The following is a 139,988-nucleotide window of genomic DNA, read 5'->3' as shown; positions in this document are numbered from 1 at the left end:
CCGATCGATTCGCTATTTCCCTTTGTTGCCAGAAAATTCGATCCTGGGCCTGGAATTAGGTCCCCGGCTTAATCTGAGCGGAAACCAGCGAGGGGGAGACAGAGACAGAGACACTGGGAGAGACAGAGACAGAGAGATAGTGAGAGACCAAGGCAGAGACATGCTGAGAAAGATAGGGGAAGGGCAGAGATAGGCACGGAGATTCTGAGAGGTGGTCTAAGAGTTGGACCCAAAGAGGTAGAGACAGATGCTTCGAGAGACAGAGACAGAGAGACAAAAAGAGACAAAGAGACAAATTCTGGGAGAATTAGAGATGGACACAGAGACCCTGGAAGAGACAGGGACAGAGAGTCAGTGAGGAGAGACCCCGCCAGAAAAGAGATGTCAGAGGCGGCCCAGCATTGTCCTGGGACAGATGTGGAATGACTGGGACAGAAAAGCCACGTGGCACTAGGCCACCGGTCCCCAGGACATGCCCCCGCCCCAAAGGTCAAGGCCAGGCCTACACTCCCAGCCGGGAAGTGTGCAGACCCCCAAATTGGCTCAAATATCCTCCCCACAGCCCCTGGGACCTCTCACACCAAAAATCCAGACCCCAAATATCCAGGGCCAAATTTGCAGATCCTCAGCTCTGAACTCCAGCTCCAAATCCAGACCTCCCAGCTCCCCAAACCCAAGCCCCCATGCCGACCCCAGCTCCAAATATCCACACCTCGAGTCCTGATCCCCAACCCCAAACAGCTCTTCATCCCCAATATCCAGTCTCTTGGCTCTGAGCCGCTAGGTCCCAAATTTCAAGCCCTCAGCCTTGCTTTCTACACCCAAGACTCTCGCCCCAAAAATCCAGACCCGCCCTCAGGTCTGTCCGCCGGCGTGCGCTCTCACTGCGCGGTCTACTGCGCCGCCTACACTCCTCGCGCCCCTGTCCTTGGACCCTTGCCCCGAGGGCACACCTCCAGCCCTCGGCCCCTCCCTCCTCCCGGGAGTCCGACGCAGCCCCACCGCCCCCACCGCCCGGGGGGAGACCCCACCCGCCTCCCCGTCCCCGGCTTGGGGAGCCCAGCTCCGAAGGTCTCTCGGGAGCGCCTCCCGCGGCCAGGCCCCCGCCCCGGGCAGGAATCCCCGCCCCCCATCCCCGCCCCTGTGCCTCCCGCAGCGCTCACTCACTTTCCGGGGTTTGCGCATCCGCACAGGTCCGGGGAGAAGTGTTTAAAGTTCGGATCCCGCAGCCATGGCCACCGCGGCTTTCTGGGGAGGGGGCACCGGGGCGGGCGGGACGGGGTGGGGGGGAGATGCCCGGAGCCCCCGGGGAGGGGACGGAGTCGGAGAGGTAGGGAGCAGGGAGCGAGAGTCACTGAGAGACCGGGACACCGAGAGATGTCCGGAGACTGAGAGACGGGAGCGAAGCAGAGACAGGGAGATACAGAGAGCGACCCCGACAAGGAGACGCGCTAAGAGAGATGGAGACCCGGGAAGCTGGGGACGGAGCTCCGGGCGGACAGCGGCTCCGCGAGCGAGGCGCGGGGCAGCAGGGCCGGGGCGGGGGGCGCCGGGGCGGCCGGCCTCCGGCGCCTCCTCCCGCTCCTCCTCCCGCTGCTCCTCCGCGCGCGCCGCGCGCCTCCCGCCCTCGCGGCCGCCCGGCCCGGCTCCGCGCGCAGATATATGGAGGCGGCGGCGGCGGCGGGCGGTGCGGGGGAGGGGGCGGGAGCGCGATCGATGGAATATAATTTTCCTCAAACTCGGAAAATAAAGTTCAGAGCTGATCAAATTTGAAAACAGATGTCGAATCGCGACTCTAAATAAGGTTCGATCCTGGGACCGAGGGAGTGGGGGCTGGGGGCGGGAGTGGGTGGAGAGGTGGAGACCCCTTCTCCTCTCCTTTTCCCTTCCCTCCCTGCCCCGCCTCTCCCGAGGAGGACAGGTGGACAAACGGACGGGCGTGAGATGGAGGTGGCAACTGCGGTGGCCAGGACCCCTGCTGGACACGAAGAACTGGACTCAGAGCGCGGCTGGAACACACACAGTCTGGGTAGCAGACGTACAGACATAGGGACACACCGATACACTAACACAGTGTGAACACACACAAAGAACCTGGCCTGTGGGCACATGGACACAGCCATAGCAGACACACACACACACACACACAGCTGCCCACACAGACCTACCCTGTCCCACAGCCACTCCCTCAGCCACTGACCTGCAGACTGGACACATGGACACACACAGACCAATGGTGACATGCAGCTACACTCCAGTCCCGACACACACCCTCCGACACACGAGCCCAGGGTGTGCGGACAGACAGAACCCAGGTCAGGCACACTGACACTCCCCTTCACATGGACACGTGGTCACAGGGTCACTGAAGGCCATGTACACACACATACACACCCGCAGTGACAGGCAAGGGGTCTGCTCTCATTGAAATAACAAGGAAATAGTCACTGGCCTCTGGGCCCTGAGAGGAGCCCCCTCCCACCCCGCCCCACCCCAGAATTCAGCCCCCACTCAGGTGCCCTGGCCCAGCCTGACCTACTCTCCACCTTCCCTCTCCTTTTCCCTCTCTTGCCCACTTCTCACCCCCTCTCCTTCCCCTCTCCCCCTTGCCGCTTCTCTCCCCCACTTTTCTCTCCCGCCCCAAGGCCATGCTCTACCCCTTCAGGGGATCACCCCTGGAGTCACCTGCCTGCAGAGGGGAAGGTGGGTGAGATAAGACAGAAGAGGCCAGGACAACTCTGTGAGGCTCTCCCCTGCCCCACTGACCCCCAGGTGCCAATGCCAATGTGCTGAAGGGACGAAGAAGGCTCCAGACAGGCTCCAGCTCCACCCCACCCCCTCTTCACTACTCCTCACTTGAACAAGTCAGTGAACATCCCATGGTCTCAGTTTTCTCATCTGCAAAATGGGGCAATGATGTCAACTATGTGCTAAACAGGGACATGGGCACCATGCCAATCTCCGAATAAACACCCTGGCTCTGTAATCATCCTGAAAATACTAAACATTTGGCCAGAAAATGAGAAATCCTTCCCTTATCTGTACATAGCACAACACTCTCAAGAAGACAGCGGGAAGCCCCTGCCTCCAGTGTCTCTACCTCATCATTAACTAAACTTGAGAGCCCCCTCCTTCCAGAAAACCAACCTCCTTGGGTGTCTAGAACAACCCAGACTGTACACAGCACCCTTGAAGATCACTCACCTGCTGGACTTGTATCTTTGGGGTGTCTGTGACCCCCACCAGACTGTAGAGAGCATCTTCTGGGGCAACTTCACAGCAGGTGGCTCTGAGTGCTACAGAGGAGGTTCTGAAACACCCTCTGGGGGTAGGATTTCTCATCTGTATGGGAAGCCCTTTGAGAGAGAGAGACAACACCCTTCAGGTGCATATGACACCCTTTGAGAAAGCTAGAACACCGTCAAAGCATCAAGAACACCAACTGGAATGCATTTGATGACTATGAAGTGAGCACAGGAACACCTGGGAAAAAAGAAAGAACACCTTCTGGGAGGAAAGAACTCAGCTGATGGTATGTTACACCCTTCAGTAAGACAGCACACCTTCTGAGAAGATGGCATGTATTACAGCTTATGTAGCCCCCATCCTTGGAATGTGAGTGGTATCCATAAGACAGCAAAGATGATCAGCCAAGATAGTTTTCACACCTTCTATCTCTAAGCCCTGCCTCCAGGAGAGATGAAGGCATCTCAGGGCGTCAGAAACTTAGAGTGTAAGTAATACTCGTGAGGGGCTTACAGTGCCCAATCAGAGCATAGGAGGGACTTCTGGGAGAGCTGTGATACCCTTAGTGACCAGGACCAGATAGACAGACATCACCTGATTGCTCAGGACCCCCCTCCAGAGACGATGTCTTCCAGATTACTGGCCTGTGCATCTCTGGGCAATCTACGTGAGGCCCAGGTGGCTGGGAGGATTCTGGAGAAGATGGATATCAGTGTGTGTCCTGTCCTGTGAGCACACAGTAGCTGCTCAATAAAAACCCGGGCTCTTGTATGACATTTCCACATCTCCAAGGAGGGGTGTGACACTCAGCAGGGTGTGTATTCACTCACAGCATCACCAGCACCTACCTGACTTGAAGGAAGCATCTCACAGGAGGGGGACCATTAAGCTGCAGTTAACATCCCCAGGGAGGCTGCAATAGCAGATGGCTGTAGTTAACACCCCTGCTGAGAGAGAACACCCTCAGGGTGTTTAATGCCCCCTGGAAATGAGAGAGGGAGAGAGAAAAGAGAGATAGGACACCCTCGCCAGCCTAAAGCACCCAGTGGACTGAATTTATTACCCTTAAAGGAGAGAGAACACCTCTGGGTCTGTAACATCCATTAGACTCTTCTCAATGCCCCAAGGAGTGCAAGGACTAACGTATCCATTTAGATCGAGGGTCACACCCCTGAAAGAGGTCTTCAGGTGCCTGAATACCACTAAAGGTAACAGGGTGAAACCAGGAAGGGCATAAGCTGACCACCTCCCTGAACCACAGGAGCACAGGAAGCAAGGATGGGGGGTGGGGGCAGAGGGTGGGGTTGGGCTGAACAGAGTCTGTGCCCAATTACAGGACAAGTGTCACTTTAATGTGTTTGCTCTGAGCAGGCACTGGCCCAAACTCTACTTATAGATTAATTCAACTAATTCAACAACCCTATGAGATAGGCGCCGTTATTAGCATCATCCCCATTTTACAGATGAGGAAACTGGGGCTCAGAAGTGCCTTGCACTCTGTTACACAGCTAGTTGGGCTTCCCTGGTGGCTCAGATGGTAATGCGTCTGCCTGCAATCTGGAAGGCCCGGGCTGGAACCCTGGGTTGGGAAGATCCCCTGACGAAGGAAATGGCAACCCACTCCAATACTCTTGCCTGGAAATTCCATGGACGGAGGAGGCTGGTAGGCTATAGTCCATGGGGTTGCAAAGAGTCGGACACTACTGAGTAACTTCACTTCACATAGCTAGTTAGTGTTGGAAGTGGAACCTGAGCCTGGCGGGGGTGGGATGGAGGGGTGTCAGTCTGTGTTCCTAACCATTAGGCTATACTACCCTGCTGCGTACACCCCCACATATTAGATTCTGGTCTTCAGCTCTGACTGACACCCCCCCAAACAGGGTCCACCCTCCTCCCCCGAGGCTCTCTGCACTTCCTCTGGCACAGTGATACCCCCACCCTCACCCCCGGGGTCCACGCCTGGCTCCAGGCTCCCCAGGGCAGGGCTTGTGTCTGATTCAACTCCGGGTCCCCACTGAAGGCAGAGCCTGCGAGAGGGGGGAGGGGAGGACGTTAAAGAGCGCAGGGCCGGGAGAAGGAGCGGCGCAGAGGGGTCCCGGGAGGAGGGCAGGCGGCCCTGGGTTCCTGGGGAGGTGGCTGAGAAGAGCACGGGCAGCCGGGCTTCAACTAGGCCAGGCCAGGCCAGGCCAGGCCCAGGGTGCTGGGGGGTGCCGGGGAATCCGGAGCCAGGGAGTCACGCCTGCGGGGGGAGGGGGAGCAGACGGCATCCACACCCCGCCCCCACCCCTCCCCACCCCCACCTCCTGGAAGGTGGCGGAAGGGTGCGGGCGGGGGATGACTGGGAGGGCAGACAGACAGACACACGGAGAGACCGCCAGCCAGGGAAAGTGCGGGGGTGGGGGAGGGGTGGGAGTCAGACAGACGGACAAAGACGGGGTGTCGAGAAGACTGGTGGACAGATGGGGGAGGGGTCCCAGGAAAAGGACGGACAGACTTTAGGGCATGGGGCGGGAAGGACAGACAGGCAGCAGGGGAGAGTGGCCCCGTGCTAGGGGAGGACAGACAGAGGACACGCAGGGAATCGGGGACAGGTGGACGCCGGAGGGACGGCGGGGCAGGCGCGGCCCGCGAGGCCGGGGCCAGGCCGAGGGCGCGCGCGGCGGCGGCCGGAGCGGGGAGGCGGAGGCCGGGCGAGCGGCGGTGTTTGTGGAGCTGTCGGCTGCGGTGGAATTATGAAAAATAGCAGGCATCGGAGCCGGCCTTCAGCTTCGATTAGGGGAGATGGGACATGACAGGTGCGATCAATACGCAGCCGTTCTATAAAGTGTCAAGTAATGAATCAATTTCGACTAAATTTTCCATTTTTCAGAGGCCGTTCTCCGAGAGAAGAATATCCTCTTTTGTAAAGATATTATTATCGATTTCGGCGGCAATTTGACATCAGGGGTAGTTAATTCCACTCAGAATAAAATTGAAAACACTTGAGAGAGAAAAGAGAGAGGCGAAGAGTGAGACAGAGAGGGAGAGAGGGGGAGGGAAGGAGGGGCCGGGAAGAGAGAGAGATGGATGGACAGAGAGACAGAGGCGGAGAGACAGAGCGAGGGACAGACAGTGAGGGGGAGAGAAGCCCAGAGGGATGGGCGCGGGGAGACAGAGACACGCAGAGACGTGGAGACACAGAGAGAGAAATACAGACAGCAAAGCCTGGAGTGACAGAGAGAGACAGAGACCGAGAGAGACATTCCGAGAGAGACTCAGAGATAGAGAGACAGGAAGGGGCGGGGGGAACCAAGAAATCAAAGCGCAGACAAAGTGAGCGCGTCTAAGAGAGAAGCCCTGGGCGTGAGAGGCTCGCCACAGAGGTGCGGAGAATAGGACAAAGACAAATTCAGAGAAAGAAAGATGGAGAAGGAGGCAGGAGAAACTGACAGGCGGAAGAGACCCTGAAAGTGAGAGATGAGAAGGAGAAACTTAAGGGTCTGGGGAGAGAGAGACTGAGGGGAACAGGAAAGGAGAGAGACGGCGTGGGGGCAGAGGGGAGAGGAGGGGGGCGAGGCTGCCCCCAAGGAAAGGAGGGGGCGGGCCAGGGCACCCAAGGGGGGCAGAGGCTGAGGGGTCCCTGGAGCTGAGGGTGCACACCGAGATGGGGGGTCTGGGAAGAGCCTCCTGCCCTGTGTTGTCCCCCAAAGTCACTCTGAATGGAGGGGAGGAGAGTGTGTGAGTGTGAATGTGTGTGTGTGTCGCAGTCTGAACTGCAGGGCTGGTTGAGGCAAAGTGAGTGTGTGTGCTGTGTGTCTGTGAACTGCTCTAGGGGGCCGGGGCTCTGATCCAGAGTTCCCAGGGTGTGACTGGGGTAAGGGTGTGTGTGTGCCCTTGTATGTCGTGATGGAATCCTGTTACTCGTGACTTTCCTGGAATCCATCTGCGTGTGTGCCTCCTTCTGTGCCCACACACGCCGTGGGGCCCTGGCCTTGCAGCCCCATGGGCCTCAGCACCGGGCAGTGGTGACAGCATTTCTGGTTAGTGCCTGTCAGTCCCCCAGCTGAAATCTCCATTTATCCTGGAGCAGGTCACAGGCTGCCTGGAGGGGAGGAGAGAGGGGGTTGAAGATCCGGAGCCCTGGGTTCTGAGAGAGAAGGTGACAGGGACCCCAACGCCTGGGTCTGGGGGAGGAGGAGGCTGCGGGAGTGGGCTCTTGGGTCTGCGGGTGGAGGGGGCTGGTTCGCCTGGACACTTCTGAAAGGGATGGTCTGCGGACACGGAGCCCAGTGGGGCTGGGAAGCTCAGCCATCCTGTCAGTCTCCCCACCAGAAAAGCCTATACCTGCTGCCCCCTAGTGGACACGGAGATTGGTCCAGCGGAGGGATATAGAGCGGAGAGGTCAAGCAAGGAAGCCCAGTAAGGGAACGCAGAGGGACTGCCCCAGGTGGGCTCAGAGACAGGCAGAGATGGAGAGATCTAGACAGAGAAACAGGTGGACACAGACAGGAAGAGAGATGAAGAGAGGTAGGGAGATAAAGGAGCAGGGGTCAGGCAGACAGGATTGAAGACTGAGATCCTGGTTGAGAGAGAGAGAGGAAATGACAGGGGCCGAATTAGAGAGGGACAGGGGAAGATGGGGGACAGAGGGGGACGTGCCCATAGACAGTGGGAACAGAGAGAGAGAGAGAAAGGAAGACTGCTGTTGCTCAGGGAGGCTGGGCTGGTGGAAAGAGTCAGGTACAGACAGCACCGAGAGACAGCCAAGAGCCATGTGGACAGAAAGACAGTGTGACAGCCAGGTGGGAAGTAGATCTAAAGAAGGGAGGAGGTGAGAGATGTAAAGAAGAAGAAAAAAGCCAGGGAGCAGGCAGAGAGATAGCAAGATGGACGGAGAGAGATAAAGGGAATCCAGGCAGGCAGAGAGAAAAGGAAAGAGAAGGGCAGACACTCAGAGAGAGATGGACAGACAGAAACCAGTAGACAACCCAGGAAGACAAGAAGGAGGTGGACAGAGAAAGACAGGTGGACAGAGGGGGTATGGAGAAGCCAGGGCCCCCGAAACCAAGTGGACACCCCTGGATGGAGCAGACGGTGGCCCATGGAGGCGAGAGTGGACCCAGGACTGGGTGACACTGTGCCCTGGCAGGGGGTCCAGGCTAAGGGGCTGCCCGAGGCACAGCTTTGGAGTGGAGCCGGGGCTCCCCTGCTCAGGGTCTCTGCCCGCCACCCCCTCCTAATCCCCCCCCCCACCCGGCGGGCTGCCCGGCGGAGGCGACAGATTGAGCGATGAGACGCATTACGCACTTAATCCGCCTGATTGAATGTTTTGCTTTCGCCCAAATTGAAACATTAAACAACACGGGACGAGAAGAGGCGGCCGCAAATCACTCATGAAAGATTCATCTTCTCCCCAGGCAGCCGCCACCGCCCGCCAGCCCGCCCGCCTCCACCGCCGCCCGCCCCAGTCGGGAAACCATGGGGTGGGGGGCGGGGGCCGGGGCAGCGCCCCTGCCCGCCGTGTGGGGCCCTCCCTGCCTTCCTGGCCCAGGGAAGTTCTTCCCACTGTCTAGCCTCCATCCCACAGGTGGTCACAGAGACTGAGCCCCCCCATCCCCGGATCAGCTTGGACAACATGATCTCGGCCCCGCCCCTCTGGAGGAGACGCCCATCGGTCTTGCCCTGATGGGAGTCTACCCCTCTAGCTCCCCTCTTGACCCCGCCTAGGACCCTGGGGCGCAGAGGGCGCCGCTCAGCTGGTTTGGAGCAGGGGGTGAGGTCTGAGAGCCTTGTCCCTGTGAAGGGCCTTTCTGGCTTCTGTATGCATTCGTGGGGTAGGCACCTGGCGGGGCTGAGTCCGAGGAGAGTGGTTCTGTCAGAAGGAGTGGAGACGGGGGACAGGGAATGCGGGTATTTTGTCACATTGGAGTTGAGTGTCAGCCTGTCTGCCTCGCAGGGATAACCTCCTACTTTCTGTCCCTCTGTCTCACTCTGCCTCTGTTGTGGTGACTTGCTGGGTGACTGTGCCTGTCTCTGGGTGTCCCTAGCCCCATGCCCATGGGATCCGTGTGTGTAGCTGTAACTCCGTGGGCCTGCTCATGTCTGTCTGTCTGCCTGTGGGTGTCGGAGTATAACTGCTACACCCTGTGTGCAGTATTTTTGTGGGTCTGTGTCTATGTGACTTTCAGGGTGTGACTATCTGGGACTTCCTGCATGTTCATCGGTGGGTGCGTGTGCGCCTGTTTGTCTGTCTGTCTGCCTGGGTTGGTGTCTCCATGTTGCTTGCTCTGGGTCTGTGTGAGGGTCTGCATTTAACTATTTCAGGTCGGGGTCTGTTTTGTGCACCCCTCTATCTCTGTGACTGTGTGTCTCTCAATCTCTCTCAGTCTCTGGGTGTGCCTTTCTCTGTCTCTGGCTGAGAGGGCACCTGGGGCTCAGCCACTCACCAGAACAAGTGGGGCCAGGGTGGGGAGAAGCGGAGGAGAGAGGAGGCAAGAAAGAGAAAGACAGGACAGCGGTGACGGCGACGCCTGCGAGCAGGGGAGCAGGGAGCAAGCGCGAGGGAGCTGGGGGGGCCGCAGTGGGCGCCACGGCCGGAGCGGGTGATCAATATTCGATTTAGGTTTTAATTCCGGGGCTTTCGGAGCCTGTCAGCCCTGATGTATGAGCTCACACCGGGGCCGCCCAGCCAGCCACCCCACAGATGCCCATGGCCTGGTGGCCTGTCCTGGCCCCAGCTCCTTTGCCTGGGCTGGCTTCTGGCTGTGGACGAGGAGGAAGGGGAGAGTGGGGCTGGGAAGGAGGAGGCCCTGTCCAGGGGCAGAGGGAAGGGGCCACACCCGCACCTGTGCACGAGTTCACCTAAGTTTACAGCTGAGTTCACGCCTGGTCACTCACTTACCCAGCGGACCTGCAGGCCTGCTCCTGCCTGCCTGTGCAGGATGGAAACGGGAGGGGGACCCTGGCTCTGTCCTTAGGGACCCCCAGAAGTCCTCAAACACTGTCTCAGGGACACGCGCCAGAGTCCCACAGCCCTCCTGTCAGCACGGGTCACGCACATCTAGACACACACGTGCTGCTGGGCTCATGCATACCTCTGTGCACATGAGCCCTGACACGTGGCCATACATAACCCCCAACAATCAGGTGTCCCCACACTGGCTCCTGGACTCAAGTACACACTCGCACACACCAGCTCTGACACATGTAACCTCCGACATACACACATGCCCACATACATGTCCCAGCACACACGTGTGTCTGCACACATAACCCCAATTCACACACGGACACATGGGTAAAGGCTCCCCATTAATGGGAGGTGAGAGCAACATGGGGGGACAGCCTTCTGGCAAGAGATCATAAAGAGACAGAGAGACCCAGAAACTCAAGAGACAAGAGACTGACATGGCAACAGAGATGGAAGAGACACAGGCAGGTACAATGAGCATCAGAAAAACACTCAAGAGATGCAGAGAAAACCAGGGGAGGCTGTGGGGAGAGGTGGGGGAGCAGCGGACAGGAATCAGTGGCTGGGGGGGGACTCTCCCTTGTTCTCCAGATGCCCCCCCAAACGCTGTCTTTCTCTCAGGAAGATGGATCCACCGCCCTCCCTGATGACAATGCTGTCTGCGCAAACTTTAATTAACACTTTGAGTTAATTAGTTCGAGATCATTTAGGAGTAAAATGTTTTTATTAGGGAGGCTGCGAGCCTGTTGATGGATGGGGCGCGATTCGCTCTTCCGCCCGCCGGGGACAGCCGGTAAACAGAAATCAATCAGGGGCCTCCCAACCCAGCCCCCACCCCCCACCCCAGGCCAAGCTCCCGGCCTATCCCAGGCCCCTGGGACTCCCGGGTCCCTGAGTCCACCTCTCTCCCGGGTCCAGGTTTCCAGACCCTCAGCCTTGGCAGGACCCCAGCCCCGACTGCTTCCCTCTTGGGCCGCGAATCAAGGACCGATTCCCGGTCGCGGGGGCGGCGGGGGGTGGGGGTCTCCACGTGCTGCCGATCAGACCCTTCCCTCAACTCCCTCCCACGGTCCCTGACTCCGCGTCCCCGGAACTTTCTCTTCGTCGTCTCGGCATCTCTGTCTGCCTGTCTCGTCCGGTCTCTGCGAGGCCGCCCCGCTGACGGCTTCATCAGGTGTCCGGGCGGCGGGGGCCGGGGGAGGGGGAGGCCGGGGCGGGCGAGGGGGAGGCCCGGGACGGAGGGGGCGGGGGTTCCGGGGCCGATAAATCTTCATCAGGCGGCGGCGGGGGGCCATTAGGCGCTAATGGGAAGATGGAGGGGCCTGTCGGCCGCGCGGGCCGGGCCTCATTTGTCCTGCTTCCCGCTCCATTGGCCGCCGCCCCCGCCCCGCCCCGCCCCTCCCCCGCCGCCGCCGCCGCCGCCCCTCCCCCGCCGCGCGCCCCATTTCCGCTTCCAACCTTTGGAAGGGATGGGTGGGGAGAGGGGGTGCAGAAAATATGGGGGGAGGGTAGGGTTGAAGAAGGAGGGAGTTGTACTGCAGGGGAAGAGTTAGGAAAGGAGGAGGGGGCGTCGGAGGCGAAGGGGAGGGGGGTTAGGCCGCAGAGGCAGAGTTTAGAAAGCGGGCGACACGGACAGAAAGCAGGCGGAGGACGCGGGGAGAAGGTGCCGCGCCCAGGGGTCAGGAGGTGGAGAAAGTAAACAACTCCCTGGAGGGAGGGAGAGCTCGGGAGGGGCACAGGGGACTCGAGAGGGGACCTGGATCCCGGGAACCCGGAGGGGCGCGGGGTTGGAATTAGGGGAGGGGTCGGATCACCGGCTCCAGGCTCCAGGGCGGGGGTCCCCGGGAAGGCGCGCGGGCGGCGTCCCCCGAGGCAGAGGCGCGGCCCCCGCCCGCCGCCGCCGCCGCCGCCGGCTCCCGGACTCGCGCCCCCCGCGCGTCCACTCTGATTTCTCGGCCCATTTTTCTTCCTCTCCTGTCACTCCTGCGCTCGCCCTCCCGCCGCCGGCTGCCCCGCCGCGCTCTGCTTCCCGCGGGAACCCCCGCCGCAGCCAGCCCCCGGGGCCGCAGCCCGGCTCTGCGCCTCAGCGCCCCCACGCCCGCCCGATCGGGCCGCCTCTGTCCCCTCCAGACCCATGTATGCCAGGCGTGGGACCCCCAAATCAGTCACCCCAGAAATGGATCAGCCCGCAAGATCCACAGGAGGGGCCCAGTCTTGGGGGCAGCACTGAAGCTGGGGTTCCTCAGACCTGGGGATGGCTGGGATCTTTAGCACTTCTGGGCCCCAGTCTCCCAATTCCCCCAAAGGAGGCGGCTGCAAACCCACAAACCAGGCGCGTGTCCCCACCATCTCTCAGAAACCCCCACGCAGACTAGAGACCCCTATGGTCAGACCCATACCTTGAGCTGAGTCACCCCAGGCCATGTAAAGCTACTCAAACTCAGACACCCACTCCACCCACAGCCCAGCCCCAGACACCCCTAGACGAGGGTTCTGGACCCCAGCTCCATTCACGCCAAACCTCCATCCCAAGACACTGAGAAGATAAGGGAGCTGGACCTCAGATCATTCACCCCCAAATAAGTCAATAACTCCACATGTCACCCATAAAGTGGACACTTATTCCCTCAGACTCAGTCACCCCCAAGTTAGGCATCAGAGGCCCTAAAGTTGGCACACCTAAACTAGACTTTCCTCACTGAGCCCTAGGCAAACATCAGGACCTTGAGCTAAGTCACCAGGAGCTAGACAAACGGGCCCCAGCTGCTCTCACCCGACGCAGGGTGTGACTGCTGTTGTCAACACAAACTAGAAAGTGGGGCTGAGACTCAGTCACCCCAGAACTGAGCAACTCCAGTCTTGACAACTGGGCCCCAGACTCACCCCAAACTTGCGTTCAGGGCTCCACCCCGCTTAAGATTCCCCCAAACTAGACAGTTGGCTGGCTCCTCAGACTCAGTTTCCACTAAGACAAGGTCAGGAACCCCGTAGCAACCTGACATTAGTCATGTAGTTGCCCCAGCAGACTCAGACACCCACTCTCCCCACAGCCCAGCCTTGCATCTGGACCCAATCACTGGTAACTCCAACCAAGGCATTTGAACAACCAGCTTGACTAACTCCCCAACTTGTCATCTGGAACCATCATCAGTTGTCCTTAAAATGCACATCTGAGCTCCCTCCCCCATTACCTCCCCTAAGACTTGGGAACTTAATAAGTTAACCCACAAACTAGGCAGCTAGCCTCCCAACCTCAGGCATCCCCAAAGACAGGACTCTGACACTGAAGCTTAGTGATCCCCAAATTGGCTCCCCTGGTAGCTCAGCTGGTAAAGAATCTGCAGACCCTGGTTTGATTCCTGGTCTGGGAAGGTCCCCCTGGAGAAGGGGATAGGCTACCCACTCCAATATTCTTGGGCTTCCCTGGTGGCTCAGCTGGTAAAGAATCTACCCGCAATGCAGAAGACCTAGGTTTGATCCCTGGGTTGGGACGATCCCTTGGAGAAGGGAACGGCTACCCACTCCAGTATTCTGGCTTGGAGAATTCCATGGACTGTTACAGTCCATGGGGTTGCAAAGAGTTGGACACGACTGAGCGACTATAAACTACAGTCCCCAAACTATACCTCTGGCCCCCAACCTTCAGTTACTCCTACACTAACTGTTAATATCTCACAGGCTGTTATCCTAAAAGTAGGCACATCAAGCCAGGAACCTCCAAATCAGGCATGTGCAGCTGACCCTCAAGGTCAGTCATCCTAAAATAAATTCTGGGAACGTCATAATCAGAGAAACTCAAACTCAGAATGTAAGGTGCCTTCCCCAAACCCCCCTGTGGTGGGTTGCAGTGGTCCCCCAAAGATGCCCATATCCTAACCTGCTAATGTGACATTATTGGATAAAGAGTCTTTGAAGATGTCATTGAGTTGAGGCTTCCCTGGTGGCTCCATGGTAAAGAACCCACCTGCCAACGCAGGAGACATGGGTTTGATCCCTGGTCCAGGAAGATTCCATATGCGTGGGCCCACTGAGGCCATGCACCACAACTGTCGAGCCCGCACTCCAGAGTTGGGGATCAGCAGCTACTGAAACCCCTATGCCCTAGAACCCGTGAGCTGCGGCAAGAGAAGCCACTGCAATGAGAAGCCTGCGTGCCGCAATTACAGAGTAGCCCCTGCTCACTGCAAACTAGAGAAAAGCCCATGGAGCGACGAAGACCCAGCACAGCGAAAAAAACTAATAGATAAGTTTTCAAAAATATTTAAGTTAAAAAAAGGATATCATTAAGTGATGGATCTCCAGATGAGACCATCCTGCGTTAGCTAGGGAGACGTCCTAAATCCAGTGACGACGATGGTGTCCTTATAAGGGATGGAAGATAAGAAAACCGCAGATGCAGAGAAGGCCATGTGAGGACCGAGGCAGGAAGAGACCGGGAAGTATCCTCCCCTGGAGACTTTGCAGGGATGGCAGCCCTGCTGACATCTTCATTTGGGGCTTCTGGCCTCCAGAACTGGGAGAGAATAAATTTCTCCTGTCTTAAGCCACTTGGTTTGTTACTGGCCACAGGAGACTAATTCAAGCCCTCCCCAAAGCAAAGCCTCTGTATCCCTAAGCTCAGTGATTTCCCCCAGACTAGAAATGTGAACCGTCACAGTCAGGTGCCTCAAACTAGCCTCAACTCCCCGGCTCAAACTTCTGGATCTCAGCCCAATTACCCACCATCATGACACTGGAGATCCACAGTCACCCCCAGATTTGTTTACTAAGTCCCGAGGCTCATCCAGCCCCCAAGTGTGTACCTGGATTCAGAGCCACTGTCACCACTGAAATAAACGATGGGGACTTCCCTGGTGGTCCATTGGTTGGGGCTCCATGTTTCCATTGCGGGGGTTGTGGGTTCAATCCCTGGTCAGGGAGCTGGGATCCCACGTGCCAAGTGTCGTGGCCAAAAAATAAAAATAAAAGAATTTTAAAAGAATTTTTAAAATAAGCAGTGGGACCCCCACAGGCAGTAATCTCCAACCTCTTCATCACCACAGTCTGAACAACACTTGACGCTGAGACACCTCAAAAAGAGACCACTGGACCCTTGGTCTCAGCACCCCCAAAGCAAAACAAGCATTAGGAACCCACTAGTTGGCAAACTTAGACTCAGCAGCTGGGCCACAAGGTTGGCTCACCCCATACTAGGTATTAAGACCCCCACATTAAGCCACTCCTAAACCAGGCGTCTAGGCCCTCCAAGGTCTAAGCCTCCGTGTGAATCACCCCTTAACTAGGTACCTGGGTGATGAACTTCAGACACCACCCTGGGCTGTGCTCAGTCGCTCAGACCTGTCCAACTCTGTGCAACCCCATGCACTGTGGCCCACCAGGCTCCTCTGTCCAAGGGGATTCTCCAGGCAAGAGTACTAGAGTGGGTTGCCATCTCCTCCAACCCCCACAACAGGCAAATCTAAACTCCATCACCCCTAAACTAGATATAAGGAAGCCCAGTGACAGTCACTTCAAACTTTGGCTACTAGGCCTCAAGGCTCAGTGAACCCCAAATTGTATGTATTAATTGGTAATCCCCAGCTAGTCAAGCATTCCTCCTCTCAAATGCCCCCCAAAACTAGTCTTGTGATACACAAGAATGACCCCCCGCCCCACAAGGAGGCATTTGAAGACAGAGTCAACTGCAGGTAACAAGGAGGGTCACCGCCAAACTTGACATCTGGGCCCCAGCTGTCATCCTGGCCTGGCACATGGACTCTCTGTTGGTCATCTCAACCTCAGCATCTGGAAAGCCCATGTTCGGCCCCCCAAAACTAGACATTGGGGCTTCCCTGGTAGCTCAGCTGGTAAAGAATCTGCCTGCAATGCAAGAGACGCTGGTTCGATGCCTGGGTCGGGAAGATCCCCTGGAGGAGGGCACAGCAAGCCACTCGAGTATTCTTGCCTGAACAATTCCATGGACAGAGGAGCCTGGTGGGCCACAGTCCATGGGGTTGCAAAGTGTTGGACAAGACTGAGCAACTAAGCACAGCAAAACTAGACATCTGAGCAGCTTGCCTCAGCTATCCCCAGACTAGGGGTCTGGGGTCCCAGAACCTCCCATCTGGACGCCAGGGTAAGTCACTTCAGCATTTAGGGCCCCAGCATTAGTCCTCAAATTAGAATGCAAAGACGGGACTGATGAATCTGTTTGCAAGGCAGCTATGGAGACACAGCCACAGAGAACAGACTTGCGGACACAGTGGGGCAGAGACAAGGTAGGGTGATCTGGGAGCAGCATCGAAACATACACATCACCCATGTAAGACAGGCAACTACACATCACCATGTAAGACGGGCAACTACACATCACCATGTAAGACGGGCAACTACACATCACCATGTAAGACGGGCAACATACACATCACCCATGTAAGACGGGCAACTACGCATCACCATGTAAGACGGGCAATATATACATCACCATGTAAGATGGACAACACACGCATCACCCATGTAAGACGGGCAACACACGCATCACCCATCTAAGATAGGCAACTACATATCACCCATGTAAGACAGGCAACACATGCATCACCCATGTAAGACAGGCAACACGGGCATCACCATGTAAGACGGGTGACACACCCATCACCCATGTAAGACAGGCAACACACGCATCACCCATGTAAGACGGGCAACTACATACCACCCATGTAAGATGGGTAATATACGCATCACCATGTAAGACGGGCAACATACACATCACCATGTAAGACGGGCAACTATGCATCACTATGTAAGACAGGTAATATACACATCACCCATCTAAGACGGACAACACAGGCATCACCATGTAAGACGGGCGACACACGCATCACCATGTAAGACGGGCAACTACACATCACCCATGTAAGACGGGCAATATATGCATCACCCACGTAAGATACGTAACATATGGTTGGACTGTAGCCTACAAGGTCCCTCTGTCCATGGGATTTTCCAGGCAAGAGTACTGGAGTGGCTTGCCATTTCCTTCTCCAGGGGATCTTCCCAACCCAGGGATCGAACTCGGGTCTCACGTTGCAGGCAGATGCTTTACCACCTGAGCCACCAGGGAGGTTGTAAGATAGATCGCCAGTGGGAACCCCAAACTGGTGCTATGTGACAACCTAGAGGGGTGGGATGGGGAGGGAGGTAGGAAGGAGGTTCAAGAGGGAGGGGGCATATGTATATTTACGGCTGATTCATGTTGGTGTATGGCAGACACCATCGCAATATTGTACTTATCTTCCAATTAAAAATAAAATTAGAATGCAGACCACAGTCTCACTCACACACGCATCACCCATGTAAGATAGGTAACATATGGTTGGACTGTAGCCTACAAGGTCCCTCTGTCCACGGGATTTTCCAGGCAAGAGTACTGGAGTGGCTTGCCATTTCCTTCTCCAGGGGATCTTCCCAACCCAGGGATCGAACTCGGGTCTCACGTTGCAGGCAGATGCTTTACCACCTGAGCCACCAGGGAGGTTATAAGATAGATCGCCAGTGGGAACCCCAAACTGGTGCTATGTGACAACCTAGAGGGGTGGGATGGGGAGGGAGGTGGGAAGGAGGTTCAAGAGGGAGGGGGCATATGTATACTTACGGCTGACTCATGTTGGTGTATGGCAGACACCATCACAATATTGTACTTATCTTCCAATTAAAAATAAAATTAGAATGCAGACAGTCTCACTCACCCCTAAATTTACCAGACTTCAGAGCCCCACAGTCAAGTAAAGCCACAGCAAGCCCCTCTCAGAATACGCAACTGAAACCCATATAGCAGGTCACCCACAAGCTTGGCATCTGGGCGCCCAGGGTCAGATACCCCCTAAACCAGGGTGTGGGACACCTGGGCTTAGCGAGCCCCAAACTTCAGTCAGTCCCAAAGTAATCAATAGGACCCCTAAATGAACATGTTGTTGTTTGGTCACTAGGTCGTCTCTGACTCTTCTGTGACCTGTGGACTGGAGCCCTCCAGGCTCCTCTGTCCATGGGATTTCCCAGGCAAGAATACTGGAGTGGGTTGCCATTTTCTTTTCCCAGGGATCTTCCCGACCCAGGGATTGAACTTGTGTCTCCTGCATTGGCAAGCGGGTTCTTTACCACTGAGCCATCTGGGAAGCCCCCTAATGAGCAAAGGGGCTGCCAAATGTGGTCATCAGTAAACCCCAAGCCAGTCAGTCTCGACTGGACAGCTGAGTCCCCAGGCTCACCCAGTCTTGACAGGGGAAGCGGCCCAGGAGGCCCCTGCAGTCTTGCCAACCAGGCTGTCTCCAGCGCTAACGCCAGGCTCAGTGGCCCCCTCCTGTCCTCATGTAAGTCCACTGTCACGGATTTCGAACCTAGGCACCCAAACCAGGAACGTGGGCTCATGAGCAGCAAAACTTGGCAGGAGGGACTCCAGTCACCCAAATTCAGGATCTTCCCAAAGCAGGGATCTGAGTCCCCGGTTTTCATCACTTGCAACAATGCACCTCAACCACCACAGCCATGTGCCCCCAGACTCGACTTTGACCTTCAGGACGCAGTTGTGTTTGATGAAGGCAGTTGAACCAGCCTGATCCCCGAGCCAGAAAGCTCCACAGCCCACTGTGCCCCCGCCTCAGAGGCCCGCTCCTCCCCCAAGGCCTGTGTTTGGGTCTCGTCCTCGATCTTCCCCACGCTGGGTATCTCTGCTGTGCCCACCACCTCCCCATTCACGTGCGGACGTGTCCCTACCTTGAAAACCCCCGGTCTTCTGTGTTGCAGACATTCCCAGACCCAGTCAAGAACCCTTCAAGTGGATCCTGGCCCCTGAGGTCCCAACCTCTCCTGTTCCACTTTTTTTTTTTTTTTTGGCCTTATCACACGACACGCAGGATCTTAGTTCCTCAACTGGGGATTGTACCTGAGCCCTTGGCAGTGGAAGCAAAACCACTGGTCTGCCAGGGAATTTCTTCTCTGGTTTCAACAGCCCAGACTCTTCAGCTTCAGTAACCCTCAAACAGGGCTCCACACCTAGGCCACGCTTACTCAGGGACCCCACCCCTGGGTGTGGGAGACCCCTGACTCAGTCCACCCCAGGGATATTCAGGCACCAGCATTCTCAGATTCAGCATTTGGAAGGCACCAGGTCCCCAGGCTCTGCACCCCAAACCGGAGGACTCAAGTGACAGTTTCTGCCTCCCCGGACTAAAACTGATGGTCCTCAGTCTGACCAACTGCACGACCACACCCCCAGTCTCTGCGTCCCAAGCTAGACAGCTGCTGCTGCTGCTGCTAAGTCGCTTCAGTCGTGTCCAACTCTGTGTGACCCCACAGACGGCAGCCCACCAGGCTCCCCTGTCCCTGGGACTCTCAAGGCAAGAACCCACAAGGAGTGGGTTGCCATTTCCTTCTCCAATGCATGAGAGTGAAAAGTGAAAGTGAAGTCGCTCAGTCGTGTCTGACTCAGCGACCCCATGGACTGTAGCCCACCAGGCTCCTCCATCCATGGGATTTTCCAGGCAAGAGTACTGGAGTGGGGTGCCATTGCCTTCTCTGCCCCAAACTATACCCTGAACCTTAATCTCTGTCATAAGAAACTAGGTCCCCCTACCAACTGTCACGCCACCCTAAATGGAGCACCAGACCCTCGGTATGGAAACATAACCCATCTCCACAATGCCATGTGTCATCTTGAATCGGGTCACTGGACCCCCCAGGGTGCATCTCCCCAAGCCAGGCAATTGAGTGCTCATCTGTCACTCCAAAGTCGACTAGCAGAACCCCAGTCTCTGACACCCCAACAGGGTACTTGATCTCTGTCACCCACAGGAAGCAAGCTAGCCCCCCATCTCAGTTCCCCCCAACTCTTCATCGGCACCCTACTCTCAGTCACCCCATCCATCACCCCAAATATATTTTGAGAACCCCAGTTCTATCATTCCAAAGTAAATGATTGGCCTCACAATTTCACCCTCAGCTGAACCACTTTTCACAACGTACGTGCATGCTGAGTCGCTTCAGTCGTGTCTGATTCTTTGCGACCCCATGGACTGTAGCCCACCAGGCTCCTCTATCCATAGGATTCTCCAGGCAAGGATACTGGAGTGGGTTGCCATCCCCTCCTCCAGGGGATCTTCCCGACCCAGGGATCGACCTTGCGTCTCTTACGTCTGCTGCGTTGGTGGGTGGGTTATTTACAGCTAGCACCGTTGTTTACATGAATTGGCTCCCGATCCAGGGACAAGTAGTCACCTGGAAGGGAGAGAGGCTGTCCCTCACCTATGCTGCCTTAGACACCTGGTCTCATCACCTCAGACTAGACAGTTGATCCCAGTACCAGTCTCCCCCAAATGGACAACTGAACCCTGATCACTGTCAACTCAAACTAGACAAAAGATGCCAGTCATCATCTCAGATTAGAAAACAAGACAGTTACCTCCAAAACACCCTGGATGCCAGTCTCTCAGCCCCACAACACAGACAACCAAATCCCAGGCTTTCTCACCCCAGATGCTCCCTGGGACCTCAGTCTCTGTCATGTGAAATTAGACTCACCCCAACCTCTGTCACCCCAAATATGCTCTGGGGCCCGAGTGTTTATTCCACAAAACTAGACATACTTCAGCCTCTGCCACCCCAAATACACTCTGAGATCCCAGTCACTGTCCTAACAAACGAGACAACCAGACCCCATTCTCTGTCTCCTCAAATATACCCTGGGACCATGGACTCTGTCTCCCCAAAGCCACACAGCCATACCCCTGGTCTCTCACCCCAAATACACCTTGGAACCCAATATTATGATCCCCCAAACTAGTAACAGACCCACAGTCAAACCCCCAAATATTCCTTGGTGCCCCCAGTTTGACCCTCAAAAGCCAGATTCCATCTGTCACTCCACATACAACCAGGACCCTGAGTCTGTCCCACAAAGTAGGCAAACAGACCTCCAGATTCTGTCAACTGAATGTCCCTGGAATCCAGTCTAACCCTCAGGCTCTGACACCCCAAATATGCCCTGGGACTCAGCCTCTGTCCCCCCAAACAAGACAATGGTACCTCCAGGCTCTGTCACTCCACACAGAGCACCTGGATACATAAATGTCACCTCCAACTAGAGACCTGGCCCCCAGCCCCTGCCGCCTTCATCGTATCAGTCAAACTCCAGTCTGTCATCCTAAACTGGACAACCAGAACCCTGGTCTCACTTCTGCCAAACTAGACAAGCAATCTTCCATTCTACGTCATCCTAAATGCAACCCTTAAGTCACAATCATTTCATCCCCAAATGAACAACTGATCCCTAATCTCCCAACTAGGCAACTAACCTCCTAGTCTCTGTTGCCCTAAATCAGGTTCTGAGTCCCAGAACCTCTCGTCTCTGACACCTCAGTCTAGACACCTGAATCCCCATTTCTTTTATTTTCTTTTTCTGGCTGCCCTGGGTCTTCACTGCTCGCGCTGCGTGGGCTTTCTCTAGTTTTGGTGAGCAGGGATTTTTCTCTAGTTGCGATGCACAGGCTTCCCACTGCAGCGGTTTCTCTTGTGGAGCACAGGCTCCTGAGTGCACAGGCTCCTGAGCGCATGGGCTCAATAACTGTGGCGCACTGGCTTAGTTGCCCTGCAGCCTGTGGGATCTTCCAAGACCAGGGGTCAGACCCACGTTCCCTGCACTGGCAGGCAGATTCTCAGCCACTGGGCCACCAGGGAAGCCCTGAATTGCCACTTCTTCTCTTTTTTTAAAATATATTTTTAATTTATCTGGCTGTGTCAGGTCTTAGTTCCAGCATGCAGGATCTTTTTTTTTTTTTTTTTTTTCAGTTGCGAAGGATGTAGTTCCCTGACCAGGAACTGGACCCAGGCACCCTGCAATGGAAGCATGGCATCTCAGCCACTGGACCACCAGGGAAGTCCCCAAACCCCCACTTCTGATGTCCCAAGCCAGACATCTGGACCCCCAGGCTCTGGCACTTCACACTAGACAAAGAAACCCCACAGCCCTCTGAAATCTCATGATGACAGTCATCCTGGTCTCTGCCTCTCAAGACAGACAGGTGGAGTCCAGTTGGTCTGTCATCCCAACGAGGCAACGAGACCTGTAGTGTCTGCCTCTTCATACTATCCAGGGGGTCACCCCAATGTCTTTCACCCAAACTAACACCCTTATGCCCAGTGCCATCACCCTAAACTAAATAACAAGACCTTTGGCCTCTATAATCGTGAGTCAGGCAACCAGCCTTGTGTCTCTGAACCCCAAAAGGAATAATCAGACTACGAGTCTCAGACACCCCAATGGGGCCCACCAGACCCCCAGTTTCTAGAGCTCCAAACTAGAAACTGAATCTTCAGTCTGACATCCCAAACCTTAAATTTTTGTCGTCTCAACCTAACAACTAGACTACCATTCTGTCACCCTCAAAAAGATAGACCCCACCTCTGACACCCCCAAAGAAACTCCAGAGCCCAGTCTTGGTCACCAAAACCTAGACAATAAGACCCTCAGTCTGTCACCCCAGATTAGACTAGTCCCCATCACCCCAACCTTGACAAGAACCCCAGTGCCTAACACCTCCCACAACTCTGGTCTCAATCACTCCCAACCAGATAAAAGAGTCCCTAATCTGTCACTTAAGCTTTGAGAACTAGAGACTTCCCTGGAAGTCCAGTGGTTAAGACTCCATGCCTCCACTGCAAGGGGTGCAGGTTCGATCCCTGGTTGGGCAACTAAGATCCTGCATGCAGCTTGCAGCATGTCAAAAAAGAGAAAAATTTGAGAACAAGATCCAGTGTTTTAATCTCAAACTAGACAAGCAGACATTCTTCAAACTAAAAAAAAAAAAAAAAAAAAAGGTCTCCTGGGGAGTTCCCTGGTAATCTAGTGGTTAGGATTCAGCGCTTTCACTGCCATGGCCTGGGGGTTCAATCCCTGACTGGGGAGCTGATGTTCTGCAGGCCATGTGGCAGAGCCAAAAAAAAAAAAAAAAAAAAACCAACGGCAAATGTTGTTTAAAAAAAAAAAAATCTCTCATTTGCTGTCCACTTCACACTGGGCAAAGAGCCCCCAAGCCCTGGTGTCCTAAATGACACAAGGGCACCCCCAGGCTCTGTCACCACCAACCAGACAGTATTGCCTGTCTCTGCCACCTCAAGGAAACAACCAGCCCCCTATCAGCTTGCCCCCAGTGCAGGGGCCCCCCTACCTTGTCATCCCAAATTAGGGCCCTGGACTCCCAGTGTCGTCTGTCACCCCAAGCCAGATAAGTGACCTAAAAGTTGACAACAGATCCTCAGTTTCCGGGGCTTTTCAGGTAGTGCTAGTGGTAAAGAATCCGCCTGATAATGCAAGAGACCTGGGTTCGATCCCTGGATCAGGAAGATTCCCTGGAGAAGGAGGTGGCAACCCACTACCCACTCCCGTGTTCTTGCCTGGAGAATGGACAGAGGAGCCTGGTGGGCTACAGTCCATGGGGTCACAAAGAGTCAGACACAACTGAGGAACTAAGCACCCCAATTTCTATTACCCCAAATCAGGGACTGGACTCCAAGCTGTCACCCCAAATAAGACAATCAGATGCCCAGTCTGATACCCCAGGTGAAGGGCAAGCACTCCCTGGTCCTGTCACTCTACACTGGACAAGTAGGTCCACTGACCCTGTCACCCCAAACCTGAGCCCATGAGCTCTTCAAGCAGGAAATTGACAGCCAGATCCTCAGTCTGTCACCCCGACCAGCCAGCTGGACCCCCAACCTCCATCACCAAAATAGACAACCAGACTTTTGGTTCTTGGTGAGACACCAAGTCCCCTAGTTTCTGTTACCCCAAAACAAATCTTTCAACTCCAATTCAGGAAGGGATAGATGGGGAAGTGACCCTCTACTCATGAACAACCCTGTGGAAGCTGCTGGTCTCAATATCAGAGTTAGGGACCTGGAGTCAGTCACTGCCAGATTAGGCCTCTGGCCAGAGTCCCATCCTCCCGCTCCCAGACCCGGGCTTTGATCCTTTGCCCCAGTGATCTCAGTCCCCGGTCCTCGGGCCTCGGGCCTCAGTCACCTTCAAGCCAGGCAGTCTGACCACATTCACTCCAAGCTCAGCAACGGCAACGGCAGAGTGACCACCCACGCTGATGGCAGTCTCCCCTGGGAATACTGGCATCTGGATTAACAAACGGAACACCTGCAGCCATCCTCACGCTGGGAACTTGGCCTCTGATTAGACCCAGAGCCTGACCCGCAGCCGCCGGACACTCCAGGTCTCCTCTGCCAGAACAAGCCCATCCCTGGCGCCCTCCGGGGAGAAGGGCTGGAGGAAGCTCTTTTCCGCCCTCTAGTGGCAACCACTGGAACTGCGCCCCCGGTGACGGGGAACACTGTGAACCCGGACACACAAGCCCCCTGGTCTCCCCATTTTGCCAAAAGCCTGGGGGCCCCCCTTGCCTGCTCCCTCCCACACAGGCCAGTCACCAAGCCCCCACCTTCATCTTCCTGAATCTGCTTTGCCTGTCCGTCCTTTCCGTTTCACAGTCCCTGCCTCATCTTCCCCAGCTTGGCTCATCCTCCATGGTCTTATTGCCTCCAGCCCATATCCCACAGGACCCCAAATGATAGCTGTTGTTTTTTTTGCCACACTGCGCGGCTTGTGGGATCTTAGTTCCCCACTAGGGCTCGAACCTGTGCCCCCTGCAGAGGAAGCGCAGAGTCTTAACCACTAGACCTCCAAGGGAAGTCGCTTGGGAATATTCCTGACATTCATACCTGACCTTCTCCCTTCCTTGCTCAAAAGCCTTCCGTAGTTTCACATTGCCTTAAGCTATAGTTCAAAACCTCTGCGTGGCTCCCCGGTCCTGCCCGATCCGGGCCCTGCCATCCTCCCCACTGTAGTCTCCTTTGTCACTCCCTTCACCCCAGCCACGGCAGTGCCTTGTCATTGAGCAAGGCCTACCTCACAGCCTTTGCGCTCGCAATTCCCTCCAGCCGGAACACTCTTCCCCGAGACCTCTGAGGGGCAAGCTCCTCCTCAATGCTCAGCAAATCCCTGGCCCTCCACTCTAATCGAGCCCTGCCTTCCACAACCACCCTCTAGTCACATCCAGCCTCCTGTTTCATAGTCTTGGCTGTCTGAGAGCTTCCTATTGGTTGGTTGGTTGGTTCATGAATATGAGTTCCAAGAAGGCAGGGCCTCAACTGTGGTGCTGTTCTTCCTTCAGCATTTAAGCCAGCATGTCTAGTAGAAACAGGATAGGAGCTACAGATGTAATGTTGTATTACCCGAGGAGTGGTGGCTGCACAGGCACAGGAGAGCCTAGAGGAGCTAACCCACGTTGAAGGTCAGGAACAGTGGTGTTAAGGAGATACCCCTCGTCCAAGGTAAGGAACAGCCGCTGTGCTTTGCTGGAGCAGCCGTGAAGAGATACCCCACGTCAAGGTAAGAGAAACCCAAGTAAGATGGTAAGTGTTGCAAGAGGGCATCAGAGGGTAGACACACTGAAACCATACTCACAGAAAACTAGTCAATCTAATCATACTAGGACCACAGCCTTGTCTAACTCAATGAAACCAAGCCATGCCTGCGGGGCAACCCAAGGTGGGCGGGTCATGGTGGAGAGGCCTGATAGAATGTGGTCCACTGGAGAAGGGAATGGCAAGCCACTTCAGTATTCTTGCCTTGAGAACCCCATGAACAGTATGAAAAGGCAAAATGTTAGGATACCAAAAGAGGAACTCCCCAGCTCATTAGGTGCCCAATATGCTACTGGAGATCAGTGGAGAAATAACTCCAGAAAGAATGAAGGGATGGAGCCAAAGCAAAAACAATACCCAACTGTGGATGTGACTGGTGATAGAAGCAAGATCTGATGCTGTAAAGAGCAATATTGCATAGGAACCTGGAATGTCAGGTCCATGAATCAAGGCAAATTGGAAGTGGTCAAACAAGAGATGGCAAGAGTGAATGTCGACATTCTAGGAATCAGCGAACTAAAATGGACTGGAATGGGTGAATTTAACTCAGATGACCATTATGTCTACTACTGTGGGCAGGAATCCCTCAGAAGAAATGGAGTAGCCATCATGGTCAACAAAAGAGTCTGAAATGCAGTACTTGGATGCAATCTCAAAAACGACAGAATGATCTCTGTTCGTCTCCCAGGCAAACCATTCTATACCACAGTTATTCAAGTCTATGCCCCAACCAGTAAAGCTGAAGAAACTGAAGTTGAACAGTTTTATGAAGACCTACAAGATCTTTTAGAGCTAACACCCAAAAAAGATGTCCTTTTCATTATAGGGGACTGGAATGCAAAAGTAGGAAGTCAAGAAACACCTGGAGTAACAGGCAAATTTGGCCTTGGAATGCGGAATGAAGCAAGGCAAAGACTAAGAGTTTTGCCAAGAGAATGCACTGGTCATAGCAAACACCCTCTTCCAACAACACAAGACTCTACACATGGACATCACCAGATGGTCAACACCGAAATCAGATTGATTACATTCTTTGCAGCCAAAGATGGAGAAGCTCTATACAGTCAACAAAAACAAGACCGGGAGCTGACTGTGGCTCAGATCATGAACTCCTTATTGCCAAATTCAGACTTAAATTGAAGAAAGTAGGGAAAACCGCTAGATCATTCAGGTATGACCTAAATCAAATCCCTTATGATTATACAGTGGAAGTGAGAAATAGATTTAAGGGCCTAAATCTGATAGATAGAGTGCCTGATGAACTATGGAATGAGGTTCGTGACATTGTACAGGAGACAGGGATCAAGACCATTCCCATGGAAAAGAAATGCAAGAAAGCAAAATGGCTGTCTGTGGAGGCCTTACAAATAGCTGTGAAAAGAAGAGAAGTGAAAAGCAAAGGAGAAAAGGAAAGATATAAGCATCTGAATGCAGAGTTCCAAAGAATAGCAAGAAGAGATAAGAAAGCCTTCTTCAGCGATCAATGCAAAGAAATAGAGGAAAACAACAGAATGGGAAAGACTAGAGATCTCTTCAGGAAAATTAGAGATACCAAGGGAACATTTCATGCAAAGATGGGCTCAATAAAGGACAGAAATGGTCTGGACCTAACAGAAGCAGAAGATATTAAGAAGAGGTGGCAAGCCCTTTTGGCTCTCTGAGCGGCACCATGGCGGTCGGCAAGAACAAGCGCCTTACGAAAGGAGGCAAAAAGGGAGCCAAGAAGAAAGTGGTTGACCCATTTTCTAAAAAAGATTGGTATGATGTGAAAGCACCAGCTATGTTCAATATAAGGAATATTGGGAAAACATTGGTCATGAGAACTCAAGGAACCAAAATTGCATCTGATGGCCTCAAAGGTCGTGTTTTTGAAGTGAGTCTTGCTGATCTGCAGAATGATGAAGTAGCATGTAGAAAATTCAAGCTAATTACTGAGGATGTTCAGGGCAAAAACTGCCTGACTAACTTTCATGGCATGGATCTTACCCGTGACAAAATGTGCTCCATGGTCAAAAAATGGCAGACCATGATTGAAGCTCACGTTGACGTCAAGACTACCGATGGTTACTTGCTTCGTCTGTTCTGTGTGGGTTTTACTAAAAAGCGCAACAATCAGATTCGGAAGACCTCTTACGCCCAGCACCAGCAGGTGCGCCAGATCCGCAAGAAGATGATGGAGATCATGACCCGAGAGGTGCAGACCAACGACCTGAAAGAGGTGGTCAATAAACTGATTCCAGATAGCATTGGAAAAGACATAGAAAAGGCTTGCCAATCTATTTATCCGCTCCATGATGTCTTCGTTAGAAAAGTAAAAATGCTGAAGAAGCCCAAATTTGAATTGGGAAAACTCATGGAGCTACATGGTGAAGGTAGTAGTTCTGGAAAAGCTACTGGGGATGAGACAGGTGTTAAAGTTGAACGAGCTGATGGATACGAGCCACCAGTCCAAGAATCGGTTTAAAATGCAGACTCTTCATGGTCACAAATAAAAGATCTTATTTGTGGTAAAAAAAAAAAAAAGAAGAAGAAGAAGAAGAAGAGGTGGCAAGAATATACGGAAGAACTGTACAAAAATCTTCATGACCCAGATAATCATGATGATGTGATCACTAATCTAGAGCCAGACATCTTGGAATGTGAAGTCAAGTGGGCCTTAGAAAGCATCACTACAAACAAAGCTAGTGGAGGTGATGGAATTCCAGTGGAGCTGTTTCAAATCCTGAAAGATGATGCTGTGAAAGTGCTGCACTCAATATGCCAGCAACTATGGGAAACTCAGCAGTGGCCACAGGACTGGAAAAGGTCAGTTTTCATTCCAATTCCAAAGAAAGGCAATGCCAAAGAATGCTCAAACTACTGCACAATTGCACTCATCTCACACGCTAGTAAAGTAATGCTCAAAATTCTCCAAGCCAGACTTCAGCAATACGTGAACCTTGAACTCCCTGATGTTCAAGCTGGTTTTAGAAAAGGCAGAGGAACCAGAGATCAAATGGCCAACATCCGCTGGATCATGGAAAAAGCAAGAGAGTTCCAGAAAAACATCTATTTCTGCTTTATTGACTATGCCAAAGCCTTTGACTGTGTGGATCAAAATAAACTGTGGAAAATTCTGAAAGAGATGGGAATACCAGACCACCTGACCTGCCTCTTGAGAAATCTGTACGCAGGTCAGGAAGCAACAGTTAGAACTGGACATGGAACAACAGACTGGTTCCAAATAGGAAAAGGAGTACGTCAAGGCTGTATATTGTCACCCTGCTTATTTAACTTATATGCAGAGTACATCATGAGAAACGCTGGACCGGAAGAAACATAAGCTGGAATCAAGATCGCCGGGAGAAATCAATAACCTCAGATATGCAGATGACACCACCCTTATGGCAGGAAGTGAAGAGGAGCTAAAAAGCCTCTTGATGAAAGTGAAAGAGGAGAGTGAAAAAGTTGGCTTAAAGCTCCACATTCAGAAAACGAAGATCATGGCATCCGGTCCCATCACTTCATGGGAAACAGATGGGGAAACAGTAGAAACAGTGTCAGACTTTATTTTTTGGGGGCTCCAAAATCACTGCAGATGGTGACTGCAGCCATGAAATTAAAAGACGCTTACTCCTTGGAAGAAAAGTTATGACCAACCTAGATAGTATATTCAAAACAGAGACATTACTTTGCCGACTAAGGTCTGTCTAGTCAAGGCTATGGTTTTTCCTGTGGTCATGTATGGATGTGAGAGTTGGACTGTGAAGAAGGCTGAGCGCCGAAGAATTGAAGCGTTTGAACGGTGGTGTTGGAGAAGACTCTTGAGCGTCCCTTGGACTGCAAGGAGATCCAACCAGTCCATTCTAAAGGAGATCAACCCTGGGATTTCTTTGGAGGGAATGATGCTAAAGCTGAAGCTCCAGTACTTTGGCCACCTCATGCGAAGAGTTGACTCATTGGAAAAGACTCTGATGCTGGGAGGGATTGGGGGCAGGAGGAGAAGGGGACGACAGAGGATCAGACGACTGGATGGCATCACGGACTCGATGGACGTGACTCTAAGTGAATTCCGGGAGATGGTGATGGACAGGGAGGCCTGGCGTGCTGCAATTCATGGGGTTGCAAAGAGTTGGACACAACTGAGCGACTGAACTGAACTGATATATATATATATATATATATATATATTTTTTTTTTTGGCTGTGCTGTCTGTGTGGTATGGGGGATCTTAGTTCCTTGGCCAGGGATCGAACCCCGGCCCTTGCAGTGAGAGTGCCAAGTCCTAACCACTGGATCACGAGGGAATTCCCTCACATTTTAAAAAGTAAAGAAAAAAGTGAAAATACTAATTTACCCTACCATATCCAACCCTAGCATATTCAACAGATACCCAACATATCCACCAGCTTCCCAGGTGGCTTAGTGGTAAAGAATCCACCTGCAATGCAGGAGACTCCAGTTCAAACCCTGGGTTGGGAAGATCCCCTGGAGAAGGAAATGGCAACCCACTCTAGTATTCTTACCTGGAGAATCCCATAGATAGAAGAGCCTGGTGGGCTACAGTCCATAGGGACTGCAAGAGTTGGACACGATTTAGTGACTAAACAACAACATCCAATAGATTATCCTTCCAATACATAACCAATAAAAAAATCATTAATGAGATATTTTACACTCTTTTCCTACTGTCTTTGAAATCTGGTGTGTTTTATACCTACAGCACATCTCAATCCGAATCAGCCATGTTTCAAGTAGCTAGTAGCCATATACAGCTATGAAGCCGCTCAGTCGTGTCCGGCTCTCTTGCAGCCCCATGGACTGTAGCCCACCAGGTTCCTCCGTCCATGGGATTTCCCAGGCAAGGATACTGGAGTGGGTTGCCATCGCCTTCTCCAGGCGATCTTCCCGACCCAGGAATGGAAGCCAGGTCTCCCGCATTGCGGGCAGACTCCTTACCGTCTGAGCCACCGGGGAAACCCGCCATACATGGCTGATGGCCACCCTATGTGACAGAGAGCAGTACTGGGCACTCAGCGGGCCCTCAATAAACACTTACTGAAAAGAACAGTGAGCGAGCGTATTTTGGGGAGACTGGAGGGTGGGGAGGCCAGCCTCCACTGGCTGAGTGGGCCGCTGGGCCTCCGCCGGGCCGCTTCGCCCGCGGCTCTGCCTGGGGCCGGCTCTGTGTCCCTCCGAGCTCGCGGAAGCGTGGCCTCCTCAGCGAGCCCCCTCTGCAGGAGCTCTGCAGGCCCCATCTCTCACCTCGCTGGTTGTCACACCTGCCAACTGCTTTCCCCACCACCCGCCTTTCTGTTTAGTCGGTGGTCATACCACACAGTGGCCTTTGCGCTACAGCGGAGCCAGGGGTGCCTGTCTCACCTCACTCAGGAAAACCAACGTCCCTTCCCCGCCAAACGGGGGTCTCCACCCGCCCGCCCCGTCTGCTCCAGCTGTCCTGCCTCCAGGCCTGCTGCTATCTCCCGCATTTCACCTACTCTTTCCTCTCACCAGAACGTTCTCCCTCTGGGAGGGAGGGATCTGGGGCTGCTCGCGTTCTCAAGGTACGATTATTTAGGGGCTTCTCTGATAGCTCAGTTGGTAAAGAACCTGCCTGCAATGCAGGAGACCTGGGTTCGATCCCTGGGTTGGGAAGACCTGGAGAAGGGAAAGGCTACCCACTCCAGTATTCTGGCCTGGAGAATTCCATGGGCTATATAGTCCATGGCGTTGCAAAGAGTCGGACACGACTGAGCGACTTTCACTCGCTTCACAAACTAGAGGTGATTAGCCACCAATTAATATCTAAGTGTGAAAGCTAGTAGGTCTTTTTTTTTTTTTTTTCTCTTTTCCATACCACATGGCTTATGAGAGCTTAATTCCAGGAATTAAGGAATTTAAGGAATTAAGGAATTTCTTAATTTAAGGAATTAAGCTTAATTCCTTAAATCCAGGAATTGAACCTGGATCCCTGGCAGTGAGAGCATGCAGTCCTAACCACTGGACCACCAGGGAATTCCCTCCCTCACGCAATTTTTTATAATTGTTTGGCTGTGCTGGTCTTCCTTGCTGTGCACGGGGCGGGGCGGGGTCGGGGGGCTTCTCTTGTTTCAGAGTGGGGGCTCTAGGTACGCGGGCTCATTAGTTGTGGCACATGGGCTTAGCTGGCCCGCAACATGTGGAATCTTCCTGGTGTAGGAATCAAACCCATGCTCCCTGGATTGGCAGGCAGATTCTTAATCACTGGAACCACCAGGGAAGTTTGCCTCACTCAATTTAAGTCTTCACTGAACATCACCTCAGGGAAGCTTCTTACACCTATCACTCATTTCCAGAACTTTCTCTGTGAGGAGTTGACATGGCGCTGGCCAGCCTTTGAGAGGCGTGCTTGTACAGTGGCCCTTGTCTGGCCTCTGGGAACCTGGATTTCAGCAGGCTTCTTGCTGCTTCTTGAAATAATGGCTCTTGTGTCTACACTGTGCAAACCGTGCTGTTTACGCTGAAGACCTGCTTTCCTTCCGGGCACTGAGTCTGTGCTGAACTTCTCTGCAGACAGCATTTCACTGTTGCATGACTGCACCCAGCTTGGGGGCCCCACTGGGGAGAGGGCTCTGGGAAGCTTTCGTCTGGACTTCGCCCCATGTACCTTTTTTCTTTGCTGATTTTGCTTCATAGGTAACAGTGCCTGCAATGCGGGAGAACTGGGTTCAATCCCTTTATCAGGAAAATTCCCTGGAGAAGGGCATGGCAACCCACTGCAGTGTTCTTGCCTGGAGAATTCCATGGACAGAGGAGCCTGGTGGGCTACAGTCCATAGGGTCACAAAGAGTCAGACATGACTGAGCGACATTTTGCTTCATAACCTTCATGATAATAAATCGCAGCTGGGAATACGGCTGGCGCCCGAGTCCTGAGTCCTTCTAGCAAATCCTGAAACATGGGGGTGATCTCAGGGGCCCCGACATACTCTTTTCTCCTCCTTAGAACTTGTTGCCACTGACCATCCTATCGCATTTATTTATCTTTCTTATTGTCCACTCCCCACCCCCACCTCCATCCACAGCCCACCCTCACCTGCTCAGTCTCTGCAGGAGCCCAGCATCACCGACACAGACCCACAGCAGAGGGAGAATATTTGCTCAACAACTGTGACAGTTTTATTTCCAAAGCTGGAGTCCCTTCCTGGTCTTGATGTGGGAAGGGGGCCTTTGGCCAGAGCCGAGTGGGACCGGGGTGAACAGGGGCAGCTAGCTCGAGGCTGGGGGCTCTCGCGAAGCCACCTCACACGGGTTCCATCTGCAGCTCCTCCCCGTCCACAGCCTCCATCTGGTGGAAGGCGGCATGGGAGCCGATGACTACAAGAGTGGCTCCTGCAGGAAAATGGGCAGTTCAGGGCCTGGTGGCCTCACCCGGCCCCCACCACCCACACTGCTGCCCAGACCCTGTACTCACCCAGGACCCAGAAGACGGCGGAGCCCGCGCCAGCCAGCCAGAAGAAGGGAAAGGAGACACCCCCAGCCAGAGCATACTGATGGGCGGGGCTCACCTCCCGGCCTGCAGGGCAGAGGGCATTGGGGCAGCTGTTCTGACTCGTGCCTCCTCCCAGAGTAACCCCTGATGCTCCCCCAAACCTCGCAAGCTCTGGGAGCCTCAGGGTCTAATCTAAGTTTGTGCCAAGGCCCTCCAGCCCTTGGCCCTACCCACTGACCGTGGGAATAGAGTGCCTTCCTCAGCCCCCTGCCCTCTGCCCTTCGACCCCACTTCTGCTAGGAAGCTCCCAGCCTCCCTCTCCTGACTAGTTCTCCTGCTCCAACCTGCACTCGTGCAGATCTGGAACCTCCGACTGGCAGCCCAAGAGCCAAATCTGACCTGGGGATGTGTCTTTTGAGTCTGCAAATTATTCCATCAGAATTTGGTTTGTGGCTGCCAGAAAAACTGGATAATTTCACATAACAATAGGCCGGCCCTCTGCATCCACGGATGGAAACCCGTGGATCGTTGTACTACATCATTTTTCATAAGGGACTTGAGCATCGGTGGACGTTGCCATCCATGGGGCTCCTGGAACAACCCCCTATGGACACCAAGGGGCAGCTGTCCAGATGTCTGGCTTCTCGTGGTGGATTGGAAGGTCGGATCTGCAGGTACTGGTGGCAGCTGTGGCTGAAGCCAAGTCGCGTCTATACTCCAAGCGCTCCCTCCATGCCCTGGGCTAGCCCGACGCGCCCCTCCACCCAGCCTACCTACGTGACCGGCAGGCTTCTGAAGCATTCTGTCTTAGGTCTACCTGTTCATCTGAGCCCAATTCCCCCTTATCCCCACTCCAAAGTCCTTGAGCACCCCCTAGTTGGGAACTCAGAGCCCTCTGTTTTATTTTTAAATCTTCTGCCAGCACCGCACATAATGTGTGACTTAGTTCCCTGATGGGGGATGGAACCCACGCCCCCTGCGTTGGAAGCATGGTCTTAACCACTGAACCACCAGGGAAGTCCTCAGGCCTGTCTTTCTTCTCAGTGGTGTTTCCGGTGCCAATCTGGGACCACCTGAGCCACAGGGCTCAGCCTCCTTCTCAGAAATCCCAAGATTTCCACTTCCTCCCCAGGAAGCAGGAAAGGGGGAGCACAGATATAGGCCAGTGGGAAGTCGCCACCTGGTGGCCGATGGGGGTACGTGCAGCTGACATTAGCAGGAGGTTAGGCAGGAGGGAGAGTCAAGGAGGTTTAAGGGGTCAGGTGGAGGTGGGTTCTGGAGTATCTTCTAGACTTGGGGGATAGCAACTTGGGGGCGCTGAGAGTGGGTGGGAGCATCAGGTGTGTCTGAGACTTTAAGGGACCGAGTTTGGGGGAATCTAGTGTAGATAGAGGCTTGGGCAGACATGGGTTCGAAAGGACTTGGGTTTGGTGTCAAAAGGTTTGCGTTCCAAGAGACCAGGATGTGAACAGTCTGGGCAAGGGATTTCTCACCGAACAGCACAAACTTGGACTGCAACGTGCGCAGATAGAGGATGTAACAGGCGCCAAAGAAGACAGCCAGGGCCACCAGCAGCATGGGAGACGTCGCCCTGGAAGGGGGCAGGGAGCCGTGTGTCAGGGAGCTGGGGCTAGGCCCGACAAGGAGGCCCTGACCTTCCCATCGGCGGATGGCAGGCGATCCGCTTGGGGCCGGGGAAGTCTAGGTCACATTTGGTCACACTGTATCCTGGCCAGGTTGATGGGGGAATTAGGGACCTGGCCCTTCGGTGAAAACTTCCGGCAGAACATCCCATGGGAATGGGGCCCGGGCAGTGAGAGGTGGGGCCGGATGCTGAGGGCGCGGTCGGCCAGAGCGGGCCACGCAGCCTGGAGGGGGTGGGGACCGGGGCGCCGACGGGCCGAAGAGGCACTCACACACAGTACAGGATGAGGCCCAGAAACACGAACACATAGTTGCTCTGGTAGTACTCCACGTTGCGTACGAGGCGCTGGCACAGCTCGCCCAGGTTGCGGGGCCGCGAGAAGCGCCGCTGGTCCACGAAGGAGCCCCAGGACCGGATGGTCGCACGGCGCCGCTCCAGCCACTCGCGGCCCGCGCCAGATGGAATCAGTTTCGGCAGCAGGGTCCTGATGGGTGAGGGGTCACGTCAGCGATCGACCGACCGGGATGGAGTCCGGACCCTCCAGCAAGAAGAGGACCGAGGGGGGCCGGACTCCGGGATTCTGGGGTGGATAATGGTCCCAGGCTCCTGGATCTCAGGGGAGAAAGGGGCTGAGGGTCCAGGCTCCAGAGTCCTCGAAGAGGACAACAGAGGCCCAAACTCTTATGTCTAGAGGCCGGGATTCCTAGGACCCCCCCGGGGGGAGGGGTAGGGGGACCAGGACTCCCGGGTCTCGGTTGCTCACGCGGCGCTCAGTCCTTCCGCCTCGGCATCCTTCTGCTGGTCCTTCTCGGCCGCCATGTCTGTGTTGTCTGGGGAAGAACTAAGGAGCCCAGGGCTCTGCAGACCCCGCGGGCCCCGCCCGAGAACCGCCTCACCCAGCAGAGCTGGAGCGGACGTGTAGTCGTTCTGGAGCTGCTGGGGAACGGTAGTTCTGCTGCCGAGCATTGTGGGAGTTGTAGTCCTGATGGTGCCGGGGAGACTGGGCACCATGATGGTGGCATGACTCGCGAAGCACTTTGGGAGTTGTAGTCGTGTAAAAAGAACCAAGCTCCCCTCTGGGCATTGTGGGAGTTGTAGTTTCCGAGTTAGGATCTGTGGAGTCCGGGAAGGTGGGTTGTCAGGAGTCAGGGCGTTAGGCAAGCTCTAAAGGCAAGAAGACGCTGTGTACTCCCCCCTGCAGGCTACAATCGGGACCGTGTAGAGCTGTCATTCTGTCTCTAGGAGGTATAATAAAACACTCAGATGTTCTGATTCAGCAGATCTAGGGCGAGACCCTTCATCCGTGTTTCTAACAAGTTTCTAGGTGAGGTTGATGCTTCTGGTGATGCGCCATGGCCCACATTTTGAATAGTGAGACTGTAAAGAATTAGTGGGAGTCTATTCCTTCCTTCTTTAACAGGCTAGTGATGGGGCCATGGTTGCTGGAGAGGGTGTCTAAGGTGGGGAGCAAAGCTCCACCCCCACCTTTGGGCTCCTAAGGATGAATGGGTTAGGATTAGGGACCTAGGCATGCCCCTGCCTTGGTTAGGGTGAAGGGAAGTGGGGGGAAAGGTTGAGATTTTATTTTTTCATTTATCTTTTTTTTGTCCAGTTTTATTGAAGGGGTGAGAATTTTTTAAAGATGTAGATGTCATAACTAAAAGAGCTGGGATTCTGGGGTCAGAGGTCGAACTTCAAGCTGTGTTGAGCTCGTCACCTCCCTGAACCTCAGTGTCTTCATCTGGACAGTGAAGATCCTGGGAGTATCACACTCAAGGGATTGAGACTGGGTTGAATGATCCATGTAAAGTGCTTGAAAGAGTCTTGATATTTCATAATTGTTTGATAAACAGTAGTCCACGCTATTGCCACTACATTATCATGGCTGTTATAATTATTTCTAGAGTTCAGCCTTCTAAAAAATTTTTAAAATGTTATTTGTTTATTTTTGGCTACATCAAGTCTTAGTTACAACACATGGTGCTAAGTTACTTTGTGGCATGTGGGATCTTGGTTCCCAGACCAGGGATCGAACCCAGGTCCTCTGCATTGCAAGGTGGATTCTTAAGCACTATATCACTGGCCCCTTGGATGTCCCAAAGAGTGGCTGGTGTCTGAGACATGGGCCTTTCTTTCCCCTGGTTCCCAGAATCTTAGCTCTCTCAGTCTTTGCCCCTGCTGCAGGGTGAGTTGTAGAAAACCAGCTGGAGTTCTAAGGGGGTGCACCAGAATGGCCTCAAGAAATGTGTAGAAGTTTCAGGAAGCCTGGGCTCCCTTACACAGACTGAGAGCCTCATTTTCCGAGGCTGGGTGGGGCTAAAGGAGAATACCCAGTGAGATATTTGGTGGCTCAGATGGTAAAGAATCTGCCTGCAATGCAGGAGACCTGGGTTCGATCCCTGGGTCGGGAAGATCTCCTGGAGATGGGAATGGCTACCCACTCTAGTTTTCTTGCCTGGAGAATTCCATGGACAGAGGATCCTTACAGGCTACAGTCCATGGGGTCGAGTGAGCAACTGACATTTTCACTTTTCCTCTTTGTCAGCCCCAGGCTTTTAGTAGAAGCTTGTTCAGGCTTCCCACTTGGGTCAAGCTGGGCTTGGAAATTGGGGTAGGGGGTTTCCTGTGAGTCCACAGTTAGTCCAGAGCATTAACAGGGGAGCAGCCACCTGATTTCAATGTAATGGGAGCAGTGGAGGTAACTGGAAGAGCCCCCAAGCGAAAGATGAGTCTTGAGGAGCCGAGGGTTGGAGGCAGAGACCCAGCCGCCTTCTTCCAGGGCCAACCTTGGGGAAATGGGATTTGACTTTTGTTATGAGAGCTCTGGGGCTTCCTCATACAACACAAATAAAAGTCATTCACTCATAACTCATGTTTGTGTTCCTGTGAGTACTTGCTCTGAGCAGAGGACATAACAAGCAAAGGCCTGGAGGTGTCAAAAAGCATGGGTTGTGGACGGTGGGGTCGAGAGGCAAGGACATTGTGGGGAGGGACCCTCTGAGTGAGGCAGGTGGGGACTTGACATAAGGACAATGGGAAGGAGGAGCCCCCTGAAATGGGATTGTGGGAGGAAGCCCTAAGGCGGAGATATTGTGAGAGATGGGAAGATCCCCGAGACAGGGGGATGAGGGGAGACCAGGGCAAACGGGCCTATGGCAAGCGAGCCATGAATTAGGGGGATGGCCGGAGATAAGGGGTCCCTCCAGCCTGAGGCCACCTTCCTCCCCTCTTGTATCCCTGGAAGAAATGGAGCTGGTAGGGTAGGAAGACAGACAATCAGAAACCTGGGTTATGTATCTGCTGTGTGACCTCAAGGAAGTCCTTGCCCTCTCTGGGCCTCAGATTGCCCACCTGTCTATGGGAGTATTCCTCAGCCTATACCTGATGAATAAAGTAGGCTCTCTGGCCTCTCCCTAGGGGAGGTCCAGGCTCACAGCACTTGCCAGGACCAGGCTTTGCCCTGGGCACCACAGGCGGTGTCTGGCATCATGACCCCTGCCCTCTGACTGTCACCCCCTTCAGATTAAGGCACTCTTCCTCAGCACTGTCTTGTGCAGTGGGCGTGCACACACACTCACGCTCAAGTGGACTCTCAGCATCCCAGACATTTGAGCTGGGAGGCAGGTAGGCCAAGGACCAGCCCCAGGCCTTCCTCTCACTGCCATCTCTGTTAGAAAGGCTGCCTCAAGGGAAGTGGTAGGGCTGCCCAACCAGAAGGGCTAAAATTCAAAAGACTGACAATAGCAAGTGTTTGCAAGGATGTGGAACAACTGGAACTTTGATACATTGCGGCAATGCCAATGACACAAGAGCTTTGGAAAGGGCCTGGCTATTTCTGTGAAAGGTAAACACAGTCTATCCCCAATCAGCAATTCCATTTCTAGGCATGTACCCAGCAGAGATGCCCACATGTGTCATCAGAGGATGTTACTAGAATGTTCCTAGAGGGAAACAACAGATCCATCAACAGGAGAATGGATTGACAAATAGCATAATAGTCACACAGTGGAAAACCCTGCAATGAAAGAGTGTTGGCTACCTATACCTGAGACACCATGGATGACCCTCATGGACCTGATGTTGAGGATGAGAAGGACCTGCGGCAGCACACCATAGGATTTCATTCTACAGAGTCCAAGAACAGGCACAACCAAAAGATGGTAAGAGAAAGCAGATCAGTGGTTGCCTGTGGAGGGGCTGCTGACTGGGAAGGGGCAACGAAGGAACTTTCTGGGTAGATGTAAATGTTCTACAGCTCAATATGGATGGTGGCTACATGGATATAATTATTTAAATCATTGAGCTATGCCTTTGAGATCTGTGCAAGTCACCGTATTGAAGCTTATCTCAACAAGAGAAGAACATGGTGACTTAGAGCTTGGACATCCTAGGTTTGTCATCCAGATTTGTCCCCTCGCAGCTGTGTGACCTTGAGCAGGTTCCTTTCCCTCTCTGTGCCTTGTGAGAATTAACTGAACTAATAGAGGTAGAATGTTTAGAAGAGGGCAGAACACAGAGTGGGAGCTCAGTGAACCATTATATCATCATGGCCCCCCAGGGTCCTCTCCAATATGAGAGGATCCAGAGTCTGACCCCCTCTCCCGTGTTCTGATCCCAGGATCCCATCACCTAGCGAATTCACAGTGTCCTCACACTAATCCTTGTTGGGTCTAAAACTCCCTGATTTGATGACTTTGAGATTCCATGACTCCCACGTTCATGCCAGGCTAAATTTCTGGGCTTCTATGAATCACCCAGTCATGGGTGCCAGCACAGGGAACGCTGTCCCGCCACACACCCTTACTCCCCCTGCCCCTCAACAAAGCAAAGCACGACACACACGGCTTCTCTCTCCCCACTGATATATTTGATAATTGTCCAGAACCAGAGCCGGCATCAGCCAGGGGGCGACGGGGAGTAAAAAAGAGTCCAGGGAGGGGTCTGGGAGGCAGGGGTGAGGAGGAGAGGAACAGACACACACAAAAGAGAGGGAGGGGAGAGAGGCAGGGGGCGGGGGCGGGGGCGGGGAGAGAAGCCAGCCAGGGGGCGGGGCGTGGGGGAGGGAGGCGGGAGATCACTTGAGGGGGCGGGGCCACGGGGAGAGAGGGCCCCTCCCCCCAGAATACAAAATGAGGGGCACTGGAGTGGGCGGTCCTGGGCTCGCAGGGGCAGGAAAGAGACGCGAGAGGTGGTGGGGCTGAGGTCAGTAGTAGGTTTCCTTCTCCACCCAACCTGAAGAGACAAAGGAGGAAAGAGAGCCGGGAGAGACGGGCACGGAGAGACGCACAAGCAGAGAGAGAGAGACAACGACACAGAAAGAAGCCCAAAGGGGCAGAGACACAGGGACAGACACAGAAAGGAGGAGGCCCGGAGAGAAGGGCAGAGGGAAGAGGTGCCGAGGGGATGGAGAGACAGCGCGGAAGGGAGGAGGGGGGGTGGGAGGGGCGGGAGGAGGGGGCAGACAGTAAGGTTAGCATCGTCACCAGGCGGCGCTCTCCCGCCTCCCCCTCCAGCTGCCCGGCCCCATTCCCCCCAGCCTCCCACCTCTACCCTCGTCAGCCCCTCACCCCCGGGGTTCCTGCGCAGGATGAGTTTGCGGATTTCGTCGTAGACGAAGATGAGGAAACTGTAGGGGAAGGCACAGAACCACCAGCTGGGCCTGCGGAGAAGCGAGAGGAGGAGCGAGTCAGCGCTGGGCAACAGGGAGGAAAGGAAGGGCCACGCCCAGCGCACTGCCCCCTGATCCTTCGTGCCCAAGGTGACGGGGGCCCTGGCCATGGCTCTGGGCCGGGGTCTACAGAGCCCCACCCCAGCCCCCCACCCATGACGGTGTTCCACTGCAAAGGCTCCTGGGAGGGCTCTGGAGCAGGTGGTACCTGGAGAGGGAAAGGCACTCACTTGAGAGGGTACATGCGAAGGGCCACGTCCATGCCTGGGCAGTAGGACAGGAAGGCCGCCAGGGCCGTCTCCTCAAACAAGCCAAAGATCAGGATCTTGTTCCTGCAGGCACAGTCAGGGCTGGACCCAGAGAAGCCCACCCAGCATCCCCACCCCATAGACACAGAGGCACCCCCCACCCCCAGGGCAGACGGAGAGAGACAGACAAGGAGACACACAGGGATGGAAACAGAAAGAGGCAGCGAGGCACAGACGGGTCCAAGGAGATGACGACGGTGAAATATGAAGACAGAGACACACAGACAGGCCGGGGTATAAAAAGGTAAAACAGATCTGGAGAGGGACTCAGGAACGTCCCAGCAGCGCGCGCACACACACAGGCAGACAGGGAATCCAAGACAGATGTGACCACTGGAGAGAACATCGACTCAGAGGCAAAGCCAGAACAGACAGACGTGGGGCGGGACGGGAAGCAGCCACAGCGGCTGCGGCGCTCACTTCATGCCCTGCTGGAAGACAGAGTTCCTCCGGGTCTTGCAGATGATCAGGTCAGCCCACTGCACGACCACTATGCTCACGAAGAAAGCCGTGTGGCACGTGAACTCCACCACCTTCCTCTGCTCGTAGGTCTGCGAGGGTGACGATGCACGTGTCAGTCAGTGGTCAGTGTGGCCGCAGCCCTGGCCCCCACTCCTTGCCCACGTGCTCCTTGCGTGCAGGTAGATCCCCAGGGCAAAGCGGGGACTCTGTCCAGATGGGGTCCCCTGGGGGAACATGTCTGCCCTCTGTAGCTCAGAGCCCCTCGGGAAGAGTCAGGAAATGGACAAGGAAGGAGAGAGCACACTGGTGACCTTAGCTGTGGACCAGAGGAGCTGGGGGCCTCCTCGGGGGACACTGGCTGGGCTGTGAAGGGAGGACAGAGACTGGGAAGGGGGTCACAGAGGCTTCCTGCCTGGCAGGGCAGAGAGCCTGGCCAGTGGACAGGACCACGATGGGTTGGGGCAGGAGCTCCAGGAGACCCCTTGTGTCTGAGGGAGGGTCTTGATGATCCCCAGGGCAGTGGGGCCATCACAGGAAGCCACCCGTGCATGGATAGGACAGCTCACTGTGGCCCAGGATGCTGTGGGCAGAGACCCCGCCTGGGAGGCCCACGGCCACGCTGTGGGACCCGGCCCTACGCACCCACTGCTGTCCGTAACTGTCCTCCAGGTCGTTAACCGTGCGGTCATCCCAGTTCAGCCGGATGCCCACCAGGTTGCCAGGCAAGAAGCCATTTTCTGCCAGGATCACGAAGTAGGAGAAGAAGCCACCGAGAGCCTGGATCATTCCTGGGGGAGGAGAGTAGGGAGATAAGGAGAGGCTCAGGTGGGGCGGGCAGCCAGCCCAGGGCACCTCTGGGGCCCCTTGAGACTCGGTCCTCTGCCTGAGCATCCTCCTGGCTGGGCTCCCAGAGGACGATCTGAGGGCGCCACCTGGTGGCAAGCACCTGAAATGGGCTCCCTGGAGCAGCAGACTTGGGGAGGGGGCTCCCCAGAGATGGAGAACCTGGAGTCCCTCCCACTTGACCCGCGCCACGCGGACATCAGGAAGTCCCTGAGGACCCCTATGCAGGAATGACTTTCCCAGGCCTCTGACCACCACCACCAGGCCTCTGCTGGGACACCTGTAAAGCTCTGCACCCTCCCCTCCAGCAGCAGAGGAGGAGGCAGGAAGGGGTGGGGCTCGCCCGTGGGGGTGGAGCAGTGGCGTGGCCCTCCTGGGGCCACTCAGTATCGGACAGGCACCAGGGGGAGGCCTTTCCTCCACCCTCCATCTCTAAGTCACTCCTTCCAAACTTGTGGAGTCTCACACCAAGATCACAGGTGTGAGACCTGGCACCCAGGCCACAGAAGGGGAGCCCAGAACCAAGGTCAAGGTGACCTCTGGAACTGACTGAACCCCACTGTAACTGTTGCCAACCCCACCCACACTGCGATCCTTCCTGGCCAGCTTCCTGACCCCATATTAGGTAAAAATACCACCCCGGTACTCACCTTCTAGCGCCCTAACCAGTCACCTAATAAAAGACTGGCTACTAACCCATAAAAAGCATTGACTCTCCTCCACCCACTCCATTTGCTGTATCTTCATTATCTCTGCTCCTTGCTCTCAATACACTCACTCCTTTCTGAAATGCTCTGTGTCTGGAGATTCTTCTCCAGCCCATGTTTGGACTGCCATGACTAGACCTATGGCAGCATGTCCTGCTTTTCACTCCACTCATTCAACACGAGGTTCCCAAGTGCCCAGGGTGGGCCAGGCGCTGGGCATTCAGCCGTAAGCCAGGCGGGGGCCCCAGGTCCTCACCGATCTGTCCATAGGCCATGCTGATGAGTCTCTCATTGACCAGCTTGTCAGTGCGTGGGTTCCTGGGCTGTCTCTTCATGATGTCACTCTCGGCAGCCTCGTATGCCAATGAGATGGCAGGGACCTGGGCAGGAGAAGCCGGTGAATCGGGGTGGTGGGGGGGTACCCTGCCCTTCTGGAGCCTGGGGGAGGCCGGGGCTCACCATGTCGGTGCCCAGGTCGATGCAGAGGATGGTGATGGTGCCCAGAGGCAGTGGGATGTTGGCCATGATGAACAGCAGGAAGGGTGTGATCTCTGGGATGTTGCTGGTCAGGGTGTATGCAATGGACTTCTTCAGGTTGTCGAAGATCAGGCGGCCTGTTGGCAGGGTGGGCTCAGACCTCAGCACCCACGCCAGGGCACCCTAGTCCCGCTGCTCCTTCCTACCTAGTCTAGGCGTCCTTCCTAATACATCCCCTCACCACCCGCCTTTCCATTCAGACATCCAACCAGATTGCCTCTGTTCAAACATTCTCAAAATACAACCACTTAGGAAGACCGCGTAGCAGTTTCTTTTCTTTTCTTTCTTTTTTTTTTTCCCCTTTTTTGGCCATGCTGCATGGCTTGCGGGATCTTAGTTGCCCCGACCAGCGATTGAACCCGTGCCTCCAGCAGCGAAAGTGCAGTCTTAACCACTAGACCGCCAGGGAGTTCCCAGTCTTTTTTGTTAAAGTTAAGCATCCCTGCCTTATTGGCCCAGCAATCCTCATCATAGGTTTATAGGATGAGTGTTTATGTCCACCAAAATGCAAGCACGAGAACGTTCACCATTGCATCGAAAGTCAAAGTCACTCAGTTGTGTCCGACTCTTTGCAACCTCATAGACTATATATTTCATGGAATTTTCCAGGCAGAATACTGGACTGGGTAGCCTCTCCCTTCTCCAGGAGATCTTCCCAACCCAGGGATCGAACCCAAGTCTCCTGCATTGCAGGAGGGTTCTTTACCAGCTGATCCACAAGGGAAGCCCAAGAATACTGGAGAGGGTAGCCTATCCCTTCTCCAGCAGATCTTCTCAACCCAGGAATCAAACCGGGGTCTCCTGCATTGCAGATGGATTCTTTACCAACTTTATCTTTATCAGGGAAGCCCCACCATAGCATTATAATAGCCAAAAAAGAGGGACTTCCCTGGTTGCCTATTGGTTAAGACTCCCTGCTTCCACTGCAGGGGCGTAAGTTTGATCCCTAGTCAAAGAACTAAGATTCCACAAGCCAAAGGGCACAGCAAAAATAAATAAATAAATAAGGGAATTGCCATACTTATCTTTTTTAAAGGCACAGACAGGCAGGCTGTTCTGCGGGAGGCGGCATAGACGGTATGATCCCCTTTGTGTAAAAAATAAGGCACCTGGCTGCTCACACCTGCTGTTGCCTGTCCCTGCAAGGTGTGGCTCTCTACAAACTACCGGGGTCTCCCCCTAAGTACTTATGGGTGATGATTTAAGTGTACTTCAGCATAGCCCAATGTGTGTACTGAGCTGGGCCCCCTGTTGTCATCTATCCTAGCACCCTGCTGGTTTTCTTCTTAGCACTTGTCACCGTAAGTAATTACGTTTGGGTTTTTCGTTTTGTTTATTTTTGTCTTGGCTGTGCTACATGAAATGTGGGATCTTAGTTCTCCGACCAGGAATAGAACCGGGCCTCCTGCATTGGAAGCATGGGGTCTTAACTACTGGACTTCCAAGCAAGTCCCTGTAATTACGTTTGTTATGTTAGAATTTGTTAACTTGGGGAAGGCCCCCCAGTTCCTGGAGGGCAGGGACCCTCCAGGGCTGTAGCAGGTACATGACGGAGACCCTCCAGGAGTCTGCTTTGCTCATTGCTGATTCTCCAGCCCCCGGCGTGATGCACAAGGTAGGAGCCCAAGAAATATCTGGGAGGCGTGAACTAGAGCATCTGTGAGTGTGTGCCCTGCACATGCGTGGAAGATGTTTTGGGGGGGCGGTGAGAAGGGGTTAACCATGTGTCCTCTGGGCCATAGGAGACAAGGGCTCAGGGCATTTAACCTGAGGCTGTAGGCTCAGCTCTACTGTTTGAATTCTCCCTTATCACGAGTTATTTTTTACACTGGGCACATTTGAAATGTGAGAGAGAGACTGGAAGAAAATGCAACCATAGTGTGAACTGTGAATATTTCTGGATGGTGAGGTTGTGGGTGATGCCAATGTGCTTCTTAATGCTCTTCTGCATTTTCTATAATTATCATGAATTACTTGGATGATCAGAATAAAACTGAACATGAACAAGCCCCATCTGTGGCCACATCCAGGCCCTTCAGGAAGTGGTGCCCAGGGGACCCTGAGGTCTGGGCTCTTGGGTGCCCAGCTTCACCAGCCAGCGCCCCCACACAGCCGTGCCTCTGCCTGCAACTCCCTTCGCTGGCATTTCTCTGTGTGAAAATTTCCAGTGGCCCTGGGGACTTGGCACAGTGACTCCTGCCCACTCGGGGAAGCTTCCTTGGCCCCCAAATGCAGGCTGGGGGAGAGGCCTCCTCAGGGCCCCTCTGCCTCCCTGAGGTTGTACTTCTGAGTATCTTTAAATATTTCCACCTCTGCCTTACCCAACAGACTGGGTCCTCGCTGGGCAACACGGGGACCCTCAAGTGTATCAGCTCAGTCCTGCCCCCAGGGAGCCCCCAACACTGCGGGGGGAAGAAAATTGAAGAGGACAAGCTCACGCTGTACTGGGGGCCTGGTGGGATTCCATGATATCCCCGTCGTGTACCTGCTGCAGCCCTGGCCTACTCCCCTTGCCCTTCTCGGGCTTCACACAGGGACCCCAGTCTCCAGGGCCACCTGGGCCGACTCACTCACCCTCCTCCACACCCGTGACAATGGAGGCAAAGTTGTCGTCCAGAAGAATCATGTCAGCTGCTTGTTTGGAGACATCAGAGCCGGCGATGCCCATGGCCACCCCGATGTCGGCCTTCTTCAGGGCGGGGGAGTCGTTCACGCCGTCCCCGGTCACGGCCACGATGGCTCCCTGGAGGGGGAGAGGGTGAGCACGGCGCCCGGAGGCCTGGCACCTACCTTCTTCTCATCATGGACCCCGGAGTCCTGGCCCCCATCTCCCTTCCCCTGAGGGACCCCAGCCCCAGCCCACCTGTCTCTGACAACCCTCCACAATGATGAGCTTCTGCTGGGGGGAGGTGCGGGCGAAGACGATCTCGGTGTGGTTCTGCAGGATCTCATCGATTTGCTCGGAGGTGAAGTCCTTAAGGTCAGTGCCGTGGATCACGCAGGCCTTGGCGTCCCTGCAGAGAGCAGAAAGTGGTCAGGACATGTGGACAGACCCACAGACAGAGGGGGGTGGACCAGGCTCTGAGAGAGGGACAAAGGGCTTTGTGGGGGTGGGGGTGGGGGGATCAGAGATGAGGGGAAATGGGGGGCAGGGGCTGCAGGAGGGATGGAGGGCAGACCTCAGGAAGAACTTTGGGACCCTGGACTCAGAGGAACAGAGATATGCAGACAAGCAGGAAATGGAAACAGACAGAGAGAGACATGAGAATGGGAAAGCTGAGGGAGTCAGAACAGAGACGAGAGACAATGATGTAAAGGACAGGCAGGAAAGAGACTGATGGACACAGGAATGAGGGACATCACAGAATCCTCTCAGATGGGAATTACTAGCAGCCCATTTTAGAGTGGAGGAAACTGGGGCTCAGAGAGGCTAAATGACTCGCCAAGGTCACACAGCTCACGTGTGGCCAAGCTGGGATGTGAGCCTACCCCTTGCCAGCATCACACAGCTGGAACACCAGGCTGCCCATCACTAAGACAGAAGAGGAACGGGGCCCAGATGCTGAGTCAACAGAGGAGACCCTGGAGGACGGGGACCCACTGTCCCAGAGGGACCTGAGTCGGGCTGGGCAGGGCTCACCGGGGGTTGACCTGGCTGACAGGAATGTTGAGCCGGGCAGCGATGTCCTCCACAGTCTCATTGCCCTCGGAGATGATGCCCACGCCCTTGGCAATGGCCTTGGCCGTGATGGGGTGATCGCCGGTGACCATGATGACCTGCGGGCATTGTGCGCAAATGGTCCAGCCTCACCACTGGCCCCTGGAGCCCTGGCCCTGCCTCCCCCGCTGCCCCCCAGGCCACACCTTGATGCCTGCACTGCGGCACTTGCCCACCGCGTCGGGGACAGCTGCTCGGGGAGGGTCGATCATGGACATGAGGCCCACAAAGCAGAGGTTGTCGGTGGTGAAGTTCACATCATCACAGTCGAAGGCAAAGCCCTTGGGGAACTGCTCCTCGGGCAGGTAGTAGTGGCAGAAACCTGGTGCATGGGGAGAAAGGAAGAGGGGCTCCAGCCTCAGTTCCCCCTGCCTCCTGCCCACAGCTCCCGTGGCAGCAGTCACACTCCCCAGCTGGCCAGAGTCAGTCCACACTCATTTCTGAAAGATGGCTTCCCCTGTCATTCATTCAGTCAATCACGGTGCATTCTGGGAGATCCTATTCTGAGCCAGGCTCCCGGCAGCACCACATCCCTCCTTACCCTCCGGCCCCTGCCCCGACTTGGCCCCACCCCTGGTGCCCACCAAGCACGCGCTCGCCCAGGCCGCCGAGCTCGAGGTAGGCATTCTGGAAGGCCTCCTTCATCTCTTCATCCAGCGGCTGCTCCTTGCCGTGCAGCAGGATGGTGGAGCAGCGGTCCAGGATGCGCTCGGGGGCGCCCTTCATCACCAGCAGGTACCGGTTGTCATTGGGGTCCTCGGTCTCGTGGATGGAGAGCTGCAAATAGAGTGGAGGGTGGCCGTGCCTGAGCCTCCCAGGGACCTGGAGGCTACCTGCACCCAGCCGGGGGAAGAGGACTCCCCGCCACCCCCTCGGGTGCCAGGATGCCACGGGTGCCAGGACAGACCTCAGCCGGGCTCGCCAGAGGGCACTGCCTGAATCTCTCTACCTGTTGTCTTCTGTTTCTCAGACTCTCTCACAGAGATCTCTGCTCATCCCTGCCCGTTTCTGTCTCTTTGTCTGATGAATATTTTTCTCCTCTGTGTCTCTCTCACAGAAATCTCAAGGGTCCTGAGGATACGTGCATTTCTCTCTGCCTCGCCCGACGATCTCTCATCTCACATTAGACCCCATCACTGAATCTGTCCAGCTCACCTCTGAAGTACCCAGATTCTGACCTCTTCTCACCCCCGCTGCCTTCCCATTCAGCCACCAGCATCTCTCATATGAAATGTCACAGCAGCACCCCCACATCGAGTCCCTGTGTCTGTCCTCCCCTCCCCACTGTATTTTATTTTCTCCCCATGGGAGGCAGAAGGAGACTTTAAAATATGAGAGTCAGTGAAAAATGGTGCAGCCGCTTTGGAAAACAGCCTGGCCTTCCCCACAAAGCTTAAACATAGGGTTACGACGTAAGCCTGCAATCCCCGGGTATACACCCAAGAGGCGTGCAGACGATGTCCACACAGAAACTTGTAGGCGGATGTTCACAGCAGCATTATTCATAGTAGCCAAAGGGTACAAATAACCCAAATGTCCGTTGACAGATGAATGGATCAACAAAATGTGATCTCGCTATACAACGCAGAGTCATTCAGCCGTAAAAAGGAATGGAGTACTGATATGTGCTACTACATGGAAGGGAAGGGAAGAGAGAGTCACTCAGCCGTGTCCAGCTCTGTGACCCCATGGACTCTACAGGCCATGGGATTCTCCAGGCCAGAATACTGGAGTGGGTAGCTGTTCCCTTCTCCAGGGGATCTTCCCAACCCAGGCATCAAAACCAGGTCTTCTGCATTGCAGGTGGATTCTTTACTGTCTGAGCTGCCAGGGGAGCCCTGAGGAGCCTGGAAAACATGATGCTGAGTGAGAGAACTCAGACACTCAAAAACACGTATTGTAGGATTCTCTTTACATGAAGGGTCGAGAATAAGCAAGGGCATAGAGACAGGACGTAGATTAGTAGTTGCTTAGGGCTTGGGGAGACGGGGGAGGTAGGGGAATAAAGCCAGAGAGTGTGAGGGTGTGTTTTGAGATGCTGGAAATGCTCTAAAACTGACTGAGTAGATGCTAGCTATACTATGTTGTATAAACTATACTATATACTATGTGTGACTATACTAGAACTCTTGAATTATGCACTACGTGGGTGATCTATGATGGTGTATGAACTAGATCTCAATAAAGCAGTTTTTAAAAATGTGAGTCAGGTCCCGTCTCTACCCTGCTCCTTGGCTCATGCCGCCCCCCGCCAGGGTCACACCCAAGTTGTGTCCACAGCCCATGAGGCCTGATGGGACCTGGCCCAGCACACACAGTCCTCATCTCCCACCATGCTTCCTGGCTCCACAACCCCTGACTATTGTTCAGACACCTCAACACATTCCTGCCTCAGGACCTTTGCACATACTATGCCCACTGCCCCCAGATACCTGCAGGGCTTCCCCCCCTCAGCACGGTGACTTCCTGACATTCCAGATTTCCTCCAGTCCTCATGCCTCTGTCATTGTCTGTCTCCTGGCACAGGAGCATAAGTTCCCCAAGCGGAGGAACTTCACTGTTTCACTCACTGCTGTTACGTCTTCCCAGCACCTAACACGAGCCTCCCAGACATATGGTGGCTGCTTAAAAATATATCTGCTGAATGAATGAATGAGATCGCTGGCTGGTTCCCACTCTGCTGCAGGAAATCTTTACTCCTCTGCCTCCCACTCCCACAGAGACCTCGCTGTCACTCCCATCTCTGTTCCTCTCTCCACTATCAGTCCCATTTTACAGATGGGGAAACTGAGGCTCTGGGAAAGTTAATAGCTTGTCCAAAGCAGGAGGGCAGTGGGGCAGAGCTGACTGCTTTTTGGGCATCACAGAGAAAGTGGAGACCCCTAGGGTACCTGGTATTTGTTAGTGGAGTTGAAGGGGATCTCGGCCACTTTCTTATTTCGTTCACGCATCAGCTTCACGGAGCCAGAGGACAATTCGATGCACTTGAGCAGAGCAGATTCGGAAGCATCCCCAGCCACATCCCTCTGTAGGGCAGAGAGAGGGCTGTCAGAGCAGAGAAGCACGGGGTGGGCAGGAGTCAGGCTGAGGCCAGTGGGAGGTGGGACCCACCTTGAGCACGGGGACATTGTCCTGACCCCCCTTGAAAACAGCACGGTTGCAGAGTCCAGCGATGTGGGACAGGGCTACCCAGGTGTGCGAGCTCTTATCGAATGAAGTCCCTGAAAAAGCCACCAGTCAGGGCAAGGGTCACCCGGGGGGCGGGGTGGGGGCGGGGTGGGGGCGGGGCCCACCCTCCTGTCTGGGCTCCACCCTCACCTGACTGGTCCTCAGTGGTGTCGGCCTCGTGGATCTGGTTGTCGAACCACATGTGGGCGACTGTCATGCGGTTCTGGGTGAGAGTCCCTGTCTTGTCTGAGCAGATGGTGGACGTGGAGCCCAGGGTCTCCACAGCCTCTAGATTTTTCACAAGGCAGTTCTTCCGAGCCATGCGCTTGGCAGTCAGTGTCAGACACACCTGGGTCATGTGCAAGGACAGGTGAGTTACAGGTAGAGTCAGTGGCGGGGCTGGGCCGGCAACACGACTGTCCAACAACCTGACTGCTTAGCCCAAAGAGAATCCTGAGCAAAGAATCACCCAGAGACTCCACCCAAGGCCTGGACTCATAGAAATGGGCTCAGATGCACCCCCCAAAATATACTAGAATGTTCACAGCAGCAACATAATAGCCCCAGACTGAAACAACCAAAATGTTCTCTAACAGCAGAAGAGAAAATTGGAGAAATACGAGATGGGAATACTATACAGAGATGAAAAAGGAAAAGAGATCAGTGCCTACAACGGCGTGGGTGAAGCTCAAAAACAATGTTCAGCAAAGAAGAGCCAGAAACAAGAGTTGCTGCTGAATGATTCCACTGATGTGAAGTGAAAAACTACTGTTTGAAAACCAGGCGATCCTAGGGGTAATCCTGGGGTTGTGGGGGAAGGGCTGAACAAGGTCTTGAGAGGGCCCCTCTAGGGAGCTCCGCCTGGGTGCAGCTGACCTAGGGTGTGTTCAACTGACTCCAGCTCATCAGGTTGTATGTTCATGTGTGTGTACAGTGTAGGTCAATAAAAGGCCTTGACCTTGACCTAGAGTAGCTTTGAGTATGCTAATAGGAAAAGTTTGCAGGATCTATTGATTCTAAAAGAATCAAGGAGCAGAACAGTATTCCTAGGATGGTCACTTCTGTGTACGCTGAAAACAGTTACTACATATGTGCGAATATGCCCACCTCTGCTGGGAACAGTGCAGTGAGCCTGCTTCTGAAGGGAGGTTGACGGCTAGGCTAGGCAGTGGGTCCAGACTGTTATTTTACTATTTAACTATTTTAATGTATTCTTTTGATTTTTTACCATGAGGGTGTGCTTCTTAATTTTGTAAGTTAACTTCAAAAATGATGGGGTGGTTAGCTTGCGGGATCTTAGTTCCCCGATCAGGGATCAAACCCAGGCCCTTGGCAGTGAAAAAACGAAGTCCTAACCACTGGAGAGCCAGGGAAATCCCTGTTGATTTGTTTTGTTCATGAGGCTCACTGAGTCCCAGGACCCTCCTTCTTCAATGTCTGGGAGGATTTGGCCCTTGATGTCTTGATTGCATTTCGGTCCCCCAAGTTGCAATCAAGATCATTGCCATTGGACTTCAGTGGTTAAGAATTCGCCTTCTAAAGCAGGGGCACAAGTTTGACTCCTGGTCTGGGCACTAAGATCCCACATGCTGTGTGGTGCAGCCAAAAAATAAACAAGTAAATAAAATACGATCATTGCCTAAGGGTTCTGCATGCAGCAACTAAGACCCAGTGCAGCCAAATAAAAAAACTTTTTAGAAGAAAAGATGTTTGCCATCAGGCCGCCAGCCCCCTCCTCCCTCAGACCCAGGGGTCTGGGCCTTACGGTGACAGTGGCCAGCAGGCCCTCTGGGACATTGGCCACGATGATGCCGATGAGGAAGATGACAGCCTCGAGCCAGGTGTACCCAAGAATGAGGGACAGGATGAAGAAGGAGACGCCCAGGAAGACGGCCACGCCGGTGATGAGCTGGATGAAGTGCTCGATCTCGATGGCGATGGGCGTCTTGCCCACCTCCAGCCCCGAAGCCAGAGTGGCGATGCGGCCCATGACGGTGCGGTCACCCGTGGCCACCACCACGCCCCGAGCCGTGCCTGTGTGGCCAGAGTGGACGGCGCTGAGGCTCAGCGAGGTGCAGAGGGACCCCGAGCCCCTACAGGTGCGTCTGTCTGTCTGGACCAGCCTGGCCCCACCCGGGTGCCCGCCCCACCCTGACCGTCTCACCTTCCACGCAGTTGGTGGAAAAGAAGGTGATGTTCCGGGTCTCCAGGGGGTTGTCGTGCGTGCAGTCGGGGGAGCGGGTCTGGGGCTCTGATTCGCCGGTCAGGGAAGAGTTGTCCACCTGGGGTGGGGCACAGGGGACAGAGCTCAACCCCAGGCCTGGGGTCAACTGGCATTTGCTCAGAGGAGATTTCAAGATTTTTGTTTGTGCATTTGTTTTGTTAATGAGGCAGAAATCTCATTAATTAAGGAAACCTGTGTCTGTGGAGGTCACAGCTAGAGACCTAGAAGTCTGGGTGTCTGTCTGGAGGACAGAGGTTGGGCTCTTGAAGGTGGAGAGGGTGCAACTTCTAGGCAAGGTCAAAGGTACTTGCAGGTCTGATGGAGGAGGAGGGGGCCTGGACTCCTAGGTCTGAGGGAGGAGGGGCTGGGGGTCTGGACTCCTGGGCTGCTCCAGGAAAGGCAGAGCTGGGCCCCACACGCACCTTGCAGCCGTGGGCTGAGATGATGCGCAGGTCGGCTGGGACTCGGTCTCCACCCTTGATCTCCACCAGGTCCCCAACCACCACCTCCTCAGCGTTCACCTGCATCTTCTCACCTTCCCGGATGACCAGGGCTTGCTGCGGGTGGGATGGAGAGGCGTCACCTCCCTGACGCTCTCTGCCTGAGGTCACTGGGCACAGCCTCGGCAGCTGTCCACACCCCACCTGAACCCTTCCTGGGCACCCCTCACCTGGGGAACCATGTTCTTGAAGGATTCCATGATCTTGGAGCTCTTGGCTTCCTGGTAGTAGGAGAAGCAGCCGGTGATGATGACCACAGCCGCCAGCACGATGCCCAGGTACAGCTGTGGGGAGACTCAAGGTCACAGCCCGCCCACAGCGACTCCCACCGGCCCTACCCTGAGATGTGTGCGTCTGGGGAGAGAGCTTTGAGTAAGCGGGCTTCTGCAATTGTACGTCTGACCTCAGGTTGTATCTATTTGAGGGTCTGTGTCTCTCTGGCCGTCCATGTTTGAGTCTCTCTTTCTTTCTCTTTTTAAGAAAATGTTTGTTCTATTTATTTATTGGCCTCGCCATACAGCTTATGGGATCTTAGTTCCCTGACCAGGGATCAAACCCAGGCCCTGAGCAGTGAAAGCACGGAGTCCTAACCATTGGACCAGCAGGGAATTCGCTTGAATCTCTCTTCCTGACCAAAAGTGTGTCTGAGCCCCTGCTCTGTCCCTCTCTCTATTTTGTGGGTCTTTCAGCCTATGCCAGAGAATCGGTGTGCATGCCGTTGTCCATGTGCCTGTCTGTCTGACTGAATGCCTGACTTTGCATGTAGGAGCCTGTGTTTGACTCCCTCTAGGTGGATCTCTGTCTCGTCTCCCTCTGCTGGTCTGCGTAGGTCTGAGACTCTGGGTCTGTTCACCTGTGCGGGTTTTAATTTCGGAGCATCCTGCCTGCGCTCGACTCTCACCACTCTGTCCGCCACCAGGTCATGCCCGCCACTCTGTGTTTGGGCGCTTGCGTCTGTCTATCTATCAGTCCGTGTCTGTGCCTGTGCCTGCGTGTCTGAACTAGGTGGCCACGCTTGAATCTACGTGTTAGTGTGACTGCCTGCACTGACTCTCTGCACTGGTGTGTGCGTGCGAATGTGTGGGTGTGTGCGTGCAAGGATCTCCGCGTAGCGAGAAGACAGGTCTATGTTTGTGAGCATCGTGTCTGTTGAGACTGTGAGTGTGTGTGCCCCCTGTGCTGAGTGGACAGGACCTGATAAATCAGCGCATGGGTGTGCCTGGATCTCTACGTGAGCCCATTCACTGAGCATCTTTTAGGCCATGACCACCTGCTTGTGTCTACCCTCAAGGCCAGTGATGGCACAACACAGCTTTGGGATGGAGCCCTGGCTCATACTTCCTACTGTGTGACCTTGAACAAGCAACTTGGTCTGTTTTTTTGACTGTACCATGTGGCTTGCAGGATCTTAGTTCCCAACCGGGAATCGAACCCAGGCCCCCTGCAGTGGAAGCACCAAGCCCTAACCACTGGATCGCCAGGAAGTCCCATCCTTGTCCTTTCTGAGCCTGTTTTCCTCCTTGCACCTCTGGTTCTCTCACTGAGTGACTGTGAAAGTTAGATGGGAAGAAGTCGATGGCGGGGCTTTGAAAAGTCCAAGGGGAGAAGTGAGACACGCATGTCTCTATGCGGAGGAGCTCCTGGGCGGGGCCAGGTGGAGGGCACTCACGTTGTCGCCAGAAGGGTCGTCCTCTGTGCCCGCCTGAATGCCGTAGGCCAGGAAGCAGAGGATGGCCCCGATCCACAGCAGGATCGAGAAGCCCCCGAAGAGCTGGCGGCAGAACTTGACCCACTCTGGGGTGGTTGGCGGTGGTGTGAGCGCGTTGGGCCCATCTCGGGCCAGGATCTCCTGGGCTTTGCTGTGGGTCAGACCCTGGGGGACACAGGACTCACATAGGACCCTCCCGGAGAAACCCTGGCACCCCAACACTACACAGTACCCTCAGGCATTGAGGGGTCACGCCTCCCCCACCCCCACCCCGGGGACCCCTGTCCCTCCAGCCCAGCCGCACCTGCACACAGTCGGTGTTATATTTCCGGCAGACCTCTTCCACGGACATCTTGTGCTCTGTCTAAGGAACAGGAGTTTGGGGAACATCAGGTGAGCGTGGAGGCCTGGTGGCGGGGGCGGGGGGGGGGTCATTCGGGGAGGGGCCTGCTCCGGGCGGGCGCAGAGGGTGGGACTCACCATAGCCACCTCCTTCTTGAGGTCGTCCAGGTCCCGGCGGTCTTTGGTGCCCTTGGCCTTCTTGGGCGAGCCCTTGTCATCTTTCTTGTCCTGCGAGGTGGCGACACGATAGCTGTCAGAACCACCAGACTGCGGGCGAGAAGGGGTTACAGGGGGGCACCGGCCAAGCGGCTGTGCAGCTGCGTCTCTGGACAGGGCCTGCTCTGGGGGCTCCGTCTGTCCCTGCCCTGCGGCCTGGGTGTCTCTCAGAACTCCCGAGGCTTGTCTCCTCCTATTGCTTCCAAGCCCCCCACCCCCTACCCCCACCTCTGGCTCCTTGGATGTCTGTGCCAGCGAGTCTCATCTGGGTCTGTCTATGCCTCTGTCCCTCTCTCTGTCTCTAGGTCTCTCCCCTTCAATCTCCATGTGTCCTTTTTCTCTCTGGGTGTCTCTTTCTGTCTCTTACTCCCTCTCCCTGGGCTTGCCCAAGCCCCCACCCCCCAGGTGTCTGTCGCCTGCTGTGCCTGTTGGTCTGTCCCTCTTGACCCGCCTCCCTGGGTCTCTGTCTTGACCCGCCTCCCCGGGTCTCTGTTTGTGCCGTCTTACTCCCTTTTGTCTCTGTCTCCTGCTGCCGCTTTGCCTCTCCACCTCCCCATCTGCGGCTGTCTCCATCTCTCTGCAGTGCTTTCTCTGATCTCACTCTCTCTGTCTCTGCATCTTTACGCGTGTCTCTCTGAGACTTATGTCTCTCTCTGATCTCCGGCTCTTTAGGTTTTCTGTCTCATACAATATCTGTCACCATCTCTTGAACTCTCTCCCTGAGTCTGGCTGAGTCAGTCTTTCTGTGTTCTCCCTGGGTTTCTATCTCGTTCTAAGTTGGTGTGTGGGGATCTTAGAATATCCCTGAGTGTCAGTATTTTCTGTCCATCCTCATCTCTCCTTCTTCCTGTCTTCATCTCTCAAGGCACCTGCTTTTCTGTAACGCTCGGTGCGTCTCTCTCTGTCTCGACTGTTCCAACCATCTTGTCTTGTCTGTGTCTCACTGTCCCGCTCTGCCATCTCCCCCTCTACCCCCGTATCTTTCACTCTCTCTCTCTCGTCCATCTTGGCATCTCTGTGCTTCCAGCTCCAGGCCTCCCCCATAGAACTCCCCCAGGTCTCTCCCTGTCTTTTATTCTTGGCTCTTTTCTTGGGTCTCTTCCCCCAACTCCGTGGATGTCTCTTTCAGAGGACCCAGTTGGGACAAATGCCCAGGAGGTCGCCTGTTGGGCCCAGGGATGGTGGCCTGGCTGGACGTGCAGTCAGTCCTGAGGAGCTTGACTGACAAGCTGAGGCCTAGCCTCTCTCCTGGGGGCTGGCGGGAGCCATAAATATGTTTGGACAGGGGTGGGCATGTTTAGGTCTCTGAAGGACAGACTAGCTGCTGGCTCGGATTCGGGGTGCAGAAGAGCAAGAGGCAGAAGTCCCCCAGGCCTGGTGTGAACTGGATGTAGTGTGGGGGGAGTGACGGAAGTTCTAGTTTGGGCGCTTGGGCTCATGGGGAAGCCAGCGTCCTTGGAGGCTGGCAGGAGGGGTGGGGTGAGGCTGGGTGCTGATACAGGACCGCTGACAGATCTTACGGGCCCAGAGCCAAGCTGGGATCCCAGGCTCAGCGCGGCTCAGCGCTAATCCCCTCGTGACCTTGTAGAGGGTTGAGCTGCCTGCTGTCTGCCCCCAGACCCGGAGGCTGAGCCCGGGGGGCTACTGTATCATAGAGGCCTGGGAGCCTGGGTTTCAGGGGGCAGGAGGGTGGCTTGGCCCTGGGCCAGCCCTGCAGCAGTGCTGCGTCTGACACGGAGCATGGAGATTCAGGCAGGCAGGGAGGACCCTCCTCTGCTCCTGCTTCAGGAGGGGTCTCAGCCTCCACAAGGGGCAGACACAAGGACGGAGAGAGTGGAGATACAAGGTCATGGGCACAAGTCAGAGAAATGAGGGGCAGGCAAGAGAGGAGAGAGAGGGGCCTGGAGGGAGGTGGAGGGAAAACTAGCTGCCCACCCCTGAAGCCTTAGGGAATGCCAGGGAGCTGATGCTTGGGTCCCTGTGAGACCCAGGGGTAGAGTCTCAGACTCCTCCATCTGAGAGAGGAGAGGCTGGGGGTCTGGACTCCTGGGTCTGGGGGAGGAGGGGCTGGGGGTCTGGATCCTGGGTCTAGGGGAGGAAGGGCCGGGGGCCTGGACTCCTGGGTCTGAGGGAGGAGGGGCTGGGGTACCCCGGTCCCTGGCAGGCGAGCCTTGGCTCCTGGTTGCCCTTGCCATGACCAGACTCCCTTGGGGGCGGGCTTCCATCTGTTGGAGAGGGAGCTGAGGCTTTCCCAGTCAAGGCAGGAGGCCCAGATGGGCGCACTGCGGGGCGGGAGCACCTCGGAGGGTGGGGGACACGCGTGTCTGGCCGCTGCAGCCGCCTCTGCAGCTCCTCGCCTTTTTCCACGCCAGCCGCCAGCCGAGCTCAGCCAGGCTCTGCCCCTCGGCCCGCCCCTCCCTCTCCCTTTCAAGGTGTCTGAGGCCTCATCTTCCTGTCTCTCAGTCGACCTCCCCTTGTGCCTCTGTCCCCTTTTCCTATCCTCCAGGCTGCCTCTGACTGTCTCTGGATGGGATATGTCTGTCCTCGGGTCTCCTCATCTCAGCCTCAGTTTCTCTCTTTGTCTCTCCATGTCTCTCTATCTGTGTCTTGTCTGTATCTCTCTATCTTTCCATATCCTCCTGCCCGTGTCTGTCTCTTTCTTTGTCTCTATGTCTCTTTTTCTCTGTCTCTTTGTCTCTATGTCTCTTTTTCTCTCTATGTCTCTCTATCTCTTTGTCTCTTTCAGAGCATCTCTCTCTGTGTCCGCCCATTTCTCTCTGTCTTTCCATGTCTCTGTCTCCCATGTCTAAAGCGCTCACTTCTCCTGTCCCAGGTCTTTTCCTAAGACCCGCCCCCAATTTCTTATCTAAGGCATTTAGCCTCAGTCCTCTCTTCCAATCTGCCCATGGCTTCCCTTCCATTTCCACTTACCTGGAAGCCATCACTGACTCCCACCTGCCCCTTCTCTCTCCCAGTCCTCTCCCCATCCAATTCTTCTTCCCCTCCCCCCTGGCCCACCCCCCATCCACCCATCTGCAGCCCCATCCCCCACCTCTGTCCCTGGACCCAACAGCCTTCCTCCGCCATCTTTCTCCCCATCCCCCTCATATTTGCTCTCCCATCCCAACCCCCTCTCTCTTCACCCACCCAGCCCAGCCCACCAGCCTCCTTCCCCCCACCCCCTCCCTGTGGCCCCGCCCCAGACACTCAGGGAGGGATCCAGGGCTGCAGCTGGGGGGTCAGGTGGTCAGCCAGGGAAAGAGGCGGCATCTGCTGGAGAAACTCACAGACAAGGACACACGGACACGGAGGAAAGGGCATAGCCGGGCATGCACAATACCCCCACAACACGCATTTGCACACATAGCCCTCAGCAAGGCACTCAGTCTCCCTGCCCTGGCTCTCCTGCTCCCCCCAGCCCCCACGTCTGCTCCCCCAGATTAGGAGGTAGACACACGCTGCAGACCCAGGCTGCTCCGCACTGCGGAGCAACCCCATGAGGGCCTGGAAGGAGAAAGGGAGGTCACCGGGTGTGCATCTCATAGTCTGGACCTATGCCCGCCTGGCCACGGAAGGAGACGGGCTTCAACAACCCCAGACACAAACACCGGCGTTCAGACACACCCAGACACGGGTGCAGGCATTCAGACACGACCCGGGCCACACAATCGCAGGCGAACGGTGCTGCCAGGCCTGACAGAACCAGGACCGCACACACGCACACACACATCTTCGGCTGAGCAGGGAACCACACCAGGTCAGACAGAGAGGCCGAAGGCCGGTCCGTGCCCCGCGGACCCCGCACACAAAGGACATGCCAACATGCGCCACAGACTCCCGCCGACCCAGGCGGCCCCGGGGCACACACTCAACCAGTGACACAACCACACGGACGGGCAGGGTCAGCTGGCTCCCAGGGTCCTGCACCCGGATCTCGGAAAGCAGAGGTCCCAGGGTCCTCGTCCTCCGCTCTCCGTAGACACCCAATGTCACTGGACCCACAGTGTCACACACGCAGGCACACACACGCACACAGGCATCGCCTGGCTGGCCCGAGCACCTACCCCCATCTTGGCGGCTCCGGGGGACAGGGGCACGCGGGCGGGGCAGGGGCCGAGGCAGGGGGCCTCAGGGTGGGCTCAGGCGCGGGCTCGGGCTGGGGGCCTCTGCAGCGCCCGCGCCTCGGTCCGCGCGTGGGTCCGGCGGTCAGCCCTACCGCACAGAGTCTGCGGCGCCCGCCGCCTCCTCCGCCTCCTCATATGCCCGCGCCCGCGGGGGGGCCTGCGCCGGCCAATCAGGGGCGCCGCCGCCCTGATGGATGGCCCGCGGCCCCGCCCCCGGTACTGCAGCTGTTCTCCCCGCCCCCCAGCCTCCGCAAAGTGGCGGCTCGGCGGCGAAGGGGGAGCGCTGCGGGAAGCGGAGAACCCGGAGACGACCCCCGCAATGAGGGACCTGGAAACCCCCGCAGTGTGGGGTGTCGCCTCCAAGGAGGGGGCGCTGAGGGTGGGAGAGCCCCGGAATCCCCCCTCATTGTGTGCCACCAGAGGGAGGGGTGCACTGTGGAAGGTGAACACGGGGCGCGGGGGGCGGGGGGGAAGCCCGGTAAGCCACTGCAATAAGGCACGAGGGCCAGAGCACCCTTCTCTGCAATGAGGCAGGGGGAGCCCTGGACACTGTGGGGTGCTGTTCAGGGGGGGAGAGGGAGGGAACCCAAGAGGCGAGAAAGACACCCCCCCAATGAGCAGGGACGCTGCAGAGGGGGCAGGGCCCTGAGGCCCCTCACTGTGTGACCTCCCCCCACCCACTATGGCATGGCAGTTATCCAACGAGACACAACTGCACAGGTACACAGGAGACACATCACAGCCAGAGAATCCCACCAAGCATCGGACGCACACCCGACCACCCAGAGAGCAGAGATGCTGGGGACGCCCACCAACACCGCAGTACACACCGCAAATTCACAACCACATTCCGTCACACACCAGCTTACCACCTCCCACACATCCCACAGGACCCCATCAAAACAAGCCCAGAGACTCACAAACACACAGCAAGGAAAACACACGGAACACACACACTGCACACCCCATCACACCACAACAGAATCACACAGGCATAAAATGCCATGCAGAGGAACACACACCCTTAAAACACCACCTCACAGACACACATGTCACATGCTCCGTCATAACTGGCCTTAAACCATCTCTCACAGGACCAGTAAACATTTCACCCATGGGCCCATGAACCAGTACACATTCACACTCAGCACCATCACACAGACACAGGCCTCACACTGCCCCAGAGCCCACTTGAACCTTTGTGGGCTCTGCTGTGTAGTCACACAACATCACACACACTCCTCCCCAATGTATCTGGGCACACGCAAAGACCCTCCATGCTAAACTGCCAAAGTATTGCTAATTGTGAATGACAGACAAAGGGTGCACTCAGACTCATGCATGGCACAATAACTCACAGACACAGATCATGCAACACCATCCCACACACCTCACACTCTACACTTATCATGTAATGCAGTGCTGTGTTATACACTTGTATTGTAGCTGCAAACACCCCCAAGGCCCACACCCCCATGCCTTGCACATCCCAGCTTGGTGTATATTGACACACACACACACAGGTGCACAGCTGACACTCACACCCCAGGCCTGCCACAATACACACGACACCCCATCGGCCACCCACTGGAGCCTGAGGAGTTACAGCCTCCCACCCACACCTCTCTGCTCTATGAGGAACACTCCCAGACTCTGTGGGGATGGCAGAAAAGGCAGAGAGCAGGCAAGAGCCTGTCTCTGTAGCTTTTTCAGAATGTGGGTATCCTCCCACCTATGGAAGTTGAGATGTGGGAGACAGGCAAGGGGCATGAAAGTTAAGGACCAGGTCACTGATATGTATGAAAGGCTGAAGGCTGGAATGAGACACACAAAAATCGGAGATTCAAAACCACAGAACCACAAGGACAGGGAGACTGGGCCAGAGAGTAAAAGGAGGCAGGCAGGTGGGCTCCTTCCTTCCTCCAGCACCCAGAGCCTCAGCCCAATCCTGTACTCTGACCCGTCCCCATCCTTCCCTGCTGTCCTTTGTTGCCATAGTAACAGGGAGGCAGCGAATGCAGCAAAGGAGGCTGGGCTTACAGATCTGGCCTGTCTCCATGGAGACTGGGGGGGGGGAGCCACATCTTCTAACCCTGGTAGTTGGCCCCTCTGCGGAACTCTGTCCCCTTCCAAGAGGAGGATGGGAGAGAAGGAGGGAGGCTCTGTCAACATACTATCTTTTTCCTCTCCACCTTATTGCAGGGATGAGCCTGGGCCGTGGCAGAGAGATTGGGGGGATGGAGAAGCCTGAGGGGTTTCAGGATCCCAGGAGATTCCTGGCCTTCTCTCCTGCTCACCAGCTGGGCTGGGGGAGACTGCATCCCAGACAGGCTCCTGTCCCCCCTCATGCACGCCATCCTCAGTTTGGGGAGACTGATGACTGTGCATAGTGTTCCCAGCGTGAGGCTTTGCGGAAGTTGGGTGGGGGAGGAGGAAGATTTACGAAGGTCACAGGGATGGATGGGGACAAGGGAACTCGGCAAGAGAGATGGAAGGAGAGACTAAGCGGAGGAATGGACACATAGAGTTCAAAACCAGAGAGATACAAATAGGAAAGGAAAAACAGAAAGACCGACAAAGACAGACAGACTGGCAAAGACAGAAATGAGGAAACAGATGGAGGAGACAGATCAACTGCATTACTTAGTGAAGATGACAGAGTCATGGGGACACAGAGAGCCAGGCAGACATGTTTGGCAAACTGGGGAGACAGAGATAAGACTGACAAGACAGAGCAGAAATGGGGGTGGGGAGACTCAGAAGTGGGAGACCTGATGCTTGGCATTGGGACAGAGAATGGGAGAGACCACAAATGTCTGCAGCCAGATTCTATCACCTTGACGGACTGACATTCCCGCTCAAGGGCAGAGACATTGATTAGTCTCTAAGAGATGTGGAAACAAGGAACATCCCGAGACACAAGCTCGCCCTCACACCCCCCTCTTAAGGGCACACATGTGGCAAGTGTCTGAGACACGGAAGAGGCCAGGTTGAGACGGGGTGCTGCGTGACAGGCGGGATCCCCCGGATGTGGCGTGCCCAAGCACTGCGAAGGCTGGCAGGTCCTGTCGGGGAGACAGGGCGATGCTGCGCGCCAGGCCGGTGCTGAACGGACAGCTCCCGAGCTCTGGGCCGCCTGCCCGAGGGGCGGGGCCCAGCCTCGCTCCTTTCCCTCGCTTGATCTCTAGCATTTCCACGGCTCGGGCCCCGGGAACGTCTACATCTAGTTTTCCAAGGCTTCTTGTTTCTCACCTATCTCTGCTCCACTTCACTCTCTGCTTCTCTCAGCCCCAACAACCCCAAGTCTCTTAACCTGTTTTCTCTGTCTACCCCTCCTCTCTCCCATTCTGTCTCACCCTTCTCCCACCTCATTATGGCTTGTCTCCCTGTGTCTTCCTCTTTGGCCTATTTCCCCATCCCTCTCTGCTCCCCTCCGTGGTCTCTCCCCTTCGCTACTCCATTTCTGTCTCTCCCCCATTCCTGTCCCATCTCTTTCTCTCCACCTCTCCATATCTCCCCCTTCCAACTCGGCCTCGTTTTGGCTCTGGCTGTGTGACCTTCACTCGTCCTTTCTCAGCGGCAGTTTCCACAGAAACCTCCAGCGGGGCGGGGGAGGGCGGGGACAGAAAGCAGATCCATCCTTTTCCCTGCTCCACCGGCCCTTCGGCCTCCCACCGCGCCCCCCCAACCTCCCCCTCCGCCGGGATTTCTCACTTCCTCTCTTGGGGGCTGGGGAGTTACATTTTCAGCAGAAATAGAGGATCAGGGGCCCAGACAACTTAAGGTGGTCTCAGGGAAGTACACACATGCACACGATTACAAAGCCAACAACTCACCCTGGCCCAGGCACACACCTGTCCCCGTCGGGCCAGCCGGGGCACCACCACGCTGAACTGTTCACTCGCCCTCCCCTCCCCCAGCCCCATCTGCTTTCTGTCATTCTATGTCTCCTTTTCCTGGTGTCTCCTCCTCTCCAGATCCCTGCATCTCTCCATCTGTCTCGGGGAGAGCTGCCTCCTTCTGTCCTGGGAGAAGGTCAGTGGAGAAGGGCCAGCTGCCCGGACCTGCGCTGACCTGCTGTCTGCGGGCAGGGCGGAGACTCGAGAGAGTGAAGGGGTGACCATCCCGTCTGTGGTTAAGCAGACTTCCTGGGGGGTGGGGAGGGGAAGCCCAAGCCTTTGGTGCCCTCACACCCCCAGGAAATGAGACCCGCGTATCCCCAGCTTTGGGGTTTTGTTCTTTTTTTTATTCCAACAGGGACTGGGCTGTGGCAGGGGGAGGGATGGAGGCCCAACTGATCCTCTCCCTGTGGGGGTCTCATAGAAATTCGGAGGTTTCTCCCCAAAAAAAAGAGAGAAAGAGAAGAGTCGAGGGGCGCCAGGGGACACCCATCTGCCCAGAGGCTTCCCACTTCTCTAGAAGTGGGGAGGGCTGCGTCAAGTCTTGGGGAGCCTGAGCAGTCCCAGGAAAGGGTTCTCTCCGCGGACTGCTTTCCGCTTCCGGGAACGACCCCTGCAGTCCCGGCCCCCGGAGTCCTCGGTCCCTGCGCTCCTCTTTGTCCGCAGTCGGGGGCGGAGTGCGGGCGTCCGCGGCTCCCTCCGCCGAGTCCACTAGGGGGCGCAGGCGGGCTCTGGAGCCGAGCCTCGGACTTCACCGGGAACCGAAGGCAAAATCGCGGCGTCCGGCGCGCGGCGGGCGCAAGTCCCGTCCCTCGCCCACTGGGGAAGCGAGGGCGACCGGGGCCTGGGGCGGGCCAGGCCCCTGCGTCAGTCCGGGCGCCCGCCCGTGGTCACTCGTGCTCGGGCAGCTCGCGGGGGCCGGCGGGGCGGGGCCGGGGCGGGCTGGTGGCCTCGGCCGGGGCGCCCAGGCCCCGCGGGGGCGCGCCGGCCCCGGACGCCCGCAGCGCCTGGATGCGCCGGCACTCCTGGCAGACGCGCACGTGGGTGCAGGGCGTGGGGGCGGGGGGCCGGGCCCCGCCTGGCGGCCCCGGATCGTCCAGGAGGCGCTGGGGGCCCCCGTGCGCGCTGCCCGCATCCGCGCCAGCGGAGTAGAGCTTGCCGTTGCTAAGGCGCATCTCGCGGACGGCGCGCAGCGACAGCAGGGCCCGGCTGGGGCCGCCGGGCCGCCGGCGCCGGCGGGAACGCGACGTCTTGCGGCAGGACACGGCGTGGCGCAGCTCCTGCAGCATCTCCTGGCACACCGACACCTGGGGGCGGCGCGGGGCGGCGGTCACGGTCTGCGCCCTCCCTGCCGCGCGCCTCCTCCCTCTCTGCCCCCGGTCCTCCAGGCCACGCTCTTCACATCCTCCTGCTCTCTCCGCCCTACCGCTGTGTTCACCTCTCTTCCTCTTTCCCATCTGCGCTCTCGTCCTCTCCCTTCCTTCCATCCTCTCCCCACTTCCTGGTCTCTTCCCTCGCAGGTCTCTTCTCTCCGCGTGCTCTTCCTTCTCGCCTCTCAACTCCTGTCTGTCCTCCACTTCTCCCTCCCGTCTTCCTCATTCTCTGGATTTGTTCTTAAATCGGCCCTTCACCTCCGAGCCATGCTCCTCTCTCCCTACTATCCCGCCTCTTGTCTTTTCACTGGAAAGTTTCTAACTGCTTCTAGTCCTCCCGTCCTGCTTGTTCTCCGTCCTCTACCACTGATTCCTGTGCTCAGTACTGACCGCCTACTGGTGGCTCAGATGGTAAAGAATCTGCCTACATAGCAGGAGACACAGGTTTGATCCCTGCGTGGGGAAGATCCCCTGGAGAAGACAATGGCTACTTACTCCAGTACTCTTGCCTTGAAAATCCCACGGACAGAGGAACCTGGAGAGCTACAGCCCATGGGGTCGCAAAGAGTCGGACACAACTGAGTGACTAACACTTTCGCAACATACTGGCAGACCACCTACAGTGTCCCAGGCACTGTCTGGGAGCATTAGGGCCACATCGAGAACAGGTGGAAGCCCCTGCCCTCCTGGAGGTTATATTCCAGCATGCAGAGACAAAACCTAAAGACATAGTATGTTCCATGGTGATGAGTGCTTTGGAGAAAAATTAAATTCGGAAAAGAGATAGGGGTGTGTGGGGGGAGCAAGGTTGAATGTTGAGATGAGACCTTAGGGGAGACTTGTTGAGAAGAGGACCTGCAAGTAGACAAAGGCAGGGCAGGATGCGCTGCAGGGGACCCAGTAGGAGGGAGGGCAGACAGTTCAGCTGGATACAGGTGCGGAGCTGCTGAAGAACCCAGAGCAGGTCAGGGTGGTTGGGGTGGGTGGGCAAGGGGGTATGGGAGGAGATGAGGTCAGAGGAGCAATGCGGGCTGGCTTGTTTAAGGCCCAGAGTCCACAGTAAGCATTTGGCTTTTACTCTGAGTCAGACGAGCCAACTCACTGGAAAAGACCCTGATGCTGGGAAAGACTGAAGGCAGGAGAACGGGACAACAGAGGACAAGATGGTTGGATGGCATCACTGACTCAACGGACATGAGTTTGAGCAAGCTCCAGGAGATGGTGAAGGACAGGCAAGCCTGGCGTGGTGCAGTCCATGGGGTCCCAAAGAAAGAGTCGGACAGGACTGAGCGCCTGAACAACTGAGGCAGAAGAGTTTTAGATATAGGACTGCTGTGCTTCAGATCACTCTGAAGCTGTGCTGAGAAGACTGTAGGGAGGCCAAGGGCAAGAGCAGGGAGCCCCGTAGGAAACCACTCTGATCACCAGGCAAGAGATGGCAGTGCCTGGTGGCGTGGTGGTGGCGGCCAAGGAGGTGAGAAGAGTTTGAGTTCTGGGTGTGTTTCAAAGGTGGAGCCCACAGTTTTTGCTGAGATCAGGTAGAGGATGTGAGGAAGAGGGAGGGGTGAAGGGTGACTCCACATATTTTGGCCCTAGCAACTGGAATGACAGTGTTGCCTGATGGGTGGGCAGAGCTCCGTGTTGGCCACATGACGTCACGCACCACCTGGTGGACATCCACTTGGAGGTGCAGAGTACAGGGAGCTGAGTTTACAAACCGTGGGTTCAGGGAGAGGTCCCTGGAAGGGATACACACCTGGGGGTTATGGTAGTCAGCCTCCAAGGTCCTGCCCCCAGGGGGTTCACGCCCTTGTGTAATCCCCTTTGCCTGTGTAGGAGAGTCACTGTGTGATCCACAGAATAAGGCTAGGTCTGCTGGCATTTCGGCTCTCTCTTGGATCCCTTGCTCTGGGACAAGTCGGCTGCCACGGCCTGAGGACACTCAAGCAGCCCTATGGAGAAGTCTCTGAGTGAGGAACTGAGGCCTCCTGCCCGCTGCCATGTGAATGAGTGTATTTTTATTCTATCTCAGGATGTTTTGACATCTTAAACATCTTGCTAGCCAGGGAGAGACCACCCTCCCAGAGCTAGCCGATTCTTAGGGACAGCAAAGGGTTGGGAACCTGCCTTTCATACGAAAACCCAACCAGTTCTGAATCTATACTCCCCCTTTATCTGACTCACACACCAAACCCTAAAACAACCCAGGGCAGGTACCAGCCAAGTAGAGACGACCCCTCTAGCCCATAGCCTGCTAACAGCGTTCACATCAGTTCAGTTCAGTTGCTCAGTCGTGTCCGACTCTTTGCGATCCCATGAATCGCAGCATGCCAGGCCTCCCTGTCCATCACCATCTCCCGGAGTTCACTCAGACTCACACCCATCGAGTCAGTGATGCCATCCAGCCTTCTTATCCTCTGTCCTCCCCTTCTCCTCCTGCCCCCAATCCCTCCCAGCATCAAAGTCTTTTCCAATGAATTAACTCTTCCCATGAAGTGGCCGAAGTACTGGAGTTTCAGCTTTAGCATCATTCCCTCCAAAGAAATCCCAGGGCTGATCTCCTTTAGAATGGACTGGTTGGATCCCCTTGCAGTCCAAGGGACTCTCAAGAGTCTTCTCCAACACCACAGGTCAAAAGCATCAATTCTTCGGCGCTCAGCTTTCTTCACAGTCCAACTCTCACATCCATACGTGACTACTGGAAAAACCATAGCCTTGACTAGATGGACCTTAGTCAGCAAAGTAATGTTTCTGCCTTTGAATATGCTATCTAGGTTGGTCATAGCTTTTCTTCCAAGGAATAAGCGTCTTTTAATTTCATGGTTGCAGTCACCATCTGCAGTGATTTTGGAGCCCCCAAAAAGAAAGTCTGACACTGTTTCTACTGTTTCCCCATCTATTTCCCATGAAGTGATGGGGTTCACATGGCCGAGTACTAAGCCATTTCCCCACTTGCCTTGCCTTTCCCAATAAAGCCTCTGCCCTAGGTTTCTCTCTCCCTTCTGCTTCCTGACCAAAGCTGGTGCTTTCCTTGTGGCCCTAGTGGCGTTGGTGATGGGGGGAGCATGGGCTTCTGTTAGGTGATATAAGTACTAAATTCTTTCCCTGGCACTGGCGTCTCCGTGTCATCACCAGTCACTCATAAATTAAAACCCCAAGTACACTCTGAGACAGGGAGCCATCCTAGAAGTAGATCCTCTAGCCGCAGTGGGGCCTCTGTGCGTGTGTGCTAAGTTGCTTCAGTCGTGTCCGACTCTGTGCGACCCTATGGACTGTAGCCGCCAGGCTCCTCTATTCATGGGATTCTCCAGGCAAGAATACTGGAGTGGGTTGCCATGCCCCCTCCTCCAGGGGATCTTCCTGACCCAGGAATCGAACTCACATCTCTTACATATCCTGGATTGGCAGGCAGGTTCTTTACCACTAGCGCCACCTGGGAAGCCCCCAGACAACAGCAACTCCCCATGACATCATGCACGTGACCTTAGCAGAGACGCTGAGCTGCCACGACCACCCAGCTAAGCTGCTCCCAGATTCCTGACGTATGGAAACTATGAACTGGTATCAGTTTGTTGTTGGAAGTTGCTAAAATGGGGGATAGCTTGTTACGTGGCAAAAGATGAATAATGCAGGAGTCATCAGCATACAGTCTTGCAAACCATTTGGCTAGAAGAGATCACCGAGGGAGGGGAGGAAGAGAAGTCCTAGGCCCGAGCCCTAGGGCCTCCCAATGAGAATGTCAGAGAGCTAGGAGGAAGATGAGACAGGAGCAGGGACCAGAGAGGGCTGAGGAGATGGTGATCGGCCGCGTGGGAGCCCTGGGCTACCTCACCATGATGAGGCCGGAGACTCAGGCACTGGATTTCAGATGTGAAGGTCGTGGATGGTGAGACTGGCTTCAGCAGAGGGGCGGGGACAGAAGGCGGATGGGAGTGTGTCCAAGAATGGATGGAAGGACAGAAACTGGAAACACCCTGTCAAGGCTGCCACAGAAGGGGAGGAATGGGCTGGTGACCGGGAGGGGAATCCGGGTCGAGAGAGATAGTGAATCTGTCTGCCACCGGCTTGATCCAATAGAGAGGAAAACTGATGGTGCCGGAGGGAAGGAAGGCTGAGGAATGTCCTTGGGAAGGCGAGAGGGTACCGGGCACAGGTGGAGTGTCAGCGAGGAGGAGCGTGGATGCTCATTTGGAATAACTAACGGGGCGAGTGGAGAAGGCAGGCGGGTGGCGGGATGTGGAGGTGAGGGCTGGCAGGCTCTGGGACTCCTCTGCTTTTCTCAGGCGAGCAGAAGCAAGGTCAAGGGCTCACAGCAGGAGGGGGAGGAGGGGCTGGAGGCTGGCAGAGGGAAGGTGGGAATTGCGGAGGAGGAGTGAGGGGGCGGGCCGCAGGGTTAGGGTGGAGTGTGGGTAGGCAGCCGGGAGGCACAGGGCGTGAGAGCCGCCAGCACGCCTGCTCCCTTGCTGCCGCATACAGCTGCATTCTCCTTGCCCCACTGTCTCTCCTGCTATTTCTTCCTTATCCACCACCTCGTCCTCTCCCCCAGCCTTCCCTCGGTGCCCCTCCTCACTCCTTCCCCGCATCCTCACGGCTGCCTGCGCCCTCTTCCCGCTCTATCCTTCCTCATGTCCGTGGACCCTCTCTCTCCTCTTCCTTCTGCCCTCACCTCTTTTTTTAAAATTCGGCTGCCCTGCAGCTTGTGGGATCTTAGTCCCCTGACCAGGGATTGAACCAGGACCCTCTGCCTTGAGACCGCCAAGTCCTAACCACTGGACCACCAGCGAAGTCCCTGCTCTCACCTCTTTCTGGAGCTCTGGGACCCCTGGAGGATGGTCTCTCCCCTCCCTGGCTCCCACCCCTTCCCCCGCATTCCTCCAGGAATGGCCCCCAATACCACAGTCGTCAGGAGCCCCCGCCACCGCCGGGGTCCCACTTCTCCGCTCAGGCCCTTCAGCAGCCTCCTTACCTCTTCCGACTCTGCCGACCTCCGCGTGGACCATATGAACTCCATGACTGCCACGAAGACAGCGATGATGAGGCCGCAGATGAGCACGACAAAAATGCCCCCGATGTTCTCCATGCCCAAGCCTGGGGTGGAGGGGGAGAGCCAGGGGTCGGGCCTTGCGGGCAGGGCAGGAGCGGGCCAGTGAGGGGCCTCCGGGAAGGGCAGGGCACGCGGGGGCAGCTGACCTTTGGCTCGGTGGTCCTCCTCCTTGGGGCAGCGGCCCCCCTCCCACCACTTGCGCTTTAGGATCTCCAGCCGATTGTTCTCCTGAAGCTGAAGGATGGCCAGCGTGATCTCATCCCGGAACGGGGAGCCTGGACCAGGCACACGGCAGGGGCAGGTCATCGGGACCCTGGAGCCCTGCCCCCCAAGGCCCAGCTCCTCTCCTCCCGGTTCTGCCGTGTGCCCAGCATCTTTCCTGTCCACCCTCTATCCGACTACTGCTTGCCAGCTCCCCTTAACCACCCCTGGGCCAAGCCCCCAACCGGTCACATTTGTCACCATTTCCCCCTCCTTGGACAGCAAGGAGATCAAACCAGTCCATCCTAAAGGAAATCAACCCTGAATAGTCATTGGAAAAACTGATGCTGAAGCTGAAGCTGAAGCTCCAATACTTTGGCCACCTGATGCAAAGAGCTGACTCATTGGAAAAGACCCCTGATGCTGGGAAAGACTGAAGGCAGGAGGAGAAGGGGGGTTCGGAGGATGAGATGGTTGGATGGCATCACCATCTCGATGGACATGGGTTTGAGCAGACTCCGGGAGATGGTGAAGGACAGTGAAGCCTGGCATGCTGCAGTCCATGGGATTGCAAAGAGTCAGACACAACTGAGTGACTGAACACCACCACTCCCTTCCTTGTGGCCCCCTCCCTCACTCCTCACTGAAGCTCTTCTCAGCACAGCAGCCAGAGAGACAATTTCAGAAACACAGTCACAGATCACACCTCTCTGGTGCTTAAAGCTCTCCAATGACTTCTGTTTGCAGCTAGAAAAAACTGTTCACAGGTTCAGCAAGATCCTGCAGTCACTGGGCCTGCCACCCGGGGCTCCCTTAGGACCTCGGCTTCTGCCTCGAGTGTTCATTCCCTTACTTCACTCACGGTGCGGCTCACATGGTGCCTCAGAAAGGTCTTTGCTAACTCTATTTAAAATGCCAGCCACTTCCCCAGCAGTCCCCGTGGTTAGGGCTCTGCTTTCACTCTGGGGGGCCTGGGTTCAATCCCTGGTTGGTGAACTAAGATATGGCAAGTATGTGGTGCAGCCAGATTAAAAAAAGATAACAAGCACCCCACTCCCTGTCCATCTCTTCTGCTCATTTACTTCAGAGCAGTTGTGACCACATGATGTCACCTTACAAGGCTATATGTTAACTGTCTGTCTGCCGTCTTCGCCCCAGTAGACAGCTGAGGTGGGGGCTGAGCAGCTAGCTCCCTGCTGTGGCCTCTGAGTGCCCAGCACAGTCCTGGCACACAGTAGGGCATCAGACCTGCCACATGAATGAGTCCCCAGCCACACCGCTCCTCTGCCAGACCTGGACCACCTCTCTCCTATCTGCCCTCAGATCCTTCCCTTAAACTATCCTTGGGTCCCACCCACATCCTACCCTGTACTAATTATGGTAATTCTTTTTTAAAAAATATTTTTTTCGTGGAACACTTTTAAGGTCTTTATCAAATCTGTTACAATATTGCTTCTGTTTTATGTTTTGGTTTTTTGACTGTAAGGCATCTTAGCTTCCCGACAAGGGATCTAACCTGCGCCCTCTGCATTGGAAGGTGAAGTCCCACTGTGATGATTCTTGAGCATCTTCCAGGTGCCAGAAACTAGGGCCAGTGTGGTGATGGGTATTTAGCAGACACCTACTGTGTGCTAGACCCTTGGTCTACAGAAATGTATTCAGATCTCACAGTGATCCCGTGAGGCACATACTGTGGCTGTTCAGTTGCTAAGTTGTGTCCGACCCTTTGCGACCCCAGGGACTGTAACCGCCAGGCTCCCCCGTCCAAGGGGTTTTCCCGGCAAGAATACTGGAGTGGGTTGCCATTCCTTCTCCAGGGCATCTTCCCCGCTCAGGGGCTGAACCCGCATCACCTGCGTTGGCAGGCAGATTCTTTACCGCTGAGCCACCAGGGAAGCCCGAGGTAGGTATTACCACCCTCGTTATCTGAAGGAGGCAGATGACATTGTCGCCTGAGTCAGGGAGGAAGCTGGGATTGTAATCCGGGTTGGCATGACTCCGGATCCTGTCTCTCAGAGCACCAGGCGCCACAGTTTCCCCGATGACAGCACTGACCCTACTGCAAAGCTGCTAAAATTTGGGCTCGTTTGTTATGCAGTCACAGGTAAGTGGTGCAGCAATCATCAGAACAGAGGTAGGTTTAAAAGCCAAAATTGGGTGACAAAATTGGTGGTGAGTTTCCAGCACCAGCCCTGGAAAAACACGTCCAGGTCTCCCTGGCAGATCCATCCATCATTCTTCCTCCCTCCCTTCCACCCATCCAACAACATCCACTGTCATTTCCTGAGCACCTGCACTGAGCCAGGCTGTGGGTTTGGTGCAGAGAATGTGAAGTCAGCAAAACCATGCCCTCCCCCTGGAGGGGCCCTGGGGCCAATGGGAGAAGGCGGTGAGCCTCACAGGGTTCTCCCAGCCGCCCTGCAGGGCTGGAGTGGATGGCTCCTAGGCCTGTTTATCCGGGTGGAGGGTGCAGAGGCTCAGGAAGGTGGCGACACCTGCCCAAGGCCACACAGGCAGGAGGCCACACACAGCACACCCAGCCTGCTCAGGGAGGGTCTGGCCCACCGCGTGGCCTGCTCACACGGCTTGGTTCCGGCTGCCCGGGGCCCCAGGGCTGCCATACCCAGCGGCATGCCGATGCCATAGCCCTTGGTGTCGAGGAGGCCCCCGATCTGGGTGAGGTTGCAGTTGAGGCGCCGGTGGTACTCGTTCATGGTGGACTCGAGCAGGAAGGCGTAGCGGGAGTTGAGGACGCGGGCGATGCCCTCCTCTGTGCTCTTGACAAACACGCTGGGCTGCTTCGACTGCATGTAGTTCCACATCCGCTGGTACGTCTGGTACCGTGAATTCTGGGCAAGGGGAGCATGGGGAGGGGAGCACGGGTGAGGGTCTTTCCACTCCTGCCTTTCCCCGTGCCCTCTGCCCTCCAGGAGGTCTCCCTCAAGCCGAGAGAGTGAGGAGACCAGAGGAAGGCAGAGCCAAGGACAGAGAGAGACAAGACAGACAGACAGACAGACTGCTCAAGGCCAGGTCCAAACCATCCCCACACCCACCAGCCCAGCGAGGAACCCGAGGACTGAAGGCTTGGGAAGGAGGGGGCGTGACCTGTTTTCCAACCCTTTTTCTCTCTCCCACCCTTGGGTCTTGGCACAGCTTAATGCCCAGCCGTCTTCCCAGTGTTCCCAGAGTATATCCAGAGAAGCAGAGGCTCCACCCCCATTATCTCTCCAGGGCCCAGCCTGTTCCAGGGAGACCTCCATCCAGGCCAAACAGGACAGCTTTCTTCCTCCAGGCCCTGTGGGGACCTTCTGAGGAATGCCCTGCCCTACCCTAAGCTGCTGTGCATGGCAGTGACCACGACCCCAAGCCAGGGTGGCGCTGGGGGCCCCACCTGAAAGAAGGTCATGGTGGAGCCAGCGTGGATGGTGCCGTACTCGATGTTGGTCTGGTCTGCCAGGTCGTCGGCCGACTCCACAGGCACCTCCATGCGCTGCACGGTGAGGAAGGCGGCCAGGTTGGCCGTGTAGGAGGAGATGATGATCAAGGTGAAGGCCCACCTGAGGGGTGGGAGGGGTGAGCTACGGGCTGGAGCCACCCCTGCCACTTTGCCCGTGTGGCCATGAACCCCCTTGGTGGTGCCCCCCCCGCCCCAGTGACCCCAGCATCTAGAAGGCTAGAAGGCTGACTGCTGATGGGATCACAGAATCTGGGATCACAGAATCCCATGGGCAGAAGAGCCTGGTGGGCCACAGTCCATGGCATCACAAAGAGTTGGGAGGGGCTGGGATCATAGGATCTAGAGTCCAGATCCCTGGGTTTACATTTTTTAAAAGATTTTTTTAAATTTATTTGGCCGCACCAGGTCTTAGTTGAGCATATGGGATCTAGTTCCCTGAGCAGGGACTGAACAAGGGTCCCCTCCATTGGGAGCACAGAGTTGAAGCCATTGGACCACCAGGGAAGTCCCTTCCCTGGGTTTAAGTATTACTTCCAGAGACTTCCTGGTAGCTCAGACAGTAAAGACTCCATCTGCAATGCAGAAGACCCGGATTTGATCCCAGGGTTGGGAAGATCCCCTGGAGGAGGGCATGGCAACCCACTCCAGTATTCTTTGCTGGAGAATCCCATGGACAGAGTAGCCTGGTGCCCTACAGTCCATGGGGTCACAAAGAGTTGGACACATCTGAGCAACTTAACACTTTCTTTCCAGAGACTTCCACTGTCAGAAACACAAGAGAATAAGATGGTCTGGAAATACCCTCTCACTGTGAACTATTAATAGAAAACTGGACAGGGTATAGGAAATGACCTTAGACAAAGGACAACAGGCATTACAGGCCCAGGATCCCTGAGGAAAGAGAAATAATGAAGTAAGACTTGCTTGCCATTACCCAGCTGGACTTAATTTATAGACGGCTGTGCCAGGGAGGAAAACCCAGAGTCTGGCAAACTCACTGAGCTGTAGAGATGGAGATCAGAGATCAAGAAGGCCAAGAGATGGCTGGCATTCATGAGACAGAATGCCCAAGAGGAAGAACCAGAATGCTCAGTTCTCGTAATCTGCATAGCTTCTCTTTTGAATCTTTGGCTGAATGTCAGTCTGTGTATGCACTGGATGAAACTCCAAGGGGTCAGATAAGAACGTTCAAAGGGAGAACAATTTCCAGGGCTCATACAGGGATGGGAATCTTTTGAGCTCCTAACCAGAGTAGAGAGATTTCTTTGAATGCATAAGACATTCAAAGAGATAAAGGATAACACATTAGAATTAGAGTTAAGTTAGCCCAAGACTATGTTATGCTAGACCTACCCTGCTGCTGCTAAGTCACTTCAGTCATGTCCGACTCTATGCGACCCCATAGATGGCAGCCCACCAAGCTCCCCGTCCCTGGGATTCTCCAGGCAAGAACACTGGAGTGGGTTGCCATTTCCTTCTACAATGCATGAAAGTGAAAAGTGAAAGTGAAGTCGCTCAGTCGTGTCCGACTCTTAGCGACCCCATGGACCGCAGCCCACCAGGCTCCTCCATCCATGGGATTTTGCAGGCAAGAGTACTGGAGTGGGGTGCCATTGCCTTCTCTGAGACCTACTCTAAAAGAACTTAAAAACAGGCCTGGAAAGACTCAAGAGAATCCACAAGTAACTGTCTTGCAGGGAAAAAAACAACAACAACAAACCCAAAGATTCTTTAATACATGCAACAATGTAAACAACATAAAATCCACAATGTCTTATCATCCAGTAAAAAAAAAAATACCAGATAAACAACATGCAGGAAACGGACTTACAACTAGGAAAAAAAGTTGCTCAACGGAAGTGGAACAAGAATTGCCAGAGACGATGGAATTAGCAGCAAGGACATTAAGCAGCGAAGACATTCAGAATGATCAAGGATGTAAAGAAAAACATGAACACGTTGCAGACAGAAATGGAAGAAAGGACTAGAAAGCTCTATATGAAATATACAAGATCTAAAAGGAAATTTTTACTGGAAGGATCTACACAGATTAGACACTGCACAGAAAAGAAAACAGATTCTGAAGACAGCAAAATCTATCCAAAAGAAACACACATACACAAAAAATGAAACACAAAGAGGGAAAAAATGACCGACAATGAGCACAGAGCCGTGGTGGCCTGAGGAATACGACCAAGTGGTCTTACATCCACGACTGGAGTCCCAGAGACAGAAGACAGTAAGGGGGCAGCAAAAAAATAGTGGAAAAAGCAATGTTCAAAACTTTTCAAATTTAGTGAAAATTGTAAAGTTGAAATCCAAGAATCTCAATAAACCCCAAGTAAGACAACATACATACACACGTTATTAGTTATTTCTTGTTTTAGAAATAGCTAGTAACATTTTACACCAAGTTTATAAAGTCTGAATTTTTTCTGAATGAATGCAACTAATTTTTATAAGTAAATGCTGGGTTTTCTGACCTTTCCAGGTGGCTCAGTGGTGAAGAATCCACCTGCAATGCAGGAGACATGGAGACTCAGGTTTGATCCCTGGGTCAGGAAAATCCCCTAGAGCAGGAAATGGCAACCCACTCTAGTATTCCTGCCTGGGAAATCCCACAGACAGGGAAGTCTGGTGGGCTACAGTCCATGGGGACGAAAAAATACACGAGTTAGCAATTAAACAACATCAAACAAATACCAATAATTATACTGCAGGTAAATGGTCTCAGCCTGGGGTTGGCAAACTATGGCCCACAGGCAAGATCTGACTTACTGTTTTTGTGCAGCCCACAGGCTAAGAATGGCTTTCACATTTTAAAATGCTTAAGAAGAAACTGAAGGAAGAGTAACAGCTCATGACACGCGACACATAAAATTCAAATTTCACTGTCAGTGTCCATAAAGTTTTACTGGGGGAATTCCCTGGCGATCCAGCGGTTAGGACTCTGAGCTTCCAATGTGGGGGGATGGGGCGTGGGATGGATCCCTGGTTGGGGAACTAAGATCCCACGTGCCCCACTGTGCAGCCAAATAAAAAGTTTAATTGGAACACAACTACACTCATTCAATCAAGGCTGCTTCTGTACCATAATCAGGGTTAAGTAGATGCAACAGATACGATATGACCAGCAAAGCCTGAAATATTTATAATTTGGCCCAATACTCAAAAAAGAAGTTTGCCAATCCAAGGCCTAAGTACATGCTGTCTATAAGAAAACCACTTTAAATATAACAGTGTAGGTAAGCTGACAATGAAAGGATAGGGAAAAGATATACTATGAAACACTGCACTAAAAAGTTGGGGATGGCCCTGGTTGGTCCAGTGGCTAAGACTCCGTGATACAGTGATTGAACAGGGGGCCCTGGTTCAATCCCTGGTCAGGGAAATAGATCCCACACATTGCAACTAAGATGCAGTGCAGCCAAATAAATAAATACTTTTTAAAAAAACCTGGGATGGCTATATGACCATCAAAAAAGGTAACCCCAAAACAAGGAATTTATCAGGAATAAAGAGGAAGTGAAAGTGAAAGTCACTTAGTCATGTCCGACTCTGAGACCCCATGGACTCTATAGTCCATGGAATTCTCTAGGCCAGAATACTGTAGTAGGTAGCCTTTCCCTTCTCCAGGGGATCTTCCCAACCCAGAGACTGAACCCAGGTCTCCTGCATTGCAGGGGGGTTCTTTACCAGCTGAGCCACAAGGGAAGCCCAAGAATACTGGAGTGGGTAGCCTATCCCTTCTCCAGCAGATCTTCCCAACCCAGGAACCGAACCAGGGTCTCCTGAATTGCAGGCGGATTCTTTACCAACTGAGCTACATAATAGCAAAGGGGTCAATTCATCAAAAAGACACAACAGTCCCAAACACTGATGCACCTAATTACACGGCTTCAAAATTCATAAAGCAAAACCTGATAGAACTGAAAAGAGAAACATGAAATTTCTCCACAATTACAAGTGGTGATCTCAACACTCTTTTCTCAGTAATTGACAGAATCAGTAGACAGAAAGTCAGTAACCATATGAAGACAAGAGTAGCCTACTGGTCCTAGTTGCCATTTACAAAACATTGCACCCACCAACAGCAAAACACACATTCTATGCACGTGCGTGTAGAACATTTACCAGGATAGACTCTACGCTGAGTCATAAAACAAGTCTCAATAAATGACAAAGGATTAAAATCCTACAGAGAATATTCACTGACCACAGTGGAAATAAAGTAGAAATCGAGGTCCCTGGAAAATCCCCGAATCCTGGCTCCATCAGGATGAGCTGTGAGACCATGGATTCACCCGTGAGGTTAAGTATAATCGTAGGCCCCCATAGGAATTCCCTCACAGGCCAGTGGTTAGGACTCCATGCTTCCAATGTCAAGTGGGTGGGTTCAATCCCTGGTGGAGGAACTAAGATCCCATACGCCTCAGAGTGTGGCCAAAATAACAGTATTTATAATAATAGTAATAATGATGATAATAATTGTAGGTCGCTCCTCACAGGGCTGTTCTAAGAGTGAGTTACAACACAGACCAAGTGCCACGTACGTGTGTGCTTTTGTGGTCCTGTGACTCAGGACAGACTTGGGAAAAGAAGTACCCACTGGCCTGGCTCTAGACCCAAAGGCAGTCACCTGCCTTGGCCTGGCCCTCTCTCCTCCCACCAGGCAGACGAGAGGGGCTAGGCTCCCTGCCGAAGTACAGACACAGATCTGCGGGGCCTGAAGACAGGAAAGATGCTGAGAGGTCCTTCCAGAGCACCCCCTCCTCCAGTGGATAATGAAGAAAAGAGCAGCTGTCCTCTGCTGAGCACGCAGAGGTGCTGGGTGCTGGGATGCGGGTGGAGTGTAGGATAAATGGATGAATAATACGCCTTTTCCAAAAGCAACCCAAACTCAACTCATAGAAAGATCCAGGGTCCGCCATAATCTCTCTGGAAGCCAAGTCTCTTCAAACCTACCCCACGGATCAATGCTGTCATTCATTCAAGACAAAACTATTCAGTGCCTGATACACCCCAGGCACCCCGAAACCCCAGGGACACCATGGCAGACGGGCGGTGGCGATGGCGGGGGTGATGGGGCCATTCACCAAGACAGAACCTGGGGACCAATTTGGAAGTAAGGATGTGAGCTCCACTTTGGGCAAGCTGAGTCTGAGGGTGCCTCATGGAGGGATCTGCAGTTGAGGACTTGGGAAGGGAAGCTGGGGGTATACAGAGTGGTGGTTCCTGGGCAGGGCGTGGCCCCAGGGTTGTCTGAGGAAAGTGCTTGGTGAGGTGTGAGGCACTCTGGTGACCAAAGTGATCGTGTGGGGTCCTGATGTCAGTGGGTAGGGACAGGTGTCGACCAGACAGCCCAGTCTAAACATGGAAAATCCTGTATTTGATTATCTGACTCTTAACTCCCTGATACCTAAAAACCAGGGCTTCCCAGGTGGTGCTAGTGGTAAAGAATCTGCTTGCCAACATAGGAGACTCAGGTTCAATCCTTGGGTCAGGAAGATCCCCTGGAGGTGGAAACAGCAACCCACCCCAGTGTTTCCGCCTGGAGAATCCCATGGACTGAGGAGCCTGGGGGGCGACAGCCCATGGGGTTGCAAAGAGTCGGACATGACTGAGCACGCACGGACATAAAAATAGAAATATTTTTGGCATGGCTAGAATAGAAACCAACATTTCTAGAAAGGTACCTATTGTTTAGATTGAGGAACAAAGCTGGACGCTGTTTTGTTTGAAACCGTGCCAAGAACTGCTCACGATTTGGGGAAATTGCGTCTCTGACAGCAGCCCTGCTTATGGTATTTGAGTCACTGTGTGAAGAAACTTGGATCGGCTGTGTTGATGAGTCTCACAATCATGGTGATTTGTATTTGTACAGATACACTTATCTGCCAATGATTTCAAAGCGTCATGCCTCAGGTATTGACATCATTCTATTAAACAGTCTGTCTTCTCATAATTGCAATGGTATCCACTACCTGTAGGTGCGGCCACCAGACTGCTGCAATCTGTCTTGGAGCACAGTCCCGCCCAAGCATTTAGGTATTGCTCTCCTACTGTTGTATCGTCAATCACTTCTCCTTTTCTCCTTTGTATTGAAATCAGGGCATTATATTGATTTGTTCTGAATCATGAGTGTAGGTTGACGTATTACCTTTGAATTTCATTAGGGCGGAAAAGAGATGTTACCAAATGTTTGTTATAAAAACAGGGCATTGGGTTCCTTGGTGGCTAAGCGGTAAAGAATCTGCCTGCCAATGCAGAAGACACACGTTTGATCCCTGACCCGGGAAGATCCCACATGCTACAGAGCAACCGAGCCCGTGTACCACAACTATCAATCTTGTGCTCCAGAGCCTATGAACTGCAGCTATTGGAGCCCAAGCGCCCTAGGGCCCGTGCTCTGCCACTAGAGAGGCCGCTGCAATGCAAAGCCTGTGCACTTCAGCTAGAGAGCAGCCTCCACTCCCCATAGCTAGAGGGAAGGCCATGCAGCCACAAATAAATAAATATGTTTTTTAAAAAAGAAGGCATTGAAGGAGTTCCCTAGTGGTCTCGTGGTTAAGGGGGGGCTTCCCAGGTGGCACTAGTGGTAAAGAACCCACCTGCCAATGCAGGAGACTTAAGAGACATGGGTTCGATACCGGGGTTGGGAAGATCCCGCATGGCAACCCACTCCAGTATTCTTGCCTGGAGAATCCCATGGACAGAGGAGCCTGCTGGGCTATAGTCCAGGGGGTTGCAAAGGGTCAGACATGATGGAAGCGACTTAGCATGTGCACAGGCTAATGGTTAGGAGCCTGCATTTTCACTGCTGTGGCCTGCATTCAAGCCCTGATCAGGGACTGAGATCCCACACACTGTGTGGAGTGGTCAAAATAAACAAGTAAACAGTGTTTTGTTTGTTTTTTAAAGAGTGCATTGAGTCTGTGAGCACTGAAGAGTCACTGGTGTGAAGTGAGAGAGCAAGGGCCAAAGGAGCCCATGATGAAATGGGACAGAGGATCCAGAGGTCGTAGGAAACCAGGAAGACACAGCAGCCTAGGAGCAAAGGGTTTCTAGAAAGAGGATGGCTGACTGTGTGCTAGCCATATCAATAAAGGGGGCCATGTGACCCTGGTGGAGTGTGGGGAAGGGAGCAGAGCAAGACCTGAGGTTTGGGGGCTTTCTGAACCAGGAGGGCGTGACAAGAGGGTGACCTGGCCTGAGACGTTGACAACGGCAAAGGAGGGGTAAGGACCGACTTCAAGGGAGTGATGGGGGAGCCCAGGAGGGACAGGGCTGGGGTCAGAGTGTGAACTCGGAAATACTCATTTTCAAGGCAGAACTGGGGCCTCCCTGGTGGTCCAGTGGTTAAGACTCGGGGCTTCAGTGCAGGGGGTGCGAGTTCAATCCCTGTTTGGGGAACTAAGATCCCACAGGACACGGGGCATGGCCAAAAATAATAAAGAATCAAGGCAGAACTGTCCCAAATGATGACGCGCCCTTGGGTGTGGCTGCAGGAGGCTGTGGCCCGGGTGGACACAAGATGAGGGGCCCAGGAGGTGGGCTCTGGGTCGGGGGTGCTGCTGCTGTTCCTGTGGCAACCACGTCTCTGGGGCATGGAACACCCAGCTGGGGAAGAGGGTCCCTGACTGAGGAGCAGAAGGGATGGGCTACAGAGAGGCGGTCACTGGTCCCCCACCTGACCTGGGGACTCAGCCAGATTTGTCACGACGGGTCCCTCCCTGCCCTTGCAGCCACCTCCTCACACAGGCCGCCCTCTCCTGCCTGGCTGAACGCGCCTCCCTCTCCTTGGCAGGCCTGCCTCTGTTTGCACCTTTCGGACTCAGCCTAGATGTCACCTCCCTCAGAGGTGCCTTTCCTAAGCATCTTCATTCTCCACTGTTCTTTTTCACTGCACCCTGTTGGGTTCTTCAATAGCTCAGCTTATGTACATCTGATACATCATTACATTTAAAATGCTAATAAAATTCACTTTGGATGTGCAGTGGGCAGAAGAAAGCCTTGCCCCTAAGACACCTATATACACATCCCTGGAACTTGTATGTTCCTTCATAGAGTAAGAGGCTCTTTACAGGGGACTTCCCTAGTGGTCCAGTGGCTAAGACTCTGCCCTCCCAGTGCAGGGGGCCCAGATTCGATCCTTGATCAGGAAGCTAGATTTCATATGCCGTAACTAGGAGTTAGCATGCTGCAACTGAAGACCCAGCATGTCACAATGAAGATCAAAGATTCTGAGTGCCAGAACTAAGACCCAGTGCAGCCAAATAAATAATTTTTTTTTTTTTCTTAAAAAAGGTCTTTGAAGATAGAATTAAGTTAAGCATCCTGAGATTTGGAGATTGACCTGGAGTATCCAGGTGGGCCCATGGAATCACAGGGGTCCTTATAAGGGGAAGAAGGAGGTCAGAGTCAGAGAGAGACTTGAGGATGCTGTGCTGCTGGCTCTGAAGCTGGAGGCAGGGGCCACGAGCCCAGGAATGCAGGAAGCTTCTAAAAGCTGGAAAAGGCAAAGAAATGGATTTTCCCCTAGAGCCTTCAGAATTGGCCCTGCCAACACCTTGACTTTAGCTCAGTGATATCTATCCTGCACTTCTGCCTTCCAGAGCTGTAAGAGAATAAATTTACATTGTTTTTAAACCACTAAGTTTATGGTAATTTGTTGCAACAGCAACAGAAAACGAAGGCAGGGTGTAACTCCTGAAGTGATGCCAATTCCAAAACGTTTAAAAGAAATCACTGAGATTCAAAAGTTTCAAAGCCAGTGGGCCAAGCAAATTGCAAACAACTGCCAGATGGTAGTTAGTCCCACTTAGTTGAGAGAGAGAAAAACCTGCCACCATTATGGTTGGTCTTGAATGAACAAGTTTTGAATCAGACAATATCACTGGGATACATTCCTGGCATAAAATATGACCTCCTTGTGTTTATCTATCTGTTCACTTATTTATTCTCAGCCCTTTGCCTCTTAATTTTTCACCTGACTACGTGGCACATGGAAAGGGCTCAGAAGCACTTTGTGCTGAATGCCGATTGATGCATTGACTGTAACAGACAGGGACGAGGCCCAAAACGTCTCAGGCTGCCCTGGAGAGGTCACCAAGGGCCTGGGGAGCAGAGCCAGGCTCAGGTAGCACCCAGGGACTGGGGGGTGGGTGGCAATGGGGCGGGAAGCTGGCTCAGCCCCACCCTGCCTCTAGCCAAATGCACTCTCTCTAGGAAACCACTTCCTCTCTCTGGGTCTCGGCCTCCTAATCCATAAAACTGGGAGAATGTTCCTTGTTCTAGGCGTGCTCCTCGGCTTTCTGTGGTTCTAAGGAGGAAAAGGAGCTGAGAAGAGCTACATGAGCTGCAACCGAGCCCATCTGCTATTTAAAAGACAGGATGGGGACTTCCCTGGCGGTCCAGTGGTTAAGACTCTGCACTCCTAATCAGGGGGCACAGGCTCCATCCCTGGTTGGAGAACTAAGGTCCCACATGCCACGGGGCTAAATGAATCAAAGACAGGGTGGCAGACGTGAGTGCTTACGGAAGCGAGGCCAGAAAGGGGCCGGAGGAGGCAGAGGGCCTGGGGCCAACGGAGCGGCGTCGACACCAGGTGGGAGTGCCAGCTGCGCAGTGCCAGAGCTCCCAAAGCTTTGAGCAAAGTGAGAACTCTGAATGTGGGGAGTTCCCTGGTGGCCTCGTGGTTAGGACAGCGGGCTCTCACTGCCGAGGCCCAGGGTTCAATCCCTGGCTGGGAAACAGATTCCTGCAAGCCGTGTGGCGTAGCCAAAACAAAACAGAAAAAGATAGAAGCCTGGGACTTCCCTGGTAGTCCAGTGGTTAAGAACATCCGAGCTCCCGATGCAGGGGGCATGGCTTCGATCCCTATAGAATCTGGGGAACTAAGCTTCTACAAGCCACGTGGCCAACAAATAAACTAATTTAATCAAATATTTTTCTTTTAAGAAGAAAGAAATCTGAATTTGTAAGTGAATTTGCCCAATTTTTAAATGCCAACTAATCCAAAAAATGTAAAGCTATGAGCCAGACACTGCCGGCTGGCTCAGTGTCTGCTCTCTGGCATGAAGCTTCTCAGAGCTTGTCTCGGGGGCAAAATAAGCTCTGTTCAAGGTACTGGGTCCCCGTGGGGCTCTGAGGGAGCAGGTCTCTGACTGGGCCTCAGCCTTGGCCTCTGGACAGTGAACGCTGTCGTGGCTCAAGGATGCTAGTCTCTGTGATTGCCTGGGGCAATGTCTCAGACAGTGACTACCACACCCATGCTGTCCTGATTATATGAGACGTGGGCATTTTTACTCCCATTTCTCGGATGAGGAGACTGAGGCATGGAGAGGGTTGTACAGCCAGTGAGCTGCAGAGCTGGGGCTCAGCTCGCCCTACCCTGTGTCCCATCACATGGCTGGCATAGGGAATAGGAATGGGCCCAGGTCTCAGGAGGGTCCCCCCAAAAAGTCCCACCCACCCCGCTTGGGGTGGGCAGACAGCCTCTCACCAGACTCCGCTGACGCAGCGCGTGGACAGCGCCCGGGGCATGATCTCCGAGCCCTGCTGCATGAAGCCCCCCACGGGGAACCAGAGGCTGTTGCCCAGCGTGTACTGGTTCTCCAGGATGTGGGGGCGCGCCCGCAGGCACGGGTGCGGGTTGTACCACTCGTAGGGGCTCAGCCTGTGGAGAGACACAGCGGGTGGGAAGAAAGAAAACAGGAGAGAGAGCCACCGTGATCAGAAGGGACGGGGAGACACAACTGGAGAGGAAGAGAGACACAGATGAACAGGGAGACACACACACACACACACACAGAGACAGTGGGCGCAAAAGAGGAAGGGGACAGAAGAATGAGAAGGGGAGAGGCCTGGAGAGGACCACGGAGCAGAAGCCAGAGACACAGGGAGGAAACACAGAGACGGGGCCGGAAAGGGAGAAGGGAGGGCGGCTGCAGGGAACCCAAGGCTCCGAGCGGAGCCGGGACAGCCAGGACAGACAGCCAGGACAGACAGCCGTGGAGAGCCCGGCTCCTGCCTCTGCCCCGCCCCCTCCCTCCCAGGCAGCAGGTAGTGGGCTCACCTGGCGGCCAGGAACAGGACGCAACTGACGGCCAGATAGGCAAGAAGCATGAAGAGCCACACGGCCGGAGAGAAAGGGTCCAGGAAGGAAAAGTAGCCGGGCTTGCGGCCCTGGTGGGGGAGGGAGTGAGAGCAGAGTCCCCCCCAGCCCCTCCCAAAGCCCTGGGGCCCACAGGCCCCACCGTGGCAGGCAAGGTCCAGCCCGCAGCCTCTGTCTCCCTCGGGCCTCAGTGCCACTCCCGCCCCAGCCCCGGCCACATCTCCAGGGGAACCGTACCATATGCACCCGGTAGAGGATGCTGATCCCCAGGGTCATGAAGGGCTTGGAGAAGTCGATGACCTTCTCCCGCTCGGCTGTGATGGTGAACGCAGCCACAGCCAGGTCTGCCTTCTGCTGGAGGGGAGGCGGGGCGGGGGCAGAGGGGTGGGCCGGGGAGACAGACGCGCAGTTAGAGAGAGCTGTGCCAAGGGAGCAATTTGGAGTATCAGAAGCCAAGAGAGAGACACATAGGGAGCAGGACGGCAGGAGCCGGGGGACCAGACTGGCTCCAGGAGTCTTCCTTGGGCCCCGTATTGGACCCCTGTCATCTCACATCCTCCTTCCTCCCAGGTGCCCCGCCTCATCCAATCTCTCCCGCTCCTCTCCCCCGACATCAAGCTCATCATTTAAGGCCCTGCTTTATAAAACCTACCACTGACCCCACACCACTCCCACCACGCTGGGGTCCTGAGACTGGAGTCAAGATGCCCGGATGCTGACCCACTCAGGACCCTCTGGGAGCCTTGGTTTCTCTTTGGTATGAACAGTTAACAACAGGTAACATTTATCAAGCTTACTACGTGCCAGGCTTCGAGCTAGATGCCACTTTATAGGGTTTATCTTGTATAATCTTCTCAACAGCTCCCTGGGGCTACTACTAGCCCCATTATACAGCTGGGGAGACTGAGTCTCAGAGACATCAAGGCACTGGGGAATAAAGACACAACAGCTGGGGATCATAACACAGATGTGTGACCTCCACTCTCTTGCCCCTGGCAGGTGCTGGGACCCAGGTGTATGCACCCAGGCATCCCGAGACACAGGACTACGCCCAGCTCCGTTGAGAGAATGACCTCGAGAGGAGCTGCATGTGGTCTTGAGTCAGGGAAGGGTGGGTGGCTGGGGTCCAGGTCTGACGTGGTGAAGGGTGGGGAGGGAGAAAAGGGTGTGCTGGGGGGTCTGGCTGGCACACCAGGATGCCTGATCCAAAGAGACCATCTTGCTCAAGTGGACATCAGTCAGTCATTAGCTGCGGGCAGGACCCAGGCTGGGAAAAAACCTGGCACTTCACACACACACATACACAGCCCGGAGACACACACACACACACTGCACATGTGAGCACTATACACTGTCGAGTCTATACCAGCAACATGTGTGCATCACGCCAAATCCACACACGAGTGCTCAGACATAGGCTACCCACGTGGACTCAGGCAGACAGACACGTGCCCAGTACATGAGTGTAGGGCAGAGCGGTGATGTGGTGTGGGGGGGGTCATCCCCTAGAGGCACAGTGCACACATGTGAACACGTGGCCTCACACGCACACATACATGACAGATGAGGCAGGGAGCTGGTAAGGGCCGGGTGCGGGAGGAGGGAGCCCTGGCTCTGACCAGCTCACTGGGTGACCGGGGACAGGGGCTTCCATGTCTCTGAGCCTCAGTTTGCTGCTGCTGCTGCTGCTAAGTTGCTTCAGTCGTGTCCGACTCTGTGCGACCCCATAGACGGCAGCCCACCAGGCTCCGCCGTGCCTGGGATTCTCCAGGCAAGAACACTGGAGTGGGTTGCCATTTCCTTCTCCAATGCATGAAACTGAAAAGTGAAAGTAAAGTCGCTCAGTCGTGTCTGACTCTTAGCGACCCCATGGACTGCAGCCTACCAGGCTCCTCCGTCCATGGGATTTTCCAGGCAAGAGTACTGGAGTGGGTTGCCATTGCCTTCTCCGGCGCCTCAGTTTGCTCCTCTGTAAAATGCGAGCAATATGTGTGGGCGAGACGTCTCCTGGGTTGGGACCCGGCTCCCAGGGTGCCTCTCCATGAATACCGGCTCCGCCCCAACGGCCTCAACTGGGCCCAGCATTGACTCCCAATTCAAGCACAGACCTTCAACCCTGGGGCTGAAACAGAAGAGTCAAGGTCCTAGCTCACTGGCCTGGGAGGAGGGACACGCTCACCTCCCCAGGGCACTGAGACTGACAGCGCGGGAGGTAACAGAGGCTGGGGCAGAACTGGGCAAAGGGAGAGAGGGCTCAGGCCCCGAAGGAGAGAGCGGTGGCACAGGCTGAAAACAGAACCAGGGCCACAGAGAGATCACGTGGGGCCCAAATGAGACCCATGATTGGGGGAGAAGAGACCGATCTGAAAGATAACTCGATGTCAGGGAAAGAGGACAGACCCAAAAGACAAACCAAGAGCAGAGGGAGATGACGCAGGTGAAACGATTCCCGCAAGGTGGGGGACAGACGACATGGCCCCATGAGACTTGGGAGCAGTGATGGTGAAGCCAGAGGCTTTGACGTGTGGCAAGAGCCCAGAACACACTGGGTTCACAGCCCACCCTCGGGGATTTCTGCATGCTGAGAGTAAGGAGTGGTTCCCTCTGGTTTTTTGTTTTTTTTTTTTTTGGCCCACAACTTGCAGATTCTCAGTTCTGTGACCAGGGATGGAACCTGTGCCCCCAGCAGTGAAAGCACCAAGTCTTAACCACTGGACCACCAGGGAATTCTGGTTTTCTCCTTTGTTGTGCGCTTGCCCCTCTTACGACTAATATGTGAATTGTCAGGAACAATGCCAGCAAATACAGGAATCTTTATTATATTTTACGCACCCCAGGAGGTCTGTCTTGGCAAAGGTCCTCTGTGATAACCCATCAGCCTCCTCATTGTCACACCCCCCGCCTCCACTAATAAAACCCCCAATCCAAAGTGAGAATCACCTGTTTAAAACCCAGGGGTGGGTGGCTTCCCCACTGCACCCAAGACAGTGTCCGGGGTGGCTGGAGCAGAAAGGGAGGGGTAGGGGACTTCCCTGGTGGTCCAGTGGCTAAGACTGTGCTCCCAAAGCAGGGATCCGGGTTCAACCCCTGGTCTTGCCACAACTGAGATTGAAGATCCTGTGTGTTGCAACTAAAGCTGGTGCAGCCAAATAAATAAATATTAAAAAAAAAAAGAAGAAAAAGAAAGCGAGGGGTGGGAAATTCAGCGGAGTGGGGACCAGAGCCCTGCAGGGCCTTGCAGGCCAGGGTAAGGCGGCCAATTCTGCTCCAAGGACAGTGGAGGACATCACATCAGAGGGTGTGAGCAGGAGGTGACTGATCTGGTTGCCTTGAGAACAGACCAGAGCGGCAAGAGTGAAAGAGGGCATAGGGGTGAAATGGGCAGGAAGAAAGCTGACTAAAGGTGTCCATGCAAATGCCAGGGGCGGGCAAAGTGGTCGTGGTGATTCAGGTTTCATTCTGAACAGAGGACAGATTGATCCTTAGAGGCTGAAAGTTCCTTCTAGACTCCTCTCAGAGACTTAAAACTCCCCCTCCCTTTCCACCTCCTCCTCCCCACCTCTTCATTTCCCAAAAGAGACACCCATTCCTTCGAGAAGACTTCCCTCCCCAAGGGGACCCTGACAGTTTCATCTCTGGGATGAAATCGAGAAGAAACCTAATAAGCCACCTGTAGAAGTGACAGAGGTGGGGGGTTGTCTAAATGCCTAAAAACCAACCACTTGTGACTGTCCCGCTGCCCCCAACCCACCCTGTGCACCAGCTAGCTCTGCGCAAACCACCGGTGCTGTGCCATCGGCTCCCTGGCAGGCTCTGCCAATAGGGGGCGCCAGAGGAAGGCTGCAGGCTGGAGGAATGCGAGTAGCCTGCACTTCCCAGTGGGCTCTCAGGTCCCCAGCCTTCTTTCTGCACCAAAGGCAGCCACGGTTCTTCCCAGGACAGCAGACAAATCCAGTCTGCAGCTTCCTAGCACTTGCAGCGGGCTTCCCCGATTCTTCCCCTAAAGAATCCGCCTGCCAATGCAGGAGACAGGGATTCGATCCCTGGGTCGGGAAGATCCCCTGGGTAAGGAAATGGCAACCCACTCCAGCATTCTTGCCTGGAGAATCCCATGGACAGAGGAGCCTGGCGGGCTAAAATGACTTAGCGACTAAGAACGACAACAAGCACTTGCAGAACGAGCCTCACAGAGCCCTTCCTCAAAGTTTCCAATAGTGTCAGCCCCTCTCTGTTCCTTCGGAACTGGAGACAGAGTGGCTTCCTGACTTGCTGCCTCGTGCCTGAGAGCAAGGGTGTGTGAACCACGGCCAAGTCTAGTGCATCTGCCCAATTTTGTAAATAAAATTTTATTGGAACCCAGCCAGCCTCACTCGTTTAGCTATCGTCTGCAACTGCTTTCCAGACAAAAGAAGAGTTGAGTAGTGACAGGATGACCTGGAAGCCGGGACTATTTACATCCGGCCCCTGGAAGAAAAAGTTGGCCTCAGACTTCAACTTTTACCCTCCCAGTTACCTAGTCAGCAACTTCATTCCTAGTGAATACTTCTCTTCATTCAGATTTTTGGAGTGACCTGTTTCCTGGTAGGACCCTGAATGGCACACAAATGACAATACTCAGATCACACGAGTGCTCAGGTCACATGGTCACTACTCATGGGCAGGTGTTCAAACTCTGTGGGGGCCCAGTAATGAGCAGTTTCTCAAACTGAAAAAAAATAGTATCTGCTGAAAAGAGTCTGATTTGCTTCAAAACCCTGGCGGTCTGCAGTGCGTGACCCCCTGCTGCCTGCATCCCTATTTGCCGCCAGCGCTCTGCACATCCCTGGGTCCTCCGGGTCATCAGGTCCGGGTGTCAGCCAGGTCAGATTACATGAAGCCAGCACCTGCTCCAGAGTCTTTGTACTCTGGGCCTCCCTCAAAATGAAAAGTCTTACGAATTGTTTGGTAAAAGCCTGAAGCAGCACACACAGTGAGACTCAGGGACAAGTTGCTGCTCAAATCCAAAAATCCCACCAAACATCCGCAGTACCAGACCAACAGCATCTCCACCTCAAAGGTCTGAGTCTCAGCTCTATTGGGCCTCTCGAGTTTCTAAGTTTCAGTCTTTCCAACTTCTTCTCCTTTCCCCTTAGCCCTCAGGGTGGTGGGTGCTTCCTGCAGCTGCTACCCTCAGGATCCCTTACTTTCCTTTTTATTCTTTTGGCTAGCAGGTTCACAATTTTCATTTTGTTATTTAGTTGTTAAATTGTGTCCCAACTTTTCTGCAGCCCCATGGACTGTAGCCCGCCAGACTCCTTTGTTCGTGGGATTCTCCCGGCAGGAATACCGGAGTGGGTTGCCATTCCCTTCTCCAGGGGATCTTCCCGACCCAGGGATAGAATCCCCGTCTCTGCATTGGCAGGTGGATTCTTTCCCACTGAGACAACAGGGAAGCCCTCTAACAACTTTACATCTAGTTAACAATTCTTTTTTTTTTTGGGGGGGGGGCTACACTGTGAAGCCTGCGGGATCTGCCCGGACACTGAGCAGAGGAAGCACAGAGTCTCAACCGCTGGACTGCCAGGGATTTCCCAAGGTAACAATTCTTTTTTAAAGAGATTTGTCTATTTTTGGCTATGCTGGGTCTTTGTTGCTGCACAAGGACTTTCTGTAGTTGTGGTAAGCGGGGACTCCTCTCTAGTTGTGGCTCACAGGCTCCAGAGCAGGGGCTCAGTAGTTGTGGCACAGACTCAGTTGCCTCAAGCACATAGGATCTTCCCAGAACAGGGATCGAATCCATGTCCCCTGAATTGGCAGGCGGATTCTTAACCACTGGACTACCAAGGAAGCGCAACAAATAGCTATATTAAATTATCTCTGTTCCAATAGCTGATAGGAGGAAAAATCCCTGGCGGTTCAGTGGTTAAGACTGATATGGATGGGACTTCCCTGATGGCCCCAGGGGTTAAGAATACACCCTGCAATGCAGGGGATGTGGGTTCGATCCCTGGTCAAGGAACTAAGATCCCACATACTTTGGGGCAACTAAGCCCGCACCTCACAGTGAGAAAGTCCAGGCATCACAAGGAAAGATCCCGCAAGATTCAATGAAGATATCACATGTTCTAACTAAGACCTGATGCGGCCAAATAAATATTGAAAAATAAAATTTAAAAAACTGATAGGGATAAAAATAGATGGTTACACAGATGGCTGTAGAAGTCCCAGCAGGGGATTGTAGATAGAGGAAAACCTAGGGAACTTCAAGAGACCATTCTAAGATAAAGTGAAGTCGCTTAGTCGTGTCCAACTCTTTGATCGCATGGACTGTAGCCTACAAGGCTCCTCTGTCCATGGTGTTTTCCAGGCAAGAACACTGGAGTGGGTTGCCATTGCCTTCTCCAGGTGATCTTCCCATCCCAGGGATCAAACCTAGGTCTCCGGCACTGCAGAGCCACCAGGGAAGCCCTATTCTAAGGTAAGGGTCACTCAAGAAAGTTGTTACAACATTCTGGGATGAAGCAGGTTTGCTTAACTACAAAGCCATGAGTAAAAGCATGAGATATGCCCCAGGTCATTAAGTGAAAGAAAAAAAAAATGCAGCTTGCATTGTGTTGGTCGAGATCAGCAAAATAATGATCCTTAGGATTAAGGACAGATTTAAGGGAAAGGTTGACATTTCAAAGCAGGAGACTGTCGTTACATGGAAACTGAGATGATTCAACATATTTTAGGACATGTTACCACCCTTCTGCTGATTTCAATAAGCTCTGTGACAGTCCTAGTTTGACCTCATAGGGTCAAACACTCTCCTATCCAAAAGAAAAGAGAAGCTAGTGATGTAAGCCTGACATCAACTGGAAGAGGAAGAAGGCCATCCTTTCCCCCCTCCTCCACTTTCCTTTGATTATAAGAGTTAGTGTTCAGTCAACTGATAAGGGTGTAAGTTGCTTGGTCGTGTCCTCTTTGTAACCCTATAGACTGTAGCCCACCAGGCTCCTCTGTCCATGGGATTTTCCCAGCCAAAAATACTGGAGCGAGTAGCTATTTCCCCTTCCAGGGAATCTTCCCAACCCAGGGATCGAACCTAGGTCTCCTGCATTGCAGGCAGATTCTTTCCCTTCTGAGCTACCAGTTAAGCCCAAAATGTAGTTTTGGGACACAGCCCCCTCACCTGCCCACTTGCATCCCACACAAGCAAGTAGAATATTAGTAATTCTACTTCCTGCCTATCACTTTGCTCTCCCTGAATTCCTTCTGTGCTGAGACTCAAAGAACCCAAGTTCAGACACCAGGTGAGTGATTCTAATTAAGAGACAGTCGATTCAGAACTTTCCTGGTGGTCCAGTGGTTATGAATCCACCTTGCAGTGCAGAGAATTCGGGTTCGATCCCTGGTGGGGGAACTGAGATCCTACAAGCTGCAGAGCAACGATGCCCATGCGCGGCAACCACGGAGCCTGCCTGCGAGCTCTGGAGCCGGCACACTGCAACTAGAGAGTCTGCACGCTGCAACAAAAGATCCCGTATGATGCAATGAAGATGCTTCAAGCCACAGCTAAGACCTGACGCAGCCGAATAAATAAATATTAACAAATAAAATTAAAAGGACAGTGGGTTCAAGTCCCAATCTGAGTTTTGGTTGGCTTTGAATCCTCACACGTGGGTTCATCAGAGGTGCACAGTTTTAGCACTCAGAGCTTCCACTGCAGGGGGCACAGGTCCAACCCGGGTCAGGGAACTAAGATCCTGCATGCACACTGCGACCAAAAATAAAATAAAAACAAACATACAAAAATAGCTGATATGATTCTGCAAGGAGATCAAACCAGTCAATCCTAAAGGAAACCAACCGTGAGTATTTACTGGAAGGACTGAAGCTGAAGCTGAAGTGCCAATACTTTGGCCACCTGATGCGAAGAGACAACTCATTAGAGAAGACCCTGATGCTGGGAAAGACTGAAGGCAAAAGGAGAAGAGGGCGGGAGAGGATGAGAAGTTTAGATAGCAGCACCGACTCAATGGATGTGACTTTGAATAAACTGCGGGAGATAGTGGAGGACAGAGGAGCCTGGCATGCTGCAGTCCGTAGGGCTGCAAAGAGTCAGACACAACTGAGTGACATGATTCTGTTCAAGTAACTGGTGTTGTTTTGTCTCCAGATTGGACCATAACTGACTGATACCAGCAGTGGGTTTACTGCCAACCTCCTTACTAAATCCTGTTTCCTCCTCTTAAGATCGGATCAGCAGAATGTTGCCAGTGTGACGGGACCAGTGCAACACTGAATCTCAGTGGTCTGCTGCTGCTGCTGCTAAGTCGCTTGAGTCGTGTCTGACTCTGTGCGACCCTATAGATGGCAGTCCACCAGGCTCCCCCGTCCCTGGGATTCTCCAGGCAAGAATACTTGAGTGGGTTGCCATTTCCTTCTCCAATGCATGAAAAGTGAAAAGTGAAGTCGCTCAGCCATGTCCGACTCTTAGCGACCCCATGGACTGCAGCCCACCAGGCTCCTCCATCCATGGGATTTTCCAGGCAAGAGTGCTGGAGTGGGGTGCCATTGCCTTCTCAGTGGTCTAGATGATGGCAAAAAGCAAGAGAGTTGATGTCAGCCTTCAGCAAGACTGAAGGTTTGTACTCCTGGCTTCTGGTGCTCCTTGGAAAGTGGTATGGAGACAAAAGCATTTGCAAGGTCAGTCAGTAGCTCACAACAGCTGCCAAGGGCTGTGCTGACGTGCTCCAGTAAAGACACCTCATTTGGGCCAGCAACTGCAATTGCAGTCACCACCTGATTGCATTTACAGTAATCCACAGTCATTCTCCGAGATCCATCTGCCTTCCGCACAAGCCAAACAGGTCAGTCATTTTTTGTCCATTTGTTTTTTGGCCGTGCCTCGTGGCATGCAGGATCTTAGTTCCCTGACCAGGGATCAAACTCATGTCCCCTGCACTGGAAGCACAGTCTTGGCCACTGGACTGCTAGGGAAGTCCCCAAACAGGTCAGTGGAACAAAGATGAGATCACCACCCCAGCTTCTTTTGAGCCATTAGTGGCGGCACTAATCTGCAGTTCCTCCAAAGGCGGTAGAATTGCTTTTGGATTTCCATCCTGGGAAACGTGGGGCGTTCTGGGGGCTTCCACTGGCTCTTTCTATAACAATGATCCTGACTCTATGGGTCAGAACACCAGTGTGGGATTCTGCCAGCTGCCACATACATCTGTCCCAATTATACAACCCAGACCTGGGGAAACACAGAGGGAGTCCACAGATCCATCGGGCCCCTCCTGAGTGGAACTTGGGCTCAGACTGCATCGATCACATGGCCACAGAACCCTTATGGTGGTCCACCAGTAAAAGCAGGAAAACCCAAAATGCCTTGCCATCTATGAAAATGATAGGAGGTTGTCTGAAAATCTAAAAACTCATCAAATCCTCAGTGCTGAAACAAAGCTGGTATTAAAAGAAACTGGGCTTAAAAAAAGAGAAAAGAAGGGATTTCCTTGGTGGTCCAGTGTTTCAAACTTCAAGCTTGCACCGCAAGAGTCATGGGTTTGATCCCTGGTCAGGGTATTAAGGGGCTTTCCAGGTGGCTCAGTGGTAAAGAACCTGCCTGCCAACGCAGGAGATTCAGGTTCCATCCCTGGTCCCCTGGAGAAGGAAATGGCAACCCACTCCAGTATTCTTGCCAGGGAAATCCTAGGGACAGAGGAGCCTGGTGGGCTACAGTCCACGGAGTCGCAAAGAGTCAGACACAATTTAGCGACTGACCTAGCGTGCACACAGGGAACTAAGATATTTTATGCCATGTGGCACAGCCGAAAAAAAGAAAAGAAAGAAGAACCTGGTACAGTCTTTCCAGAAAGCAGTTCCACAATATATAACAAAAGCCATACAAAGGGTTTTCCTCTTTCACCTGGTAATTCTATTGAGAGTCAACTCTAATCAGCTACAATGTAGGCTAAGCTTTGTGCATGAAGATGTTTGCTTATGGTTGTTTATAACAGCACAAACAAACAGATAAAAATACCTGGAAACAACTAAAAAATGCTTCAGTAAAGTACAGTACATCCACATGGGGGTTAATGTGCAGCCGTGTGACATTGTGTTTAGGTTAAAATGCTAAGATTATTTTTAGCCTTTCGGGTTGGCAAAGATTTTTTTAAAAGATTGATAATACCCATTGTTGGCAAGAGTGTGGGAAATTTGACATTCTTGTGCACTTTGGGTGAGAATATAAATTGGTGGAACCTTTTTGAAGGGCCATTTGGCAGTATGTACTTTAAAAATATTCGTACCCTTTGACCCAATGCTTCCACTGCTTGGAATTTATCCCTCAGGAACACCCCCACCAGTCCACAGGCCCAGTTGATGGTAGCATTGTCTATGCCTGCAAAAACTGGAAACCATCCAAATATCCATCAATAGGGGATGAGCTAAGTAATTCATGCTCAGTCGCACAAGGAAATCCTTTTGTCTCCACTTGAATTTCAAGTAGGTATCTCCAGTGATCCACGCCCAGAGATAACTCTCATCCTCCCCACTCAGAGACTGCCCCTCCTATGTCCTCCCCACCATGGAAACTGGCTTTACCGGTTTTGCCCAGCTGTTTAGCCAAACCTTGCAGTTACTTGACTCTTCTATGGCCTCTGGCACACACCCTACCTGGTGGTACACCTGACATAGCTACCACCCCAGCACAAGGGAGCATCTTCTCTCTTCCACACCTTCCAACGACCTCTGAAGTGGACCGGCCTGCCTCTACTCTTGGACCACTACGGTTACTTCTCAGCCACCAGTGCACGCATGCTCAGTCATTCAGTCACGTCTGACTCTTTGCCACCCTGTGGACTGTAGCCCGCCAGGCTCCTCTGTCCAGGGGATTCTCCAGGCAGGAATACTGGAGTGGGTTGCCATTCCCTTCAGCAGGTGGATTCTTTACCACTAGAGACACCAGGGAAGCCCTGCCCAGAGTAATCATTTTCAAATGTTTTTGAAATTAAATTGAGGCCCTATATCCATGTAATGGAATATTATTCAGCCGCAAAAAGGAAGGGAGGGGACTTCCCTGGTGGTGCAGCAGTTAAGACTCCACACTTGCAATGCAGGGGGTGCAGGTTGCATCCCTGGTCAGGGAACTAAGATCCTGCATGCTGCATGGGGTAGCCTAATAATAAAAATAATAGTAATAACGTGTGTGTGTGTGTGTGTGTGCACGCTCAGTAGCTCAGTGGTGTCAGACTCTTTGTGACCCCATGGACTGTAGCTGGCCAGGCTCCTCCGTCCATGGGATTTTCCAGGCAAGAATACTTGAGTGGGTTGCCATGCCCTCCTCCAGAATAATAGTAATACTTTTTTTAAAAAGGAAGGCAGTACTCATCACGCTATAATGTGGATGAACCTCAAGCACACTGTGCTGTGTGAAAGGAGCCAGACTCAAAAGGCCACATATTGGCTGGTTCCATTTACACAAAATGCCTAGAATAAGTAAATCGTGGAGACAGAGAGCAGAGTGGTGGCTGCCAGAGGCTGGGGAAAGGGCCAGATGGCAGTGACTGCTGTTGGGTTTGGGTTTTCTTTGGGGGTCATGGAAATGTCTTGAAACTAGAGAGAGGCAATGGTTATACAATATTGTGAATATACTAAATGCCACTGAATTGTATACTTTAAAATGGTTGATTTTATATGAACCTCAATAAAAAAAAGAATAAAGAAATTCGATCATGGCACCTTCCCTGCTTGAAACCTTCTAGTGGCTCCACAACACAATAAAAATAAAATCCAAAAAGAGAGAGAGAGGAAAAGAAAAGGAATTCCTTGGTGGTCCAGTGGTTGGGAATCAAGTGCTTTCAGTCACGGGGCCCGGGTTCCATCCCTGTTTGGGGAACTAGGATCCTCAAGCCATGTATTGAGGTCAGAAAGAATAACAAAAAACAAACAAAAACACACCCAAATTTCATACCTGCAAGATCCCAGTGACCCAGGCTCCGTCCTGGGACCTTGAATCCCCCCTTGCCCACTCCCCGCAAATCTGTGACAAAGGGAACATCATTCCCATTTCAAGAGGGGAAACTGAGATCAGAGAAATGAAGTGGCTTGTCAGAGATCACATGGGAACACTTCCAATCTGAGGCCAGCTCCATCTGGGGTCTGACCAGCTCACAGCTGTGGACACAGTGGTGGCTGCCTGGACCCTTCTGCAGGATGGGATACTCATGGCCCTAGGTGTTGGTGGCTGTTTGCTCTGTAGGTGGAAGAAGCCCCTTGACATCCCCTGAGGACAGGCCCTCTCCAGTGATTTGTCCGTGGGGGGCATAAAAGCCTGGCCCCTTCCCTCAGGGGGACATCTTTAATGGCCACCCCAGCTCCAGAGCTGCCCACAGGATGGTCATGACTGCCTCACAGCTCAACTCCTCCCTCTCTGCCCAAGCCTGCTCCTCCCCTCCCTCGTGCTAAGTCACTTCAGTCATGTCTGACTCTTCACGACCCCATGGACTGTAGCCGACCAGGCTCCTCTGTCCATTCGACTCTGCAGGCAAGAATACTGGAGTGGGTTGCCATGCCTTCCTTCAAGGGATCTTCCCCACCCAGGGATGGAACCTGGGTCTCCTGCATCTCCTGCATCTCCTGCACTGGCAGATGAGCTCTTTCCCGCACGCCACCTTATTAGGCAGGTTTCTAAGGGCGCCCCCACACACCTCCTGCCTGCTAATTTCCACCTGGAAAGTCGCTTCCTGATCTCTTAAGTGCCAGACCAAAGTGCACAGAGTTCAGCCTGCGGGCCTGGGGAGGGGACAACTAAATTGCGTTACTCGCTCAGTCGTGTCTGACTCTGCCGCCCCGTGGACTGCAGCCCGCCAGGCCCCTCTGTCCATGGGATTCTCCAGGCAAGAATACTGGAGTGGGCTGCCATTTCCTCCTCCAGGGCATCTTCCCGACCCAGGGATTAAACCCATGTCTCCTGCACTGCAGGCAGATTCTTTACCATTTGAGCCACCAGGGAAGCCCCTAGAAAGATCCTGCTGCTGCTGCTAAGTCGCTTCAGTAGTGTCCGACTCTAGAGGACAAACTGGAATGGAGAGAGATGGGAGGCGCAGAGGAGGCGGGTGAGGGGCGGGGCTGAGTTCACAGCGTGGCAGTGACAGCAGGGATAAAGCCAATTCCGGCAGTGGCCACTGGGTGGAATAAATGGACCATAACTGGAGCCTGGCGTCTGAGCCCTGCACCTGGCCCAGGGGTGGTTGGGGGGCTGCTGGTGCCCAGGGCTGTTTTCACTCTGGAAGTCAGTCATCAGCTCTGGGCCAGCCTGCCAGGGTGCCAGCCCTGGCTCTGCCTGTCACCAGCCATGTGCCCTGGGCATGGTATCTGAGTGCCTCACTCTGTCCATTACAGAAATCTGAGCTAACACCAGGCCTTCCTCAAAGGGGTGGCTGGCTGTGAGGAGTCAAGGAGTTGTGTTAAGTTCATAAAGTTCGGACAAGGGCCTGGCATGGCGTGAGCATCACCCTGACCACTCCAGGCTTCCCAAGGACCTGCCGAGTGTCTAGAAAGGCCTCGGGTCAGACACACCCATCTGCAGCCTTACGTGTTGGGGGCCGGTCCCTTCACTGTTGAGCCCTGATCTCGCATCAGCAGGAGGGCGTGATCGTCTGGGCCAGGAAGGATTGTCAGAAGTAAGTGATACTTGCAAAGTTCCTGACACGTGGTGTGAGGTTCACTAACGTCAGCTGCCACCGCCAGGAAGACAGTGGGAAGTGTCTGTGTAAGGCTCAGTGTGCTTGGCCTCCCACAGCAGGCAGATGAGCCTCGGCAAGGCCAAACTCTGCCCATCCTTTGCACAGTCAGCTCCTCCAGTGTTCTTCCCCTAAATGTCGTCGCTGGTGCCCAGTTGCCCAAATCAGAAACAGGAGGAGCGCTCATGTCCTCTCTCCTCCGTCCCTCACCCCAGGCAGTCACCAAGTCCAGGCCCTGTCCAGCCTCCCCTTTCATCCCTACAGACCCTCTGGCAGCCCCTGCCACTCCCCACCCCAAGACCGTCTCCTCATTTAAGCCAGCTCAACCCTTTGTGTGCAGGGGGTGCATCCCATGGGCCGCCAGCTGAGGACCAGTCTTTAACCCTAAGAGCAAAGCCAGGCCACTGAATCCCCAGGGTGTACCACAGCACCTGGTATACAGTTGCTGTTGCTGTTCAGTTGCTAAGTCATGTCCGACTTTTTGCAACCCCGTGGACTACAGCCCACCAGGCTTCCCTGTCCCCCACTATCTCCCACTCAAGTTCACGTCCATAGAGTCAATGATGCTATCTAACCATCTCATCCTCTGCCGCCCTCTTTTCCTTTTGCCTTCAATCTTTGCCAGCATCAGGGGATTTTTCCTACTGGTATACAGCAGGCACTCAATAAATGCTAGCTGGCTGGAGGGCAGATGAATGCATGAATGGATGTCCATGCTGGCAGGAATGACACTAACAACGATAGAAAGAGCATTCAGCACCTAGCACCCACTACTTGCAGGGCCCTGTTCCAAGCCCCTACACGGATTAACTCATTTTACACTCACAACGACCCTATGCGCCAGCATCTGTTATTTCTTCAGTTTTACAGGGAGATTAAATAACTCGCCCAATGTCACACAACAAATGCTCTGCAGAGATTCAAACAAGACCCAGGAGGACCCAGGAGCATAAACTTTTCTGATTAGCAGCCACCAATCAGCAAAGTTCCCAGTCCTGCTCTGCTCACTCCAGGCACCTTCACACCAAGTCCTAAGGCACAAGGAGTTAAACTCTTGCCCAAGGTCATAAAGTTATAAATAGGATTTCTTCCTTGATGAATGGACAGGCGTCCAGTTGACGGTGACTTTGGTTCGGGGCGGTGGGGGGGGGGGGGTTGCGGTTGTTACTCTCCTGGATCTTATTTCTGGGGGCCCCGATGAACAGAAAGCTCTGAGTTTACATGACTGGGGACCAGGCTGTGGCAATGAGGTCACAGATAAGGCTGCCAGTGAGGCGGGCATTAAGGCACCAGCTTCTGCCTCTGGGCTCCTCAGGTCCTGGCTTCAGACTCTTAAACCCACCCAGGGCTGAAGCTTTCAACCAGCTGGTGCCTGCAGAACAGTGCCTCGGGCCTGCCAGTTGGAATTGGCCGGGGTCGGGGGCGGGGGGTACTGAGTCACCAGGACCCCGAGGGACACCCCCACCTCCTTCTCCACCAGAGCAACTGTTTCGTCCAGGGTTCTGAGGGCCCTTTCAATTGGAAAAAAGGTTCTGCAGTCAAAACAACTTTTGAAAATCAGTGCCCTAAGGGATCAACGTCCTTGTCAAGCAAAGTGGCCTTTTTGAGTTTACCCTGGTGACATTCAGGGGCTTGCATGCAGTGAATTCTGGATGAGAGAGACAGCAAAGTGACAGTCTCCAATGCCCTCTGCCAAGGCCAATGTCAAGGCCACCCTGACTGTTTATGGCCAAAGGTCCCTGCTCCACACACCTGCCCTGGGCATGCCCTAAGCCAGGGACCTGTTTGTCTTTTCTGGGCATTTGCCCATGCAGCTTCCAGTGTCTGGGAGAAAAAGGAACTACAGGGTAGATCCAGTAGTTCCCTGGTGGTCCAGCGATTAGGACGCCACACCTTCACTGCTGGGCCCTGGGTTCAATCCCTGGTTGAGGAACCCAGATCGTTCAAGCCTCGCAGGGCAACCAGAAACAAAGAGGAACTCAGGAATCACACATGACCAGCAACATGCGTGGTGTGTCTGTAACCCCCATTGCAGACCTGTCAGCTATCATTAGCCCCCCTCCTAGGAAGGGGAAACTGAGGCGCGGAGGAGAGAAATGACTCACCACAGCACTCATACCAGGGTTGGCCTGACTCCAAAATAGTCTTTCCACTGCACCCCCCGCCTACCACCTCCCACCTGCCCTTCCTCTCCCCTCCTCACCTACCCTCACATCCTGCCCACGTTCAGGGCCCAGCTGCTCTTCTGAAAACATCCCTCTCTCTTACATACACCCCACCCAGCTGTTTGTAAATGCCATTTCTTCTCCTTCGAATAAGTTCTCCTCCTCACAAATCCCACTTCCCCCAGCTAACTATTTCACACTCTTTGGGAATCTGCTGGGGTGTCACCTCTTCCAGGAAGCCCTCCCTAGATCCCTAGCTGGGTCAGGAGCCTCTAGATCCCTCCTCTGAGTTTTTCCCCTCGAAGTCTGGAAAGTTCTGTCTTGTGGTCATTTGTTTTTCTACATCTCAATGGGGCCCTGAGCTCTCGGAAGCAGGGTCCAGGTCCCCTAGGCTCCTCACTATACCCTAGGCCTAGCAAGGTGCAAGGCACACACTAGATGTTCAATAAACATCTACTGGAAGAGTGGACTTGCGAGAGCAATGGGCAGCCTCGAAGTCCACCTCCCGGCAAGTGCTGGGGCACAGTGCACCTGAGGTACAGTCCCCGGCTGCCCCTCCTAGCTCCGCCTCCCACAGGAAGCCTTCTCCACCTCCTCCAGTTGTCCAGTCCCTCCAGTTCCGATTCCTCGTCTCCTTCATTCACTCAAGTCTTTGTTAGTCGCTCAATCATGTCCGACTCTTCGAAACCCCATGGACTGTAGCCTCCGTCCATGGGGTTTTCCAGGCAAGAATACTGGAGTGAATAGCCATTCCCTTCTCCAGGGGATCTCCCACATCGCGGGTAGATTCTTTCCCGTCCGAGCTTTGAGCAAAGACAAAGCCGAGGCGGCATGAGGGAAGCATCTGGAAGCCGGACACAGGAAGTGATGTGCATGGCCTTTGACACCGGAAATGATGCATTGTCCCCTTCCCGTCTGTGCTGGCCCCGTGGTGCTCACCAGCCACAAGGGCACAGCACACCATGGGCTGGTGCCTAGTGCACATGCCAGCCTGGTCCTGAGGCCCCACTGGCTGCCCTCCCGCCCTCCTCACCCAGCCCATGCCCTTTCCGCAGCCCCAGCCCCGCCGTACCCGGTTGATGAGCTCGCCCACCATGCCCGTCCAGGAGCCGTTGGGCTCGGGCGCCCCGTACAGCCCGTCCTCCACCAACCGCAGGCGGTACCGGAAGCGCAGCAGCTCGGCCAGCTCCCGCAGCATGTCCACGCAGAAGCCCTCAAAGCGCTCGTTTCCGGACAGAGCCTGGAAGTTGGGCCGGCGCATGACGTACGGGTTCTCCTGGGGAAGCAGGAGAGAAGAGGGAGTGGGGTCAGAGACTGGGTATGGAGGGGACGTCTGGGTCCCAGAGTCCACGCCTGGCAGCTAGCTCCAGAACCTGCTCGCAGAGCAGGGATGACAGAGTCCTGGCCTACCTACATCCCCTGTTTACTAATGCTCAGAGCCAGGGCAGGGTTGGGGTGGGGGTGGGGGATAAATTAGGAGGCTGGGATTAACATGTTGTTGTTTAGTCGCTAAGTGGTGTCCAACTCTTTGCCACCCCATGGACTGCAGTACTCCAGGCTCCTGTGTCCTTCACCGTCTCCTGGAGTTTGCGCAAACTCAATGTTACTGAGTCGGTAATGCCATCCAACCATCTCATCCTCTGTCGCCCCCTTCTCCTTTGGCTTTCAGTCTTTCCCAGCATCAGGGCAGGGTCTTTTCCAGTGAGTCAGCTCTTCCCATCAGGTGACCAAAGTACTGGAGTTTCAGCTTCAGCATCAGTCTGCCCAATAAATATTCAGGGTTGATTTCCTTTAGGATTGGCTGATTTGATTTCCTTGCAGTCCAAGGGACTCTGAAGAGTCTTCTCCAGCACCACAAATGGATAATCAACAAGGACCTACTCTGCAGCCCAGGGAACTATACTCATATTTTGTAATAATCTATAAGGGAGAAGAAGCTGAAAAAAAGAATATATATGTGTGTGTGTGTATAAAACGTGATCACCGTATTATAGACCTGAACTAACAACACTGTAGATCAACTATACCTCAAAAAAATATAAATAACTACTAAAAAACATAAATACTCAGAGCCAAGGAAAAAGCACAGGGAACCTGCCAGCCCCTAGCAGATCCCAGGGAGCTGGTTTGATCTCCAACAGCCAAGTTAACATTCGCTCATCTCAAGTTCAAATGGGAACTTCCCTGGCAGTCCGGTGGTTAGGACTCAGCACCTTCACTGCTATAGCCCTGGGTTCAATCCCTGGTCAGGGAAATAAGATTCCACAAGCCAAGCAGCACAGCCAATTAAAAAAAAAAGCGCAAATGGCTATGAGGAAGACAGGTAACCCGAGTGAATCAGTCTGCATGGCGTGCACGCGTGCTCAGTTGTGACCTCATGGACTGTAGCCCACCAGGCTCCTCTGTCCATGGGATTCTCCAGGCAAGAATACTGGAGTGGGTTGCCGTGCCCTCCTCCAGGGATCTTCCCGACTCAGGGATGGAACCCACATTTCTTGCGTGCCTTAGGTTCTTTACCACTAGTGCCACGTGGGATGCCCCTTGAGATATATTACTTGTAATCCAAGTCATACACATATATGCCTATGTGACTGCAGCTGCATGTGCGTCACTACACTTAGCTCCACAAAGCAGTCCTTCTTACAACTATGGCAAAATATCCTGATATTTTCTGTCCTGCTCTGTTTCATTTTTCTACACAATCGTTAGCGACCCACTAAACTGACTTCACGAGCCACAAGGATCTGCCCCACCAGGATTTAGCTCCAGCCCAACGCTGTCATGAGAGTAGCAGGCCTGAGATGCCAGATGGTCCAATGTTAAGAGAATTTGGAAACCCAGGTTGTTTTGTAAAATCTCCTGATTATAAAGGTTAGCAACAATTCAAATGCTAATACCATCTTTTTTTTTAATGCTTTGCAAGCTAAACAAACACCTAACAGTTTGCAATCTCTAGCCTACAGCCGTTTTGCTACGCTGATGCTTATTTCTGAGGGGTTTGAGCAGACTTTACTGACTCTTACTGTGCCAAATGAGACAAAAGCAGAGAGAATATTCCAAGTGTTACTAAGATGAGGTATAGGAAGATGATGGTAACAAAAGGGAAATTTATCTGTGCAGTTATTGTCTAAATGGTTGTACAGTGTCACCTTGGACTTAGGAATAAAAGGAGTTATGACTTAGGAACCAGCCAGAAGAACCTTGGCCAATAATATCAACAATGGTTACCATATGGACTGAACACCTGCTGAGTACCAGCTCCTGCACTGAGTGTGTTCTCTGGATTTTATCACTTTATTTCCTCACAGCGACCTGACATGGGTGGTATTCTCAGACTCACTTTACATATGTGGAAACTAGGGCTTGGACTTCCCTGGTGGTCTAATGGTCAGGAATCCACCTGCCAATGCAGTGGACTAGGGTTCGATCCCTGGTCCAGGAAGATCCCACATGCCCTGGGGCAACTAAGCCTGAGCTCTGCAACTACTGACCCGCACTCTAGAGCCCGTGCTCTGTAACAAGAAAAGCCGCCACAATGAGAAGCCTGTGCACTGCAACTAGAGTAGCCCCGGCTCGCTGCAGCTAGAGAAAGCCCACGTGTGTGCAGCAGTGAAGACCCAGCATAGCCAAAAGTTAATGAATGAATGAATTTTTTTAAAAAAGAAAGAAACTGAGGTTCACAGAGGTCATCCTGCTGCCTTTCATCCAACACAGAATTCCTGAGCTCTGAGGTAGACGCATAGTATTCTGCAGCTCCTCCCGTCAAGAGGTAGAGTGGATTTCCTCACTTCTTGGGTCTGAGCGGGCCTCAAGACTTGCTTTGGCCAACAGAGTGTGGTGGAAGTAGTGCTGTGTGACTTTCAGCACCTGGGTCCTCAGACAGACCTCTTGGGACCTCAGGGTGAGGAAGCCTGGGTCAGCCTGCTGAAGGATAAGTAGGGATGAATGGACCAAGGTATGCTGGCCAACAGCCCAGCCTAGATACCAGCTGCACGCAACCGCAGTGAGAGCAGCAGAACTGCTCAGGGAATTCCCTGGTGGTCCAGTGGTTAGGGCTCTGCACTCTACCTGCCAAGGGTCTGGGTTCGATCCCTGGTTGGGGAACAAAGATGCCACAAGTGTTGAGATGCAGTCAAAAATAATTAAGTAAATCAATACATCACTTTTAGGGACTCCTCTGGGGGTCAAGTGCTTAGGATTCTGTGTTTTCACTATCGACGGTGTTGGCTCAATTCCTGGTCGGGAAACTAATATCCCACAAGCTGCATGCTGCGGCCACATTAGAAAAACAAAACTGTTCAGTTGACCCATAGCATTGTGAGAAATAATAATCATTACTGTTGGAAGCCTCCAGGTTTGGGGGCAGTTTGTTATACAGTGGTAGATACTATAGTGTTAGTCACTCACTCACGTCTGACTCTTCTTGACCCCAAGGACTGTAGCCCACCAGGCTCCTCTGTCTATGGGATTCTCCAGGCAAGAATACTGGAGTGGGTAGCCATTTCCTTCTCCAGGGGATCTTCCCTACCCAGGGATCGAACCTGGGTCTTCTGCATCGCAGGCAGACTCTTTACCATCTGAACCACCAGGGAAGCCTGATAGGTACTAGAAGGTACCTATAAGATACTACAGACTGGATTCCTGGACCCCAGCAAAGCCCCTGAGCTGAGGGGAGATGGGGTGGAGGGAAGTCAATACTTCTCTCTCTCTCCAAAGCCACATTTCTAAATCCAAACTTGTAGAACTGGGAGTAGGGATGAGATAATGCTAATAATAGCTGCGGCAGCTAGCATTTCTTGTGGGCTTGCTGTATGACAGCTATTCTGTCAGCGTAGGAGGTCGGTATTATTACTTCTATTTGAGAGATGAGGACACAGATCCCTAGAAGTGAAGTAGTAAGTGGTTGAGATGGACAAGTCAGGCTGAGTCCACAGCTCTGCTCTTAAGCTCTGCGCCAGACTAAACTCAAGTAGACAGAATCAGAGAGTAGCCAGATACAGAGACGGGGGTGAGGGAAGGGAAGGCCAGGTATTGAAGCCATAGAATCAGAAATTAGGAATTCTCTAGACAAGCAAGTGTTAGAGCTGGAAGGCTCTGGTACAGACCTCTTGACATACAGACGAGGAAACTGAAGTTCAGAGAAGTCAAGTGCCTTGCCCAAGGTCACATAGCCGAAGCAGGGCAGTGGCAAGGGGAGATGGGGCAGAGGCTGGATTTGAAACCCACTGCTGTACTCGCCAAAGCCCTCATTCCTTCTATCAGGTCGCTCTCCCAATTCAAGACTGGGGCATCTGGGCTGTAGATTTGGGTTCAAAGCCTCAGGATCAGGGTGGGAACTGACAGAGCCAAAAATAAGGGCTGAGGCCTGGGAACAGAACTCAGGGTCAGAAAACAGTGATCCAGCGTTCAAGCTGCAGTCCCAGACCATCAGAGCTGGGGGCCTGAAGAAGCCTCTAATCCAAGGCTTTCAGACTCCTTCAAAAAAGAACCTGCAGAAAACCCAGCATTGCAGACAGTGGGATGTTGCTAAGTCCGATTCTAAGAATTCATCCGAGTGGCTATGCACGTGCACACAAAAATGCAGGTCCAGGGGAGTCGTGGCAGCGTTTCTCGCAGCGGGAACAAAGACCGAGACAGCCTAATTTGGAACAGGTTAAAAAGATTATTGATGTCATCAAAGAATCCCAGGCAACTACTGAAATAACAAGTTCTATAAGATATATTAAGAGGAAAAAAACAAGCTACGGAACAACGTGTACAATATGCTATTCTCTGTGAAGGCAAGAGTGGGGATGTGCTTGTATATGCTCAGATATTTCTGGGAGGATGGGGGGAAAATGGGGACTGGAGAGGGAAAGAGACAGATTTTTTTTCACGCCTTACCCACCCTGCAAGCCTTGAATTCAATTTAATGGAGAATTAAAGTGAATGCTATTTAATTCTATTTAATTAACTTCTGTCCTGCCCCCCGTTTAACATTTTTAATTTTAAAATATTTAAAACATCTTATAGATGATATGTAAATGTATATGGAAATGCAAAAGATCAAAAGAACCAAAGCAATCCTAAAGTAGAATATGAGGACTGAAGGATTTACCATAGCTTTAACACAACTTAACGCTGTGGTGTTTTAAGGCAATGTGGTAGTAGAGCAAAGACAGACAGACAGTAGAATGAAGAATTTGTACATCCACAGGTAAATGTATACTTGATTTAGGTGGCGCTAGTGGTAACCTGCCTGCCAGCGCAGGAGACATAAGAGTTGTGGGTTCAATCCCCAGGTCGGGAAGATGCCCTGGAGGAGGGCATGGCAACCCACTCCCCTATTCTTGCCTGGAGAATCTCACGGACAGAGAAGCCTGGTGGGTTACAGTCCATAGGGTCACACAGAGTCAGATGCAACTGAAGCAACTTAGCATGCAAACATGCATGATTTATGACAAGGGTAAGACTGTAGCAAAAAGAGAATGAACATTTTGATAACTGATGCCTTTCAATAAAACATCGATATGGAAAAAAAGTATTCTGATCACTCCTCCTCACATGATACATAAAAATCAGTTCTAGGTGGACTGTAGATCTGAATGTAAAAGACAAAATTATTACAAAGAAACATACGGGAAAAGAGCTTTATGATCTCGGGGTAGGCAGAGAAGTCTTTTTTTTTTTTTTTTTTTTGCCCATGCCTTACCACATGTTGGATCTTAGTTCCCCAACCAGGGATCAAACCCACACCCTCTACAGTGGAAATGCAGGGTCTTAATCACTGGACCACCAGGGAAGTCCCAAGAATTCTTAAACTCTAAAAGCATTAAGCAGAAAGGGGGGGGAAAATGGATAAAATGGACTTTAGGAAAATTAAAAATCTTTTCCTCAAAAGATACCACTGAGGAGAATTCCCTGGTGGTTGAGTGGTTAGGACTCCACGCTTTCACTGCCAAGGGCCCGGGTTTGATCTCTGGTCAGGGAACTAAGATTCCAAAAGCCACACAAGTGCGACTGAAAAAAAGAAAAAACAAACCTCCAAGAGTGAAAAGGAAAGTCACAAAGTGGGAGAAGGTCTCTGCAATGCATCTTCCGACAAAGAACTTATATCCAGAATACACAAATACATTACAAATCAATAAAAAGGTCAGATATCTCAAATTGCTGAATATACAGAAAGCTTTGAGCAGGGACCTCCCAAAAGGAGATTCCAAATAGGCAATAAATGAACAGTGGTCAACTTCCCTGACCATTAAGGAAATGCACATGAAAATCACAATAGGGTCCGCGGCTTTCTGCACTCAGCACCGGCAGAAGTGAGTAGCGACTGGAATCCTCCTTCATACACCATGGGTGGGAATGGAGATGGGTACCATGGCTTAGGAAGATGCTTTGCTAGTATCTGCAGAAGCTACAAACCCCGACAACTCTTCTCCTGCCTATACACTCGACAGGAATCCCCATCCGTTCACCAAAAGGCATGTGGCAGAGTATCCACAGCAGCAAAAGAACCAGGAACAGCTGCAACACCCATTAATTCAGGGGGTAACTAAACCGAGGTTTGTTCACGTAACACAACATGTAACAACACTAAAGGCTTCCCTGGTGGTCCCTGGTCCAGGAAGATCCCCTGGAGAAGAAAACGGCAACCCACTCCAGTATTCTGGCCTGGAGAATCCCATGGACAGAGGAGCCTGGCGGGCTACAGTCCATGGGGTCGCAATGAGTCGGACATGACTTTGCGACTGGACCACAACGAGACTAAGCCATCTGCAGCAAAGTTGGTGAATCTCACAAACGTATGCACAAGAGAGAATATAGAATATGATGCCATTTATGTGAAGTTCAAAGCAGGCAAATCTACTCTGTGGTGATAAAAGTTGAGGCCGTGGCAGCAGTTAGAGACCTGACGGGGCATGTGGAAGGCTGGCCCCACAATGTGCTCAGTTATTGAAAAGTCACTGATCAGTACACCCATGATTTGTGAAAGTTTCTGTACGCATGTTACACTGCTAGGGGAAAAAAATCCCTTGAAACTAAAACCAAAAATGTTAAAGTAGGATGGGTTCTGGAAAATTCTTCACAAGCTGCTTGCCTCGACCCTTTCCTGAAGCCAGGACCCAACTCCATACCCATGACTTCCTGGAGCTCAGTTTAAAGAACCTTGATGTAGTCCACCACCCTTCACTCTGTCATGAATATTTTAATTCCCTCATTTTACAGGAGGAAGCTGAGAACAGAGAGAAGAGCCCCACCCTGGTCACCAAGTGTAGAGACAGCTGGGCCAGGTCTAGAACAGAAGTGAAGGCTTGGAAAGAAGCAGAAATCGACGTGTTGCGGTTCAAGGTGGAGACACGTGGGCCCTGCCATCTTCCAGTTGGGCCACTCATGTCCCCTAACCCTCCTGTGCCTTATTTTTGTCTGAAAATTGGGAGTCACGATGGTACCAGCCTCAGGACTGCCATGAACACAGAGTAACACCAGCAAAGGACTCAGCACACAGCTCAAGACTCTGGGCATGATGATTGCTACACTTTTTTGGGGGGGAGCCATGCCAGGTGGCTTGTTTGAGCTGGGATCTTAGTTCCCTCACTAGGGACTGAACCCATGCCTCTTGCAATGGAAGTTTGGAGTCATAACCACTGAACCGCCAGGGAAGTCTCAGTTGCTATTCTTATTGAGGATACCAGGTCAGGAGAAAAAAGGGATTCCCACATGCTCAGCACGTTTTGCCAGCAGGACACTCTGCCAGGGGGTCCTCTGATCTCATGCAATCCTCCCACAGCCTTTCAAGGTGGGACTATTAGACCCATTTACAGATGAAGGTATGGAACCAAGAGAGTCGGACACTGAGGTCCAGGTGAAGTCAGGAATGCAAGTGAGGCCTGTCTGACCCCAGAAAACCAAAGAGCAAGATAAGATGTCATGCCTTAATGAAAAGGAATGCCAGGAAAGGAGGAAACTCTCTGGGATGGCCCAGCATGGCATCATCCCCTGGGACCTGTCCCACACCCTCAGGTTCCCTGTGGGACCTCCTTCAGTCTTGGCACCAGCCTGATCTCTCAGCTTCAGACATGTGGGCCCCACCCTGGGGATAACCCCAGCCTCCACCCCCATCGAGGACCTCCTCCTGCTCCTTCCCTCAGCCCAGCCCATCAGCACCCCACATCAGGTCCCTCCATCTCCACAGCCCCAGCCCAGCTCAAGTCTCATCCTCCCATCTGACCTGGAGCATCTCTCTCCTGCAGTCTCCCTCAGGGCCCAGCTTTTCCAAACATCTAGATCTGGCCCCGTCCCTTCTGGTTTAACAGTCTCCAAGGTCCATGCCAGCCACTTCAGTCACATTGGACTCTGTAGCCTGCCAGGCTCCTCTGTCCATGGGATTCTCCAAGCAAGAATCCTGGAGTGGGTTACTGTGCCCTTCTCAAGGGGATCTTCCCAACCCAGGGATCAAACCTGCATCTCCTGCATTATAGGAGGATTCTTGACCGCCGAGCCACCAGGGCAACCTCTCCAAGGTACAGAATGAGCATGACTAAGCTCTTCAGAGGCCCCTCCCACCTGTCAGCGTTCACCACTCCTCCATGTTCGCTGGGTGCCAGGCACCATCCCAAGCCCTGGGGACCAGAGCGGGAAATAAGACAGGTCCTGACAACTTCGTGCCCCTCCTGCCGGCACCCAGGCTGACTCACATCTGTGTTGCCAAGTGCCCGGCACAGGCCCTGCCCAGAAACATGAATCTGAGAAAGTTCGTGAATGAAGGGGCACACTGAGGCTGCTGCCTCCACATCGAACCTGGCAAACACTTCCTGAGGCCCCTCCTCCTGGGAGTTCCTGCTGCCTGGGAGGCCAGGCCCCCTCCTCTATGCACCCAACTCCTACACAGCTTCTAAAGCCCCATCTAATGCCACCTCCTCTGTGAAGCCTTCCTTCCTCAGGCTTTTGAAAGTTCAGGCAGCCCCGCCTTTCTGTGGGGCCCCCTTAGCACCCTGGCTGGGAATGATTGTGTCCAGGTCCGCCTCCTTCATCAGACTGGGATCCCCTCCCCGGGGCCACTCGAGGACAGAGAGACCACGAGACCACCTGTGACTCATCCCAGTGCCTCCGGGATTTGTATCACATCTGGTGCAGCTTCAGTAAATATTTGTAGAATGAATGAGCGAATGAATGACTCCATCACAAGAAAAATGAGGGTTAGGGAGAGGGCAACATGGGCTCAGGGGCCCTGGGGAAAAGGGGAGACAAGTGTGGGAAGAGGCCAGAAGCCCCCCAGGTCATGGCTGTGCTCTCCTGACATCCCCGCCCTGACGTCTGCCCTTGCTCCCCACCCAGAACCCCAGGCAGCCTCTGGAGTGCACTCTGCTTCCACGTTTGCAAGGCGATGCTCCTTCTCCCAGTCAGCCTGGCCTGGCCCTCAGGGCCCCTCGGTGAGGCTGTTAGGAAGCGTCTGGTTTCCCGTCTGCAGGCCATCTGTCCCTCCCCAGCAGGCTTGCTGGCCCTTCTCCAGAGGGACGCAAGGCCCACACTAGGTCAGGAGTTCCCCAGGGACCAAGGGAATGGCTCAGCATGCGATGCACTGCTTTAGGGGCCTCTGCCATCCTGTGGAACCCGTGTAATCCTCCCAAGCTCAGCGTCCATAGCTATCGGCCGGCCCAGCTCACAGTGACTGGGGAGCTCCCCCCAGACAACAGATACCACCCGGCCAGGGACCCGGCTGCTCCGAAGCCCAGCGGCTCGGGGCACCCCCCTGCTCCCCAGGTCCTGAGCATCTCCCCTCCCTGACCTCCAGGCAGGAGGCAGAGGGTTCAGGGGACAGGGCAGGGATTCCAAGTATGTCCCTCAGCTCCAGCCAGGATCCAGCCTGTAAACTGTTTCCTGACTGTCAAAAGGAGAAAGACAGGACAGACCTCACCGAGCAGCTGAGAGGTTTAAAGAGTGACACCTTCCAGGGCCTAGCACGGTGCCTGATGTGAAAGCAGGTTCAGAAACCCTCACTGATACACAAAGGCTCCCTGGTCTCTGACCTGGCAAAACGTAGGACTAGCACCCCAGGGGCTACAGGACCACGATCGTGCCAGGGCTCAGGGAGGGGAGGACTGGACCTTCAGAGCACAGTGCTTAAGACCCAGGCTGTGGAGATTCAGAGACGTGGCATCCGTCTTGGCCATGCCTTACACTTGCTGTGTGACCTGGCCAAGTTGCTTCACCTCTCTGAGCCTCTTCAAGATGAATATCAAGTAAGCTGGTGTGTGTCAATATGCTCAGAAGGCAAATGTGACAAAATGACCTCTCCCGCGATGGTGATTCACGGGGACCCACCCTGGGCTGGGCACCGTGCGAGGCCCTGCCTCTGGTGCCAGTGGAATGCTTGTGCTGACAGGCATTGGCAGGCTGGCAGCTCCTGGGGCTGGACCTGGCTCTAAGGTCAGAGTCTGTGCCTGCTGAGGCTCCAGCAGCAATTAGGCGGGTGACATCTTGTCCACAATCAGGGGTCGGCGGGTGCCTGGGTGACACCTCCCCTGTTCTGGGTGCTGGGCCAGCCCTGGCAATGCATCCCGCCTCCTCACTAGGACCGGGCGGGGGTACCGCTCAGCAGAGGCCGCTGTATCCACGGCCCACCCCGACGAGGGCCACTCACCAGGATGGTCGTAACCACCAGCGTCTTGTTGGCCAGTGTCTGCGACAGGTTGATGTCCAGGGTGGTGGCGTTCATGGCCAGTGTCCGGTTAGAGTACCACACCCCGATCTGAGGCAGAGAGGGCACTGTCAGCATGGGCACCCCCCTCCTGAGGATGCCTCAGCCCTCAGGCCCTGCCCTACCCTCGCCCCCACCCTGTCAAGGCCCCCCAGCATTGCCCTGGGGAAGCTCACCTCCCGGTGGCCCTGCCGAGACTTCTCCAAGATGCGCAGCGTGTAGTTGGTCCTCTGCCCTTTGCTGTTGAACTCAACCCGCCCGGTCAGCCCGTCATACTCTACCTAGCAGTGCGGGAGGAGGGCAGAGGGAGGGGTGGCAGGGGCCCAGAGGGAGGAGACGACAGACAGAAAGAGGGAGAGGGACCAGGAAGGACCACAGGTGAACGGAGAGGAGGTGAGACAGAGAGACAGGGCGAGAACGAGAAGGAGAACAGCACAGCCGGAGGAAGGCGGGGCCAGAGGGAGCAAGGAGGCGGGGAAGCGGGTTGGAGGCGCAGGGAGCGGGGTGCGGGGGGGACACAGTGAGTGCCCCCGTGCCCGAGGCAGGCTGCCGCCCCCGTGGCCCACCCCGCTCCGGGCTCACCATGCGCAGGTAGTTCATAAGGCTGGTCCCGTGGGGCCAAATGTTGGCCGACGTACAGGCCAGCGGCTTCACGCCGATCTCCTGGCTGCGGTTCAGCTCCCGGACGGCGCTCACCACCACATGCACGGCGTCAAACATCAGGGCAGCCGATAGCTGGGGAACGGAGGGATGGGAAAGATGGAGTTCAGCCAAGGGAGGCGCGAAGCTCCATGGTGTTTATCCCCAAGCCCTCAGACATTGCTCTCTCCAGGAATGTAAAATCATGAGATCAGGAGCGAGGAGGGGTTTCTCAGGGGTCGGAGATAGCAGGGGGAAGGGCAAGCAGGCTGCCCAAGCCGTTGTCAGGGCAGCTTGTCCTGTGTGGCATGTGTCTTGGGAAGGGCACATCCAAGAGGGTTTGCCTGGATGGCCAGTTGTCACCCCCACAGCGGGGAGGTTCGTGGGCATAGGAATCCATGCGTCTGTGTGGCTGACACGGGGTCATGGAGGAAGGGAAGGGAGACAGCCACAGCCCCTGTCTGAGTGTGTCCAGGGACACACTTATGTGGGCGGGGCTGGACAAACGTGCATATCTGTCTATAGGTGGGGGGAGGGGCGTCACGTGCAGGAAAACAGGAGGGCATAACAGTCATGAGCCTGGGGCCGGGTGGCAGGCGACTCCGAGCTAGAGGCCTGGCTCTGCTATTAACATTTCCTGCAGAGAGCTGAGCCCACACCCCTCCCCAAATCTCCACTTCCTCCCTGGTAAAAGTAAAGGTAACGAGTGCTTATGTGGGGTTCCAGGGAGAGAACACATGCAAAGAGCTCAAAACAGCGCCTGGCACTCAGTGAGGGCTCGACACGCAGAGGCCGCTGGGCTGTGCCCGTGAGCTCAGGGGATGTGTCTGGGAGAATCTGGGAGAACGTGTCTCAGCGGGCTGGGTGTGACGGTCTGAGTAGCCGTGTGGTGTCGGTAGGTGCAGGGTGCAGACGGATGCGCGTCCGTCCGTGTATGTGCGTGAGGGCCCTGCATGCACACGTCTGAACGCGTGGCTTGGGGTCTGTGTGAGTTTCTGTGCACAGAGGTGTGTCTTCTCGGCACCCTGGGGTCTGACTAGATGTCTGCGAACAAATACACGTTAAGTATGCATCTTTTTTGTGTCTGCATTTATTCAGCACATTTTTGGACATCTACCCTGAGCCTGGTTTTAGGTGTGGGGATACAATAACGAACAAAACAGACAGAAACCCTTGCCCTCATGGAACTTAAAACCTAAATCCCTATAAATACATCTAAGCACAACATACAGCAAGCCACGGGGTGGTTAGATAAGCAAAGACAGGTGCTATGGAGAAAAACCCAGCAGGGAAGGGGGCTAAACAGTGGGTGTATGTTAGTCACTCAGTCGTGTCTGACTCTCTGTGACCCCATGGACTGTAGCCCTCCAGGCTCTTCTGTCCATGGGATTCTCCAGGCAAGAATACTGGAGTGGGTTGCCATTTCCTTCTCCAGGGGATCTTCCCGACTCAGAGATGGAACCGGGTCTCTCGCATTGCAAATAGCCGGTAGTTGGCCATTTTTAAAATAGGGGAGCGGCTGAGCAGGAACTTGGTGATGAGGGAGTGAATCGCTAGTTCCCTGGGGATGTGCATGCAGAGCAGCAGGAAGAGCAAGCGCAAAGGCCCTGGGGTGTGCGTGTGCTGGGGCACCTGGGGGTGTGGCTGGAGCAGGTGGAGAGGAAGAAATGTGTCAGACTGAACCCCAGGGCTGCACCGTGAGGCCTACTAGATGAACTCAGAAAGTAAGAGGGGTACTGGGGGTTCTGAGCATGATCGGCCGAAGCCTGAAGGCGCCCCAGAAGTGTCTGTGTGCAGAGAGGAAGGCGCGAGCTCACCGCAGGGCCGGGGTAGGTGCTGGCTTCACAGTTCTCCCTCCAGGACATGTTGAGGCTGCGCACGAACTCAGGATAGAAGGGGTGCGAGGTGTTGAACATGGAGAAGCCCAGGATGTTGGAGGAGTCCTCCACGACCCCGTCCAAGTGCAGGATGGGGAAGTCCTGAGGCCAAGAAGAGGGCGTGAGCTGGGGTGGGCCCGCCTGGGGCAGAGGCGGGTGGGGGCTGCAGGGGATACGCACCATGGTGGTGAGGATGTACTTGTAAAATGCTGAGGTCATTCCCAGCTCTGAGGCCTGGAGAACAGAGGAGGCAGCAATGGGAAGAAGCTGAGAGACACCCCGTGGGAAACAGTAAGAGACACCCAGGGACAGAGAGAGACGGGAAAAGGGTAGAGGTGGGGTAGGTAACCTTAACTTTAACCCCCAGGTTGCCCCAAAGCCAAGTTTGGGGCTGCTAATGCGTAGGGCTCAGCCTGGTCACAGGTCAGAAAAACTACGCCTTGCCATCTTTAGAAGCACTTTGCCATGAAAGGATGCCCATTTAAATCTCAAGATTTGGGGGAATTCCCTAGAGGTCCAGCGGTCAGGACTCTGCGCTTCCACCGCAGGGGCAAATCTAAGAGCCCACCTGCCTCGCAGCATGGCCAAAAAAGAAAAAAATTTAGAAAATAAAAAATAAATAAGTAACTCTCAAGAGTCACGTTGCGAGCCCCCTTTCTCACAGTCTTCAAGCAGAACAAAGTTAGAAGACATCTCAAGCCAGCAGTGCCCAGTTCTGTCCCGCTCTGATCATTAGAACAGGAAATGGCACCAGCCTGCATTTCCTGCGTGGCAGGAGCTGTTAGCGCGTGGTTACAGCCCCTTCCAGGATAGGAAAGTGCGGGCCGGAGAGGAAAGTGATCACTGGTCACCCGGCTCACACAGGAGGGGCTGGGACCCCGGCCCAGGCCTGCCCTGCCTGCCTTGAGAACCCAAAATCTTTTCTCTCAGACGCCTGCCTCAAGAGCCCCGTGGATTCTGTCACACTGCTTTCCTAGAAGCTACACTCAACAATGACATATGGTTTTAATTTTTCAAAAGCTGGAGAAAAATAAATAATACAGATTAGCTTATAAGGAAAATTAAGAGCAGGGAACAATGAATGATTAAGGAATGTGGCTCACTGGGGGGTGGAACTTGGAGGGCCCTGGGGTGGGAGGGGAAGGTCCTGGGGCTGGCCCATCCCGGGTGGCCTTGAGCCAGTCCCTCTCTGCCCCTGAACCCCTCCTTCTTCATTCACAAAACGGTATCATACTTGCCCTGCAGGGTGGGATGAGAGCCAGATATATATATATATATATATGTTGTGCTATGCTAAGTCCCTTCAGTCATGTTCATCTCCTTGTGACCCCATGGACTATAGCCCATCAGGCTCCTCTGTTCATGGGGTTCTCCAGGCAAGAATACTGGACTGGGTTGCCATGCCCTCCTCCAGGGGATCTTCCTGACCCAGGGATTAAACCCGCCTTTTTTACATCTCCTGCATTGCCGGGGGGGTTCTTTACCACTAGTGCCACCTAGGAAACCTATATAATTTTTTTTTTTTGGCTGAGCTGTGCAGCTTGTGGAATACTAATTCTCCAACCAGAGATCGAACCCATGTTCCCTACAGTGGAAGTGTGGAACCTTAACCACTGGACCACCAGCTAATTCCCAAGAGCCAAATTAAAGAAGACACGCAAACACCCCAACACAGAGCAAGACAAGCACTCAGTAAACACCACAGGGCACTGCCAGTATGCCAACATCTACCCTGGGCCAGGGGCCATCCGGGTGCCTCCCCACCATTCCCTCATTAACCCTAGTGGCAATCCATTGAGGTAGGAAGTACTCTCAAAAAGGGGAGGCAACTGTCCAGGATCCAACCAGGGGTGCAAGCAGGAAGAGACAGAACTTCCTGGTGGGTGTTTGCACGTGGGAAGCGGGGATCCGGACCACCGCGCGACCGCTGAGGGCCTCAGCTGACTTCCTCTGTCACCCCATGTTTCTGCTCCTGACCCTGCAGGGAATCAGAGACGGGGCCGGGAGGGACCCACCTTACGGAGAATGAGGTGGGAGATGGATGCGTTGGCGTCGATGATGATGGTGGACACTTTGTCGTCACGGATCTCCTTGAGCAGCGGCGTGGGGTCCCGGCTGTCATCCAGCATCCTCACAGACAGCGTCTCCTTGGAGATGAGGAAGCCACGCACCAGCTCCTCCAATCGCAGCAGGCCTGAGGGAGGGAAGGGGCCCTGGGTTAGAGCCCCTCCATGCGCCCAGATGGGAGCGGCTGCTCCCTCCTCCCTGGCATGGGATAGCTAGGGAGAGGATGTAGGGCAGCTGTCCAGAGCGCAGCTGGCTCTCTTGGGGCACTGGGCCAGCACCTCCCCTGACCTCCACATGCCCGTCTCCTACCACCTTTCTGCCCCCAAGGGGCTGCATTGCAGGCACGCACACTTCGCACGTGCGGAGCCGCAATCTGCTCTTCTCACCAAACCGCCAGTCTCTCGGGGTCAACGCACAAACTCCAGCCGGCCAGGTGCTCAGGCCAAAACGTTTGATGGCAGCCTGGCTTCCTCTCCGTCTCACATCAGCGCCCAATCCACCCAGGCTCGAGTTTCAAAGCATACCCCGTGGCGCCGAGCCACCATCACCGCCCTGGCCCAGGCCGCTGCCATCTCCTGCCTGTTACAAAGGCCGCACCCGCTCTGCACCCCCGGGAGAGCCTGTTCCCCGGGCAGCAGCCAGAACTGCTGTGAGCAGGTGTGTCCCCGTCTGTTCCAAACCCTCCGACGCCTTCTCATGTGTTCAGAGTGAAGGCCAAAGTCCTCACCGCCTCCAAGGCCCCACTCCATCTGCCCACGTGCCTCATCTCCCTGACCTCAGCTCCTCTCACTCACTCTCAGCCATGCTGGCCTCCTCGTTCACACGCACACACACGCACGCACACACACACACACACCCGGTGGCCTCCTTGCTTGCTGTCCCCTCTGCCTGGAACGCTCTTCTCCAGATCCCCACTCAGCTCCCTCCCTCACCACCTTCAGATCTCTACTCAAATGTCACCTCCTCAACAAGGCCCAAGCCCACCAGCCCATTTCAAATACCACTCCCTGCCCCAGCTCTCCCAGTTCCTGTCATCTTCCTCTATTTATCCACAGGACTTTATACACACACACACACACACACACACACACACACACTTTTTTTTTGGCTCTGCTGTGCAACATGGGGTCCCAGTTCCCCAATCAGGGATTGAACCCACAGACGCTGTATCGGAAACTCGAGTCTTAGCCACTGGACCGCCAGGGAAGTTCCTGTCCACAGGACTCAACACTGCTGACTGGACTACGTCTTCTCTATGTTCACCTCCTGGGTCCTCTCATTAGCTCTGACAAGGGCGGGGACCCCTGGCCTGGCTCATGCACAGCCTGATCCCTAAGACCAAGAAGAATGTCTGGACCACGGCAAGTATGCAGGAAATACCTTACGAAAGAGGACTTCCTGGAGGTGACTGAGCGCGGTCCTCTCTCTCCAGCTGCACACCCACAGGCCCACCAGCCCCCTAGACATCCGCACATGACTGTCTCAAGGATACCTCAAACCCACCGTGTGCCCCAGAACTGACCGTCCCTTCCTCCTCGGGCAGGACCTGGTCACCGTCCATGACCCCTCTGGCCTTCCCTCACGATGCTCCTCAGATCCATTCTGGCCCCTCCGGCCCCTGCCACCACCTGAGGCCTAACCAAGACCATCCCTCCCCACCTCCGGGGGGTCTCCCTGCCACATCTCCTGTCCCTCTCCAAGTCTGCTCTCTAGGCAGCCAAAGGGCCCAGAGCGCCCTTCCTGCGACATACTCCCCTGCCTGGCGTGGGTCCTTTCCCCACCCTCCATCACTGGGCTTCCCTGATGTCTCAACGGGTGAAGAATCCACCTGCAATGCAGGAGACACGTCTGTGTTCCATCCCTGGGTGGGGATGATCCCCCGGAGGAGGAAATGGCAACCCACTCCAGTATTCTTGCCTGGGAAATCCCATGGACAGAGGAGCCTGGCGGGTTACAGTCCATGGGGTCACAAAAGAGTCAGACACGACAGCGATTTAGCACATCATCTTCAGGATAAAACACAGGCCCGGAGTGACAGAGCCCCACCTCCGGGTGCTGCTTCATTACTTCCGCACAGGAGGCATCTTTGAGCTTCTCTGGGCCTTGCCTCTGCTTTGCTTTCTACTCAGTACCCATGCCTTTCCTCCTCTCCCACCTCAACTCATCCCCACCCTTCAGGTCCAGCACAGAGGTCACTTTCTCTGGGAGGAGGACTCTGAGGCTCTCAGACCAGAGTAGGATCACCGCCCCCTCAACTCCTGAGAGCTCGCATCACTCTGAATCATAACCGCTTGACCACCGTGCGGCTCAGTGGCCCCGGAGCTCCAGGAAGTCAGGGACGGAGCCTAGCACTGCTCACCGAGGAAACGCTGGGACCTACAGGGGCCCTGCTCTGAGCCATGCCTAGTGATTATCTGCGCATTAGATGGTCTCTTTGGGGGTGGGGAAGTGAGAAGCTCTATGGAACCAGAGATCCGGGTTCCTAAAGGGAAAGGGATGCAAGGACAAGGAGAGACTGTGCTGACTCCCCCAGACCTTACAACCAGGGGGCACCAATGACTGTGAGAGACTAGACCTCTTGGGAAGAGGAGTTTGGGGAAACAGAAAACAAAGCCTCCCATCCTCCTCCCTCGTGGGTATTCCCTGGCAGTCCAGCGGCTAGGGCTCCGCATTCTCACCGCCAAGGGCCCAGGTTTGACCCCTGGTCGGGGAACTAAGATCCCTCAAGGCTCAAGGCGTGGCCAACAAAATCACATAAGTGAAAATGAAATAAAGAAACCGTTCTCCCTCACACTCGGCCTTGGCGCAGATGAGGCTGGCCGAGGGGTAGTTGAAGGACTTGAGGATCCGGGAGACGGCCAGGCTGACGTCCTCGTTACTGGGGTACAAGCTGACGGACGCGAAGCGGAGGTACTGAAGGCGGGGCGTCTCCTCAGGACCCACCTTGATGTGGGGGATCTAAAGAGAGAAGAGCTTGTGCTTCCATCCTGCTCCCCCTCCCCGGCCCTCAGCCTTCAGGGACCCGCCCCCCACCCCAGGCTCGCCTCTCACCTCCTTCTCTCCACAGATATGGCTCACGGTGGAGGCAGACGCGGGGCTGGAGGAGGGTCCCAGGACAGACACAACCCCCTTGGGCAGGATCTGACACACTGTGAGGGGCAGGAGGAGATCGCAGATTCAGGCGCTTGCTTCCTCCTCTTCTGTTCCCACCCCTGGGGACCCTTTCCTGGCCTAGGAGAGAACCCCACACTCCACATAGGGCTGCCTGATCCTCCTCCCTGTGCCAGGCACCCAGAGGCCCGATCCCTGACCTGGCCCATTGCAGGGGAAAAAAACAGAGGGGCCACGAGACAGAGGGAGACACGGAGACATGGTGACAGAGGGCCAGGCCAGAGCAAGAGAGAAACAAAGAGGGGAAGAGGAGACACCAAGGACCTCCTTCTGGCTGCAAATCCAGTGTCTGGTTTCTCAGCGTTTGGCTTTCTCAACCTTTTTAACCACACAAAACCTAGGGTACGGGGCTCCCCAGGCGACTCAGTGGTAAAAGAATCCACCTGCAATGCAGGTGACACAGGAGCCACGTCTGTGTTCCATCCCCGGGTGGGGAAGATCCCCTGGAGGAGGAAATGGTAACCTGCTCTAGTGTTCTTGCCTGGAGGATCCCATGGACAGAGGACGCTGGTGGGCTGCAGCGCATGGGGGTGACAGCCACGGTTCCCTCTACGCTCTACACCCCAAACACCGTTCCTCTGTTGCGTTTACTGGCTCTCTTTCTTCCCTTTTCTTTCTCCTTATATACGTGTGCGTCTCTCGGCTGGGAGGCAGGAAGAGTCTTGTTCTCACCTGCCCAGTGCCCATCCCCATGGCAGAACTTGAACTTTCCCTCGGGGAACCACATGGTTCCCAGAACTGATTGATTCCTGACCCAGGATCAAAGAACCACGTCGTCCTGGCCACAGGGATCGGTTCAGAGATGGGGACGGGCTCAAACTAGGCCATTGAGAGCCTTCCCCAGTTCCCCTGCTAAAATTATCCCTGGCTTTGCTAAACTGGAGAGATGTAAAGTTTTGACCAGTTGTGGCCATCCTGACACCAGCTGGGGAGGGCATTCCCGAAAACAAAACCAACTGAGAGGAAAGTAGGGCCCAGACCAGAGATGAAGACACAGAGCTCCCTGGAACATCACTTGAGTATCTGCATTAAGCCATGCCAGAAACAATCCAGGGATATCATTCAAGCACCTGGATCCAAGCAAGCCCCAAATTAATCTTTAGGTGATTTTGCTGTTGTTCAGTCACCAAGTCGTATCTGACTCTGCAACCCCACGGACTGCACCACGCCAGGCTCCCCTGTCCTCCACTATCTCCCAGAGGTTTGCTCAGATTCATGTTCATTGAGTCAGTGATGCTATCTGACCATCTCATCCTCTGCTGCCCCCTTCTCCTTTTGCCTTTAATCTTTGCCAGCATCAGGGCCTTTAGTGACATGACCTGCTAAGTTTTTTTTCTTAAGTCAGCCTGAGTTGGGTTTCTGCCACCCAACAAAGAGCGTTGTAACTAAACTTCTCGTTTTCCTCCACATGTACTCCCAGCACGCCTTCCGTGTTGGTGAGGGGGGCAGGGTCACCATTCACCACATCCCTGGAAATGATCCTCAGCTTTGATCTCTCTCCTAATGGTCAAGTCACCAAGTCCTGTCTCTTTTTTGTCCTCAGGTTTTCTCACATCTTCCCCCCTCTCTTCAACTCCTCCTTCCCTGTCCTATCTCAGGGCTGTCAACTCAGGCACTCACCAGCCTCATCAGCCACCCAAATCTAGCCTCTAGGTTCTACTTTCACCAGCTCCCTGCTCCAAACCCATCAATGACTCCCCACTGCCTGCAAGTGAAGATGGCATCTTTCAGCCTCCTCAAGCTGACCTGTCAACCTGTCCAGCCTCACCGCCCATCATCCAGCTATACTCTAGTCTCTCACATCCCTGCAAACAGGTCCTGAGCCCAGGTGGTCAGGCTGAGTGCAACCCCACAACATGTTCCTTGGCTCCAAACGCTCAGTCGTCCCCTCTGCCCCAGCTCCAGACTACAGGCGGATGCCTGGAAAACCATCTGCCTCCACACCCTTCAATCCAGTCTCTCAATTTGTGTTCTGTGCTACTCCAGCCAAAAAAGTCCAGGAGTCACTGGACCCCATCTGGCCTCTCAAAGATCTGAAACAAACGTGAACAAAACAAAGGTTCTGATAAGGTCTGCAAGGAAGAAATCTAAAACTCGTTTGAAGGCCGGCTGCATCTCCCACAAGTCTGTGTCCCCAGCACGTCTGTTCAAGGGACATTCGCTCAGTCTGTGAGTATTCAATAGACTCACGCACCCCTACTAGAGGGCTGGTTGTGTTTCACAGGCTGGATCTTGAACAATGCCTCTCCTTCTAGATCCTGCTCATGTTTCAGAGCTCAGCTTCAGGTTAGTCTTCTCCAGAACACCTTTGCTGTCCTTGCCCCTGAGGCCCCCAGCCCCACTGTCTGGGCCCCTCGTTACTTAGCTCTGGGGGCTTAGCATCCCTAGCCAGTCATGAAGCTTGTCTTTCAAATGAGGCCCTCGGGTCCTCCAGGGCAGCACCCAGAATAGGGCAGGCTGAGGGAGGGATGGAGGCAGCAGCCCGGCCTGCCTCACCCCCACCCCCCCCCGGCCCTGCTCACTGGTGTCCGTGGTCTCGTACTGGCTGTCCCGCTGCAGCTCAAAGATGTCCACTTCCACGCGGGCCTTGGCTGGGACCTCGATGATCCCGTTGATCTGCTCCCGGGCCAGGGCCAGGGCCAGACGTTCGCCGCGGCCACACACAGTTTGGTCGTCCAGAATGGCAGCTGAGGGAACACAGGAGTTGGGGACCGTACTCCTGGGTCCTGAGGGAGGAGGGGCTGGGCTCCTGGACTCCTTGGCTCTGAGGCAGGGCTGGAGGTGGGGTGAAGGGGTCCAGATTCCTGAATCTGAGCTTGGAGAGACCTGGGATGCCGACTCCTAGGCTCAGGGGGAGGAAGGAGCTGGGCAGGGGCTTCCAGACTGCGGCCCAGATCCCGGGGTTCCTGAGGGACCGGCATGGTCGGAGAAGAGCCCCAGGGCCCAGTGGGAGGGTCTGTGGGGAGGCAGGGCCGAGGAGGGCTTCAGGGCCTCACCCATGCGCAGTGATGAGAGCACCTGGCGGCTGGGGCTGGCGAAGGCGACAATCAGCAGCAGCAGCAGCTCAGCCGGCATCTTCCTCCCCTCCTCATGGGGACGCAGCTGCCGCGGCCCCCACTCGCCACCTGCAGGGAGACCCCCCCCGCCCACGGGGAGATTGCCAAAATGGGGGCTTCTGAGCCCCTCTGTGGACTGCCGGATGGGGGGGTGACCACAGAGCCTGGGACGCAGTTGCTGAGCTCTGAAGGGCCCTGCCCTCATTAGAGCTGACAGTGCTGAAGCCATCACTGGGGGCGCCGAGCCTCAGGAAGACTAGCAGTGGTGGGGGGCGAGGCTCACAGCACCCAGGCATCGAGGGGGAGAAGCACTGATGGAGGATGTTCACAGCTACCCAAGCAGGAGGGAGATATGAAGAGGATCTCAGGTAAGAGCAGATTCCAGGGACTATCTCCACCCCAATAGGAAACCAGGAAGTGCCACCCCCCACCCAGTTCCGCCCCTGTCTCTGGGCAGGCAGCCGTTACTAGGCAACAGAAACCGGCTGGAGAGGATGCAGTGGTTGCTAGGCAACCCCATCCCAGGCCTCACTTGCCACCTTCCTGACGTCCCTGGTTCCCACAATCCCACGGGGAGAGGGGCCTGGACATCCGGGGTCTGGAGGGGAAAGTATCTGGGAGTTAAGAAACTTGGGAAGAGAAAGACACATGGAGACACACAGATGGAGACAGATGGGAAGATCCAAGGCACCTAAGGGGCTAAAAAAGAAAAAAGGATAAAAAAAAAAAGAGTAATGAGAGAGAAAGACAAAAATGGACACAGAAAGAGAGAGGCTGGGGGTGGCAGAGATATGAAGAAACTCAGGAAAGGAAAGAGGGAAAATGGGCCAAAATATGAGGGAACAAAGAGATGATGCGAAGACAAGAGAATTGGGAGAAACAATGAAGAGAAACATTTCTCTTGCAATGGGGAGAAACAGAGAAGGAGAGTTGTAGGGAGAAGAGGACAGGACTAGGAAAGAGAAAGAAGGAGAAGCCAGAAGACAGGGAGACGTGGAGACAGAGAGAAACGGCAGGGCAGGGAGAGGAAGAGAATGGGTGGGTAGAAGAGAGGGAAATCAAGACACAGGAGGGGACTTCCCTGGTGGTCCATTGGTTAGGACTCCAGGCTCCCAGTGTAAGGGGCGCAGGTTCAATCCCTGGTAGGGGAACTAAAGATTCCACATGCCAAGCAGTGTGACACACACACAAAAAGGCACAGGAGGGACACAACATAGAACACGAAGACAGAATGGAGAGAAGACACAAATCTACTGAGACGCCACCAGTAAGCTGGATGGAAGCAGTGAATAAAGCTGGGGGGGGGGCACTATCTGCTGAATTGGGTGCCAAACTATGGCCCCCCTCCTCGCTCTAGGGAGCTGAAGACTAGTGGGAGCCAGTGAGCCTCTGCTTCCCACAATTGCTCCCAGTGCCCTTGCCCTCTGCAGGGGGACCACTGGGCAGGGATGAGTCTGGCCAATTGCATGGCTCCCCCTGGTCAAGGGCCGGGCCCCATGGGAAGGGACACTTGGGTTTCCATGGGAAAGGGTTCCTAAGAGGCCTCACCCCACTCATTCCCATGGGAGGAGGGCTTAGGCTGGGGAGATGGCAGAATGAGACCCACCGATGGAGGAGGCAGAAGCACATGGCAACACTTCACATCATCCCTTGTAGCCAGAAAAACCTAGGCCAGGGCCGCCAGAGACTCCCGGGGTCCCTGCTCTGCCGACACCTCCCAGGTGACCTTGAACAGGTCCCTCTCTCCCAGGACCTCTGGGAAAGACAGGCTGGGGGTAGGAGGGCCTGCTGGACTGCCTGGGGCCTCTGGACTGTAATCTGCATCGAAGGTGAAGGCCTATCAAGGGTGCAGGACGAAAGGAGGCAGGGCAAACCCAGAAGGAGAATTCACAGGGACAGGGGTGTGCAGGGCGGGGCTAGGAGAGCGATGCGAGTGAGGGGTCATCCTGAGCTCCAGGGGCTTCTGGGGACAAATCAGGGAGGAGACTAGAAACATAAAGACCAAGAAAGAGACAGGGGCCAGAAGGGCGGGGACCCGCAGGTGGCAGACACCGGTGCGAGGTGAAAGAGACAGTCCAGGGACTGGGCTGGGGCACCAGATGGACACAGAGGCATAGGAAGGCACAGACAGAAAGACAGACAAACCAAAGGGAAGTAAGTGGGGCTCAATGAGCGAGAAGGACACACAGACGTTACCTAGAAGTGAGACACCAAAAGGGACAAAGACAAGAGGGAAAGCGCAGAGAGGAGGGCAGGGAATGAGGCCCAGAGACTTAAGCAGAGCCAGATAAAGATGGAAACACAGCAGCTGAGTGAGCGGAATGGGCCCTGCCAGGAGAGGAAGACAGACAAGTGGGCAAGTGAGAAATATCGCAAAGGAGAGAGGGCAAATGGGGTGAGGGATAGGGAGAAAAGATGAACAGATACAGGAACGGAGGGGAGGAGAGAAATCGCCAAACTTTGACAAGGAGGGCTAGTCGGAAAGAGAGAGATGGAGAGAAAAGGTCTATGAGCCACACAGTTTCTCTAGAGAGGAGGAAAGACCAAGTGGGAGAGAGACACAAGATTGAGAGACAGACTCCCCAACATGGAGAGAGGAGAAAGGAGAGTCAAGGAGGGAAACTGATGGAGGGAAAGAAGAGTGAGTGGCCTGGAGGGGCACAGGCAGGGGACAAGCACCCACACACAGAAGCATCCATCCATCCATCCATCTGCACAGAGCAGCATCTTGGAAGCAGGTCAACCCTAGAGACTGCAAGCCCCAAGGCAAGGGGAGGAATGGGAACCAGAAGCCAGGTGGGGGGATGCAGAAGGGGAAGACAGAATAGGGGGCCCAGGAGATCACCACGGAAAAGACAAAGCAGGGCAGTGGCTAAGGAGTGAGGGATGGAAGAGACAGGATGAGGAGTGGATCTGGGGGAAGAAAGCAGAAGTAAGAGCAGGAAGACGGCCTCCAAGCCCAGAGAGGGACAGAGAGGCAGACAGGTGAGCAGAGGCCCAGGCAAAGTGAACAGTGGACAGAGGGCAGTGGGGAGAGGGTGAGACCAGGCAGAGGATCCTTCCAGACAGAGAGGAGACAGGAGAGTTTTGAGAGACGGCGGGAGGGGAGGGAGACCGGGAGATCCATAGGGACACACCAAGAAAGGGCTGGGCTCACCGCAAAAAGAAAGAAGTTGGACAGAGTCAGACAGAGGTCCAACAGACACATGAAATGGGAGATTCAAAAACAGAGAAAAGACACTTCCAGGAGACAGAGACCGGCTGGGAAGGGGCCCACGGTAGGTGGCAAGGATGAGGCTCAGGGGAAAGGAGAGAGACTGGAACAGAGTGAGAGAGCACAGCCGGCCACCGCGGACCCAGGCTGGAGCTAGCAGGGGCGGAGACCAGCCAGGAGTCCTGGAGGCGGAGTGAGGCCCCAAGTTAGAGCCAAATCAGCCCCTCAGGAGCCCAGCAGCTGGGGCTGGGGGCCATGGCTGAGCTGGGTAATGAGAAGAAGGGGTGAGGAAAGGCTGAGGGGAAAGGAGGTGGGGAGATGTAGGGTGCAGGGCAGGCCCTTGGTGGGGGAGGGTGTCTGCCAGTCCGGGCGATCAGGGGGATGTGGGCCCCCCACCAGCCGGCAGTGAGCCCAGCCTTCCAGGCCCAAGCCCAACCCGCACCCTGCAGACACTCACGGATCCTGGTGGGACGGAGGGCTGGGCTCCCTCGAGGCCCGAGGATCGGATGGACAAGGGGGAGATGCTCCGGCGCTGGGCGGTGTGGCTGGGGCGGGGGGAGAGGGCAGTCCACAGGGCCCCCTCCCCCGCCTCCGGCGGTGGCCCCCAACTAATCCCAAACAGGGGGCTCCCCGGGGGGCAGGGAGGAAGGACAGGTGGAAGAGAAGAGGGCGGGCCAGGGAAGGGAGGAAGGGGAAAGGAGAAAATGGAGGAGGGAAGGGGAGAGAGAAGAGGGGGAGGAGGGAGGAAGGTGAAAACGCAAGGGAGGGGGCACAGGCAGAGCCGGGGGAGGGGGAAGCCGGCCCAGGCAAGGGCCCCCGCCCCCTCCCCTAGCCGGGCCGGCCTGGGGGGGCCACGGGGGGCGAGGACTGGCTGGCGACAAGGAAGCCGGCCATCAGGAGAGGTGGGGGAGGGGAGGGCTGGCTGGGGGGGGGAGGGGGCCACCCCTTCCCCCCTCCCCCCTGGAGCCCGGGCCGGCCCTGGATGAGGAGGCTGGGGCCTGGAGTCCTCAAGCCCTCAGCCCGCGCCGGGAATGCATGCTAGGGGCGGGGAGAGGCGGACGAGTGGCGGAGCTGGGGGAGGAGGGGGTGCTGGGAGACCCCGAGAAGAGCCGCCGCCGACGAGCCGGGCCGGAGAGGTGGAGAGATGAAGAGGGAGAGGAGGAAGGAGGGGAGGATGGAGAGGAGCAGGTGGAAGAGGAAGGCGGAGGAGGGTGGGGTGTCCCGGGGCGCCCAGCGCAGGGCCTCGGCGGGAGGGCCTGGCCACGGATTCCTGGTCCCTTGCGAGGAGCAGCCGCCGGCTCCGGGCTCCCAGCTGGGCCTCCCTCCCCGCCGCCGCCGCCGCCGCCGCCGCCGCTACTTCTCCCCTCTGAGGCCGCCGCCTGCCTGCCCGCCTGCCGCCCGCGCTGGGTCCTGGAGCGCAGGGGGGCGGGGGGAGAGAGGAGCGAGGGAGGGAGACAGGGAGGAGAGCGGGCAGGAGGAAGGGAGGGAGGCAGGCGGAGATAGAGAGAGAGGAAGACAGAGAGAGAGGGAGAGATCGGAGGGAGGGGAGCCGGGGGAGGGGGAGCCCGTTGGTCCGGCTGGGGGGCCCCCGCGAGGAGAATGCTGATGAGGGCAAGGCGCTGCATTGGACAGAGGGCCCACCCCTCGGGCCACCTCCTCCACCACACCATGCCACCGCCCTGCCCGGGCAGCCCTTGGGCACAGGCGCCCACAGGAGACAGAGACTGAGAGGCAGGGAGACCTGGGGAGAAGGCCGTGCAGCTGGGGGAGAGGGCTACGGAGATGAAGAAAAATGCAGAGAAATGGCAAGACAGCCATCAAGAGCCACAGAGGTGGACCAGGGTCCACAAAGCCCACAAGGACAAGGACAGGAAGAAGCCCAGCGCAAAGAAAGGGCCGTCGAGACAAGGGAGCAGACCACAGAGACAAGCTAAGGACCTTGAAGGCGAGGGCAGCTGGTGGACCCAGAGAGCCCCTGGGGCACTCTGTCCCCCCTCGTGAAGAGGGGGACAGAGGGAAGCTGGTTGAATGAGGCCTTCGGGCACAGAAGACATGGGGAGCGGTCTGGGGTGACCGGAGAAGAGGCCCACAGAGACTGGAACAAGGGTGGACATCACGGAGACTGGGAGGAGGGCCAGGGAAAGGGGGAGCTGGCCGTGGACCTGGAGGGGGGCCCACAGAGGCCAGAAAATCCAGAGAGGCAGAATGAGGACCCAAAGGACCCGCTGAGGCAGGCACAGCGGGCCTGTGGGAACGAGGGAGTAGCCCCGAGAAACAGAAATAGCCCCCATGGAGATGCAGGGATGGGTGGTCAGTAGGGGAATTCTCCATGAAGCAGAGCAATCCCGGGGACCTGAGTGGGTGGGGAGGAGAGTCACCCACCCAAGCATAGAGGCAGTGGGAAAGGGCAGGGAGCTGGAGGGCAGAGCCTACAGAAGTGGGAGACTCCCTCCCTCCTGGAGAGAGCTGAGCAGGGCAGGGGGATGGCAGAGAAGCAGGAGTGGGGGTGGGTGGTGCACGGCTGGGTGGGGGGTGAATTTGGGGGGAAGGAACATGACAGTTGGCGCTGAAGGCTGAGTCCGTGACTCACCACCACCCCCAATGCTCGTGATGGGGAGGAGACACTAAAGCACTCACGTGCAGCCCCCAGCACACGTGACTGCATGCCTCGCAAGAAGGCACACAGTCGGCACGTGGCAAATCTCACGCTGGCCTGGCACAGAAGTCCCTCTGCAGCTGGCATATGGGGTGGCCCCAACATACATCTGACATGTATATTTGACCCTGAAGGGCCTCTGACTTTGCATACCCCTCCTCATGGGATTTAAGGAAGCCCCAACAGCTAGGTCTGAAAGCCCAGATTTACAGTGGCCTCCAGGCCATTGCTTATGCAGGGATCCCAGCATAAAATGGTATTCTCTCTAAGCTGATCCTGTCTCAGATGCCCTAGTCCTGTGCCACCACCTCCAGAAAAACTGACGCAGGCCTCAGCTTACTCCTGCATCATCTGAAGTGAAGGGACCTAGTCAATCCAGATAAACTGGGAATTCCAAGCTGAAGGTATAAGCAGAAAGATAAGTCAAGCTGGACCCTTCCGTTTTCAAGTGGGGAAAGGAGGCCTCTGCAAGAGTGAGAATCTGCCCAAGAGCATGGAACCCCAAAGGCTGAGTCTAGCTTCCAGGCCTTCCAGGTTATCTGGTTCCTGCCCCTGATGATTTCACCCTGAAGGCAATAATGCATTCATCTGGACTTTCCAGATGGCACTAGTGGTAAAGAACTCACCTGCCGATGCAGGAGATGTAAGAGACGTTGGTTTGAGTCCTGGTTCAGGACGATCCCCTGGAGGAGGTGCATGGCAACCCACTCCAGTATCTTGCCTGGGAAATGCCATGGACAGAAGAGCCTGGTGGACTACAGTCCATAGGATCACAAGAGTCTGATACGACTTAGTGACTAAACAACAACCACCTAGGGTTCATCCAACATCCCTTCTACCCTGAATCCACAGCCACGGTTCCCTCTACGCTCTACACCCCAAACACTGTTCCTCTGTTGCATTAACTGGCTCTCTTTCTTCCCTTTTCTTTCTCCTTATACATGCATGTATCTCCAGGCTGGGAGGCGGACAGAGTCTTGTTTTCACCTGCTCAGTGCCCATCCCCAAGGCAGAACTTGAACGTTCCCTCAGAGAACCATATGGTTCCCAGGACTGATTGATTCCTGACCCAGGATCAAAGAACCACATCGTCCTGGCCACAGGGATTGGTTCAGAGATGGGGACGGGCTCAAACTAGGCCATTGAGAGCCTTCTCCATAGGGTGGCAGAGTCAGACACAACTGAAGTGACTTAGCATGCGTGCAATGCATTCATCCATTTGGTATGATGCTTTGGATGTCCCACCTGAGTGGGAGCTAAGAGTGTAGATCTTGGAGTGAACTCCTGGGTTAGAATTCTGGTTGGGTCTCTTCCTAATGATGAGACATGTTATTTAATTTCTCTGAACCTCACTTTCTCTCTAGAGTGAGAACATTAGTTCCTCCTTTCTAGAGTTATTGATAGGATTATGTCGGAAAATGCACGGAAAGCACGGAGCATAGGGACTTCCCTAGTGGTCTAGTGGTTAAGGCTCAATGCTTCCAATACATGAGGTATTAGTTCTATCCCTACGTTGGAAACTAAGTTCCTGCATGCTGCACAGCCAAAATAAATTGTTTTAAAAAGGAAGCATTTGAGATCCTAATAAAAATAACTTGGACAACTTTTTTGAAGCTGATTTACAATGTTAATTTTTTCTGTACAGCAAAGTGATTCAGATATACATATATATGCTTTAATATTCTTAACATTTTATTATTATATATTTGGCTATGTTCGGTTTTAGTTGCAGCATGCAGGATCTTTCATTTGCAGTGTACGGACTCTATAGTTGTGGTGCATGGGCTTAGATGCCCCAAGGTGTGTGGGATCTTAACTCCCTGACCAGGGATTGAACCTGCATCCCCTGCATCGGAAGGCAGATTTTAACCACTGGACCACCAGGGAAGTCCCCTCATATTCTTTTCCATTATGGTTTATCACAGGCTATTGAATGGAATTCCCTGTGCGATATAGTAGGTCCTTGTTGCTTATCCATCCTATATATAATAGTTTTTATCTGCTAATTCCAGGCTCCCAATCTTTCACTCCCCCACCCCACCTGCTTGGCAACCACAGGTCTGTTCTCTGTATCTGTGAGCCTGTTTGCTCCATGGATATCTTCTGTTGTGTCATGTTTTAGATTCTATGTATAAGTTATATCACATAGCATTTGTCTTCCTCTTAGTTGACTTACTATGATAAACTCTGATTCCATACATATTGCTGCAAATTTACATTATTTCATCTTTTATGGCTGAGTAGTATTCCACTGTGTATATATACCACATCTTCTTTATCCATTCATCTGTTGGTGGACATTTAGCAATGGGGGGAGGGGAAGCAATTAGAACAACTGAATCTCTTGCAGGTCCCCTCCTGTCCTTGGGGAGTAGAGTAGCTCCGGCAACTGCAGGGCTGGGTGGGCGGCAACTTGCTTCCAAGGCCCTGAGAGCCATCCATAAGGGGATGTGAGTAGGCCAGAGCTCCTCAAACATATGGGGATTCCAGCCTTCCTGAGCTTCTGGGCCATCAGCCTGGAAAAAGAGCACCCTAAAAGAAAGTGGAATACAGTCCAGACACTATAGGGTCACCAGCTTCAGGTTCTCACCCTGGCTGTCTTTCAGGTCATGTACCCATCTACACATCTTGTTTCTTCAAATGGAACTGCCAGAGCTAGCTGGCCTGGCCTGAGACCTTAGCGACTCTTCAGTATGTGAGATTTCCCAAAAGGTAGGAATTCAGACCTCTGGCCTGGGCCAGAGGAAGCCAAGGGGTATCATGGCAGGGAGAGAAGGGGCCTGGGAGATTCCCATTGCCATCTCCTCTCTCCTGGCTCTGAAAGCCTTGATAATGAAGGCAGGAATGTCACTGTCCTGGACTTGGTTTACTTTGAAAGTCTCCTGGACCAGAGCCTGAGTTGAAAGGGGTTTGGGGAAAAATGAGGATCCATGTGGGTATCTTCCCCACTCCCACAGCAGTTTCCTTCCTGGCTCCTTCCTGTCATTCCTCAGCGACCTGAGAGAGACCCTCCCTGCCATCCAAGATCAGTCCATGTCCTCTGTTGCTCTGCTTTATTTTCTTTACAACTACTGCCACTGGCTGTCTACAGATCTTTTCTTTTCTTAAAATATTTATTTTTGGCTGCACTTGGCCTTGCTATATGTGGGCTTTCTCTAGTTGTAGGGAGCAGGGGCTACTCTCTATTTGCAGTACACAGGCGTCTCTTTGTGGTAGCTTCTCTTGAGTCAGAGCACAGGCTCAGTAGTTACTGTCCTCTGGCCTACCTGCCCCGATGCATGTGGGACATTCTCAGATCAGGAATGCAACGTGTGCCTCCTGCACTGGCAGGCGGATTCTTAACCCCTGGATGAGCCACCAGGGAAGCCCTGAACCTGATAACTTTTATATTCTCAGAAATTAAAATCCAGGAGGGCACACACTTTTCCTGTTCCTTCTCTATCCCTACAAAGATTAACCTTGACTTGGCATACTACAGCCGCTTATTAAATATTCACGATAGGAAAACAAAACAAATGCCCCTCCTGGATTTTCCGGTTTCTCCTTCCAACTTCCATTTCCTCCCTTATCCTTCATATCTTCCTTGCTCGCTCAGACTTCCTATTCGTGCTTTTCCTCCGACATTTCTTCCTCTCCCTTCCCTCAAGGGTCCCTCGGTTTTTCTTCCCTTCTTTCTTTCTGCCTTTATTCTTCTCTAACAAAGTAAGTCTAGAGCCTTGATTTCCCCTTTTTCTTCTTCCATGCAATTGGTGTTACAGCTTCCCCTTCGCGCTGACCAGAGCTTCGCTCTCTCCCTTTCTTCTTCAGGGATTCCTAAGCCTCAGCTTCCCCGCCTCCGCCGCCCTCCTGGTGTTTGTGCCTCAATTTCCCCTACTTTCCCCTTGGAGAACGACCCGCCTCCCGCCCAGCGGCCCCAAGATGGCGCCAGAAGCGTCGCTCCGCCACCTGACGTCATCGCGCCGCTTTCCCTTCTCGAGCCGTCAAGAGGGGTCGAGGAGGAGGTGCAGGAGGAACATCCTTCAGAGGGCGTAAGGAGGCGGGCCCTATCGGTGGGGGCGGGCCCTATCAGTCGGGGGCGGGCCAATGAGAAAACGTCGCTGGAGGATTGGTTGGGTGCTGCGGAGGGAGCCCAACGCCCGATACTATTGGTCCAGGGGTCGGAGACGTGAGCGTCGATTGGTCCAACGGCAGAGGCCAGACGGACGACGATTGGGCGCACTCGGCCATCCGCGCGGCGGCCAAGGAGGAAGGTGGGAGGGGCGTTGCTGCGGGCGATCGGGGGCGAGAGCGAGGCTGCGGAGCAGGCGAGAGGTGACGGCGGGAGCTAGAGAGGGCGCAGCGGTAGGGTGGCCGCGCAAGGGGAGCTGCGGCCCGGGTCCGGGTCCGGCCCCGGGGCGTGCGAGACAGCGGAGGCGGGTACGTGCGAGCGGGCGCGTGAAGGGCCGGTCGGGCTCCCCACCCTACCCGTGCGGCCTTCTCTCGCCACCTCGCCTGCGCACTGAGGACCGGAGCGGGGGCGCGCGCCGGGAGGTGGGGCGGAGCGGTACCAACGGCCCGCGGGGTGCGCGGGAGACCGGGCCGGGGCGGCGGGTGGGAAGGGAGCGAGGAGTCGTGGAAAGGGCTGAGTGAGGAGGGACGGGGCTCGGGCTGGGCGCTATCGGGGACTTGGGTGCGAAGGGAGGCGTTCGAGTGTCCCCGGGAGGGTCTCTAAGGCTCCAGGGAGTGCGCGGCTAAGGGCTTGGCTGTGGGACAACCCAGGATGAAGGCTGGACGGTTAGAGGACAGCTGGGTGCCCGGGGAGGGGTTCCGGCCGTGAGAACGGAGGTGGTTAAGTTGACGTAAAGCGAAAATCTAGTTATGGCTGGAGAGTTAGGCTCATGAGTTAGGTCTTAAGTGTGAAAAGATACCAGGAAATGGATATGCCTAGAAGGGAGATTTAGGGCGAGGTGGAGGTCCCAGTGTGAAGGATGGGGATGAGTTACATTAATGTGAAGAGTTAAACCAAAGTATGTGGGGAGGGAGGGCGAGCGGGGAGCGTTGAGCACTCTTGGAATGGGTTGAGACCTGAGAATGGGTCTCTGTGTAAAGAAGTTTTATGTTATATGAAACTGTGGTCTTCGTGTTTATCGAGTAACTTGAGAAGTAGTCTTTTTGGAAAGTACCAGGAATTAGGTCAAGGTGAAGAGTAGGAATTGGGCGTCCCTGGAGGATTTTAGGGTGGTGAGAGTGATCTGTGTGTCTAGGGTGGGGCAGGGGGTCTGGGTAGCCCCAAGGTTAATAGGCTGATGAGAGGGGCTTGGGTTGTTAGGAAGGAGGATCTGGCTGGCTGTCAGGGTTAGGGTGCTGATGCAAGGTTTAGGTATTCTTAATGAGATTTGGACAGTGGGAGGAGTATGTGGGAAAGGAATCTAAGCCATTATGATGAAGAGTAGTCTGGATATTCTTGGATAGAGTATGTGTGGGATCTTTTTGCAGAAAAGAGGAATTTGGGTATCAAGAGGGGATCTGAGCATCCCTGCAGTGGGTTAGGGTGGGGTTGGGTCTTCTGCAGATAAGAGGGGCTTAGATTGATATGAAGAAGGGTGTCTAGGCGTCCCTAGAATGGGTTAGGGTGGGAGGAATGGGGTCTTTCTGCAAGGAAGAAAAGGTCAGATTAGTAATGTGGGGGAGGGGCGGGGGTCTGTCCCTGGAAGGATTAGGGTGAGGGTGGGTCTTTTTTAAAGAAGGATCTGGGTATCCCAAGAATAAGTTAGGATGGGAAGGGTCTTTTTTGCGAAGAAGAATATGTGGAGAGAGGTTCTGGGAATCCCTCAATTGTCCAGGATGGTTGTCTATGAAGAAGGGGGGCTTAAGTCAGTACGAAGAGGGGGCTGGGTACCCCCAGAGGGACTTAGAATTGTGGGTGAGGTCTCAGTGCACAGAAGAGGTAGAGGATTAATGCGATGAGTGTCTGGGTGCTCTGGAGAATGAGTTAGGGTGGTGGGAGGGGTCTAAGTGTGAAGAAAGTTCTGGCTGTCTTTTGTGAAAATAAGTCTAGAAGTTCTGGGTAGACTATTAGGGTTGTGGGAAAGGGCCTTAATGTATAGAGGGAGTTAAGTAATTTGAAGAGAGGGACCTGGGAATCATGGGAAAGTGGTTAAGGTGGGCAACGTCTGGGGGTGGACATGGGTTAGGCCAATGTGAGAAAAGTTTATTGATGTGAGGAACCTGGACACCAAAGGGAGAAGGTTAGTGGGTGATGGGCTATGTGCAGAGGAGCGGGGTTGAACCATGAAAAGGTGCTGAAAGTGGCCGGGCATTGGGACAGTCTGAGTGGTTGAGGTGTAAAGAGAAAGAGAACCTGGGGGTGGAAGCAGAGGAGGAGCGAGCTGTGAGAAGTGGGTGGTCCATGCCTGTGTGAGGACTCTCCTGGGCATGTGGGGTAGGGATGGGGTAGTGTGTTGGTAAGGAGTCAGTAGAGGAAGTACTGACTGAAGAGGTTCCTATGTGGTAGGTTGGGGCCTTGGGCCAGCTGTGCGGCAGGAGAATGAAGAGAGTCAACAGGTTGCAAGGATCTGGTGGTGGGAATTTAATGCGAGTTGATTCAGAGATGAGGTTTAGGTAGATTGACTGGGAAGGGACGGGGGGAAAGGTTTTGTGCTTGGTGTTCTTGTGTGTTCAGGAGAGGAAGGGTTGTTAGGGAGTGGGGTGGCGTAGAAATATGGAAGCAAAAAGTTAGATGGGGAAATAAATCTAGGGTTTTGGTAGAGGAGTGATAAAGGGAAAGAGTTGTCCCTGGGAAGGACTGAGGAAGCAGTGACTTAGATATGATTTGTCCCCACATCTCCCAGCCCAGGGTGTTGCCACCGTCATGACTGAGGAGTCAGAGGAAACGGTCCTGTACATTGAGCACCGCTATGTCTGCTCTGAGTGCAACCAGCTCTATGGATCCCTGGAGGAGGTGCTCATGCATCAGAACTCCCATGTGCCCCAGCAGCACTTTGAGCTCGTGGGTGTGGCTGACCCCGGAGTCACTGTGGCTGCAGAGGCAGCTTCTGGCACGGGCCTCTATCAGACCCTCGTCCAGGAGAGCCAGTACCAGTGCTTGGAGTGTGGGCAGCTGCTCATGTCACCCAGCCAGCTCCTGGAGCACCAGGAGCTGCACCTGAAGATGATGGCACCCCAGGAGGCAGTGCCAGCTGAGCCAGCACCCAAGGCACCTGCCCTGAGTTCCAGTACCATCCACTATGAGTGTGTGGATTGCAAGGCTCTCTTTGCCAGCCAGGAGCTCTGGCTGAACCACCGGCAGACACACCTCCGGGCCACTCCCACCAAGCCTCCGACTCCAGTTGTCCTGGGGTCCCCAGTTGTCGTGGGGTCCCCTGTGGGCCAGACCCGCGTGGCTGTGGAGCACTCATACCGCAAAGCAGAAGAGGGTGGGGAAGGGGCAGCTGTCCCGTCTGCTGCTGCCACCACCACTGAGGTGGTGACCGAGGTGGAGCTGCTCCTCTACAAGTGTTCGGAGTGCTCACAGCTCTTCCAGCTGCCAGCCGACTTCCTGGAGCATCAGGCCACCCACTTCCCTGCTCCTGCCCCGGAGTCTGAGGAGCCCGTCTTGCAGCAGGAGACTCTGACCCCAGCGCCGGTGGAGGTGCCTGTGTCTCAGCCTGAGCCCGTGCCCTCCTCTGACCACAGTTATGAGCTGCGCAACGGGGAAGCCCTCGGGCGCGATCGCCGGGGGCGCAGGGCGCGGAGGAACAACAGCGGAGAGCCAGGCGGGGCAGCCACCCAGGAGCTCTTTTGCTCAGCCTGTGACCAGCTCTTTCTCTCACCTCACCAGCTACAGCAGCACCTGCGGAGTCACCGGGAGGGTGTCTTCAAGTGCCCCCTGTGCAGTCGTGTCTTCCCCAGCCCTTCCAGTCTGGACCAGCACCTTGGAGACCACAGCAGTGAGTCTCATTTCCTGTGCGTGGACTGTGGCCTGGCCTTTGGCACAGAGGCCCTCCTCCTGGCCCACCGGCGAGCCCACACCCCCAATCCTCTGCATTCGTGTCCGTGTGGAAAGACCTTTGTCAACCTCACCAAATTCCTTTATCACCGGCGTACCCACGGGGTTGGGGGTGTCCCTCTGCCCACAACACCAGTCCCCCCAGAGGAGCCCATCCTTGGCTTTCCTGAGCCAGCCCCAGCAGAGACTGGAGAGCCGGAGGCCCCGGAGCCCCCCGTGGCCGAGGAGAGCTCAGCTGAGCCCACCGCCCCAGGCACCTACCGCTGCCTCCTCTGCAGTCGCGAGTTTGGCAAGGCGCTGCAGCTGACCCGGCACCAGCGTTTTGTGCACCGGCTGGAACGGCGCCATAAGTGTAGTATCTGCGGCAAGATGTTCAAGAAGAAGTCGCACGTGCGTAACCACCTGCGCACGCACACGGGCGAGCGGCCCTTCCCCTGCCCGGACTGCTCCAAGCCCTTCAACTCGCCCGCCAACCTGGCCCGCCACCGCCTCACCCACACCGGTGAGCGGCCCTACCGCTGTGGGGACTGCGGCAAGGCCTTCACCCAGAGCTCCACGCTGCGGCAGCACCGGCTGGTGCACGCCCAGCACTTCCCATACCGCTGCCAGGAGTGCGGGGTGCGCTTCCACCGGCCCTACCGCCTGCTCATGCACCGCTACCACCACACGGGCGAGTACCCCTACAAGTGTCGCGAGTGCCCCCGCTCCTTCTTGCTGCGCCGGCTGCTGGAGGTGCACCAGCTGGTGGCCCACGCCGGGCGCCAGCCCCACCGCTGCTCGTCCTGTGGTGCTGCCTTCCCCTCCTCGCTGCGCCTGCGGGAGCACCGCTGTGCAGCTGCTGCCGCCCAGGCCCCGCGGCGCTTTGAGTGCGGCACGTGTGGCAAGAAGGTGGGCTCGGCCGCTCGGCTGCAGGCGCACGAGGCTGCCCACGCGGCGGCTGGGCCAGGCGAGGTCCTGGCTAAGGAGCCCCCGGCCCCTCGGGCCCCGCGGGCTGCACGCACACCCATTGCCTCCCCGCCGCCCCTCGGGAGCGTGGCCCCTGCCACCCCTGCGGCCCCCGCCCGACGTCGCGGCCTGGAGTGCAGCGAGTGCAAGAAGCTGTTCAGCACAGAGACATCGCTGCAGGTGCACCGGCGCATCCACACCGGCGAGCGGCCATACCCCTGCCCGGACTGTGGCAAGGCCTTCCGCCAGAGCACCCACCTGAAGGACCACCGCCGCCTGCACACCGGCGAGCGGCCGTTCGCCTGTGAAGTGTGTGGCAAGGCCTTCGCCATCTCCATGCGCTTGGCAGAACATCGCCGCATCCACACGGGTGAACGGCCCTACTCGTGCCCCGACTGTGGCAAGAGCTACCGCTCCTTCTCCAACCTGTGGAAGCACCGCAAGACCCACCAGCAGCAGCACCAGGCAGCTGTGCGGCAGCAGCTGGCAGAGGCTGAAGCCGCTGTCGGCCTGGCTGTGATGGAGACTGCAGTGGAGGCTCTGCCCCTGGTGGAGGCCATCGAGATCTACCCTCTGGCTGAGGCCGAGGGGGTCCAGATCAGTGGCTGACGCACCTCGTTTCCCTCTTCAGCACCACCAGGCCCGGTTGCTGAAGAACCTCCACCGTCCCCTTAGGTCTCTGTACATACTGTGCCCCTTTCCACTCCTCCCAACTGCCATGTAAGTTCTGTAACTGGATTTGTTGTCTTCTGAGGGGGGTGCTCTAGGGTCCTTGACCTGAATAAAGGTGGGCCCCCCCACAACTGTTAGCACTGGTGGCCCCAAGGTAAAGCAGTCAATAAAGACTGAGTTGGACATTTATGTGCTTTTGTCTGGCCTGACTGTGGGATGGTGGAACTTGGAAACTGTGAGCCCCCGGGTTCTTGGGTCTGACTTGTCATGGCTGCATCCTCAGTGCCTAGAGCAGAGCCTGGCAAGCAGTGGAGCTCAGTAAACGGGAATGCGGAACCTAAGAGGAGGACTTGGAGTCCCTGGGCTCTTTGAGCAGGGACTTCCCTCTGGTCATAGGTAGGGGCAGTGTGGTTCTCTGACCACTAGAGGTCCCCAAAGCCCCATGGAAAAACTTGAAGCTGTTTCTGCTGGGGGGCAGGAACCTTTAGGAAAGTCTCCAGGTTGTTCTTACCACGCTGTCGCCCCTGCTCTGGCCTGATGTGAGCGGTCTCCTCCAAGGCCATCTGGTGTTCTCACCATGGACCCCTGAGGGCAAACGCACGTCTTGGAAAGGTATGACCTTGGGCAGTGGAGGAGGTGGCTTCTGGCACAAGATCCAGCTGTGGGGCTGGAGAAGATGAACAGTTTCTGGGGGTAGGAAAGTGCTCTGACACCCACCTGGAGTTAGCCAACAGTTGCTTGTTGTGGCGGGAGAGGTGGTTGGGGTGGCTGGCTGATGTTTGAATGCCTAATTTGTCTCAAGTGTTCTACATTTTTTGGAATCTTCACCCTGGTCCTGTGAAGAGAACATTCTCTCAGGAAAGGAATCTGAAGTCAAAAGTAGTGAGGAGACTTATCCAAGGTCATTCAACCCACACAGGGCAGAGCTTGAATTACAGCGTAGTTTCATTTGACTTAATTGCCTCTGTGCTTTCTCTACATTCTTCTGCTTTCTGCATCCTTGAGGGGGAGGGCGGTGGAGAAGAGATGGTGAGCGTGTGACGGGAAGTGCCTGGCTTCTATGCTAGTCTTCGTCTCTAAGAGCCCCACCCGCAGGGTCACTCCAGCCTTTTTGTTGGGATTCTTACTGGAGCCCTAGGGAATGAGAGGTAACGGGAGCTCTTTGCATTGAGACCAGTGGAAAGGGAGGCCTAAGAGCTGCCCTCTCAGCCTCTCCATTGCTCTTGATTGACTCCCTTCAGCAATCCTGTAGCCCTCTGTGGGCACTGGGGTTTAGGCTTAGGCTTCATTTTTCAAAAAGGTAAAGCTCCCAGCCCTTTGAGATCTTGAAAGCTCCTAATGAAGAACAGCACTTATCTGTTAAGCTGTTGTTTTCAACCAGAGCGTGTTGATCGTGGGCTCCATCTTTTAGTAACCTCATACCCTACAGAAAGGACTAGAACCATCTTAGCCCAGCATACCAGAGCCCCTTAATCCACGAGTAAAGATTCATTCTCAGACTGCTTGCTTTAAAGAAGAGCTGTAACATCGAGAAAGTCATGTCAAATAAATACTTAGAACAATTAGAGGATTTCTCTTTGCAAAATCAGATAAAAATCAGGCTGAATCAAGGGACAGGAATGGAGGGGAAAACCCTGAGGGTTCTGGTTGACTCCACAATAAAGATGCTTTCAGCAGAGAAGCAAGCTCTGTGACAGTGCCCGGGGCAGGGGTCACCCTCTGTTGTGGTTCCTTTCTAGAGCCTCTAGTGAAAACTTCAAGACTCCCTTCTTGAGAAGTTTATGTGCACA

General features: G+C 54.5%; 4 protein-coding genes and 1 pseudogene across 11 annotated transcripts; 2 read left to right on the top strand and 3 right to left on the bottom strand.

The window, feature by feature from the left end:
• Nucleotides 27,301-28,177, top strand: LOC108637989 (annotated as a pseudogene). Its single transcript, XR_001919503.1, has one exon. The product of XR_001919503.1 is annotated as a 40S ribosomal protein S3a pseudogene (transcript).
• RABAC1 (Rab acceptor 1) lies at nt 32,763-35,702 on the bottom strand. Its single transcript, XM_018062502.1, has 5 exons — nt 35,509-35,702; nt 35,017-35,229; nt 34,594-34,691; nt 33,083-33,184; nt 32,763-33,000 (listed from the first exon to the last, which is right to left on the bottom strand). The coding sequence occupies exons 1-5, from the start codon at nt 35,562-35,564 to the stop codon at nt 32,912-32,914; spliced, it is 558 nt and encodes a 185-aa protein (XP_017917991.1). The 5' UTR covers nt 35,565-35,702; the 3' UTR covers nt 32,763-32,911.
• Nucleotides 39,591-59,422, bottom strand: ATP1A3 (ATPase Na+/K+ transporting subunit alpha 3). Of its 2 annotated transcripts, none has more exons than XM_018062470.1 (23): nt 59,211-59,422; nt 55,069-55,197; nt 54,893-54,952; nt 54,550-54,753; nt 53,051-53,164; nt 52,803-52,937; nt 52,321-52,438; nt 51,922-52,190; nt 50,307-50,505; nt 50,100-50,209; nt 49,880-50,014; nt 47,573-47,765; nt 47,135-47,310; nt 46,911-47,047; nt 46,134-46,284; nt 45,845-46,013; nt 43,193-43,347; nt 42,990-43,113; nt 41,826-41,971; nt 41,142-41,272; nt 40,644-40,745; nt 40,313-40,404; nt 39,591-39,977 (listed from the first exon to the last, which is right to left on the bottom strand). In XM_018062470.1, exons 1-23 carry the CDS (start codon nt 59,214-59,216, stop codon nt 39,949-39,951), a joined length of 3,084 nt encoding a protein of 1,027 aa, XP_017917959.1. In that variant the 5' UTR covers nt 59,217-59,422; the 3' UTR covers nt 39,591-39,948. The 2 variants fall into 2 exon arrangements, with proteins under 2 accessions (XP_017917959.1, XP_017917960.1); XM_018062471.1 differs by having other exon boundaries at nt 55,069-55,158.
• On the bottom strand, nt 63,495-126,634 carry GRIK5 (glutamate ionotropic receptor kainate type subunit 5). Of its 5 annotated transcripts, none has more exons than XM_018062475.1 (20): nt 126,396-126,634; nt 122,665-122,793; nt 122,191-122,355; nt 119,549-119,646; nt 119,290-119,455; nt 116,446-116,624; nt 114,611-114,664; nt 114,371-114,532; nt 112,497-112,649; nt 112,091-112,195; nt 111,858-111,965; nt 101,307-101,510; nt 84,598-84,714; nt 84,322-84,431; nt 83,749-83,922; nt 73,179-73,344; nt 72,411-72,636; nt 69,733-69,861; nt 69,509-69,630; nt 63,495-64,476 (listed from the first exon to the last, which is right to left on the bottom strand). In XM_018062475.1, the coding sequence occupies exons 2-20, from the start codon at nt 122,741-122,743 to the stop codon at nt 64,060-64,062; spliced, it is 2,934 nt and encodes a 977-aa protein (XP_017917964.1). In that variant the 5' UTR covers nt 122,744-122,793; nt 126,396-126,634; the 3' UTR covers nt 63,495-64,059. The 5 variants fall into 5 exon arrangements, with proteins under 5 accessions (XP_017917964.1, XP_017917965.1, XP_017917966.1 ...); XM_018062476.1 differs by having other exon boundaries at nt 84,598-84,711; XM_018062477.1 differs by lacking the exon at nt 84,322-84,431 and having other exon boundaries at nt 73,179-73,277.
• Nucleotides 132,842-138,387, top strand: ZNF574 (zinc finger protein 574). 2 transcript variants are annotated; one of them, XM_018062480.1, is made up of 2 exons: nt 132,842-133,010; nt 135,425-138,387. In XM_018062480.1, the coding sequence occupies exon 2, from the start codon at nt 135,445-135,447 to the stop codon at nt 138,133-138,135; it is 2,691 nt and encodes an 896-aa protein (XP_017917969.1). In that variant the 5' UTR covers nt 132,842-133,010; nt 135,425-135,444; the 3' UTR covers nt 138,136-138,387. The 2 variants fall into 2 exon arrangements, with proteins under 2 accessions (XP_017917969.1, XP_017917970.1); XM_018062481.1 differs by having other exon boundaries at nt 132,857-132,905.

The sequence above is a fragment of the Capra hircus genome, chromosome 18 (assembly GCF_001704415.2).
Source record: "Capra hircus breed San Clemente chromosome 18, ASM170441v1, whole genome shotgun sequence".
Taxonomy (NCBI): Eukaryota; Metazoa; Chordata; class Mammalia; order Artiodactyla; family Bovidae; genus Capra; species Capra hircus.
The sequence above is the reverse complement of the archived record's forward strand: the minus strand, read 5'-3'. Positions and strand labels throughout refer to the sequence as shown.

What these genes read in the sequence shown, in the direction of transcription:
- RABAC1 (XM_018062502.1), bottom strand. Translation starts at nt 35,564, where the DNA reads ATGGCGGCCGAGAAGGACCAGCAGAAGGATGCCGAGGCGGAAGGACTG. An exon ending in GGCCTCATCCTGTACTGTGT is followed by an intron (nt 34,692 to 35,016) that starts GTGAGTGCCTCT and finishes GCCCCCTTCCAG; the next exon opens with GGCGACGTCTCCCATGCTGC. An exon ending in GTCCAAGTTTGTGCTGTTCG is followed by an intron (nt 33,185 to 34,593) that starts GTGAGAAATCCC and finishes TCTGCCCTGCAG; the next exon opens with GCCGGGAGGTGAGCCCCGCC.
- ATP1A3 (XM_018062470.1), bottom strand. An exon ending in ACAATGTCCCCGTGCTCAAG is followed by an intron (nt 50,015 to 50,099) that starts GTGGGTCCCACC and finishes TCTGCCCTACAG; the next exon opens with AGGGATGTGGCTGGGGATGC. An exon ending in CCTGCGCAGGAACCCCGGGG is followed by an intron (nt 39,978 to 40,312) that starts GTGAGGGGCTGA and finishes TTGTCTCTTCAG; the next exon opens with GTTGGGTGGAGAAGGAAACC.
- GRIK5 (XM_018062475.1), bottom strand. Translation starts at nt 122,743, where the DNA reads ATGCCGGCTGAGCTGCTGCTGCTGCTGATTGTCGCCTTCGCCAGCCCC. An exon ending in ATATCTGTGGAGAGAAGGAG is followed by an intron (nt 119,456 to 119,548) that starts GTGAGAGGCGAG and finishes TTCTCTCTTTAG; the next exon opens with ATCCCCCACATCAAGGTGGG. An exon ending in GGAGGACCACCGAGCCAAAG is followed by an intron (nt 69,631 to 69,732) that starts GTCAGCTGCCCC and finishes CCTCCACCCCAG; the next exon opens with GCTTGGGCATGGAGAACATC.
- ZNF574 (XM_018062480.1), top strand. Translation starts at nt 135,445, where the DNA reads ATGACTGAGGAGTCAGAGGAAACGGTCCTGTACATTGAGCACCGCTAT.